Source organism: Amborella trichopoda, chromosome 9 (genome assembly GCF_054954075.1).
Source record: "Amborella trichopoda isolate Santa Cruz 75 chromosome 9, AtrichopodaSantaCruz75HAP2 v2.0, whole genome shotgun sequence".
Lineage (NCBI taxonomy): Eukaryota > Viridiplantae > Streptophyta > Magnoliopsida > Amborellales > Amborellaceae > Amborella > Amborella trichopoda.
In genome coordinates this window covers 52,496,050-52,625,918 of record NC_142344.1, presented here as the reverse complement: position 1 = coordinate 52,625,918, position 129,869 = coordinate 52,496,050, and the positions used below count along the sequence as shown (strand labels likewise).

At 34.4% G+C, this 129,869-nt stretch overlaps 5 protein-coding genes and 2 long non-coding RNA genes across 30 annotated transcripts in view; 2 read left to right on the top strand and 5 right to left on the bottom strand.

Annotated features, from left to right (window-relative positions):
• Positions 1 to 1,356: 1,356 nt before the first annotated feature.
• Positions 1,357 to 3,800, bottom strand: LOC148780652 (uncharacterized). The gene is made up of 2 exons (XR_016040046.1): positions 3,181 to 3,800; positions 1,357 to 1,737 (listed from the first exon to the last, which is right to left on the bottom strand). It is a non-coding gene; the product is annotated as an uncharacterized LOC148780652 (long non-coding RNA).
• A 15,090-nt stretch (positions 3,801 to 18,890) lies between these two features.
• Positions 18,891 to 20,124, top strand: LOC18441576 (uncharacterized). The gene is made up of 2 exons (XM_006851806.4): positions 18,891 to 19,195; positions 19,284 to 20,124. Exons 1-2 carry the CDS (start codon positions 19,139 to 19,141, stop codon positions 19,872 to 19,874), a joined length of 648 nt encoding a protein of 215 aa, XP_006851868.1. The 5' UTR covers positions 18,891 to 19,138; the 3' UTR covers positions 19,875 to 20,124.
• An 8,370-nt stretch (positions 20,125 to 28,494) lies between these two features.
• Positions 28,495 to 30,061, bottom strand: LOC18441577 (uncharacterized). Its single transcript, XM_006851807.4, has 2 exons — positions 29,861 to 30,061; positions 28,495 to 29,346 (listed from the first exon to the last, which is right to left on the bottom strand). Exons 1-2 carry the CDS (start codon positions 29,912 to 29,914, stop codon positions 28,774 to 28,776), a joined length of 627 nt encoding a protein of 208 aa, XP_006851869.3. The 5' UTR covers positions 29,915 to 30,061; the 3' UTR covers positions 28,495 to 28,773.
• Positions 30,062 to 52,473: 22,412 nt separating this feature from the next.
• LOC148780651 (uncharacterized) lies at positions 52,474 to 60,398 on the bottom strand. Its single transcript, XR_016040318.1, has 2 exons — positions 60,288 to 60,398; positions 52,474 to 53,720 (listed from the first exon to the last, which is right to left on the bottom strand). It is a non-coding gene; the product is annotated as an uncharacterized LOC148780651 (long non-coding RNA).
• Positions 60,399 to 61,858: 1,460 nt separating this feature from the next.
• LOC105421223 (LOW protein: PPR containing protein) lies at positions 61,859 to 100,563 on the bottom strand. Of its 24 annotated transcripts, XR_016040305.1 has the most exons (11): positions 99,869 to 100,553; positions 93,464 to 94,561; positions 93,144 to 93,279; positions 92,812 to 93,045; positions 92,123 to 92,262; positions 91,725 to 91,853; positions 76,950 to 77,436; positions 70,066 to 70,304; positions 68,032 to 68,115; positions 63,880 to 64,014; positions 62,539 to 63,511 (listed from the first exon to the last, which is right to left on the bottom strand). XR_016040305.1 is itself a non-coding variant. In XM_088846145.1 (3 exons), the coding sequence occupies exons 1-2, from the start codon at positions 100,196 to 100,198 to the stop codon at positions 93,464 to 93,466; spliced, it is 1,428 nt and encodes a 475-aa protein (XP_088702271.1). In that variant the 5' UTR covers positions 100,199 to 100,563; the 3' UTR covers positions 91,499 to 91,853. The 24 variants fall into 24 exon arrangements, 4 of the variants coding, with proteins under 4 accessions (XP_088702271.1, XP_020527513.1, XP_088702270.1 ...); XR_016040308.1 differs by lacking the exons at positions 62,539 to 63,511; positions 63,880 to 64,014 and adding an exon at positions 61,859 to 62,218; XR_016040300.1 differs by having other exon boundaries at positions 62,539 to 64,014.
• A 9,777-nt stretch (positions 100,564 to 110,340) lies between these two features.
• LOC18441581 (putative serine/threonine-protein kinase WNK6) lies at positions 110,341 to 114,988 on the top strand. Its single transcript, XM_088846139.1, has 7 exons — positions 110,341 to 110,941; positions 111,799 to 111,836; positions 112,046 to 112,273; positions 112,399 to 112,619; positions 112,707 to 112,864; positions 112,990 to 113,434; positions 113,807 to 114,988. Exons 1-7 carry the CDS (start codon positions 110,867 to 110,869, stop codon positions 114,748 to 114,750), a joined length of 2,109 nt encoding a protein of 702 aa, XP_088702265.1. The 5' UTR covers positions 110,341 to 110,866; the 3' UTR covers positions 114,751 to 114,988.
• A 14,821-nt stretch (positions 114,989 to 129,809) lies between these two features.
• The window catches only part of LOC18441582 (protein yippee-like At4g27745), a 2,828-nt gene continuing 2,768 nt past the window's right edge, over positions 129,810 to 129,869 (bottom strand). Inside the window, exon 4 of the mRNA XM_011627762.3 lies at positions 129,810 to 129,869. This exon is cut by the window's right edge and continues 494 nt beyond it. The gene's annotated coding sequence lies outside the window, so the exon portion shown is untranslated.

Sequence of the window (129,869 nt, the reverse complement as noted above, 5' to 3'; positions counted from 1 at the left end):
TAGAACTCATAATCTGTCAAGGAACATTGTTGAGTTCTCTGATTGCGGAAACTAACTTGGCCATTTTTACCAATTGGCCATTTTACCAGTGAAGTCTTGTAGAGATCTTCCCTAAAGTGCATGAGCTAGTTAGACTTTTATATTGGCCATGTAACATGTCCACCATGGGCCCACAAGCCTAAGTGTTTGTTGGCCAAAACTAGTATTGATTGCTGGAGCCTTTTGGTTAGATAGCCCATTCATAATTACCCACAGTGGGAGTGACAAGAGATCTGGGATCGAGAGTAGAAGCGCAGAGCAAGGTAGGCTCAAAGTCTATGGTTGGGAGAACGAGATTTGTACATGATCATGCAAAGGGATTGAGATCCCTAGCTTTCAGGGACTGTGTTCCACATTTGCACATGAGGTGTTTCTTATCTGCATAGGAGCTTGTTTCTTCATAAATGGGATCACATTTCACTATGCGTAGGATCGACATTCTTAAAGTTCACTGTCCCCTCTATTGTAATTTGGGTGTGAATTATAATGAACAATATGTCTAACTTTATCCAAGTTCACAAACCCAAATGCCAATATAAACAAGAATCATGTCATTGAAATTCTCTTTGGATTTTCTTGTCATCAGAGTTTGATTTCATACAACTAGTGATACTTAGAATCAGGCACAAAGGAGCTTTGTGTCCTTGACATTGGTGATCTCGCCCTCCCTCTCCCTCCCTCTCTCTCCCTCCCTTCCTCTTCCCTCTCTCGTTTTTGTACATGTTTCCGTTTTCTAAGGGATACCTTTTTTTATATAGAATGTTGTCTGAATCACCATGTTTTTATATATGTGGCTTTTTTCCATGGAGCCTCCAACAAATGTAATTTTGGACTAAATAGTAATACAATCGAAGGTTTACTGCATTGAACAGTTCCCTCTCTCACCCTCCCTTTCTCCTCCCTCTCTCTTTTTGTACATGTTGCCGTTTTTTAAGGGATACCTTTTTTTACCATGTTTTTATATATGTGGTCTTTTTCTATCAACAAATGTAATTTTGGACGAAATAATAATACAATCGAAGGTTTACTGCATCGAACAGTTGGGGTTTGTGATGATTGGAATGCACTCATGGATTTTAATAGTTGGGGTCTTGATGAGAAGCTTGCCATTTACTTTGAGTTGTTACTCAATACAGTCAGATGATTTGCGATCCATTAAATTTATGATAAGATCTCTCTCACACACACTCACTCTCTCTCTCCATGTTATGTGGAGCATCATCCTATTTTATGTTTGGAACAAACCTCTCTCTCTATATTCACATGTAGGGACCCCACAATTGCATAAATGAAATTTAAGTTGTAAAGAACTGAATAATCCAAATGAAAATATATTAATAAGAAAGTTTCTTTACAATGAAATGAAATATAATTTAAGCTGATTGCCGCTAATTTGGATGAAATACAATAAAAAAAAGGGCAAATTATTTAGTCATTTATCTCAAATACTGCAAATGTAGATTTTCAATACATGCTTCCTAGAATCCTCCAAGGGAAAAGCTTGCGTGCATGTGCCCTCTTTCCATTTCAACACATGCTTCCTAGAGACCCCTAACAAAGCCTTGCTCTAATATTGAGAAATTTCCTTAAGAAATTTGTTTGATGGATTGGTTTGGAAGAGAACCAACTAGCTCATGATTGTCACATGCAACCAAAAAATTGATATCATCGTGAGATAACACCTGATAGCTTTTCAATCTGCAATAGTCCACATCAACTGTGAGAAAAAAAACTGATGCAACCATTGTGATGACATTACCATATTCAAATGAATTGGCCAAGCCAGCTTAATTGTCCAATTATCATCCATGTATTCATATTAAAACAGGTGTAGGATGAAATTCAGTCCCAAAGCCATTTCAGACTCGTGCTCTGCAATAAGATCAATTATATCTAATTCAAGTTGCTTGATTCTTAGCTCAATGTCCTTACCCCCCACAAACACACACTACTAACAATTATTGTGCTTAGAACTTATGCAACAAATATCAAGAAGAGTTATGATGGTCTCAACTCTGCACATTAATGAAATTCATAAAAAATTCCTTAAGAGATTATAAATAATTCTAAGCTATCCTTGAAACAAAGTTACAAAATACGAATCAGTGACTGTTTTTCAATTTGCAATAGTCCACACATAGGCAAGATACACAATTACCTCATCCTTGTGATCAAATATAATTAAAACCATCAAATACAAATAGAAACATCCTTGTGGATCATGAGATAAACTAGCAATAGTGCAATGTGCATGACCTGATGTGCCATATTCAGCCCAATACTCACCATTCCTTGCAACATAAGTATTTCATTTGTGAATCATGGTTGGATTAGACAATGTGTTTTTGGAATTAAATATCTCAGACTAATCTGTCAATGAACAAATCGTATATTTTCATAGAACCATTCCATCAAGTTGAGATATATTGAGGAGGATGTAACCACCAATTGGCCACTCACTCTTGGTTGTGTTACATAGAGAGATTTTGACGAATAGTAAAAGAAGTTCTAGAATGGGAAACATGCAAATTATTTGCAGGAAAATAGGGGAATCTCTGACCATCACTATACTCAATACATGCCAACTCCTTAAACCCTTGTGTGTTTCGTCTTGTGCCTTCTAAAACAAAAAAAAAGGCAATTCACTTTACAAATGTTTTACCCTTTAAGAGTTAAAAGCTCAAAAGTGCAGGCAAGAAGCTTGAAGGTGCAGGATAGAAACTTAAATTTCAAAGTTTTCTTTAGTTTAGTAGAAATAACCATTAAAACCACATAAATAACTAAAATGTTCAAATGGAATCACTTCCAGCAATTACCTTCCAACATGCAAAAAGATCAAAAAGTAAATACTCATATACAAGGGCTTAATTTGCAAAGCATCTCCATTGATTGCTTCAAATTTTCATTATCAATTACCTCCTTAGTTTCAATAAAAACCATGTATAAAGTCTAAGACATTCACTCAAGATGTTTTCAAAGAAACCCAAATTTCAAACTAAGAAATTTTTCCAGGAAATGCTTCAGAAAAATCCATACAGTGCTCTATAAATCCCACAGTAATCGATAAAGAATTATCGACTGTAAAAAAGTAATTTACAGGAAAAAATAAGACAAATAAAGGGGAAAAGAAGGGAAAATGACCTGCTACCGTACAGCTTATTCTGAGCTTGAATCTAGTGTGAGAAAGGGTGGGTTTTCTTGGGAAGGTGTTGTAAGAGGAGAATGAACAGGGCCCCTCAATACAAGCCATCTCCTTTCACATACTTACAGTTTTCCCTCTGAAGATTCAATAGATTCAAGCCATAATTGGTTTCTAAGTGCAAAGCAGAGAGAGAGAGAGGTCAAACCCACATTGATCTCTAAGTCCAAAGAAGACAGAGAGGGACAAAGTTGAGGAGACAAGGATAGTAAAGAGGAACATGGATTGAAGATCTTACCCTCTCTCTTTCTCTCTCCAGTATGCAATCACCCAATATATTCTCATGTGAAGAGGTGATCTAATCCGTTTGTTGCTGGCAGAAATTAAGGAAAGAAGGAACACACATACTTAGAGATTTCTCAATATCTCCCTCTCCCAATCTGGCTGATAGCCAAAAGTGTGATGGAAAAATACTAGTAAATTAAGCACATTTTGAAGAAAGAGTTTCAAATCTTTCTCTAAAAAATCCGCAGAGAGAGAGAGTTCCATTCGTGGTCGACTCCACCATTTTATCGTTTCCGACCTTTTTCTAAGAAATCCGCAGAGAGAGAGAACCCTTTTTGGTCACCGTGGAGAGAGAGAACACCCACCTTTCATATTAAACTAGAATAACTTTTTGTTGGTTATATGTGGACCATCATATTAAACTAGATCCTATGGTCGATATAAAGCCACTTCACTGTCTCATTTTACTATAATGCAACCATTGCATTGGATTATTTTTTCTTTAAAATAGATGCTTTATACTTTTGGATTGCATATAGTAGAAATGCAGTCCAGCCTACATGAAATAATTTTCCTTTCGAGATTTACTCTAGTATTCATACATTGAGTCTAAGAAGTAGCGTTGCAAATCAAGTGCTAACTAATTAAACCTAGCTCTTTTCTCATAGAAAGCCAGAGAGAGAGATTTACACTTGTATTTATTTAATTATATATATATATATATATATATATATATATATATATATATATATATATATATATATATATATATATATATATATATATATATATATATGAAAAATATTGGGATTAGCCCACTAGCTCATATGAACATATGAGCTCAACGACCCAGATTGAATCTGGGCCGTTCTTATGGTAACGACTTCATTTCGTATTTGAATTTTAATTTTTTTTTCTACAAATCCAAATAATTAGGCCTATATTTAGAATAATAAAACTATCAAAAAAACATTCTAGAAGGTTGAAGTGCCGGATTTCAATTTATTTAAAAATCTAAAACAAAAAGTTCCTATGAAACTATCCCCTTTCCATCTGATGAGTTTCAACTCTTTTACCTTTTTCTTGAGTATTTTCTCATTGATTCTTTCTTGTATTTTATAGGGAAATTTATCTAAATAGACATAAAACGTATACCATTTAACATTTTACTCTCTTTTTAAAAAAAAATAATAATTTCAAATACACATTATGATACATGTGACCTTGAAATAATTAGGAAATGTAAACTGTTAAAATGTTAAAAAATTAAGAAATTTGGACGAATTATCCTACTATATATGAAAAGAAAATTATATAGATCCGAGGTTCTAAATAATTAAATTAGAGCCAACCTAAAAAATATCACTATAAGAGGTTGTTTTGAGGCTCAAATATCATCGAATTGATCATCTCAACATTTTTTAAGTTTTTATAGATCTGCTCGATCTAAACAATTTTTTAAGCTTTAAATTTTATGATCAAAAGATGAAAATATATTTTCAAGCTATCACAAGGATTTCTAGTATCGAAACCGCATTTCACGAAACTATTTGAAGGTGCATTTTACTTTGATTGTTTAGAGCCTCGGCTCTATACAAGTCGCAACTATTATGTTGCATCTAAGAATAGCATCCATATAGGGCCGAAGTCTCATAGAAATTTGCTAAATTTGAGCGTATTGAAAAGGGACAACAGTTGAATGATGCACTTTCACTTATTAGAAGCACGTATTTGCCTCCAAAATGGCAAATTATACTTTGAAAACAATCGGATTCTCAGAAAACTTATCATCCAGATACAACAAAAAATCAAGTGGAGACTTGCTCATTCCTATGTAGGACGAGCAACGGGCCTAGCCAGCCTTAGCCCTACCTGGGCCGTAATCCCCAATCCCACGGGGCAGGTGCAGGATAAGCCCATCGAGAATCCAAACGAGCCAAAGATGCCTTGGTCCATGGCCAAAGATGCCATGGCCCAAGGCCAGGCTTGGCCGAATGAAATAAAAAAAATAAAATAAAAAATAAAGGGAAAGCAGGCGTGTTAGGCTGAACTGCCTCGGCCCTAGTTCAGGCCAAACCTGGCCAAGCCTCAGACCGTGGTGCCCCGGCTCTCATGCCACCTTTCGTGGACTATGCCATAGTTTTTTGGGGGTGGGCTGGCAGGTCTAGCTCAGGCCACCCGGCCCATTGCCGCCCCTATTCTTATGTGAGCCAAGCTCTACTAAGCCTGGGTGATGGCCTTGGCGCTTATGAAGGAAAAAGCCCAAAAAGTGGGGAAGTCTGGTAAAAAATAATGAATTGCAAGTAGAAAGGAATAATATTCAACTCATAACATATGTAATCAAATTTTAGGTCTTCACTAAGAGTAAGACCCCTCACTTTAACAAATTAAAACTCATTTCACAAACTAAAATTGATAAAGGCTAAAATGCTAAAGTATGAATACCAAGTTCTAGGCAAGCTTTGGAAGATAAAATGAGAGAGGGATGGGTGTAAGGGATTTGGTCCATTGAACAGAGAGAGATAGATAAGTATAGGACTTTAATGTGATTTCAAAAAGGTTTTCTAAGAAGTTCATTTAGGTAAGGATTTGCATTTGGTATGATTGGGACCACTATTATTTGAACTATGTTCCCTATATTTGCACTGTCCATCTACAATGAATAGTGATTGCACCTGCAAATCAAGATTCAGGTGTAATATGCACTACATACTGTAAATGGATAAGGAAGGACACAGTTCAAACAGTGTCCCTTATTAACGCACCTTAGATAATGATATGATGTAGCTATATTTCATGTTTTTTCAAAAAATGAGCTTTTTTAATAATAGATTTAGAAAAATGATGACTTTACATGTTTTATAAAAAGGATTCTATAATATAAGGCTATTTATTTTTTGGTAAATGGAGGTTGATAATGAAATCCGACATATTCAAATGTATCATAATATTCGAAAAAATTTTATTTTGAATTATGTATGCCATCAATGACACATTTTCAACCACCTAATTTCATATCAAACTGTTTGCATTTATTAGAATCTCTACATACCAAAAACAAATGGTGTTATTCGACACATTTCTATCTTAAAGACTTGATGTCTTTTGTAAAAGATCATGTTTTAAATGTAGACTTGCTGACTATGGTAGCGGCAGAAAAGGTGACATGTATCATGTTTCTTGTGCCCTAAGTCATAAATATCTTTCGCATTTCTTTCACCAAACTCCAAGCCAAGTCTTATATGTGGATTAGCCACCTATGAATTTATCAAATCATGACATTCAAGAAATAGTCAAAATAAGAATGACTAGGTGGCCTTGATCTAAGAAGGATAATTCCCCTCATGGGGTATGCTTTTTGTGCCTTTAAACTAAAAGTAGTCAAAAAAAAAAAAAGGAAAAAAAAAAAAAAGAAGAAGAAGTCGAAGAAGAAATATTGAGAAGATAAGTGGATAAGGGCAAAAGTTAATAGAAAGTGTCAACCATATCTATATCAATACTACATTATTAAGTCAGAGTTGAGATATGGATTTGTGTCGAAAGAATAAGGGATCCGACATTTACAAAGATTGTGGGGTACATACTTTTCAAAAGATGCTACTGAAGAGAGATCCTAACATTTAGACAAGATGCTAAGTTAGAGAGATCTTACATGGACAGAGAGAGTTATGTGGTAAAATCCTGAGAAAAGAGGGACGCCATAGCAGAGAGAGACTAAACTATGACAGAAGGAGAGAAAGAAAGAGAGTTACGTGGATAGAACAATAAGAAAGATGAAATTTCTTTTCTAAAAACCTCCAAATTGAGATATATAGCACTAAGAAGAGATAGAAAGCATTCGCATTCTATCTTTAAAGAGATGGAGAGAGGGAAAGGTTCAGAGATGCCTAAATTATGAAGAGAGAGAAAGGGAAGGAGATTCTCTTTTAAATAAATTTATTTATAAAAATTGTTTGTGGGTTAAATTTTCTTAACTATGTTTTTTAAATATTTATAAAAATAGATATATTTTAACTCAAATGAGTATTAGTAATTCACAAACGTAGTAAATTTTTCTATTAGCAATTTAAAATTGTGCTGATTTGTTTGCCTTACCTTTCCTTTTTACTGTCTTTACGTTTGATGATTGACCGCATGTGCTTCTTACTAGTATTATAAAAGTGACAAGCAATTAAAAAACAAATAGATCCGCTAACATGATTGTTTGGACGTAGGAAAACTCTTTGGTTGATCATCTTGATTTTGAGATGTATAGATCAGAAAAAAAAAATAATAAAAATCAACTCTTAAAATAGTATATTTTTTATCTCATTATCTAGACAATCTATTTTCAAAATTTTAAAGTTATTTATCATATGTTCAATTTACACCATTTTTTTTTTTTTTTTGACAAATTCAATTTACACCATCCTTTGATCTTTCAATTTCATGAGTAGAGGCGGAAATAGATTTTCTGACCATTGCAGGGGTTTTTGACCTCGAAACAACTTTTTTAAACAGAATTTAGAGGCATGCTTAACTTTCGTTTTTGAAGGTTGATGCTCGATATATACCATACTTAGCAAATCGCCGTTTAATCGGCGATTTTTTCAAACATTCGGAGTTTTTATAAAAACAGTTTAAACAAACTTTTTGAAAAGGTCGGCAAAAAATCACGTAATTTTCATAAACTCGTTTTAAATGAGTTTTTTTCATTATACCATTTAAATTAGGGAAAAAATCTTATTCTTTTTTGCCTATATTTTTTTTTGAAAAATATTTTTTTTCGTGTTTTGTCTATTGTAGCCATTGCTACTTTCATGCTTTTGAAAAAAAAATTCCTCAAAAAAAAAAAACTGAAATAGAAACTTTCATCCCCACTGTGTTCTTAAAAGCCAAAGTTACAGATTGATGGCATGAATTTTTTTTTAAAACTTAATCAAATAAATGCAAATTTCGATTGTCCTTCTGGAAAATCATTGTGCAAATGAAATACTGTTATAGCAAATTATTTTGTAAAGTAAATCATTGTGTAAAGAAATCATATACATGCAGATTGCTGTGATTATTTGTAATAATTGTTTTTATGAAAATACTGTTAATGGCACAAATTAAAGCTCAAAGCATAATTTATTTATTGATGAATGAGAAGCAACGAGTGTGACTACAGGACCAAGTAATCAATATTTTGTTTTTGATTGGGTAAACTATAAACTTACAGGAGCAAATAATTGTATATATAGGATCATTTCCCCAAACTTAATCCTTCAGCTAAAATGAAAAGCCCTCTTCAAACTATCTCAAATAAGAGAGAAAAGCCATCTTCAAACTATCCCAAATCAGCATCGCATCTTCCTTTTCTCTTTCTAAAAATCAATTAGGGTCTCTTCCATTAGGGTTCTTCCTTCTCTCTCTAAAAATCAGTTAGGATCCCTTCCATTAGGGTTTGTGAAAACAATTTTTTTCTTCCTTTTCTCTTTATAAACCCAAATGGCTATGAGCCAAGCCCTATTTTCGTCTCTTCCTTCTTCTCTCTTCTCTCTTCTCTCTTCTTCCGCTCTTCCGTCATCATTCTTCCTTCTTCTCTCTCTACACAGTAAACTAAGATATAAAACCCAAATTTCTACGAACTTCTTTTCAATTAAAGAAATTTATAAAACATTAACTATAGTTATGGAGTGACCATAGTCACCGTACCATAGTTAAATAATTGTAATGAGAAAATAACAATCGTGTATTTATTTTTGGTACCTGCTAAGTGGGAGTTATGTTTAAGTATTTAATGGATAAATTTATAGTATATTTGTCACCGTACCATATTTAAAGTATTTTATGAAATAATTTATATAGTATATTTGTTTTTGTATGTAATAAGTAGGCGTGATGTTTCTTAAAGCATTTAATAGGTAGATTTATATGGCTTTTTTTTGTATATACTAATTAATTATATATTTAATATTGGATGAGAGTCACAAGAAATCTAACTTAATTGATTTGATTATATTAGTCTAGTAAAGTTTTTATAGATGAATTAGTAAATGATGGCTTTGACATAATTTTTATTTTTTAAAATTTCAAAATTTCTAATATTATAAATTTATCCAATTTTTTGAGCCTAATCCGATATATTAGCGATATCTTTATATGAAGTATTTTTGCCGATCTATTATATCCGATTTTTTAAAATAAAAACGATTTGTTTCCGATTTTATGATGAGCAGATTTATTGATCGTCCCCGACTTGCTAACTACCACCATGGATAAACGTAGAGCTAGCAATCGCCTAATGGCCCGGTTCAGCCTTGAAAAACCCAAGCCATCCCTAGACGACAGGAACAAGGCGCTCTCAAAGAAAAGCCATTTGCAATGAAAGAATCTTAGATTTTCTTATTGTAAATTGTTGAATGAAACAAAAAATCACTGTTGCGGTGCTACATACCGACGTAAAAGAGCCATTTCATCATCTAAAGCCCTGACAAGAATATAACATGAAAACTTTTCATACTTTTTTAGTTCGACAGAGAGGAGGGAATTTAGCGAGAGCTAAAATTCGATTCCCATTTAACCATATACCCATTTGTACATAGAAAACCAAAAAGATAAAAATAAAAAAATAAAGTACAAAGAAAAAGGAAAAGAAAAAGAGAGTTAAAGATTGAGCTCTTATAAAGATATCTAACATCTTATATCTCAATTCTCTTTCAAAAGCGAAAGTATAGAAAGAGATCATTTACTTTTGATGCAACAATGTCACAATCACTCTGCTCTGTCAGAGTTCAAAGTGGTGGTTGCAAGTGTATTATTGATAAAGTTAAAAGTTTAAAGAAAAATTTCTCGAGCTATGCAATAACATTCAAGCTGTCGAATTTAAGATTAGATGGTTTGATGTAATTGTGACCTTGTATCAAAAGTAAATGATCTCATGGTATACAATCCTGATTATATGGTTAAATGGAAATATAATTTTTTTATTTTATGGTTAAATGGGAATCTCATAATTAACCAAATCTCTACTCATTCATGAGAACACTCCATATCCTTCTTTATAAATGGATACTCACATTGGGTCCAGTCCAGATTTACATCCATCTATCTATGATTCTTCAACTCATATATAGCTTTCACCTTCCCATTCTTACCTCTGAATAGTTTTAAAAATAGTACACATATAATAAATTATTTGAACAGTCTAGTTTCAAGATTTTCAAGTATTTGCAGATCTACTTGATTTTTTAAATTTTTAAAATTAAGAGTAAAATTGATTTTTCAAGCTAGCATGAGAAGGTTTTTTATATCGAAATTGCATCTCTGCACAAAATTTAGGGGTGTGCCTTATTTCTACTGTATAAGGAATGTGCCTTAAACAGAACCACCCATAAAACCGAATGACTGCTGAACCAAACCTAGGAATATATATTTGTTATTTTTTCCCTTTGAGTAGGGTATTCCTTAGCTAGCTGGTGGATATCCATATATTCCTCCAATTTTTACTTATTGGCACCACAAGTCTTTGAGGAGATAAGGCCTCTTCTTCCCATCCATAGTGATTGGCACAAATCTTTGAGGAGATCAGGCACCTTCTTCACGAGTTTTTGAGGAGACCAGGCACTTCTTCTTATTCATGGCTATTGCCACAAGTGTTTGTTGGAACTTAGTTTCTTAGGAAATTAGGCATCTGGTGTCCTCCATTGTCTCCTAAGGGTGACTGGTATGCACCCAAAAGGCCAGTGATATAGTAATCAATTGGCAATAGTTAGTTTGTATTTGGGGATGGCGTCGAGGTCCGGGTGGTTAAGGGGGCAAGAGCCTCAGCGTATCGTCTCACCCTCCATTCCCACTGTTAACATATTAAAAAAATTTATTTAGTTTGTACGTGTGCATGCCAAGAGAGAGATATGTGTGGGTGTGTGTGTTTTTGTGGGCTTGGGTGGCTAGTATGGTGATCCATTATTTTATTTTTAATTCTTTATAGATCGGATGGAAATCAAATTTTAGGGCATATTTGTCTGCTCTAGGCACATAAAGAAAATATAAGAATAACGGTGAGGTTTGTATAAGGTGTCAACCTTAAACAATCACGCTAAGGTGCACCTCAAAATCTCGTTACAAGATGTATTTTCGGTGTCGAGACTCTCATCATGGCCTAAGAGTCTAATTTTTACCACTATTATGAAATTGAAAGCTCCAAAGATAGTGTAGATCTAGCAGATCTATGAACACTTAAAATCTTAAAAATAAAAAGTCTTGATAATGTGTTACAAGATGTACTATTTCTAAGACTTAAAATTCATTTATTCTTTCATTTCCATGCATATCGAGATCAAGATGATCAATTGGAGAATTTTCTAGTGACGAAATAACATTCTTCGATGGTTTTTGAGGCCCAACTTACTTCTACAGTTTTAAGGTTGATACCTTATATAAACTTTTTCCTAAGAATAGTGTGCAAAATGGGCCAAAGCCAAACACCCTGTCTGCATAAGTTGGCCATCTAGATTGGCCAAAATGGGTCAATCTGATGGCCAGCATGGTGATTTGTTATTTTATTTTTATGGACCTCAAATATTAGGGGTATATTTATTTGCTATAAAGTACACTAAAAAAAATAAAAAATAAAAAGCAGAAAATAGGCCAACACAAGACCCCCTTGTCTGCGTACGTTAGCCATCCACAGATCAATTAATGTGGTTACTTTAATGTGGGCCATTGGGCTTACATTATTTTACGGCTAATATAACCTTTATACAATTATTATTGGTTGTCTATTGATTGAGGGCTGATGGTTCGAATGGAGAAATCTTTTATAACATTGTCACTTTATTTTAAGCAACCATGTGATGACTGGAGTGAGATTAAGTGTCTGCTACTTTCATTGTTCATTCACATGAGCCACCTCTTTTTACGGATTTTTATTAATAAGTTTGGTTATATCCTAGTGCCAGGTTTATTATCAAAACAATATGATGAACAGATGAAGCATGTGCCGAAATTGTTATATTGTTCATGTGAGTGTACTGTGTAAGCATTATTGATTTCTTGTGTACTAAACTTGTAAATGCAGTACTTCAGAATGAAAAGATTAAAGATTAATCATGCCAAGCTCCGGTTGTCCAAGTAAGATTTGGAGTCCTTTCCTGTACTTTTTTTTCTCTGATATCGAGATTTGTTTTACATTTTATTAAAAAAAAAAAAAAAGTTTATACAAGGTTGCAACTTTGTATTATAGAAGTGAGATGCACCTCAAAGATGCAGTAGAAAAGTGCATTTCAAAGTTGGAAAACTTTCCAATTAATCATCTCGAGCTCTATATGTATAAACATAAAGGTAAAAAAACAAGAAAAATTTCGAGTCCTAAAAACAGTACATCATGTGATATGTAATCTAAACTATCTATTTTTTATATTTTTAAGTATTTAAAGACCTGTTCGATCTGCACTATTTTTGAATTTAAAATTTCATAGCTAGAACTGAATACATAATTTCAATCCATCATAAGATCTTCGACATTGGAACAACATCTTCCAGCAAAATTTAGAGGTATGCCTTAGTTGTATAATATAAGATAAGCACTTTATACAAACCTCACCTTTTTATAAAACACTTGGTATTTAAATCATGGCTCTCTCTCTTAGTTATTATTACTATTATTATTTTTTAAAAATTATTAATAATAAAAATGGACGTCATGTTGTTGCACCTGCCTCCAACCACCAATGGAACGGCTCGTTGTCCCACCCCCTAGGGTTGTAGCTTCAAAGCACTATCCTTCAAACAATTGGTGGTATTTGGGTCATTGCCAGCCTGATCTTTTGGCTTCTCCAAACGCTTTTGTTAATAATTGAGTGTCAGTTCCTTATGAATCCAAGGCTTGGGAAAAAAAAAAAAAAATTATAGGGTCAAATATGTCGATTAAAACCACTAAAGTTTGCAATGTCCTGTGGGTCTAATTTATTATTTATTTCAATTATTTTTGTAATATTTTTGTCCTCTTCATCTCAAAATATCTTTAGTCCATGATAATTCAGCTACAACCATGTTGAAAAAGACAAAAATGCATAGTGTCGGCATTTCATAGGAAAATGAGCACGTGTTTATTGGGATCCATATCGCGACACGCACTAAGATGTTCGTTGCCGTGCGTTTACCATATTTAGAGTTGGACACGGTTTTTATGCGGTTAGGGGATTAATGCGGATTTGACAATAAGTATATATTTTAAATATAATTTGATTTTAATTTTTAAAAGATTTATAATTTTTAATATGAAGATCATGAATATGAGATTTTTTAAAACTAAAAATAATAGTTCTATTAAAAATATATTTGAATCGTTAGGGGCCATTTGGATACTTGGAAATATACTGTCTGTGAAATATATTATCAGCATAATACATTTCATGCAAATGGATTGTCATTGTTTGGGTAGTATTTAGATGCAACTTGAAAAATACATTGTTATTGTTTGTTATTGTTTGGCTATGCGTGGAAGAAATATGAGAAATACATTACCATCAAAATATGAAAAATATGTTTGGCTAATATGATTAGACTTTAGTTTCAATATGATAAGTCATTGAGATAATATGATTGGAATAATATGATTTTATTGTGATAAGTCGTATTTTTATTTATTTTTATAGAAGTATTTCAAATGTCTCTCTATATATAATTTCAAATAAGCAATAAATTTATGATACCAAAATCAAAATATAGGATTATGTTGTATGAAATTTTTTTATTATGATTGTATTGTTTAATTTCTCATTGATTACCAATTATTATTTTTATTATTTTTGTTTTTATACTAGAGCTGGTGGCGGGCTACAACCTAAATTGGCGATAGAGGGATGTAGAAATATTTTTATTATGCTTGCAGTAGAAAATTGTCCCTCATCAAGTTCTATAACTGTTCTAATCAATTTAGATTTCCTCTTACTTTTACTTACCAATTATTAAAAAAATTTGTTTCAATTCGGATTTCTCCTTACTTTAACTTATCAATTATTAAAATTTTTGGTTTTATATGAGAGTAAGATGACAACCCAAATTGAGATATAGGGATGTAGAAATTTTTTATTATGATTGCAATAGAAAATTGTATTTGTATACCTGTTGAAATCAATTTAGATTCCTCTTTTCAAATCCCCACTTTCACTTTCTACCTACCTTAATAATTATATAATACAACCAATACTTGAGAAAGGGAAATGTTTTTTAAACGGGGATAGAGCAGAGAGAGACAAACGAGCGAAAAGATTTCTAAAGATTACCCATCAACATCGTAATAGATATTTTACCCCTCACCGCCTACTTTCACTTTCTACTTACCTTAATAATTATACAATACAACGTTTACTGACGAAAGTGAAATGTTTTTTAAACGGGGATAGGTGGATTATTCACGCCAACGATTTCCAAAGATTACTTATAGATTTTTCACCCCTGATATAGCTGAATGAATTTTGTGATTTTTGGGGAAATCTTGGTTAATGTGTTTCAATTTCCTCATTATTAAAGTGTACCCAAACTATTAAAGTGTACCCAAACAGTGTATATATATAAGTGGAGAGAGAGTCCTTATGGTAGGAATTGATGCAATGTTGCAAATCATCCAGCACTAACCAATTAAACCTAACTCTTTTATTAAAGAGAGATATATATATATATATTTACATTAGTATTTATGTCAAACAAGATTATATATATATATAGCGAGAGAGAGATTTACATTATTATTAAGGAAATTGTTTCATGCGGGCTGGATCACTTTCCTACAATATGCACTCTAGAGTTTTAAAGCATCCATTTTAAAGATGGATGGAAATAGGTGGTCCATCGAAAAACAAATGTAACTAACCGTTCAAATGTTGTTTTAATAAAATTATTATTTTTAGTTTTCAATTTTTTTTTTCCGTATTCATGTTCTCCATGTTAAAAATTATATATTCTCTAAAAATTAATATTGAATTATATTCAAAAAAATATATTTATTGCCAAGCCCGCATTCCTACAATATGCGGGCTGGCCGCATAGAAACCGTGTCCTATTATTAATGTCATGCAAAGCGAAAGAGAGATTTACGCTAGTATTAAAGTCATGTTTGAGGCATCTAACCTTATCACAATATTTTGATTTGGTGGCAATGACAATCATAACCACATATTTTCGTGTGGTGGTAGTATTATTATAGTGTACTACCTCGCATCCTATATCATCTTCCACAATAAGCAATGATGAAGCTAAGTGCACTTAGTGACCTCACTCATAACCATAATAAAGAGATTTCAATTGCGGCCAGTTAAGGCATTCCCCATGTTTATGGTGTGCTATATGAAGTCCTAACGCATGCAAGTGTTAAATATATAAAAAGACATGTTACGTTTTTTTTTTGAATTTTTAGTAGGATTGTATACTACGATATAATTTATTTTTTTCAGTTTTGTTTTTAATGTTTGCATCATTGTACCGTTTTTTATTTAAATTCTTATATTTTTTTAGTTTATAGGATTGTTTGATGGGTTAGAAATACATTAGGTATCGGTCTGATATTCAAAACATTGATTGTCCTAAACTTCACTATGGCATTGTTCAATATCACAAATATCGGACCACTCCATATTTCGATTTTTTTAAAGTTTTGATAGGTCTTATATATGTCACGGACCGCGAGAAGTATGATTTCTCTAACATCGGACTACTTGTCCTGTGAGTTGTCCGATGTCTGGAATATTGGACTGATGTGCTTGCTTAAAGCTTTCGTTGGCCACACTGTTCGATGTTCCAAACATCAGATAGCTCATTATAGGGTTGTTGGATATTCAAAACATCGGACTGACCATTAATATGCTTCCTACATACCAAAAAATTTAAAATTAAAATAAAAGAAGCAGATCAATGTTGCAAATATTGGACTGAGAGAAAAAATGAAAAAAAATAAAAATAAATACATGAGCCCAAAACCTTTGCATCGGAGATATTTTGTAAAAAGAAGATGCATGTCTTGTCCAAATCAAAAAAAAATATGAGTGAATCTTTTTAGAAAGTTGCCTGAAATTTCAAAAAGATAACAACCATATTCCTATTGCTATTCATTTTTTCAGGCCAAAGAATTTCCATGATCTTACTAGTGGACTTTGATTAAACATAAAGTAAATAAAAAATACATGAGAGAAAAAATGAAAAAAAAAAAAAAAAAAATACATGAGCCTAGGACCTTTGCATAAAATATGGGAAAAATTGGATGAGTACAGAAAAAATAATACTGTATGGGAGTAATTTTTCAGAAAATATACGGCCTTGTTAGGAGATATTTTGTGAAAAAAAGAAGATGCATGTCTTGTCCAAATCAAAACAAAATATGAGTGAATCTTTTTAGAAACTTGCCTGAAATTTCAAAAAGATAACAACCACATTCCTATTGCTATTCATTTTTTCAGGCCAAAGAATTTCCATGATCTTACTAGTGGACTTTGATTAAACATAAAGTTTGTGTGAACTTGTGTTGTAATGCTTCCTGAAAGAGACCCATTCCACTTTCTATGAAATGGGGAGACAAGACCACCTTTCCAATGCCATGTGAAATCTAGCCTTTGCCCAATAGGAAAAAACTGTATACTTTCCCTCTTGGGTTCTAGAGAGAGAGTAGTCTGGCTCAATAGGAAAAAACTGTATACTTTCTGTTTTATATAGTCTTCTGGAGAGAGAGAGCAATTTTTCTTCAATGTGAAATCTAGCCTTGCTCATGAGGAAAAACTTGTGCACTTTTCCTCTTGGTTTCTAGAGAGAGAGAAAGAGTCGTTTTTTTTTTCCATAGTCTGCTAGAGAGAGAGAAATTTTTGTTGTGCTTTATTTTTCTAGAGAGAGAAAGGGGTTTAGAAACCATGGGCAGTTAAAGAGTGGTAGGTAGCGTGATGAAGAGAGCTAGATCGGTGGGTTGGGAAGAGGCAGGCACATGTAGACAGGTCGGCAACCCTGAGCCTTCAACCTGCCCTTCCACTTGCATCATGTTACCCTGTTCAGCTGTCTCCTAGATACCCTCCAAAACTCTCTCTCTCTCTCTCTCCCTCCTCTCTCTCTCATGTGGTAAGTGCCCTTGATAATTAGGGTGGCAATGGATTTGATTAGACCTTGACGAGTATACCCAACTTCGGGTTTGATCGTGGGTCCAAATTGTGGACTTAAATATTATTTAGATTCGGGTTTGGGTCTAGTCGAATCTGACCCGTGCCTGTAATCATAAGATTTATGAGGGCAATCATGCACCTTTATCACACTAGGTCACAATATTAACAATATTTACCGAAAAAACAATACTCCTAGTTATAAGGTAAAAAGAAAGAAAAAATTTATATAAAGATGCTACCTTATAATGTAGAACTACGGATGCCCCACAAAGTCCATCGCAAAAGGTAGTTTTAATGTTGAAAAACCCTTTAATTGATCATCTCGATATCAAGATGTATGACTATGAAAAATAAAAAGATTTTAATTCTAAAAAATAGTACATTTTACAATATATTATCTACACTGTCTATTTTTAATATTTTCATATGTTCATAGATCTACTTGATTTTAACCATTTTTGAATTTTAAAATTTTATAATTAGATATAAAAATAGATTTTAAGATAATCTAAAAAAAATTTTACATAAAATTATATACCATGATAAAATTTGAAATGCACTTTACCTCTATACCTACGGATGCATCCGCATGCTAAATGCACCTCAGGAAAAAAAAAAAAAGGGAACAAAAAAAAGAAAGGAAGAACAATGCTCATGGTTATGAGGTATTTGATGGAAAAAAAAAAAAGGGAGGGGTCAAATAAGGAGAAGCTCATAGTTATTAGGTGAAAATGGATCCGACCTATCCCTGGACTCGACAGGTAGACTCGGGACTAGATGGGTCCATATACATGTCAAAAAAGGAGAAGCTCATAGTTATTAGGTGAAAATGGATCCGACTTATCCCTTGACTCGACAGGTAGACTCGGGACTAGATGGGTCCATATACAGGTCTAAATTTTGGACCTGAATTTTATTTCCGACCCGACCCATTTTTACCCCTAGTAGCCTGGCCCACCCTAAAAAAAAAAGGGCCTGGGCATAAAATGTCGCTTGAGGACCAAGCCACCACGACCATACGGCCAGGTTGGGCGGAGCTAGGACCAGCCTTGTTTGGGCTAGCCAGACTCTTTTTTTTCTTGTTTTGTGTTTTATATTTCTATTTATTTTTGACCCGTCTCTCACGGAGCGAGGACCGGGCTGAGCTATGGCCTGGCCTGGTGGGGCCAGGCCTAGGCTGGGCCTATGGGGACAAGGGCGAGACTACAGCATCCGAGCCCACCACATTACTGGGTCTATTCAAAGTCCACTTCTCTCTCTAAGTGCCCTTCTAACCCACTTCTCAAAGTGCCTTTCAAATTCAAATTCTACCACTCTCTCTCTCTGCCCCACGTCATAACACTATATTTTGTAATCTCAAAGCCTCTGGGAAGCTGAACAGAACCTCCCCTATCTTCTCTCTCTCTAAACCCAAACCCCAAGGAGGGACTTACATATAAATAGAGCAACCTCATTCCACTTAATCACACCTCCAAACCATCTCTCTCTCTCTAGATCCGACTTTCTCTCTCTAGATCTGACTTTCTCTCTCTAGATCCCTAAGGCACAAAAAACTGCAGGGGATCTATCAGACATGGCTCGCTGGTCAGCTGAAAATGCCACAAATGCCTACCTCCATACTGTAAAAATGGTAAGAAGTCTCTCCCCCCCCCCCCCCCCTCTCTTTCAATTGTACAGCAAGAAAGCATAATCTTACGCTCATATCTTTTTTTTAACAGTGCAAGGAGAGAGAGAAACAACCAGACGAAGCCGAGTTCATCTCGGCCCTCGCAGCCGGGACCAACGCACAACTCATGGTGGAGATATGCGCACCGGGCAAGGGCCCTGGTGCCACCACCTTCGCCTTACTAGCCGCTGCTCACCAAACCGGGGGCCGCGTGGTCTGCGTCCTAACCGATGCCATGGCCACACACTCATCACCCGAGATGGCGATGCTGCAAGCTCAAGCGCCGCACCGTCTCGAGCTCGTGGTAGGCGACGGGTGCGCACTCTTGGTGGGTGCTTTGAGGGGCGCCGACTTCGTGGTTGGCGATTGCAGATGGGCGCCACACGAGAGCGTGGTGCGCACCGCCGAGGCTGGTGCGCGCGAGGGTGGGGTGGTTGTTTTTGGGCGCCACGCCTTCGATGGGGAAGCGGGGCTGAGGCACCGTGGAGCCATGAGGAGCGTGGCGTTACCAATTGGTGGCGGAGTTGTGGTGACGAGGATAAAGGAGGGGGTTAGAGAGAGAAAGAGGAGTAAGTGGGTTGTGAGGGTGGATAAGTTCACAGGGGAAGAGCACGTTTACAGGGTACCTGTTGGTGGGGCTTAAACAATGGGAATATATATATATATATATATATATAGAGAGAGAGAGAGAGAGAGAGAGAGAGAGAGAGAGAGAGAGAGAGAGAGAGAGAGAGGTGAATGTTGCTCCATTAATCCATGTAGCACCTGGGTTCTAGAGAGAAAGAGAGAGATCCACCGCTCACGAGTTTTATAGCTGGGCTCTGGTGTTTGGTATTACAGGAGAAAATGTACATAAATTTTGAACATAGAAAGAGATTGGCTCTTGTGTTCAATGTAGCCTGATAATATCTTGTTTCTTAAGCAGGAGGATAATTTGTTTTTAAGGTTTGGAAAAAGTTTAACGAGTTGCTCCGAATATTTTTAGATCCAATTACGTAAAAAAAAGAAAAAAAAAAGTTGAAACACAAAAGGACTCCAAATGACTGAAAAATTACGAAGAAGTTTGATTACGGTAGAGTTTTCTAAATTTTTTCAAAATGCCCCTCCATCATGGGATGATCCGAGGATATCATCCCTAACCGGCTTTAATTTTCTTTTTTTTTTTTTAGTTTTCTTTGTTGTGTCCTATTGGTGATCGGTTCGAGGTCTCCATCTTTGGATTGCCTATAATGTGGTCTAACACCATAATATGGGTGGTCTGGGAATGAGGATCTTGGACTGCCTATAATGTAGTATACTACCAGACTTCAAACTGGTAACCAACTATCCTAAAATCTAGAAAAAAAAATTAAAATTAAAAATAAAAAAATTAAAACCTTTTGGAAAAAATTTTAAAGTCTACCATAACCATCATTCCCTATAATTTTTAAGCTGATTTAAATCTTTTTGTGTTAATTATTTATTTTATTACATTTTAATTTAGGGAAAATCATGCATACCCCCTGAACCATACTTTCTCAATTAACCTAATTCTCTATTTATTTATTTTTTTCAGCCAACCTCAAGAGAGAAAATAGCTTTGTTTTGAATAAAAATACCCCAAATGTATAAATCCATGAGCCTTTCTCATCCATTCGTTTTTCCTCAAGCATTCACATTTTGAGATAGTTTCTTTCTCTAAAAACTTCTCTACCTTTTCGTCACCCATTTGGTTCTCTTAATGCTAGATCGGTTCTCTCTTTTTCTTTTTTTTTTTTTCTCTCCCTTGAAACTGCTCATGTGGGTTAATATGGGGGGTATTTTAATTCAAAACAAAGTTATTTTATTCATTAAGGGGTGACAACAAAAACAAATAAAAATTAGGTTAATTCTATAATTTAAAAAGTGTTAGGGACCATAGAAAGTATGGTCCAAGAGGTATCTATAATTTTCTCATTAATTTAATCAATAATTATTACAATTTTATTGGTTATAGTGTAATTTTACTAATGCTAATGACAATACTGCTAATAACTTGGGGCTAGTTTGGATGGCCTAACAAGCACATTAAAGGATTGGAGTGGTTCACCGAATTTTTGTGATGTGTTTCCTCATTGAAAAGCTAGTTCCAAAGGTCATTCGCTCATGACTAGAGAGCACTTTTTCAGTCCTAAATAAAAAAATTTCGTTAGCAAATAGTCCCATTTATCTCCATAATCCGTTAAAAAACAAAAACACTAATTCGTGGTCCTCTCCATTATTCTTGCGCACATAAGCTTTGAGTGTTGATGGGTCTCATGGGTCATTCAATTACAAATAAATTTTGGGGCAGAAAAATAACTCTTTATTTTATTAATTTTAGAACTCAATAGGCTGGTTACAAGCTCCTTTCTTATGGCCTCCAAATACTAATGGGATTTCAACTAATTGGATGACTCAATTTTCTTCCAAACCTTATCACAAGGATCACTTGTATTCAATTATCTTCTCTTGATTTAGTACTTTGATGAAGATACTTGTTTATTAATTAGAATGTATATCAACTCAACCTCAATGCTTAATACTTCATGAACAAAGTGATAGTGCACCAGTATGTATTTTGTGCATACATGGAAGATGGGATTTAATGCTAGCGTTAATGAACTGATGTTGTCGTTCTGAGTTGGAACACTGTAGTCCATAACGTCTCTGGAGTATTTGCGTAGACAACGCACTTTGCATGTGGCTATCATGGCTGCTCTATATTCTACTTATGTGGATGATAATGCTACTAAAGATTGCTGCTTGCTTGGCCACGACACACACACACGTCTAGAGCCAAATTGAAACTGTATCCAAATATTGAGCACCGAGTACTTGAGCACTGCCCAATCAGCATCATAATAACGTACAAACTTGATAGGTATTCCGTGTTTATAAAATACATTATCATTAATGATTGTTTTCATATACTTCAATATTCGCTTCTCACAATTTCTTTGGCTCTTGCATAAATTGGCTCACAATCCCAACCAGATATGCTAAGTTTGACGAGGTTATAGTTGGGTGAATCAGGCTATTTACTATCTCTGTATTTTGACATCTTCAATTAGATCCCATCATTCTTTGACAGCTTGTGGTTCACATCAAGTGGTACAATTGGCTTTGAACCCATCATCTCGTGCTTTTCTAATGGGTTAACTTCTTTTCCATGATCAATACACCTCTTTCATCTCTTATAACTTTGATTGCAAAAAAAGATGAAATTCTTCCGACTCTTTTATTTTGAATATTTGAGAGAGTGAATACTTTATTCTTCCATTCAACTTGAGCTATTGCCCGTAATGATTAAATCATCAACATAAACCACACAAATAATTGTTCATCTTGAAGAATGATCGATGAATATTCACGCATCAGCTTAAAGAGATCAAATCTTTGTGAATTTAAAAGAACTCTTTTAACTTGTCAAACCATGCTCAAGGTGCTTGTTTCAAGTCCTACAAAGCCTGTTTTATTTGCACATATATCGCCGCCTCATATCCTTCGGCCTAATGCATATACATCTCTTTGTCGCTCTCTCCACTTGAGAATGCATTTTTTCACATCTATCAGATGAAGCTTCCAACCTTTCACTGCAGCTACGGCAATGATCACACAAATACTTATAATACTTGTAATTGGACTAAATAACTTTTTGTAGTCTTCCCTACAAGTTTGAGTAAACCTTTTAGCCACCAATATCCGTCTTATGATGCTCATTTCACCTTTGAATATAGCATACATGCTCAAATAATAGAGAATGATTATTTCGAAGTTGCCTTGCAAGATGGAACTTAAAAATACGCAAGATGGACTTAAAAATACATATGTGTCCACCCTTTTAGGTGAAGCTATTTGCGCAGAGTTAAAGTTAGGATCTAGATTGGGAATGACCGATCTAGATTTAATTTGGCAGGTGAGGGATCTGACTCTCTTTTTCCATGGAATTTTTCCAATTTTTCACCCAGTCTGCCGATCCGAATCACCAACTTTGTTGATATGGATAGGTACGGTGGCCGGGTGATCCAATACCCGATTCTATGATTTAAAACACTAATAAAAATATCAAGTAATAAGTAAACAACAGAAAAATTGGTTCTTAATGTGAGTATATGATAACTCGTCATTAAGACTTTGTCATTTTTAATAAATAAAAGTCGTTCCTCAAATAAAAATTGATCAAGGTTAATATAATGTACCAAACCCAACTCATTATTAAGGGTGAGGCCCTAGACATGCACCTAAAAAATTCAATAGAAGAGGTTGTTTCAATTCCTAAAAGTCCTCAAATCGATTATCTCAACTTAAAAATGTATGGACATGAGAAAAAATAGATTTCAAATATTGGAAATTGTAATGCATTTTTTTTTTTTGAGACCATCAATTTTCAAGATTTTCAAGTGTTCATAGATATAATCAAACTACACTATCTTTTAAGCTTTAAATTTTAACATTGGAGATAAAAACAAAAGTTTTCTAATATTGAAATAACATCTTTTGATACTATTCGAAGGTGCACCATACATCAATTGTTCAGGCCTCAACCGTATACAAACCACATCAAAGAATAATAGCACTCTATTATCCAGTGCAAGCTTCTTTTTTTTTTGGAAAACATATCTTTTTTTGAGTGTGCTATTTTTTATTTTATTTTATCAGACTTCTTCAAACATATCATGGCTCTCTGTCTACTTCCAATAAATGAGACTACATAAGCGCAGAAGTAGAGAATATATATGATGTAAAAAGAATGAAGTATAGGGGCAGCCACACACACACCCCTACCCCAAAACCCAAAAAAAAAAAAAAAAAAAAAAGCTAAAAAAAGGACATCAAAAAGAAGCAGAAGAAGAAAAGCAAAACATGTCCAATGACCAAAGTACAATGACATCTATGGAAGTATCTACTTTCCTAAAGGCCCCTATTCATATTATGAAAATATCCCCTTTCCATCTTATGAAAATATCCCCTTTCCATTTGATGACTTTCAACTCTTTTGTCTTTTCTCGAGTATTTTTTCTTTGATGCTTTCTTATATTTTATTTGGAAATTTATCTAATTAGACATAAAACGTGAACCATTTAACATTTTACTCTCGTTTGTTTTTATTTAATTTTTAAATAACCATTATGATAAATTTCACCTTGAAATAATTGAAAAAAAATGCAAACTGTTAAAATGTTAAAAAATTAAGTAAATTTGGACGAATTATCTTACTATATATGAAAAAAGTTTATATAGATCCGAGGTTCAAAATAATTAAATTAGAGCCAACCTAAAAATATATCACTAGAAGAGGTTGTTTTGATGCCCAAATATCCTCGAATTGATCATCTCGACATCAAGATCCATGGACATGATTAAAAAAAATGGATTTCAAGTTTGGAAATGGTGCATCTTGTAATGCATTTTGGACCATCAATTTTCAAGATTTTCAAGTTTTCATAGATCTGCTCGATCTAAATAATTTTTGAAGCTTTAAATTTTATGGTCCAAAGTTGAAAACATATTTTCAGGCAATCACAAAGATTTATAGTATTGAAACCACATTTCGCAACACTATTTGAAGGTGCGTTGTACTTTGATTGTTTAGAGTCTCGGCTCTATACAAGTCGCACCTATTATGTTGCATCTAAGAATAGCATCCATGAAAATGAGATGTAAGGCCAAAGTCTCATAGAAATTTGCTAAATTTGAGAGTATTGAAAAGGGACAACAATTGAATGATGTACTTTCACTTATTAGAAGCACGTGTTTGCCTCCAAAATGGTAAATTATACTTTGAAAGCAATCGGATTCTCAGAAAACTTATCATCCAGATACAACAAAACATCAAGTGAAGACTTGCTCATTTCTATGTAGGACGAGCAACGGGCCTAGCCAGCCTCGGCTGTACCCCGGCCGTGATCCCCCAATCCATGGGGCTGCCCCAGGATAAGCCCATCCAGAATCCAGACTGAGCCAAAGATGCCTTGGTCAACGGCCAGGCTTGGCCGAATGAAATTAAAAAAATAAAAGAGAAATTATAGAGAAAGCGGGCCGTGTTAGGCTGAACTGCGTCGGTCCTAGTCTAGGCCAAACTTAGGTAAGCCTCATGCCTGGTGCCCTGGCTCTCACGCCACCTTTCGTGGACTATGCCATAGTTTTTTGGGCCCGGGCTAGCAGGTTTTATTGGTACGTGTTCGTGGTCACAAGGCCTTTAAACGTGTCATATTTCTCTCTCTTTGTCTTCATCATATAGTTTAATATTTATCAATCAACAAGGGCCTTTTAGATAGAGAAGATGTCATTATCCAACAAGTAAAAATAATTACCCACCTCCTAGGATTAGAGGATCACGTTTCTCAGATATTTCAGGAGGAAGCCGAACGTTGGAGAATGGTTTCCTCTCATCCCTCTTTAAAAAGGGTTTCATTGCTATGGAGAAACACAAATAAAATCACAGAATTCTCATTGTTCTGGTAACGCTTGATCTCTGCGATTCATAGTCTCACGACACTATCAAATCCTAGGAGCTTGGTGTTTTCATCTCTTCCCAAATTCAACAAGTCACCCCGCCCATTGCTGCCCCTATTCTTATGTGAGCCAAGCTCTATTAAGCCCGGGTGATGGCCTTGGCGCTTATGAAGGAAAAAGCCCAAAAAGTGGGGAAGTCTGGTAAAAAAAAAATGAATTGCAAGTAGAAATGAATAAATATTCAACTCATAACATATGTAATCAAATTTTAGGTCTTCACTAAGAGTAAGACCCTTCACTTTAACAAATTAAAACTCATTTCACAAACTAAAATTGATAAAGGCTAAAATGCTAAAGTATGAATACAAAGTTCTAGGCAAGCTTTGGAAGATAAAATGAGAGAGAGATGGGTGTAAGGAATTTGGTCCATTGAACAAAGAGAGATAGATAAGTATAGGACTTTAATGTGATTTCAAAAAGATATTTTAAGAAGTTCATTTAGGTAAGTATTGGCATTTAATATGAATGGGGGCACTATTATTTGAACTATGTCCCTTGACATTTGCACTGTCCATCTACAATGAATAGTGATTGCACCTGCAAATCAAGATTCAGGTGTAATATGCACTACATGTTGTAAATGGATAAGGAAGGGATACAGTTCAAACAGTGTCCCTTAATGCACTTTAGATAATGATATGATGTAGCTATATTTCATTTTTTTTCAAAAAATGAGCTTTTTTAATAATAGATTTAGAAAAATGATGACTTTACATGTTTTATTAAAGGGATTCTATAATATAAGGCTATTTATTTTTTGGTAAAAGGAGGTTGATAATGAAATCCGGCATATTCAAATGTATCATAAAATTCAAAAAATTTTATTTTGAATTATGTATGCTGTCAATGACACATTTTCAACCACCTAATTTCATATCAAATTGTTTCCATTTATTATAATCTCCACATACCAAAAACAAATGGTGTTATTGGACACGTTTCTATCTTAAAGACTTGATGTAAGATCATGTTTTAAATGTAGACTTGCAGACTATGGTAGCGGCAGAAAAGGTGACATGTATCATGTTCTTCTGCCCTAAGTCATAAATATCTTTCACATTTCTTTCACCAAACTCCAAGCCAAGTCTTTTATGTGGATTAGCCACCTATGAATTTATCAATCATGACATTCAAGAAATAGTCAAAATAAGAATGACTAGGTGGCCTTGATCTAAGAAGGATAATTCCCCTCATGGGGTATGCTTTTTGTGCCTTTAAACTAAAAATAGTCAAAAAAAAAAATAAAAAAAGAAGAGAAGAAGCAAGAGATTGACAAAATCTTGAGAAGATAAGTGGATAAGGGCAAAAGTTAATAGAAAGTGTCAATCTTATCTATATCAATATTACGGGATATCTATCGAAAGAATAAGAAGGGATCCTATATATAGAAAGATTATGGGAACATACTTTTCAAAATATGTTATTGAAGACAGAGACTAAACTATAAGATAGGGAGAGAAAGAAAGAGAGTCATATGGATAGAACAATAAGAAAGATGAATTTTCTTTTTTAAAAACCTCCTAATTGAGCATTCGCATTCCATCTTTAAAAAGATGGAGAGGACGGAAAGTTCGATCGATATAAAGAGAGAGATGCCTAAGCCATGAAGAGAAAGAGGGTTACCTGGGGGGGCGAGAGGGAAGGAGATTCTTTTTAAATAAATTTATTTATAAAAATTGTTTGAGCGTTAAATTTTTTTAACCATGTTTTTAAATATTTACAAAAAAAAAAAAAGATATATTTTAACTCAAATGAGTATTAATAATTCACAAACATAGCAAATTTTGCTATTAGCAATTTAAAATTGTGCTGATTTGTTTGCTTTTACCTTTCCTTTTTACTTCGTTTTTATGTTTGATGATTGACACTTTTTGTCACGTGTGACGCATGTGCTTCTTATTAGTATTATAAAAGTGACAAGCACCTAAGAAACAAACAGATCCGCTATCATGATTGCTTGAACGCAGGAAAACGCTCTGGTTAATCATCTTGATTTCGAGATGTATAAATCAGAAAAAATAAATAATAAAAATCAACTCCTAAAATAGTACATCCTCTACCACATTATCTAAACAATCTATTTTCAAATAGAATTCAGATGTGTGCTTTACTTTCGTTTTTGAAGGTTGATGCTCGGTATATATGCTGCCACCGTGGATAAAAGTAGAGCTAGCAATGGGCCTAATGGCCCGGCTCAGCCCTGAAAAACCCAAGCCATCCCTAGACAAAAGGAACAAGGCGCTCTCAAAGAAAAGCCATTTGCAATGAAAGAATCTTAAATTTCCTTATTGTATGTTGTTCAATGAAACAAAAACAGCACTGTTGCGGTGCTACATACCCACGTAAAAGAGCAAACCCATTTCATGATCCAAGTCCTGACAATAATATAACATGGAAAACTTTTCATACTTTTTAAGTTCGAAAAAAAGGAAGGAATTTAGCAAGAGCTAAAATTCGATTCCCATTTAACCATCTAGACATTTGAACTTAGAAAACCAAAAAGATAAATAAAAAACGAAGGAAGAGAAAAAAAAGTAAAAGATTGAGCCATTATAAAGATATCTAACTTCTTATATTTCAGATCTTTTTCAAATGAGAGTACAGAAAGAGATCATTTACTTTTGATACAAAGACAGTCATAATCACTCTGGTTTGTCGGAGTTCAAAGCGAAGTTCACAACGGTATTTGCAAGTGTATTATTGATTAAGTTCAAAATTCAAAAAAAAATTTCTCGAGCCATCCCATAACACTCAAGCTGCCGAATTTAAGATTAGATGGTTGGATGTTATTGTGACCTTGTATCAAAAGTAAATGATCTCATGATATACAATCCTGCTTAAAATTCTAAATTAGAAATCGGCAGTAAATCCCAAGACCATCCATTTTTCCTTCCCCTTGCTATTCCAACAGTTCCGATCGATCCTTTGTAATTGAACGGTCAATATTCATGAATAACATCCGACGGTCCAGATGTCTACACGAGCTTGAGAACATCACCGTCCGATCCAGGGAAAAAAGAATGTCGTCACCGTCTAAAAACATGCTCCTCTCCTGTATGGCGGTCCACTTGGACGATCCAACGGCTCTTCTTCGCCCCACTTGATCCAACGGCTACCTCACCGAGCTGCGTGATCTCGAGGCCCTTCCCAATAGGCAAGAGCGCCGATCTCACGACAGGTTTCTGCCACGTGGCGGCCATCGGAGCCCTCAGACCCGCGTTCTTGCAAACGACCACCGCGCCGCGCTGACTGAGCTTCAGCAGCCTCAGCACCCGCGAGTGGTCGCGCCCCCTACAGTCCACCACCGCGAAATCCACGTCCGCAATTTCGCTCGAAATTTGAGCGAAATCCCCCACCAAAATCTCGGCCTCGTTTTCGGCACCAGCTAAAGCCACGGCCTCCAGGTATTCAGCACGCGCGGTGTCGTCGGGGACGACAATGATGTGGCGTCCGCATGTGTGGCGAGCGGCGGTGGAGAGGCCGAGGCTTGAGGCCACGCCTGAGCCAGGGTGCCGGACTTGGATGATCAATTGGGCTTTGATACCGCCTGCTAGGGCAGAGAGGAGCTCGGCCACGCCCAGCTCGTCCCTCGGTCGGGACTGTTACACAGAGAGAGAGAGTGTGTGTTAGAGAAATAGAGAGAGGTGTAGCTGTGCTTGCAGGTGTGCAGTGACCCCGATCCGGGTCCAACCCAGCTCGGTTTCACGTGCACCTAGACTCGACCTGGCCATGGACCTGGGCAGGTGGAAGTCCCTAAAAGTTTCAAAAAATTATAATTTATTTTACTATATTATATATTTTACACAAGGTCGGTCGGGTTGAGTCGACCGTTACGTGGATCCAACTCAACCTGATAGGATCAAAGCCAGAGCCGGACCTGACTCGCTGGGTGCAATATAGGACAGGACCCGGACACAGTTGGGTCAACTGGGTCGACCCCATTGCCTCTCCTAGAGAGAGGGAAGATAGTCGAACAGCATAAAATGTTTCAGGGGAGAGAGATTGTGAGATACACCACGTTAGAGAAGATTGAGAGAGAGAGAGAGAGAGGAAGAGAGATTTGAGGAATAGAGTATGAGAAGAGGTCGAGAGAGAAAAGGAGAGTCTTCTTACCAGTTTAACTGTATCAAGATACGCTCTTGTTGCAGTTTCAGGACACCACCCCATTTCTACCTCTTTCTCTCTCTTTATCTCTTTAAAACACTCTACAAAACCATCCGCCCCTTCCTCTCTCTCTCTCTCTAAGTTCCTTTCCAGCAACACCTCATTAATGCCTCTTGCTCTTTCTCTCTCTAAAACTCTTTCCAGAACTCTGTATCTGATGCTGTACTCTCACGCCGCTTATATGCTCTCCCCCCTCCCAAACCGTTGACATTCCATGTTTTTTAACTTTTCAAACGCAACGCGCATTACCTTTCTTATCCCTCTCCTTTTTTTATTATTTTCCTTCTCTTTTAATTTAAAAGATTTTTCTTTTCCTTCTCATTTAAATTGAGCAAAAACCAAAAGCGGCGCCTCCCATTGTTGGAGCACCAGAAAATACAGCAGTGGCACAATAAATTACAGCCCCAGTGTATTTAACAAAAGAAAACCAGGTCGTTTTTCACTGAAACCACTAGCCCTAATCGCTGGAGGCTTCAAAGACTAGGGTTCTAGGTGATGTGTCTCTGCGGCCACTATCTAAAAAAAGCGGCTGCATCATTGTTTTCGTTATACTAATTACCATTGGCTGTGGTCTTCAAGAGACGTATTATTAATGAGGCCATAACACTCAATATTTTTTTTCATTGTTTTTCAACCATGTTTTTTTTTTTTTTTTTTTCCAACTGCAATATTTTAGGACTTTTTCGAATCTCATTTAATGTCTTTAGGTTGAATAAAATTTTTTTGGGGATCCTATCTAAGCTTTTCAGATTTTAATTTTAATTTTTAGTCTTAAAAAAAAGATTTAATTTTTTTATTAAAAATATCCATTAGGCTATTTTAAAGTGGATTGTAGAGTTTAAGGTTGAGAAAATACTAAATTAAAAAATAGCCTTGTATAAGGGTGAAGCCCTAAAGATAAAATTAAGGCACATATCAAAAATTCATTAGAGGACGTTGTTTTGATGTCCAATAATCTTTAAATTGAATATCTCGACCTCAAGATGTATGGACATAAGAAATAATGGATTTCAAGTCTTGAAAATAGTGCACCTTGTAAGTCATTTTTTGGACAGTCAATTTTCATAATTTTCAAGTGTTTATAGATCTTCCTGATCTACACTATATTTGAAGAATTAAAGTTTATAATTAGAGATGAAAATTGAATGAATTTTTAGGCTATCACAAAGATTTTCAATACTGAAACATCTTTCAACACTATTTGAAGGTGTGCATTATTTTTATTGTTTAGGGCGAAAGTGCACCCAATTTAAAATGGAATATGTTTATATACATTTGAGGCCCTAAACAATCAAATTAAGATGCACCTTAAAATTTTAGTAGAATAGGTTATTTCGATGTTAAAAAGCCCTCAAATCGATCATCTCAACCTCAAGATGTATAGGTGTAAATAAACAAAAATGAAAGGGATTTTAAGTTTCAGAAATAGTGCATCTTGTAATGCATTATCTTGACTGTAAATTTTCAAGCGTTTGTAGATCTACTCGATCCAAAAATTATTTTTAAAGCTTTAAATTTTATAATTACATATGAAAATATATTTTTAGGCCATCACATAGATTTTTTTTACTTAAAATTCATTTTGATACTATTAGATGTGCGCTTTATTTTGATTGTTTAGAGCCTCATCCTTATACAAACCATATTTAGTTTCTTAGTTAGGATAAGTGTGAGACCAACTTTACTCGGATAGAGCATGCACGAGAGGGAGCATATATTCTTCTTACTTATTTTTTTGGTTAATGCCACATCAAAAACTATAGAAAATGAAAGTAGGTAAAGGCACACGTATTGGTTGGCTCAATCTTAAAAAAAAAGTAGGGTTTGGGCCATAAATTGCAGCTCAAAGGCCAAGCCAGTGCCGGCAAGGTTGATTGTTTTTTTTTTTTTTTTTTTTTTTTTTTCTGGCCTTGCCTTTTGGGTTACAACTGGTGCTGGCTCCAATGTTGTCAGATTCGCTTCAGACACTTTTTTGGTTTGGTGAGAAAAATGAAGTAATTCGATACTTCAGCAGATTCGGGGGAAGACTTCGAATTTTTTTTATTTAATATAAATAATTTATATACAAAATATATAAAAATAACGAGAAGAATTAAAAATTAATAAAAAATACTTTTATATAGGTTTTTTTTTTTTTTTCTGACAGAAGCAGCTTGAAGCTTCGCCCAAAACATAACAAAGCATTCCGAATCTGACCAAAGCGGTAATACACATTTCTCTTCACTTTGGTTTATGCTTAAAATTTGAAGGCTTCAGCCTCTTCGACATAAACGAAAATAATTTGATAACATTGACTCGCCCAACTGACCTTTTATTATTATTATTATTATTATTATTAATTTCTAGCCCTAAACAGCCCTCTAATAGGACCTGGGCTGGCCTTAAGGAGACAAGGGCCGGACGTAAGGCAATGACCGGCACATTGTCATCATACCACTATATCATGAAGATTATTTTTCTCAGATACATTACACTATAAATGTACCAATAGGAGTGGGTCTTTATTATATTTAATAGCCCCTCGAACGATGACCTAATCCAGTGAGGAGCCACGTCATAGAAGAAATCTAGCATTGGTGGCACTAGCGTGGCGTGGCGTGGCCTTATCAAGTGCCCTTTTGATGTCAACTCTTGAGCTCTTAGACTAGAGATGTACGCTAAGTCTTATTGCTCCAATATATCATTTTACTAATTTTGGTTTGGATGCGGTTAGCATGCGGGCCACGCTCGGACATGTAGAAATTCAACCCTAATTTTCAGAGTATTTAACATAGAGATGATTAATCTCTATAAGTAAATCAATTTTAAAAATTAAAAATAATAATTTTATAAAAAAAATATTTGAACGGTTAGTTTCTATTATTTTTGAACGCTTTTGGACCGTATATATAGAAATGCCGTTTAGTCCGCATGAAACAATTTCGTTTTTAATTTTTTATTTAATTTTTTTTATTTTAATTTCTTTTTAATAGTTCTTCGTCCATTGGATTTGCCAGGGAGGTTCAAGCTTTAAGTGGATTAAAGTGGTGTACAGTAACTATTACATTAAAAAATGTGTTACAAAAGGTTGGAGAAGAACACGGGAAATTTAAAAAAGGATGTGGTTTGTATAAGGTTTCTGCTTTAAATGATCCAAGTAAGGCGCATCTTTATATTTAATCATAAATGTACTTTTGGTAGCCAAAATTTATGTGATGACTTAAGAATTTACTTTCATCTCTAATTATCAAAGTTTAAACTCTGAATTGTTTTAAATCAAGTTGATCTATAAACACATGAAAATCTTGAAAATGGACTGTTCACATAATATGCTGCAAGATATACTATTTCGCAGACTCATAATCTTGTTTTTTTTTCACACTCATACATCTAGATGCCGAGATGATCAATTAGAGGGTTGGATCGAGATAATCGATTAAAGGATTTCCAACATCCAAACACCTTTTATGATGGATTTTTGAGGTACATTTTTTATTCTACATTTTGAGGTTGCAACCTTATTCCATTTAAGAAAGGTCTTATATAATATTTGTATGAGGTTGGCTCTTTATTCTGTAGAAGTAAGACGTATCTTTAAAAAAAATTTAGTGATATTATTCTGGTGTCTGAAGCCTTATGATAGCTTGAAAATCCGCTTTTATCCCTATTTAAAATTTAAAAAATGAGACAAATCAAGCCAATCAATAAACATTTGGAAATCCTGAAAATAAACGGTTCAAATAACGTGTTACAAGGTGCACTATTTTTAGGTTTTAAGTTATTTTTTTCTTCATATCCATAATTCTCAAGGTCGGGATAATCAATAGGATGATTCTTCAACACTTGACCCTTTCTTTAGGATTGTTGAGTTGCACCTTACTGCAATAATATAAGGTTGCAACCTTATATAAACTTTTTCCTTTTAAAAAAAGCAGTTTCCTTACGATAGAAAAAGTAGAGCCGTATTACAAAAGCACTTTAGCCATGGAAAATCTCTATGATGGCTCTAAATCAATTTCAACAACTAATTATAAAAATTTGTGGATCAAATATGGTATGAATCTTGCGGATCCGTGAACATTTGAAAATAGATGGTCTAGATAACATATGACTATATGCACATTACTTTTAGGGCTTGAAATCTTTTTTTTTTTCCTCAACTATAATGGTTAAGATTTAGATGGTAGATCTAAAGGTTTTCCCATGCCAGATGTGTAATTTTGGTGAGTTTTGAGGCAAAACTTTACTCTTTATTTTCTACAAGCTGAGGCTATAAACAATCAAATTAGAACGCATCTCAAAAATTTCACTAGAAGAGGTTGTTTTGATGCCCAAATATGCTCAAATTGACATCTCGACATCAAGATGTATGGACATGAGAAAAAATAGATTTCAAAATTTGAAAATAGTGTATCTTATAATGTATTTTTTTACCATCAATTTTCAAGATTTTCAAGTTTTCATAGATCTGCTCAATCTACACTATTTTTGAAGCTTTAAATTTTATAATTAGAAATAAAAATATATTTTAAAGCTATCACAAAGATTTCCAATATTAAAACCATATTTTCTGACACTGTTTAAAGGTGCGATGTACTTTGATTGTTCAGAGCCTTTGGCTCCATACAAACCGCACCTTTTAAAAAATAAAGGAAATAGGAAGCTTAAAACATCCATGTTAGGGTTAACAGCCGTTACATCCTTAGAAGTCCAGGCCCCTTTGTTATATTTCTGATAGTACAATAATATTTGTAAATGAAAACGATGGAAATCACAATTTATTTATTGTATGGGCTCGCAATTTTTAAATGTATTGGTGCAAGCCCCTCCATGATATACCCATGTCTTGAACCATCAATATATATATATATATATATATATATATATATATATATATATATATATATATATATATATATATATATATATATATATATATATATATATATATATATATAGGTGTGGTTTCTATAAGGTTGCGACCTTAAACAATCCAATTAAGGCGCACTTTAAAATTTTATCATAACATGTAATTTTGTTGTAAAAAATTCTTAGTATTATCTTAAAATCTATTTTCATACCTAATTAGAAAATTTTAAATTTCAAAAATAGTTAAAATTAAGTAGATCTATAAATATATGAAAATCTTGAAAATGGATGGTCTAGATAATGTGTTGCAAGATGCACTATTTTTGGGACTCAAAAACTTTTTTTTCATATTCATACATCTGGATGTTGTGATGATCGATTAGAGTGTTTTTTCAAAATTAAAACAATATTTCGAATGGATTTTTTAGGTGCATTTGCGATTCTACATTACTTTTCCATATATATATATATATATATATATATATATATATATATATATATATATATATATATATATATATATATATATATATATGGAAAAGTTTATATAAGGTTGCAACCTTAAAATGTAGAATCACAAATGCACCTCAAAAATCCATAAAAAAATGCTGTTTTAATGTTGAAAAACCTCCTAATTGATCATCTTGATATCGAGATATAAGAATATGAAAAAAATTAAGATTTTGAATGCAAGAAGTAGTGCATCTTATATAGACCGTCCATTTTCAAGATTTTTATATGTTTATAGATCTACTTGATTTTAACTATTTTTGGAGTTTAAAATTTTATAATTAGATATGTAAATATATTTAGAGATAATCCTAAGAATTTTTTACACCAAAATTACATATTATGATAAAATTTGGAGGTGTGCCTTAATTGGATTGTTTAAGGTTGCAACCTTATAGAAAACCCAGGGCATGTGCAACACAATATGTGTGTGTGCGCGCATGCGCTGATAAAATTTAGGCCGGTAGTGGGCCAAGTGGCCCAGCCATGATAACCCAAGGCCTGTGCCACACAACGTGTCCCAAGGGCTGGGTTGGGCCGGCCAAGCCTACCCCATCCCCTGTTTTTTTGGATATATCCAACCTAGCCCGGACAGGGCCAAGGCTATGGCCTCGTCGGCCTAAGCTAGCCCTATTCGGACCAAAGATGGGCTAGGGGTAGGGTCAGCCCAGTCCGGCCTGTTGCCAGCGCTTGACAAATTCAGGTGAAAGCTCACCTTATGTGAGATATTATAGTATAAAGAAACTAGGAAATTCGGTACAATTTACCTAAAATTGGCATTCAAATGTTCTCATGGGTTTGCACTCTATGCTGGCATTGGGTTTCATACACTATGCTAGTACCTCCAACCGGGCTTTTACGAACAACTGACGGTTGAGGATGGATAACAAACTGTATGGAACCCAAATGCTAACATATTGTATTTTTTCTCAAGTTATTAATGTTAAGAGTAATATTGGCACTATAATCGATTCTTAAAAGTTGAAAAAAAGGTCCTGATGATAATGGTAAATAATATTGGCCCCACACGTTAAGATAGACGGAAACCAGATTTCGTATGGACTAGACTATAAATTCGTGAAATTTTTTAATGTGTGACTCCTTTCAAATATCTGACTTTAGATTTTTTTTTTTTTTAGCATATTCTATTAATATAATCTGCACCGTCCATTATCCAAATATAAGCATATTCTATTATTTTTTTCGGCAAGTAAATAAATAGCTATATAAATGTATTTTCAAAATTTTATTTTATTTATATAATATATATATATATATATATATATATATATATATATATATAAAATTTATTTATACTAAATTTTAAAAAATTTGAAGTCTTCCTCTGAATCAGCCGAAGCACCGAATTACTTCATTTTTTTTACCAAACTGAAGAAGGCTCCAAAGCTAATTTGACAACATTGATTCCAAGTCATGATAATGTATTTTTTAAAAGGTATTTTAAAAATTAAATCAAAAGATATGGGTAAAATGTTAAATAGTACAATCTCTCACGAGTATTTGGATAAATGTTCATTTTATTTACTAACAAAATTTTCAATTTTTTGCAAATTTAGAAAGACCAATTACAATTTTTGTGGACCGATTCCCTCACTAGAGAGTCAGTCCAATCCGGTAGGGATCGGCAATTCATTCCAGTCAGTTTTCGAATCACTAGTGTACGGCTTTCATAAGAGAATATTATACAAGAGATTACATGTAGATACTTTTATGCTTATATCACTTTCCTGTTTCTATTTTTAAACTTATTTCATTTTCATATTCTTTGTATTTTATTCCTCAAGTGATGAAGACATATGAGATAGGGTTGAACAGCATACCCCACTTAAATTAGGGTTTTGTCCAAGTCCTGATACCCCACTTAAATTAGGGTTTTGTCCAAAGTCCTGATACATGTGCAAGTGGGTGACAACAATATGCAAAGTGGGCATCTTCGATCTTTTCTTCTTTTTCTTTTTTATATATATTTTTTATTTTTTTTTTGTTTATTCTTGGACAAGTTACATCTTAGCATCATTGAATTTTTCTTTTCGATTAATAAAGCAATGGAAAAAAAGGGGGGGGCGCAAGGCACAAGGTTCCATTTCCGTGGTACGATACCTCTTTGAATTTTTATTTTGAGGACTGCAATTCTCACCATTTTCGTCGTGTGTCAATTGTAGGGTGTAGCACGGCCATGGTGTTGTGATGTTGCACCATAATAGAGAGAGAGAGAGATTGGATACTCTTTTGGTAATCCGGGTATTTCAAGCTTATGTTTATGAGGTAAGCTTTTTTTGGTAATCTGGGCGAAGCTGGTATAGGAGAATGATTTCAATATTTTTAAATTTAGGGGCTTGGGAGTATTTTGTTCGATAGAATGAGATTCAATAAATATGATTAAGTGGTGTAACAAAAAAACTCAAATATATTTCGAGTGAGGTTCTTGATAGTATGATTATTTTGTTCATGTTTATAGGGGAGCAGACTCAATGGATGATTCCCTTCCTAGAGGGGGTGTAATTTCGAATGAAAAGCAAACTCAATATAAGATTCCCTTTCAAAAGGGGGGTAATTTCGAATGATGTAAGCATGTTGTAATCGCTTTTACAATAACAAAGTTCTTAACATTTGTCGAGAGAGGTGGATTTGTCACATGCAGTGTTTTAGAACCCCACGGTTTTCAATATGGATTGTTAATTGGATAAGAATCGGTCGGGATAGAATCGATTTTACCATCGTATAGGCATGGCCCGACCCGGGACCCGAGAGGTAGACGCGATCTAAGTCCGAGTATAGGTATAGAAATTGGACCTGGCGGGTCATGTCCTAGTCCGAGTTTGGGTCCAATAATATTTTTCGGGTCTCAATATATAAGATATAATTAAATATAGTTAAATATATAGATATTTTAATTTTTGGATCAGGTTTAGGTCAGACCCGACCCGTTACCACCCCTAAGTATGGGTCCCGGTCAGGTTCCCATCTAAAATTCTCCCAATATATGTATATATATATATATATTTTTTTTCCTTTTTTAAGCTTATTTAATTTTTTTTTTTTATACCCTCTAAATTTCCACCCTATAAACGCCTATTTTAATTTTAATTTTATTTATTTTTAATCACGTTTCGGATTGATCTAGTTTGTTAATTCAGCAATCCAATATAGATCTTTGTGTGAATGATTCGCACCACCAATCTGGGTTTTAAAACATCGGTCCATCCATGGTGAAGTTAGTTGCTTTGATGGGGTTTATAGAAGGTGATATGTAGCTGTGTACTTTAGTTCGATAATATATGTTGATTTGCCTTTTATGATTATTAAAATAAGATATATTTTTTAAGATGAACGTTATGTCAAATTTACACTATCTAATTAAAATAGATGGTGCAAATTATTATAGCCTTGAATTTATATATAAGATTTCAACTTCATATCTAAACGAGTTAGGAAAACCTCTGTTTATACCTGTATATTATAAAGAAGTTCGACGGGAAAAAAAAAAAGAAGAGAATGATTGATCCGATGATTCTAACCTGAGATGGCCTAGGCCTGCTCGTAAAACTTGGAGCACTACTCTACTAAAGAAAAAATAAAAAAAAAAAAATTTAAATTTGGTCTGAATATATCATCTTCGGACGAGGAGCATTTTTGAAAAAAAAAAAAACACGTGTTGACCGACGTTCTTTATAATATTCAGGTATAAACGGAGCATCTTGTATTTTTTGAACTTTTCTAGGGGCCGCAAGTAAATCACTCTATAATATTTTTCTAACTTTTTTATACTATACAGGTACAATCTTTTTTTTTCGAGTGTGTTTCTATAAGGTTGCAACCTTAAACAATCCAATTACGATGCACCTCCAAATTTTATAATGACATATAATTTTAGTGTATAAAATTACTAGGATTATCTCAAAATCTATTTTCATATCTTGCAATAAAATTTTAAGATAAAAAAATGGTTAAAATCAAGTAGATCTATAAACATATGAAAATTTTGAAAATGGATGGTCTAGATAATGTGTTGCAAGATGCACTATTTCTGAGATGCAAAATCTTTTTTTTTTTCAAATTCACATATCTCGATATAGAGATGATTTATTAGAGTGTTTTCAACATTAAAATAACCTTTTCCAATGGATTTTTGAAGTAGATTTGTAATTCTACATTTGAAGGTTGCAACCTTATATAAACTTATTCCTTTTTTTTTGGCATTAATTTGTTGTGACTTTAATTTATCATGAACGGTGATGGATGGTGCAAATTGTATCAATGGTGATGGATGGTTCAAAAGAAATGAATTTTGGAGCTAAAACTTTAGAGGCTGATAATTTTGACCATCATGATCGTGAAATTTATCTTAAATTCTATTTTTGAACCATCCATCACCATTCATTTTAATTCTATTCGAATCACAAGTTTTGTACTTTTTTTTTTTGAGCAACAAAATCATATATTTAAAGCCAAAATACATGTAGAATGTCTTAGAATGTAATTATGATAAACCCATATCTAAAATGTGTTCTTTGAAAAAGGCGCTTTTGGATAAGCCTTCCTTTAACTCGATAATTTCATGAAATTTTGCACAACTTATAGTCAACCATAAGGAACCAAAATTTCTTTAATCCCACTTGCATTTTTATAATTTGATTCATTCCAACCCAAAATACTTGGTTCATATTAAACTAACTTTCTCTCTCTCGACCCCACAATACTTGCTTTGTACTTCATTTATTTAAAAAAGGAAAAAGTTCATATATGGGGCCAACCTTAAAATGTAGAATTACATCTGCACCTTAAAAATCTATCGAAAAAGTTGTTTTAATGTTGAAAAACTCTCTATTTGATCATCTCGACATCGAGATATATGAATATAAAAAAGAAAAGTTTTTGAGTCTTAGAAATAGTACATCTTGCAACACATTATCTAGGCCGTCCATTTTCAAGATTTTCACATGTTTATAGATCTCCTTGATTTTTACTATTTTTAGAGTTTAAAATTTTCTAATTAGATATAAAAATAGATTTTAAGATAATCCTAATAATTTTTTATAACAAAATTACATGTTATGATAAAATTTGGAGGTGCGCCTTAATTGGATTGTTTAAAGTTGCAACCTTATAGAAACCACACCTTTTAAAATCATCCGGTTCATATTCTATATATATATATATATAGAAAAATAGATGAGTCTAAATACTTAGCCAAAAAAAATTAGACGAGTCTAGAAAGGCATCGGTAGTTTCATATAGTAAAACGACAATTCTCTATAGTAAAACGGTAATTAGAGCTGTGGATTCACTTATCCAGTCAGGTTTTTGACTCGTTCACTGGTTTTTCGTTGGTTCACAATATTTTTTCATAGAATAAAATGGTCATTTGGATTGCCAATTCACTTATTGAGATAGTTTTTGGGGTGCCCAATCTAGATCACCAATCCGCCTTTTAAATCACTAGTTAATATTACACTCTCGGTCTCTACCCCACAATACTTGGTTCATATTAATCTCTCTCTACCCCACAATACTTGGTTCATATTAATCTCTCTCTACCCCACAATACTTGGTTCATATTAAACTCTCTATCTTAGTAAAGGGGTTAGGTTTGTAGTAGTAGAATCCTCACACCTTAGTTACCGCGTTATGATTTACATTTCTACTTATACCACCCCACTAACGCCACCCCACTAACACCTTAAAAAAACTAACTCCTAAACTATTTAAAAAAGGACCCGGTTTCTATACGGTCAAGCCTGCATACGTATAAATGTGGGCCTCATAAGAAATCTATTTTTGAGATGGATTTTAAGTCTTAAGTTTTAAAGACGTGTAATCTCTAACATAGAGATCATGAATATGAAAAAATAAATAAATTTTAAAAACTAAAAATAATAATTCCAGGTAGTAAACATTTGGACTGTTAGTCTCCATTATTTTTAGATGGAACTCCTACTTGCATCCATCTCGTACTTGCATCCATCTTTAAGATGGATGCTTTATATTTTTTGGACTGCATGTGTAAAAATGCGGTCCAGCCCGCATGTAACAATTTTCCTTAAGTTTTAAGGACATGTAATCTCTAACATAGATATCATAAATATGAAAAAACAAATAAATTTTAAAAACTAAAAATAATAATTCTAGTAAAAAAACATTTGGATCTTTAGTTTCCATTGTTTTAAAATGGAACACCTACTTGCATCCATCTTTAAGATGGATGCTTTATACTTTTTAGATCGTGTATGTAGAAATACTGCCCAGCCCGTATGAAACAATTTTTTTTTGAAAAAACAAGTAAGAGTCCATCTCCTCCAATGAATTACCTCAAAAAAAAAAAAAAAAAAACACTCTCCACCCACAATACTTGTTTCATATTAAACTCTCTCTCTCTCCCCTTAATATCAACTTGCAATTAATTAAATTTTTTTTTTTTTAAAAAAAAAAAACTACTTGGCTCATATTAGACTCACTTTATCCCTTTCACTCTCATTAATATGAACTTGCAAGTTGCAAGTTTAAAAAGGTCAATGCATGAAGACGTAATGGATTTAAGTTTGATAAGGTCGTACCAAGTACACACAAATGCGACAAAGCCACTACACCTCACCTTCTCCGATGTTAGGCCTTGTTAGTTTATATATATGCGACAAAGCCACTACACCTCACCTTCTCCAATGTGAGGCCTTGTTAGTTTATATATATATTTATTTATTTATTGTATAAGCCATAGGGCTTATAACTAAGTTATAGGAGGGATTTTGTTGAGCAGTTTCATCTATTCCAAAAGATATTCTACTCTCGCAGGAGTAGTCTCCATTACTGCCTCGGGTAAAACCCCACCAAGAATTAATTTTAGGACTGCAAATTTTTTAGATGGAATATCTTCAACCTATAGATTAAGTGCAATAAAAAAAGGTGTGGTTTGTATAGAAGTGAGGCTCAAAACAATCAAAGTAAAACGCATGTTCAAATCAGAAATTTGGTTTGAATACTGGAAATCTTTGTGATAGCCTTAAAATATATTTTTATTTTTAATTATAAAATTTTAAGTTTAAAAAATAATATAAATCGAGCGGATCTATAAAAATTTAAAAATCTTGAAAATTGACAGTCTAAAAATGTGTTACAAGCTGCACTATTTTCAAAACTTGAAATCCTTTTTTTTCTTATGCTCATGCATCTTGATGTCAAGATGATCAATTTACCTATATTTGGGCATAAAAAAACCCACTTCTAATGAAATTGTTTGAGATGGGCTCTAATTTGATTGTTTAAAGCCTCGACTCTCTATGAACTTTCTCCATAAAGAAACTTCGTCCTAATTGTACTCTCCATACGCTTTAAAAAAACAATGTCATGAGATTGAATAGAGACCGTCCAGTTTTTAAATGGTGAAATCTAAGTGTTAGAAAAATCAAAATCCTTTTTTCCTTCTTTTCTAAAAATGATCAACTACTAATTATAGGTGGATTCCAAAATTGCAGATAAAAAACAAAAAAAAAATGATAATACCCACTACTATGATGTTGAATCTAAAAGAATAAAAATAAATCCTAAAATAAATAAATAAATTCAAACTTAAATTTTGACTTTGGAGCGTTCTTTCAAAATATTATATTTTTAATGTTGAATTATTTTTGTAGATTCCTGATCGTACTGATTGATATTATCAACTCCTGAAATTTTAGCTTCAAAATCCATATCTAAGATGGACTCTAGAAGGAAAATGCATTTTAATAAAAACTCGAGAAAAAACTTTTTCATCCTTGCTAATATATAATTGTTTTCAATGTTAACATGAGACTAGGTGAAAATGAAACCCTCAAGCATCATATTGTTGCAACTGTCATCGTGACTACCACTCTCTAGAGCTTATTTTCCTTGTTAATATATAAATTATGAAAATAGATTTTATTAGCCAAGGCCCGAATTCTATTGTGTGAGATTTGCTTAGATAGGGAATTTGTAAGAGTTCTTTGATTTGAAAACATAATTTTGAAAACTTAACTACGACTTCTTGAACACTAGTTTGTTCCCACTAAAAACACAGCAGAGACTCATTTTTTAACTTTTTATATCAATTCAATACTTTTTTTTTTTTTTTTTTTCAATAACCTCGTGAGATCTACGTATCTACAAAAAATTTGGCCTAAAGGATAGCTTATTTCTGTAGTATAATCTCGTTGATCTATACAGTCATTATAAGGGTATATTTTTAGTGGAATGCTGTCACAATCACCTATAACCATCTTACTCTAAATTTTGTTGACAGCTTTTGATATATCACATAGTTTGAAAACTCCTTTTTAATCTTTGAAATTTCTTAATGAGATACCAATAGCCACTTAAGTTGATATTCATTGGCCATATAAAAAGGTAAATGATTTTACTGTATTCTTATATTCTTTTAAGACGTATTTGGTACGCTAAAAAACTCCCTTATGTGATTAGGTGGGAGGGTTATTTAATGCTAATTGGTCCCAGTGCATTTTGCGTACCAAATGGCAAGCAGTCGGTGTCAAAATACTCCCATGCCAAATTACATGACGAAGTTTTTAACGACACATACATCTCTCTATCTCTCTCTTGTTTATAATTTATTCCTTTGATGATGTGTCTACCTCTATAGCCAACCGGACATGAGATTTCCATATCTATTCACCGTATTGTGGTTTCCATCCTACCACTAACACTACCCCACTAACACCATAAAAAAATCTTACTCTTCCTCCACATCATTATCATCATAGCCTTTTTCCAAAAACTCTAACTCTTAATCTACTTTAAAAAATAGGTAGGAGCCTGTCTTCTCCACTAAATAACCCAAAAAAAAAAAAACAAAAGACATTATTAAATTTTATTTAAAAGCTAACTCACCTAACTCCTTATTTCTTGAAATAAATTTAGATTGTCTTTTTAGTGATTGAAGACTATGAAAGGAGCAATACAAGTTTATGCCAACTTTTACAACTGATCATTTTCAACATTTTTCAAACAAATTTAAATATAACCTATGCTTGATGATCCCCATAGCCACTACTTTTATTTTTATTATATATTTTTGTCATCACATGAGACAAAAGATTGAAATACACTTTAAAAGGTTTGACAATAAGCATCAAAAGGGGTTGCATGACATTTTATGCGTGTTTGCATATTCGAATATGCCTTACTTGATAACTTATTATCGTCTTGGCCCCTGACAAATGGTGAAAAAACACCCCATCCAAATTCATTATTCTAATAATTTTGAGACCCTTAATTCCCCTTCAAGCATCGTTTAGAGAGAGAAAGAGAGCGATTGTCCTAAATCCCTAATAATTTTGAGACCTTAAGACTAACCTCAACCCTTGCTGGAGAAAGAGTACGTGAAATGGACGAATATCATTGTTTCAACAGAGAGAAATGACAAGCAGGGTTTCAACTTTCAAGAGAGAGAGAGAGAGAGAGAGAGAGAGAGAGTCAGGATGGATGAATAAGATAGAGAGAGTCGGATGACTATCAATCGCCTTAAAAAAACAGCATAGCATTTTCTACTGTTTAGTTATTATAAAATGTTTTGATAGGGCAGTAGCGCTATCAAAATAAGTAAAGCATTACCTCAAAACTCATCCAAAATTGTAGCTTTGGCATCGAAAACCTTTGAAATCAATTATATCGGACTCGATCATTATAAAAAAAAAAAAGGATTTCACACTTTAATTTTAGTGTATATTGTAACTCGTTATCAAGACCATCCATTTCACTCTAAAACTAAGTCTTAAGGATCGACAAGATCTGCATCATTTTTTAGCACCAAATTTCTTAAGTCGTATTGGGAATTCATTTTAGAGCCATCATGGAGATTTCTGATACCCAAAATGCTCTCCCGATCAGGATTCAAAGTGAGGTTCTATTTTACATTCACACAGCTTAGGGGTTGAATGCATGTGTAAATAGGTTTAGGGAAAATGACATTTACCCCCTAAATTTCCATCCCCATTAGCTTATTGGGCTCAACAAAATCCCTTATACTCTCTCAAATATAAAAATTTGGGACCATTAACCCCCAAAATACGTTTTCTTTGTTCTGTTTACAAATTTCATCTTTTTGTTTTACAAAATTGCCAAACCCATCTAATAGTCAACACCTTTCCCTTTCTCTTATGTTGTCCAAAACTAATTGTACCTCCATGGACCCCACTCTACAAATTTAGACTTGAGAAAGAAAATAAATTTTTTAAAATATTATGACCCATTTTACAATTGCATCAAAATCTTTTAAACTTTACTATTATTTTTTATTTATTTATTTAAAAAATTGATCAAAATACTTATAAAAGATGAATAATTAATATATTGTTATCATCATCATCAATAAAATTTGTATATCAAGCCATACAAAATATATAAATGACTAACGTATGGGTTTGGCATTTTGTAAAATAAAAAAATCAAATTTGTAAGAAGAATTAAAAAAAACTTGAACAAAAGGGTTTTTGTGAACCATAAAAATTTCGGAGAGGGAGCAGAGGTTATTTTTCCATATGTTTTAACGGTGTATCTACTGCGTATGGTAACTCACATAGGATCGTGGGTGATGAGGCATCGTTGTAGATCATAATAAGCTCTTGGTTTTTGTCGTTTCACAAGGTAAGTATCCCATTTATTGCCTGAGAAAGCCCGGAAACTAGCCCGCTGGCCCGGTAAGCCACGACTTTTTGACCCAGCCGATAAAATTTTGTCTAAAGAAAAGCCCGGTCCAGCCCATTTAGAAGCTTTTTTTAAAAAAAATATTCAGTTTTCAAACTTGTTTGTAGTAAGCAAAAAATAAACAAGTTTATGTCCCATGCTCTCCGTCTCTAAAAACCTAATTTCTCTTTTTTTAAAAAAAAACTCATTTTTTCTCTCTAGAAACTCATTCTCTCTATAAAAACCAATCACTCTTTTTAAAAATTCAATTCTCTCTCTCTAAAAACTCAATCTCTCTCTTTTCTAAAAGAAAAAATTACGCATAATCCATTATATTTACCGTTATTACAAATCTACCAAAAACCACGGTTAATTACAATCATATTTGTGTGTATTACATACAAATCCATTTTCAAGTTGGCCAAAACTCTTTTTCAAAATTGCCGAAGAGACAAATAGAACAGAAACTTGTTGCGTTTTCAGTAGTCTTCTCGATCTTTCAAACACCAGAATAACTATATTATCAGATTTTGAATATCCTAAAATCAAAAATTCCTTATTTTGAAAGTCCTAAAATGTTCAAAGGCTACTGAAATTTGTTGCGTCTCCAATAGCTTTCTCAGTCTTTCAAACATTGAAATAACTATTTTTCTCGGATTTTGAATGTCCTAATTTTTTATAAAAATGTATTTTTGAAGTCCGAAAATATTGAGAGGCTACTGAAATTTATTGTGTTTCCAGTAGCCTTTAAAATCCGATAAAAACCAAAAACTCAGCCAGGAAATAAATTCGAATATTAAAAATCCAAAAATTTAGGTTTTTAGGATATTGAAAATCCGGAAAATAAATTCGGATCCTAAAAGTCCAAAAACTTTAGGACTTTAGGCTATTGAAAATCTGAAATTTTTGTATCTAAGGCGCCCCAGCTAAAAATTATTTCGGATCTTGAAATTCCAATAAAAAAAAGGTAATTCAGTCATTTAAAAAAACTACTGAAAATTGTTGAAATAACAGATAAAAAATAGGTATCATATTAATAACATAGATATTATAATAACGATAAATATAACAGATAATTTTCCCAACTTTCAATCATGCTGCCAAGGCATAGAGCACGATCCTTGACCTAAATATCTGTTTTTGAAATGTAAGTAATCAATTGAAAACAGTCAAACGTATCTCAACACAGAAAACCCACCTTACGATCCAATAGTGTCCTGGTTATATGAGAGTTCAACGATTATGCAAAAACACTTCTAAAGTTACAAAGTAACTAGCATATGAAAAATGCAAAACATTATTTATTTATTCGAATTGTATGTCAGTCCAATATATCTTTAAACTGCATAAATTTCAAGAATATAAGAATATCTATTTTAGAATTCACTTGGAGAAACATTGCCAATGACAAGCTTCAAAGATTAGCCATTTTTCCAATTTGACAAAAAAATACAACATTTTGTTATTGGTTACTGGTGTGGCTGTAGTAACTATTAAGAGGCAGGATTTTATGTCAATTTCGCAATTGACAAATCAACAATTTTAAAGTACGGCTGATAAAAAATCTCTTTATAATCCACATGAATAATCTCTATGAATAATCTCTATAACTGCATGCTACAATATTTAGTGATAAATGAAGAATTACTTCTAGTCCATGCCTAGAGAGTCGAGAACAAATGCACCTGAGAAATTCCTTCCTACATTCATGAGAAATTCCTTTCTACATTCATGTGACAATTTAAAGTCACACAGAAGAGGACACCAATCTAGAGAACTTCTATTCCAAATACCAATGTCCGACAACGATCATTAATAGTAAATAAAAAACGATCGAACAGATAAGTGTTTACCCGAGAGCATGACACAAACTTAGGCCATGACATTGCGCTCCAAACCCCCCCAAGGGAAAACAAGATGAAAAAATAAGAAGTCCTCAAAATTTTCAAGGTGCATCAAGAAAAATAAGTCCTCAAAACTTACAAGGTGCATCTAGTAGATTCCCTTAAACATACATCTCTTGTTCTCGAATAACTGCCTCAGTATCTCATCGTCGATATCTATCCCATTAATACTCTGCTCTTGTTTGTGCTCTTCCGCAGACCGAAAAACTGATTTTGATAAGCAGCTCATCCATGCAGGCCTATTATATGGTAAATGTTGACAATCTTCTTCTATCCAGGCCTAAATACCCGACAGATGGCTTGCTTTAAAGCAGAAAGGTCCCAAACATGATCAAGTAAGACCACTCTCAATGCCTCAAAACAAATTTAACCGATCTGAACAGGCTCTGATCGATACAAGAACAACTCTGGCTTCGCTATTGGGGTCATTGAACTTATGGATCATGTATTAACAGAGTTCCACATCCCTAGCATCTCCGTCTAGCTGCAGAATTTCACACCCCTCCATCCAGCCAAAATAAGACACAAGGTGATGCATGAGAAGCCGCAATGGAGGGATATATTGGCAGAATATCAAAACCCTCTCATTGGCTACATTGCTTAGTCGAATTAGATCGACCACGAATCCTATCTTCACACCCTCTTCCCACTTGAGTCGTATGTCATCCAACTTGAATTTGAGCATATCATCTTCAGAGCGGGATTTTAGTAGGGAAGGAAGAATGGCCACGGATGAAATTGTGCACTTTTTATCAAAAAGATCAGTTTGAGATACTTTGTTCTTGTAGAATGTGTCGTGCATGGGAAACAAAATCATAACAACCTTATAGTCCCTAAGCCCAGAAAGCTTATCAAGGACTGAGCCATCATGCAAATGTATGAAGGGCCCCACAATTTTCCTCGGAACACTCAAGCAAGCATCAACAATCATCTTTCCTGTCCTCAATTTTATTCCCAATCTTGGCCATAAAGGCATTTTATATTCTAGCCGTCCTCTTTTCTTCTGACAAATTACGCAGCCAAAATGGATGATATTGGGAACTTGTAGAAAATATGGCATCAGCAAAAAAGGGTCTTACCAAGTACACTGTATTTCAGAGCTGTTCAAAATTATTCTAAAATGGAGTTCCTGAGAGCATGATGCGCCTTGAAGTTTACACGTGTAAGAACCGTCCAGATCTTGCTGGTCTGGTTTCTAGCTGTATGGCCCACATCCAGGACTAATAATCATGATTCTTTAAATAGGATCTCTTGTATCTCCTTGTATCTTTTTTTATCTTTTGTTTTTTGCTCATCCATTGTCAACGTTGAAAAGAGTTCATAATTTATTTCAAGAATGCTTTTTCTTTTGTTTCAAGAATATATCTTCATCAAGCACATCAAAGCTTTGGTAGACGTATAATAAGCCATTATCTTGTGCATTGCAGCATCATTCTCCCCAAACAATGCACCTATATTGAGGATATGTAAAGAAAGGTCAACCTTCTATTTTTTCAACTCTTCTCTTCATGAGCACGTCATGCTAAGATGTACAACTAGCATTGGCTTGCAATCCAAATACATTTGCATAAATGATTGGAGAAATGCAATGGTTAGAAAGGTCATTCCAGTAGAGCATGTGAAATGACACCAATCCCTTCAAAGCCTTATGGTTTCAGTTTCTCAAGATTGATGTCTCTTGTCAAATTGAAAAAATGTTGCAACCAACACTGAGGCATCACCCTCTTCATATAAATTTTTCTTTTTGGATTTACGGGCTACATTTGTCATATGCAAAGAACAAATCCATGATGAGCAACACATAATATCATAGTGAGAAAAGTGTAATTGAGCTCTTTAGATCGTTGAAAAGTTACTTCATTCCTTACACAAGACTACATCACTGATTCAAATATGCCTTTACTTATAACTGGACGTAAATCACATCTAATCTCTAATTGAACATGATGACAAAATCTGCATATAATGCTAATTTGATCATCAGTTACATATTGGTGACCCCCTGCACTACATGAACTGGAGGACATGCTCTCAACCTTTGATAGATTACTGGCAATATTTGAGTTCATCTGCAGATTAACAAAGAAATGTGAAGTAACTTTACATTGTAAAAAAAAGAAAATGCATTCTCATGTTTCCTAAACACTTCCTGATATATAATCTCTTAGGCCCCATAGAACTAGGGAGTTCCCTCTTTACTAGCTAACAATGAATGAAAATACTAACTAAGACCAAACACCACCCTATTAACCGTTTAAATGTAACTACAAACTAAGAATTTTGTGGGACCCAACATATTTTGTAAGTTAGTTCAGAAGGAACACCATCTCTGTTCGTCTGCATGTAGCTCATTTCTTCTGTCATGAATCACCTTTAGGAGTATCTTTCATGCCTTACTAGAAATAACAAAAACAACTAATGCCAAAATATGATGTGAACTAATGCTACAAATTTAGTCATTATGGGTTCAATTCAATGTTTTCTTTTGTATTAGTAAAACGGTTTAGCTTCACAAAAATGTAACTTGGATATCATTAATTTACACTACCAACACCACAACATTGATGATACTACACAAGTACTTAAGTTTAACCCAACTAACATGGCAATATAGGATAATGTATCTGAAAATTGAAATCATTATCCAAGTAACTGAAAACCCTAGAGCTGATAGCATAAGTATAAAGAAAAATCCAGTCAAAGGGGCCACCAAATTAAATTAACAGTAGCTGCAAGATAGTTTATCTACTCTTATGTGTGTTTGCACATAGAAAGAGATGTAACTTCTATAAAATGTAAAATCAGAAAACCAAGTAAAAACTCTACAACAAACAGTATGAAGATTAAGAAAACAAAAGTTTCAAAACAGAAAAATAGATCAGCTTCAAACTTTGATCGAAAATTATACACCACTTACAGTGGAAGGATTGATATTTCCAGGGGATTAGCATTCCAACACAAAATCAAACTCCCACCATAGCTTATCCAACTCGTGTTCCTCGACTGTTTTCTCCTTCTCTTTATTGCTCTCATTATCCTCTCCAAAGTAGAACTTCAAGGGAAAGTTTGTATTGGAGATTAGATATCGGGAAGTCAAGGAAACATGAGAATGTGTTTTTTTTTTTTCAATCTAAAATTACTTGACAATTCTTTGTGAATCCGCTGATGAACTCAAATATTGCCAATAATCTGCCAGAAGCTGAGAACAAGTCTTTCAATTCGTGCAGTGAAGGAGGTCACCAATATATAATTGATGATCAAATTGGTATTATATGCAAATTTTGTCATCATGTTCAATTGGAGATTAGATGTATTTTACCTCCACTTGTAAGTACATGCAACTTTGAGTCAGTGATGAAGCATTTGTGTAGGGAATGAAGTAATCTTCCAACTATCTATTGAGCTCAATTACACATTTCTCAAAATGATATTTTGTGTTACCCATCATGCGTTTGGTCTTTGCAGATGACAAATGTTGCCCGTAAATCCAAAAAGACAAATTCAGATGAAGAGGGTAATGCCTCACTGTTGGGTGCAGCATTTTCTCAAGAAGTAAATGTGTTTCCATGCAATTATTCAAGACCGTCAAAGGGAACTGTCTGGGACATGATCCCTGGTGTAAAGAACGAGATGCACAACTATCAAATTGAAGGTTTTGAATTTCTTTGGTATAATTTAGCAAGAGGGGTCACTCTTGATAAACTGAAACCAGAAGGCTCTGAAGGTATTGGTGGTTATGTAATTTCATATGCTCCAGGCACTGGAAAGACCCTTTTAACCATTGCATTTCTCTAATCATTTATGCAATTGTATTCAGATTGCAAGCCAATGCTAGTTGTACCTCTTAGAATGAGGTGCTGATGGAGAGAAGAGTTGAAAAAATGGAAGGTTGACCTTTCTTTATATATCCTCAAAATAGATGCCTTTTTTGGCGAGGAAGATGTTGCAATGCACGACATAGTGGTAGTATACGCCTGACAAGACTTTGTTGTGTTTGATGAAGATAAATTATTGGAACAAATGAAGAAGCACTCTTGAAATAAGCTATGAATTGTTTTCAAAGTTGACAATGGAGGAGCATAAAGCAAAAGATGAAAGAAGATACAAGGAGGTACAAAGCTCATATTTAAAGAATCAGGATTATTATTCCTAGATGAGGGTCATGCAACTAGAAACCCGGCTAGCAATATCTAGAAGGTTCTTACATAGGTGTAAACTTCAATGCGCATCATGCTCTCAGGAACTCCATTTCATAATAATTTTGAAGAGCTCTGCAATACATTGCACTTGGTACGACCATTTTTTACTGATGCCATATTTGAAACTAGTTCCCTAAATCATCCATTTTGGCTTGCATAATTTGTCAGAAGAAAAGAGGGCAACCTGAATAGAATACGCTTTTACGACCAAGATTGGGAATATAATTGAGGGCAGGAAAGAGGATTCTGATGCTTGCTTGAGTATTCTGCGGAAAATGGTGGAGCCTTTTATACATTTGCATGATGGCTCAATCCGTGATAAGATTCCTAGGCTTAGGGAGTATAAGGTTGTTTTGCTTCTATTTCCCATTCACGACACAATCCTTAAGAACAAAGTGTCTCAAAATGATCTTTTTGATAAAGATTGCACAATTCAAGGGAAAGTTTGTATTGTCTTGCATCAAGGAAAATTGAGGAATTTTCTTCACATCTTCTTTGGGGGTCCTTTTTGGAGGTAAATTTTCTTGCTTTTGACAAATGGTATTCAATATAACATTTAATAATGCATCAGCATTTTTAACTCTTTGTACCATCATTAGTACCATCCTCTCGTGATATCTTTTTTTTTCCACCAATTCAACTGGTTTAAAAAAACAGCCCCTCTTTCCTTGGCTGTGCAACCTCCAACTTTTCATCATTCACAACATCGTGGTCTGCATTTTAAGAACAATTTGGGACATCTTCTCCCCTCCTTTCAGAAACCTCCATTGTTTTAGAATGCAAGCCTTCTTCATTGTGGTCATCACTACAAGGACAATTGGGGACATCTTCTTCCCTCCTTTCAAAGACCACCTTTGCCTCGTTCCTCCTCCTCCATTTCGTCTTCCTCCTCTTCTTCTTGTGGCGATGATAGATGATATGGATTATAAGATGTCAAATGATGATTATGAGGATGATCGTGGTGGTGATGATGACAACGACGACAATGACGACGACAATGACGACGACAACGACAACGACGACGATGAGCAGAATGATGAGAACGATGATGCCATGGCTGAGGCAAAGGTGATGGTGGAAAAACCAGAAATGGAAGAGGGCTCACATTCGAACTCAAAGAAAAATTGGGGAAGGAGGAAAACAATTCTAGGAGGGTGTTCGATTCTACTTCTTAGAGAAAAGAAGTGGAGGAAGCGTCACCGATAAATGAAAGCTTGAATCCTGAAACAGAGTTGGTTTTTGAGAGGAACGAAGATGTTCCAAAATTTTCTGATGATGATCATCATGATGAAGATGGCTTTAAGATGAATGAGGAATAAGAGGAGGAAAACAAGAAGAAGAAATGAGCACCTCCTCATTGATGCAGATTGGGCAACTAACCGTACCATCAGCATCATTATTTGACATCTTATAATCCATATCATTACTGTCTCACTCTCTCCACAAGTCCACATCAACCATCATAAGTGAATCAAAACTGTGAAGAACCAGTCTCTACCTCGGCTGCATATCCTATGAATTATGATTTCGATTGAGATTGGGCGCTTTTAGCTACATGGCATTTCTTCACAACTCGAACCCTTTCCCTCCCTCCATAGCAAAAGGAGAAACCAGAAGCGCGAGTACATGAACCGGTTCTACAAGCAATGCTTTTAGGAGCCACCATGGTGCCTGAAACACAATGCACACATTTCAAAACCCACAAAAACTAAAAAGTATGGAACTTACCAATGTTGCACACATTTTAAAGCACATGCATAGAAAAACCAACATGTAGAAATAAAAAAGTTGCAGTAGTAGAAATCGGATTCCTTAAGACAAATCATACATATAAAAAACAGTAAAACAAACACGCATAAAAATTTACTAACAATGTATACATCTTAAAGCAAATGCACTACAAAACCAACATGTAAAGAGATCAGAAGGTTGCATGAGTAGCAGAAATACAGAAATATGTTTTCTTAAGACAAATCACACATCTCAAAAGCCAATAAGATAAACGAGTATACAAAGAGTTACTGACATCACATACATATAATACCAAATGCTCAGTAAAACGAACATGCGTAGAAAGTAGAAAGTTGCGGATGAAGCAGAGATACAGAAATCTGATTCCCTAAGACAATCATAAAAAAGTTACTAACATCACATACATTTTAAATGCAAATGCCCAGTAAAACCAATGTGCGCAGAAATAAAAAATTTGCAGAAATACAGAAATTTGATTCCTTAAGGCGAATCATTTTTTTTTTGGGTAAATTCCTTAAGACACATACATCTCAAAAGCCAATACAACAAACACACCTACACAAATGACTAACAATGCATCCATTTTAAAGGAAATGCCGAGCAAAACCAATGTGCATAGAAATCAAAAACTTGCAGAAGCAGAAATACAAAAATTTGATTCATGTATTAAAAGATGGATTATTGAAAATGTGGATTTATGCCTTGAATATTTCAGAAAATTTTAAGAAAAGGAAAAAAATATGAATGTTTCTAAATGATCTTAACAACTAACAAAATCTTATAAATGAGTATTTCTAACCATTATGATGGTGTTTTCTTATTCTTTTTAGAAAAAAACAATCGCATTTTTTACAATTTTATTTAACATTTATTTGTTTCTGACAACTAGTACACCTAAATTGCCAGAAACTGGAGTTGAGTTAGTCATATGAGTTCGAGTGGATTCGGGCAAGCCCCAGCACATTGCTTGCAGAAGAAGCGGAAATGCATAGCTCTCATTCATTAACAAAATACATGTATTTCAAAGCCGAGTAAAACAAAGAGGCACGCAAAAAATGATAATAATGCACATATTTTAAATCAAATAAAGAGTAAAACCAATGTGTATAGAAAGTAGAAAGTTGCAAAGGAAGCAGAAATACAGTGCTCTCATTCATTAACATAACCCATGCATTTCAAAGCCCTGTAAAACCAACGAGTACAGAAAACTGATGACAATGCATACATTCCAAGGCAAATGACTGGTAAAACTAATGTCTAAAGAATGCATAGAGCAAAAAGAATTGCACAAGAAGAAGAGATTACCAATGCATACACAAGAGAGTCCCAATTTCCAATAGACGGACTAAGAGAGAAAGAGAGAGAGAGTAAAGAGGAACTAAGCTCAGAGAGAGAGAGAGAGAGAGAGGTTGGTGAATCATTTTTGCAGGGGAGAGAAGGAAGGGAGGGAATATTTTTGTTTCCTCTCTCTATCCTTCTCTTTCTCTCTCTAAGACTCCCTCTCTCTCCCCTCTTTATCTACCTAAGTCTCTTTCTCTCTTTTTGAAATCTGTGTGCATGATGATTTCAATAGAAGAGCATCAAGCAACGAAGAAGTGCAGTTGCTGTTTGGAACAAAACCTTTTTCCTTATACATGTCTTTTTCTTGCGACGCGAATATCGACTCTAGCATCCCAACGATCCAAAAACAAAATTGTCATTCTCTCCATATAACTCTCTCTCTCTCTCTCTCTCTGCTCCAAAACACAAGTACACAACTCTCTCTAAAATACAAAAATGTCACTCTATATAAAACAACCCCCCTCTCTCTCTCTCTATGAGAAACGTCTATTGAGGTCCATATGGCCATAAAATGGGATTGTATCATGCTCCCTTTGGAAAACGTTTCTCTGATGTAAAATTTCCACTTAAGAGGGAGTTTTTCTATCCGAAAGAAATGTTAAGATTCACCAGCATCATCTTATCGTTATTCTTGAAAAAGAATTTTTGGATTTTGAGTTCTTCACCACTTAGCTCTCACCCTCCAAAATTTTGGGAGTCTGTTCAATTTTGGGACGCTGTATTTCTTAAAAACATAATTAATTCGACTTAGAAGTTTGAGATTTTAAGGTTACTCAGCTACATCGAAGATGTTACATCTCTAAAATCCGTAGAACTAAAAATATTCTTAAATTGGGTTTTACTCATAGAAGTAAATGGTCAGAATACTCCCTTGGGAGCATAAATTTTTTGATATCTTGTCGTAGTCCAATCAAATGGCTTTCGGGAGATGAGAGCAAAGGAGGCACAACAAGACTGACTGGTGGGTACCACCGAAACCCTAGACTCAACATGATATGTGGGCATGATTCTTGTGTTTTAGCCTTATAGGATATTCCTATGATGCACATGAAAAGAGCATAGACCTTAGGGAATTTGACAGATGGAAATTTAAAAATAGTTGGAAATTTTTTAAATTTTATGGGTAAGTACCTTTTTTTTTCAGTTTTTTTTTTTTTATTTCTTGAAATGCAGCCAATTCGACTCTTCGAGGGTCGAAAATATTTGAATTTGACACCAAGGATCAAAATAAATATGTAGGAAGGAGTTCGAGAAGGGGTATTTTTGGAAATAAAAATACCAATAATAAAAGATTTGTACATTAAATTCCCTAAGTGGGACATATCTCCTAGATCAGATCATGTCTTGTTTCTGCTGCTCTCCCTCACTCTTGTTTCTGTTACTCCCCTTTGCTGTTGGAAAGGGAAGTTGGGATCTTCCACTTGATCATCATGATGGAAGACAATAGCGTTCAAAATTTGGAATTAGTGACCAACCCAATCACCAAGAGATTCAAGTCTGATCTAGGTCATCAATTTCCGGATGCCAGAATTTGGAATTAGTGACCAACTCAATCAACAAAAGATTCAAGTCTGATCTAGGTCATCAATTTCCGGATGATCAGGCATCGAATGAAAAATAACACATGCTAGTGGGGTATCTTATGCTCTCATACAGAGGTTGTGTTGTTCAATCATCAAAACTGAAGCATTTTAACAATCTAATTCAAAAGCCTCGGTGTTGTATACTGAATTCACTTCCTTGGATACAACCTCATCAAAACTGAAGCATTTGAACTATCTAATACAAAAACCCTCGGTGTTGTATACTGAATTCACTTCCTTGGATACAACCTCAACCTCATTCGAAAGCATCCTTAGTACCCGAGCAAAATATCCTCAACCTAGCAACCAATTTCATTAAAAAAAGAAAAATAAGTTTTCTCCATACCATTTACAGAAGTGACCTCAACTTAGTAACCAACTTTAGAAAAAGTTGTACTTACTTTATACATAGGCTTTAAAAGGATATAAATCTAAGAAACGGTAAATATGTAGTGTGGGAGCACAAAACACACTCTAGACTAAAAGTCTTTAAAATTATCAGGTTTGTTGCTCAAAATGACCTGGGAAAGCCCAAAAACTTGCCATCGGGTTGACTGGCCCGGTAAGCACAGACTTTTTTTTACCCGACCCGTCCCATTTAGAAGCCCCCGCCCCCCATATTTAAAAAATAAAAAATAAAATAAAATTCTCTTTAAAAACCCATTCTCTCCATTCTCTCTCTAAAAACCCAATCTCTCTTTCTCTTTCTAAAAAAAGGAAATGACGCATAAATTCATTATATGTATCATTATTACAAATCTACCAAAAACAACAGTTAATTACATTCATATTTTTGTGGCCAAAACTTTTTTCCAAAATTGCCCAAGAAAGAAAGAGAATGGACATTTGTTGCGTTTTCAGTAGCCTTCTCAGTCTTTGAACACCGGAATAATTATATTTTTTAATTTTAACTATCCTAAAATTAAAAAAAATCGAATTTTGAAAGTCCTAAAATGTCGAGAGGCTACTGGAAATTTGTTGTGTTTCCAGTAGCCCTCTCGGTCTTTCAAACACCGAAACAACTATATTTTTGGATTTTGAATATCCTAAAATTAAAAACTTTTCGATTTTGAAGGTCCGAAAATGTCGAGAGGCTACTAGAAATTTGTTGTGTTTCAAGTATCCTTTTCGGTTTTTCAAAGACTGAAATCATTGTAATATAGGATTATGAATGTCCTAGAATTAAAAAAAATTGGAAGTTTGAAAGTCCGAAAATGTTTAGAAGCTACTGGAAATTTGTTGTATTACTAAAAATTTGTAGTGTTACCAGTAGCCTTTAAAATACGATAAGAACATGACAAAAACTTGGGCTGCGAGAAACAAATTCAGACCGTAAAAATCCGAAAATTTAGGATTTTCGGATATTGAAAATACAAAATTTTCATATCTAGGCACCCACGCTAAAAAATATTTCAGATCTTGAAATTCCAAAAAGGATAATTTGGTCATTTTCAAAAAATGTCGAAACTTGTAATAACGGATAAAAAACGGGTGTAGTAGTAATAACATAAATATTTAGATAGATTTATGATAACAGTATGGGTAATTTTCCCACATAAGCATGTATATGCTTTTTTGTTTTTTTTTTTTTTAACGTTCAAAAGTATGTATATCCTACTGCAAGAAAAAGGCACAGCTAAACTAGTTAAGTAAAACATAGACGCTATTATTAGAAAAAATTTCCATAGGTCAAGAATACATATATGAGGACAAATACAATGTAAATGCATTTAGTTATACTACACAAAGTTTAGCCATAACTTAATTGTAAATCAATGGCATACCTAATTTTTGCCATTACAGGCTGTCTTTGTCATATAGTGTGAAAACCCAAGCAGGCTTAACTACTGAAAATAGAGACAGGCATGCCAAGAGTAAATATTGCTTTCCATTGGGTCTTATCCGACAGTGGTTAGTGAACCACAATGTTAGCTAACTATGGTTAGTCAAACTGGTTAGGTAAAGTAACTCAGCCTCCACCATTATAAATAGTGGACTGGCACCTCTCTCTCACATACATGCATACATACATACAACCACTTGCAATCCTCTCCCCCACAACCAAAGGCTTCACCTGTATCCAAGGGATTTCCCCCATCCCACCTTTCTTCATCTAGGATAAGTATTTTCTTATACTTTTTTTCCTCTCTTGTTAAATTTTTTTTTTTCTGTTAATTCAGTAAGGAAGACAGGCCACTACCCATTTCTTTATATAGATTAGGGAGTTCACTTTTGTTTAAGGTATCGGCTTGATTGGCATCATTTTTCTTCATACCCCACCTTTGTCGCTGTCCTTTATTTTTCTTCTCAGCTCCAGGGAGACCATGTTTAAATCTGTAGCCATAGAATATGTCTACACAAAGCCATCTATAGAAATAGAATATGTCTACCAGGATCCCAAGTTTTCCAGAGGCTTTCACCATTCCTATATTAGAAAAAAAAAAAAAAAGGCGATTTGTCATATCAATCAGAGGTATGGTTCTAGGGAGGAAATTATTGAATTATATCCTCGCACGCTTGTGTGTCAGCAAAAATATAGAGATCGAGAGCCTCAAGAAGGCCATGTAGCAAATAGTACGTTTTAGGATCAAATGTATCCAATTAGTGGGCCATGCGGTTAGGAAGGCTTGAACCTTACAGCTTCTTCAAACTGCAGAAAAGAATGAGATTGAAGATTTGAACTTTAATCTTTTGAGCCTAGAGAGCAGGGGTTGATTGGTTTTCACTATATAGGAATAGAGAAAATCACACCCATGTGAAGATGTGAGAATTGTTCAAGCTTGACAATATGTAGATATGATTTTTATATAGTATAGAGATACCAAAAACGGCACTTAGATTAAAAGAAGATATAGAAGGAGCAGCTTATTGACACCTGTCTAGAGCATATACAGTTGTTATTTCTGTCTACAGCATAGAAATAAGGAAGATCACACCTAAATGAAGATGAATATGCAGGGGCAAAATAGGGAAGATGACACTTAAGTCAAGATGAATATGCTCGAGGACAAGCTTGTTGATGTTTATTTGGGTCACAATAAATTTGTAGGAAGATCACACCTAAATGAAGATGAATATGCTGGGGCAAAATAGGGAAGATTACACTTACGTCAAGATGAATATGCTGGAGGACAAGCTTGTTGATGTTATTTGGGTCACAATAAATTTGTAGGAAGATCACAACTAAATGAAGATGAATATGCAGGGGCAAAATAGGGAAGATTACACTTACGTCAAGATGAATATGCTGGAGGACAAGCTTGTTGATGTTATTTGGGTCACAAAAAATTTGTATGGATGTTTGCATGCATCTAAGGCCATAATTTTATATTCATGTGAGGATTTTATTATTCAAGTAAAGAGTGCTCTACGTTATTTCGATGACATGTCTTTATGCATGTGTGTAACATAAGAATATAATGCAAGTCATTTTAAAAAAAAAAATGAGGAAGAAAAAAGGAACAGATAAATCAAAAGGAACATGATATTATATTCTTTTGCTAGTTTGACAAAAAAGAAAAGAAAACTTCGATAATTTCTGTTGCTGGTTAAGAAAGAATACCCATTTATTTGTTGAAAAATGATAACAGATCAAATGATGCGTAATTTGCATATTTGTTGCTTGTTGTCTTCCGCTTTTGCAACTGGCTCCATGCATCCAATATCATTTAGTCTGTTAAAAGAGAGGAAAATCAACAGTCCCTCTTCACCACACTTTCTAAAATTTTTAAAAGAGCCAAGAAACAGAAAAATGTAATTTTGAATAATGGAGGAATCAGGTGCAGGTTTGATTGGTTAACTACATCCAAGTTTGAATCGTCTATTATTTGGGGTTGGCTATGTGAATCATGTTTCTCTATTTTTCTTTATCTTATCATACCTTCAATAAGCCCAAAAATCATGGCATCTTTTCTCATTACTTCTATCCATGTCCTTTTGGACTTCTTTTTGTTTTTTTAGAGCCTTCCACTTGAACCAAATAACATCTCCTAACCGGTGTTCTATTGATTAAGGTCTTAAGAACTGGCAAACTACATCCAAGTTTGAATTCCACTGCTGAACTACCCTAAAAAATAAATGGATATGAACTAGCAAAAACAAGATTACCCAGGTATTTCCAATTTTAATCAATATATATGTATCTTGTGAAATTGTGATAACAAAGATTTTCCTGTACGAGATCTGTTAGCATTAAATCTATTGCCCAAAATATACCTGATTATATATTCTAGATGTTATTTACGTCCCAAAAGCAAAATATGCTTAAAGAGAGAAGGCAAGAAATCTTCCTCGGTCTTTAGTGATGAAGAGAATGGAAGAAAATCTAGACAAGCAATACCCAACTTGATTAATTCTAAATCCCGTCGGAGACACAAAACAAAAAAGATGAATTCAATTAGGAGATATAGCCACTAAACCTACAATCATGAGTGGAGATTATAGGTTCTGTCAAGCACACACACTTTTGGCTGGATATGTGGGTAAGGAACCTATAATGGAAACTACGGTAGAAGAACCATCAAGACTAGACCAGGAAGTAGTTTCATATTCAATATTTTGACTTCGATAATCACACTTGAAGAGTAACACTGTCAACCCAATAATGAAGTCATCCTGATCTGGAATAAGCTCGTCACACACTCATAATCTATGCACCAAGCTTGCCAAGGCAAGGAACAACTTGGAGATAACCATTCAGTAGTCTATGTTACCATAATGACAAGGAGGCAGGGATCATCTTCTCCTTGATTTCCCATATAACGCGATCTAGCTAGAGACAGGTAACAGCTCTGAGAAAGGTATCCCTAACCAGACTAACGCCTGAGATATTGTTGGAGACAGGTTGACAAAGAAATTAGAATTGGTGATCATTAACACTACATGGAAAACCAGCTTTCCGCTACTAGATGGCACACTTGGTGAGCTAGAGATAACATATCACATAATTATAGGCTCATCGCGCTCCAACAACCATTTTTGGGAAATCCATGCTAGGAATGCAAATCATGTTTATCTAGCCTTGCAACCAAGAAAGTAACAACAAATATAGAAGGAAGCCTACAAGAAATTTAGAATGAAACCTGCAAAATTTGATGGGAAGGGTGGGGGGGGAAGAGAGAGAGAGAGAGAGTATTTAATAAGAACCATACCATAATTAGAAAATTCTGTAATCAATTGCATCTCACAGGATGAGGGAAAATAAATTATTAGAATTTGCTTTGCATTGCCGATGCAATCGGGTAGTAGCAGATAAACAAGATTCCCAGTTTCAGATAATGTCACATTGTATCCCTAACAAAATTATCATTTATGACATTTGTCACCATAGAGATTAGTAACTCTTCTTATTCAGCAGTGCATGTTGGGAAACATTTTCATCAATCAAGACAGAAAGCTCCATGCCACTCAATGTCCATAACAATAGGTCGTCCCTGACCAAACAGGAACCCTGCTGATCCGAAGTATCTCCAACCATTTCATTAATCAACCCTCCTGGTAGTTCAATACGATACGCTCACTATCCGATAACATGTAACGAGAAAAAAACATAGAATAATACCAGGAAAGAAAAGCACACAATATAAACTGATTTTCAAAAGAAAAAATTGGAACCAAGGTTGCCATTTCCGTTTGAGAATTGCCAGTTGTGCAATCAATTAGCTACTAAAGATTGGAAATGATCCATAAGATAGAAAATCATAATAATCATAATAATAATGGTGGTGATGATGATTCTTAATCTTAAAAGCCACTCAGAGAACATTTGCTCTGTCCATTGATACGAGTAACACCTAGAACAAGACATGCATAAATCTCAAAAGCTAATTCTTCCTTGAAAGCAATTTTGTTTCACTTCTACCCTTGCACAGTCCACAGCCCCCTACTTAACATCTTATTGACAATACTATTATTATATGTGCATCAGTCTCTGAGTATATTCCAATTTGGCACATGACACAATCAACTGTTGACAACATCTCATGAACAATGATTTAGAGACAACACAAAATGACAGAAGTAAAACCTGTTACATGAGAATGCATATGCGTCACCGCATGCGACATTTGGAACCTTGTCTGCAGATAACAACAGACGGATAGAGTGTACATGAGAGAGACAGAGAGAGGCCCCATACCACTGCCAAACTTGAAAGAAAAAGCCAAATGAATGTTTTTAGCAATCTTCCATATTTTTTCTTTTCCTTGTTCCCTTTTTTTTTCGGTGTGGAGCGATGCGGGGTGGGGAAGAGAGAGAAAGAGTAATTGAACAGAATTTCCAATGAACAGCAACAATATAAAGGTGTGAAATACCAAAGAACAAAAAGAAGACAAATACTCTTCGAGAACTATGCTGCTCCAGATGCCGCATTTTATTTTCCGCCTCAGAAGCCGCCTCAACCATACCTTGATTGGTGTTGGCTTGGGCCATAGCTGAAAATGTTACATAATCAAGTTTGCTCTGCTTTTCCTTCGTCAATACAAACATCTCCTCCATCGTTTCTAAATCTCCAGCTCTACATGTGCGATGATGATGCAATAGAAAAGTTGGGCATCCAAAAAAACTCCAGAGCTATCCAATTGTCTCAAAAGTGGCGAATCTTTTTGATGCAGGGAGAAATGATAAACCAGAAAAATAAAAATATAAAATAAAAAAGATTGAGAGAATATACCCTCTCTCAAGTTCTGCAAAAAAATCCACCTTAAAAAAATCTTTTCACAAGATCAAATTTACTCAATGCTCATTATCTCTACCCTACAATGAGGGACTTCTTTCTTTTAAATAGACCTGAAAAGAAAATCAATAAATAAATAAAATGAAAAAAAAAACTCTTATCTCTCTAACTCACGTCACTCTCCATTATCCATTATCTCTCTCTAAGTCACGCCACTTTTTATTATCCCTTATCTCTAATAAAAACTAAAAAAATAATAGCACTAAAAATTTTGAATTTTTCCTAATATTTATCTGCATCACTTTTCCGGAAGCCCCACTTTACAAATATCCATTGACGAGAGAACAATAAGCGATAAAATTAGATTTCACACCCTGCATTTTCATCATATGGAAGATACACTCTATTTCTTCAATGTTTCCCTCACTTCCAAACATTTCTATAATTATATTAAAACTCAGCTGTTATTGAGAAATACCACCTCCTCATAAAATCCAGTACTGATGTCATTTTCTGATGCATACCAACTACCACTTCTTCATTTCTTCAATCTGTCTATAGTGACCATAAGCCACATAAAAGCATTACATAGTGTATATATCCAGTAGGCATCTACCTGTTTCAAGCATTTATGTCAGTAACTCTTCCATACGGTTGAGCATTCCAGCGATGCCACATCCATCAATTATACAATTGCGACAGCGGTTAAGTTCAACCTCATAATCAAAGACAATTAATTCTATCAAAACGGGACTCTCAAATGCAACAGTTCATGAGAAGTATCAATGTCTATATAACTATATATCAGGTTACAATCAGAAATGGACTTCATTTCATCAATTAAATGCAATGTTTCGTCAAAACAACCACTGAGGCCATAAGCACCCAGAAATGATGCATAGACATCAAATGTTGGTCTGAGTCCTTTAACAAGTATGGTTTGGAAGAGTGGGCATGCCTGCTCATGTCATTTACATTTGCCAAGCATTTAAAAGGGTTTTACGAATATTTGAGATTTTGGATGATACCAATTTTGCACGCAGAGTAATTGAAAAATCTGCAAAATGGGTGATCAAATAATATCAAGATCACTGTATTGAACTTCTCTTGATGAAAAATGCTTGGTTTCCATTACATCAAAGTTTCTTCAAGTGTCAAAAGGCATAAAATAACCCTGATTGTGTATTCTAAATGCCTAAAATGTAACAAGACCATCTATTCATGCGGACAACTATTAGAGCAAGGCATGTTCAAGAGTACAAAGTATATGATATACTTCATCCCTATTCGTCGGGGGTAACGTGTGGGAGCACACAACACACGCTAGACTAAAAAGTCTTTACATTGTCAGGTTTGTTGCTCAAAATGGCCTGGGAAAGCCCGAAAATTTGCAACCAGGCTGGCTGGCTGGCCCAGTAGACCTGAACTTTGTTTTGCCCAACCCAATAAAGTTTGGCCCAAATAACAGTCCGACCCGGTCCATTTAGAACCCTCCCCCCCCCCCCCCCCCCCCTTTTTTTTAAAAAATCTTCACTCTTCAAACTTTTCTTACTTGTAGTAAGCCAAAATAAAATAAAATTCTCTCTAAAAACCCATTCTCTCTAAAAAACACAATCTTTCTCTCTCTTTCTCACAACCCATTCTCTCTCTCTCTCTAGGAACCCAATCTCTCTTTCTCTCTCTAAAAAAAGAAAATTACGAATAAATTCGTTATATTTATTGTTATTACAAATCTACCAAAAAGAACCGTTAATTACATTCATATTTTCGTATATTACATACATATCTGTTTTCAGGTTGGCCAAAACTTTTTTCCAAAATTGCCCAAGAGAAAAAGAGAATGGAAATTTGGTGCGTATCCAGTAGCCTTCTCGATCTTTCAAACACCGGAATAATTATATTTTTGAGTTTTGAATATCCTAAAATTTAAAAAATTTGGATTTTGAAAGTTCTAAAATGTTGAAAGGCTACTGAAATTTTGTTGCGTTTCCAGTAGCCTTCTCGGTCTTTCAAACACCGAAACAACTATATTTTCGGATTTTGAATATCCTAAAATTAAAAACTTTTGGATTTTGAAAGTCCGAAAATGTTGAGAGGCAAATGGAAATTTGTAGTGTTTCCAGTAGCCTTTCGGTTTTTCAAAGAATGAAATCATCGTATTTTCAAATTTTGAATGTCCTAGAATTAAAAAAATTTGAAAATTTGAAAGTCCAAAAATGTTGAGAGGCTACTGGAAATTTCTTGTGTTACTAGAAATTTGTAGTGTTTCCAGTAGCCTTTAAAATCCAATAAGAACATGACAAAAACTTGTGAGGGAAATAAATGCGAATCGTAAAAATCCAAAAATTCAGGACTTTAGGATATTGAAAATCCCAAAATTTCATATCTAGGCAACCACGCTAAAAATTATTTCGGATCTTGAAATTCTGAAAAAGGTAATTTGGTCATTTTCAAAAATGTTGAAACTTGCAATAACGAATAAAACATGGGTATAGTAGTAATAACATAAATATTTTGGTTGATTTATAATAACATTAAATATAACGGATTTATGCATAATTTTCCCACAAAAGTATGCATATCCTTTTTCTTTTTTTTTAATGTTCAAAAGTATGTATATCCTACTGCAAGAAAAGGCACCGTTAAACTAGTTAAGTAAAAAGTAGATGCTATTCTTATAAAAACATTCCATAGGTCAAGAATACATATACGAGGACAAATACATTGTAACAAATAAACCCTATTTTTAGTTAGAGAAATCACATATTTCCATAATGCATTAAGTTCTACTACACAAAGTTTAGCCATAACTTAATTTTAAATCAATGGCATGTCTAATTTTTGCCATTACAGGCTGCCTTTGTCATATAGTGTGAAAACCCAAGCTGGTTTAAATACTGAAAATAGAGAGGCGTGCCAAGAGTAAATATTGCTTTCCACTTGGGTCTTATCCAACGGTGGTTAGTGAATCACAATGTTAACTAACTATGGTAAGTGAAATTGGTTGGGTAAAGTAACTCAGCCTTCACCATTATAAATAGTGGACTGGCACTCTCTCTGTCTCATACACATATAACCACTTCCAGTCCTCTCCCGCACATCAAAAGGCCTCACCTCTATCGAAGGGATATCCCCCATCCCACTTTTCTTCATCTAGGATAAGTTTTTTTCATACTTTTTGTTCCTTCCTTGTTAACTTAGAACAGATTTACCCACTCTCATCATCTTTGGCTTGTTTGGCATCATTTTTCTTGATACCCCACCTTTGTCATTGTCCTTTATTTTTCTTCTAAGCTCCTGGGAGACCATGTTTAAATCTGTAGCCATAGAATATGTATACACAAAGCCAAATATAGCAATAGAATATGTCTACCAGGAGCCCAAGTTTTCCAGAGGCTTTCACCATTCCTATATTAGAAAAAAAAAAAAGGCGGTCTGTGATATCAATCAGAGGTATGGTTCTTGGGAGGAAATTATTGAATTATATCCTCGCACGCTTGTGTGTCAGCAAAAATATAGAGATCGAGAGGCTTAAGAAGGCCATGTAGCAAATAGTATGTTTGTGGATCAAATGTATCCAATTAGTGGGCTAAGCGGTGAGGAAGGCTTGAACCTTACCACTTCTTTGAACTGAGAAAAAGAATGAGATTGAAGATTTGAACTTTAATCCTTTGAGCCAAGAGAGCAGGGGTTGATTGGTTTTCACTATATAGGAATAGAGAAAATCACACCCACGTGAAGATGTGAGAATTATTAAAGCCTGACAATATGCAGATATGATTTATATATATAGTACAGAGAATCAGAGATACCAAAAATCACACTTACATAAAGATGAAGATGTAGGAGGACCAGCCTATTGAAGGTGAAGATGCCAGAGGTCCAACTAATGATGAGAGAATCGGTCAAGTCTAATAATATGTAGTTGTGATTTCTATTCACAGCACATATATAAGGAAGATCACACCTAAATGAAGATGAATATGAAGAGGAAAAATAGGGAAGATGACACTTATGTCAAGATGAATATGCTGGAGGAGAAGCTTGTTGATGTTGTTCTCTTTTTTTTTTGACAATTCGCTTGTTGATGTTGTTATTTGGGTGACAATAAATTTGTATAGATGTTGCATGCATCTAAGGCCATAATTTTACGGGATTGACTATAAAGAGATTATTTATCTTTTGTACATAGAAGTCACAATCATTCTTGTCTCTTAAATTTCAAAATGGGCGGTTGTAAGACTGTCATTGAATAGACACAAAGTTCCAAAAAACAATTCTCGGACTTCGTGACTCACCCCAAGCCATCCAATTTGACATCTAATAAGTGGGAATGATTGTGACCCCCCCATGTACAAATGATAAATGGTTTATTTGTAGACAATCCCTAATTTCATATGCATGTGAGGATTTTATAATTCAAGTAAAGAGTGATCTATATGTTATTTTGTTTACATTTCTTTATGTGTAAAATAAGAATGCAATGTAAGTCATTTAAAAAAAGAAAAAAAAAAGAGGAAGAAAAAAAGAACAGATAAATCAAAAGGAACATGATATTATATTATTTTGCTAAAGTTTGACAAAAAAGAAACGAAAACTTTGATAATCTCTGTTGCTGGTTAAGAAAGAATACCCATTTATCTGTCGAAAATGATAACATATCAAACCATGGGTAATTTGCATATATGTTGCTTGTTGTCTTCAGCATTGCCACTGGCTCCATGCATCCAATATCATTTAGGCCGTCAAAAGAGAAGGAAAACCATCAGTACATCTTCACCACACTTTCTAAAATTTTGAAAAAAGCCAAGAAACAGAAAATTATAATTTTGAATAACGGAGGAATCAGGTGAGGGTGTGATTGGTTAAGGTGTTAAGAGCTGCCAAACTACATTCAACTTTGAATTGCACTGCTGAACTACCATAAAAAAGAAATCGATAATTCATCATCATCCAAGCCTTATTCCAAATATTTGGGGTAGGCCATGTGAATCTTGTTCCTCTATTCTTTTTTATCAAGGGTCATACTCTTAATAAGATTAAAAATCACCATTTTATTTTCACTACTTCTATCCATGTCGTTTTGGGCCTCTTCCTTACCCTTTTAGAGCTTTCCACTTGAACCAAATTGCACCCCCTAACCAGATTAGTATTGGTTAAGGTGTTTTCTTTTTTGGGGGGTAATTCAATGGGGCAAACAAGCCCCTACCCATTTTTCGAAATAGTTTAGGAGTTAGTTTTTTGAAGGTGTTATTGGGGTGGTGTAAATGGGAATGGAAACCACAACATGGTGAACAGGATGTGGGGGGACCACCACCACGACTCCAGCCCCTTTGCCAATTGGTTAAGGTGTTAAGAACTGGCAAAATACAACCAAGTTTGAATCCCACTGCTGAACTACCCTAAATGAGAAATGGATAATTAATGGAGGAAATATGGCAATGGACTTGCAAACACAAGATTACACAGGTATTTCCAATTTTAATCAATATATATGCATCTTGTGAAGTTGTGATAACAACGATTTTCCTGTATACAGATCTGTTGGCATTAAATCTCTTGCCAAAAATATACCTGGTTCTATATTCTAGATGTAAATATACATCCCAAAAGCAACATCTGCTTAAAGGGAGAAAACAAGAAATCTTCCTCTGTCTTCAGTGATGAAGAGAATGGAAGAAAATCTAGACAAGCAATAACCAGATTGATTAATTCTAACATAGGAGAAACACATAGGAGATTATAGACTCTGTCAAGCACACACATTAATTCTAACATAGGAGAAACACATAGGAGATTATAGACTCTGTCAAGCACACACATTAATTCTAACATAGGAGATTATAGACTCTGTCAAGCACACACATTATTGGCTGGATATGTGGCTAAGGGCCCTATAATGGAAACTAAGGTAGAAGAACCATCAGCCAATTGGTTGCGAGACTAGACCAGGAAGTCACTTCATATTCAATATTCTGACTTCGATAATCACACTTGAAGAGTAACACTGTCAACCAAATAATGAAGTTATCCTGATCTGGAATAAGGTCGCCGCACACTCATAATCTATGCACCAAGCTTGCCAAGGCAAAGAACAGCTTGGAGATAACCACTCAGCAGTCTACGTTGCCATAATGACAAGGAGGGCAGGTATGATCTTCTCCTTGACTACCCATCAAATGCAATCTAGATAGAGACAGGCAACAGCTCTGAGAAAGGTATCCCTAACCAGACTAATGCCTGAGATATTGTTGGAGACTGGTTGACAAAGAAATTAGAAGTGGTGATCATTAACACCACATGGAAAACCAGCTTTTCGCTGCTAGATGGCACACTTGGTGTGCTAGAGATAGCATACCACATAATACATAATTAGGCTGAACGCGCTCCAGCAACCACTTTTTGGGAAATCCATGCTAGTATGAACAGGAATGCAAATCATGTTCATCTAGCCTTGCAACCAAGAAAACAACAACAGCAACAACAAACATAGATGAAACCTACAACAAATTTAGAATGAAACCTGCAAATTTTGATGGGAAGGGTGGGGGGAGGGAGAGAAGGGAAGGGGCCAAGAGAGAGAGAGAGAGTATTTATTCAGAACCATACCATAATTAGAAAATTATGTAATCAATTGCATCTCAAAGGATTAGGGACAAGAAATTACTAGAATTGCTTTGCATTGCCAATGAGATCGGGCAGCAGCAGATAAACAATATTCTCAGCTTCTGGTAATGTCACATTGTATCACTCACAAAATTACCATTTATGCCCTTTGTCACCATAGAGATTAGTAACTCTTCTTTTTCAGCAGTGCAAGTTGGGAAATATTTTCGTCAATCAAGAGAGAAAGCTCCATGCCACTCAATGTCCATAACAATAGGTCGTCCCTGACCAATCAGGCACCTGTTGATTCAAAGTATCTCCAACCATTTCATTAATCAACAATATGATACCATCACTATCCGATAACATGTAAGGAGGAAAAAACATAGAATAATACCAGGAAAGAAATCTACATAATATAAATATATTTGGAAAAGAAAAAATTTGAACCAAGATTACTATTTCCTTTTTAGAGTTGCCAGTTGTGAAATCAATTAGCTACTAAAGATTGGAAATGATCCATAAGATAGAAAATCATAATAATAATGGTGGTGATGATGATTCCAAATCGTAAAAGCCACCCAGAGAACATCTGCTCTGTCCATGGATATGAGTAACACCTAGAGCAAGACATGCATACATCTCAAAAACTAATTCTTCCATGAAAGCAATTTTATTTAACTCCTACTCTTGCACGGTCACGACTCCCTACTTAACATCTTATTGATACTACTATCATTATGTGTGCATAAGTCCCAGAGCATATTCCAATTTGCAAAAAAAAAAACGGCTCATGAACAATGATTTAGAGATGACACAAAATGGCAGAAATAAAACAGTTACATGAGAATGCATATGCATCACTGCATGCGAATATCAACACATTTGGAACCTTATCTGCAGCTAACGACAGACAGATAGAGTGTACATAAGAGAGATGGAGAGAGAGAGGCCCCATACTGCTGCCAAACTCGAAAGAAAAAGCCAAATGAAGTTTTTAGGTATCACAGTCTTCCATTTTTTTTCTTTTTTCTTGTTCCTTTTTCTTGGGTGGGGTGGAATGCGGGGTTTGGAAGAGAGAGAAAGAGCAATTGAACTGAATTTCCAATGAACAGCAACAAATATAAAGGTGTGAAATACCAAAGAACAAAAAGAAGACAAATACACTTCCAGAACTATGCTGCTCCACATGCCACATTTTAGTTTCCACCTCAGAGGTAGCCTCAACCATACCTTGATTGGTGTGAGTATAGACCATAGTTGATAATGCTACATAATCAAGTTTGCACTGCTTTTCCTTCGTCATTGCAAACATCTCCTCCAATTGTTTCCAAATTTCCAGCACCACATGTGTAATGATGATGCAGTAGAAAAGTCAGGCATCCGGAAACACTCCAGAACTATCCAATTGTCTCAAAATTGGCAGATCTTTTCCAGAAGTCCCACTTTATAAATATCCATTGATAAGAGAGCAGTAAGTGGTACAATTTGGTTTCACCCCCTGCACTTTCATCATACGGAAGATACACTCCATTTCTTCAATGTTTCCCTCACTTCCAAAAGTTTCTGTAATTGTATTAAAACTCACAGTTGTTGTTGAGAAATACCACCTCCTCATAAAATCCAGTATTAATGTCATTTTCTGATGCATACCACCTCTACCATTCGACTTAATCAAGATATTAAGAGTCTGAATGTCTGGCTCCATACCCATGTGCTGAGTTTATCATACCACTTCTCCATTTCTTCAATCTGTCCATGGTTAACATAAAGCCAAATAAAAGCATTCATGGTGTATATATGCAGTACGCATCTACCTGTTACAAGTATTTATGGTAGTGACTCTTCCATATGGTTGAGCATTCGACCCATGCCACATCCATCAATCATACAATTGTGACAGTGGTTAAGTTCAACCCCATAATCAAAGACGCAATTAATTCTATCAAAACGGGACTCTCGAATGCAACAGTTCATGAGAAGTGTCAATGTGCAGATATTAGGTTTACAATCAGAAATGGACTTCATTTCATCATTTTAAATGAAATATTTTGTCAAGACAACCACTGAGGCCATAAGCACCCAGAAGTGGTGCATACTTGCACAGATATCAATTGTTGGTCTGAGTCCTTTTACGAGCATGGTTTGGAAGAGTGAGCTTGCCTGCTCATGTCGTTTACAGTTGCCAAGCATTTAAAAGAGCTTTACACATGTTTTGAGATTTTGGATGACACCAATGTTGCTCACAGAGTAATTAAAAAATGTGAAAATATGGGCGATCAAATAATATCAAGATCACTGTATTAAACTTCTCCTGAAGAAGAATGCTTGTTTTCCATTACATCAAAGTTTCTTCAAGTGTCAAAAATCATAAAATGACCCTGATTGTGTATTCAAAATATCTAAAAATGTAACAAGACCATCAATCCATGCAGACAGTTATTAGTGCAAAGCATGTTTACAAGTACAAATGTAAATGTTATACTTCATCCATATTCGTCAGGGGTAAAGGTGTCTAGTTTGGCAATTAATTTGATCATGAATAATATATTTCTTTTGCCATGAATATCGCATTTATGGGATCATGAGACCCATGCGGCTCACTCTGACCCAATACGAATACTTGCCGCATTTGTCATGTAGCTTTAAAAAGCATTTCTTCTAAACGATAAACGCTCCTCTAAAAGTTACAACTCAATGTAGTAAAAGTCAGCCATGTAGGCTGACTAAGCAAAGGGGCCCAAGGCGACTCACCTAGACAGGCCTCCTAATCCAGAGACTAGTTGGATTACGTGCCACCTGAGTGAATGAATACCAAGTGTCAAGCTCCCACACCCAAGCCCAGATTCAAGAGTGGTAACATGCATCGGGCAGGGACAAAAAAAAAGGTATTTTTACCCATTAAAAGGGGGAGAGAAAGAAAAGAGGAGGGAAAAGGGGGAAGAGGGGGGAGGGGGAGGAAGGAATGGAATGGTCAAGGGACTTCTCCTCCTAAGCCAGAGACTAGTTGGCCTAGGTCCCACCTGAGTGGGTACCGGGTCAAGCTCCCACACCCAAGCCCATATTCAAGAGTGGGAACATGCATCAAGCAGGGACAAAAAAAGGGAGGAGAGAAAGAAAAGGGGAGGAAAAACGGGGGACGAGAGGGGAGGGGGGACGGGGCAGGGGTGAAGGAATGGGATGGTCGAGGGACTTCTTTAAAATGAGAATCTTCCAAAATTCTCTAGTTTATGTTTCTTTTAAATTTTTTAAAAACAAAGAAGAATGAAAGTTTCCAAAGCTTGTGTGACCAACAAAGAAGCAACAAGCAAGAGAAGAGTTTTGGCATCCAACAATTCGGCCCATCCGCAATTAGGGTGTCAAAAGGTTGTCCTTCTTTCTTCTCGTTTATTTCAAAAGAAGTTTTTTTCTGAAATGTCACCTTCAGGACCGGGAAATTATTCAATCCCAGAATGAAATCTACAAAACTACACCCATCTTTGTCCTCTCCAAGGTTTGGTCAACCATCACCCCTCCTAAAGTGCAGACCTTCAACTGGATTGCATGTTCCCAAAGGGCTCTCAGACTTGACCAGTTCCAAAAGAAAGGGATTCCTATCCCTAACAGATGTGTGCTATGTCTAAGCGACGAGGAATCGAACCCACACCTTTTCATCCACTGTAACATAGCACACGACCTGTGGGGCCTCTTAATCCAGCTGTTTGAACTCCAATGGGTCACCTCACCTTCGATCACAGTTCTAATCTCCTCGTACCTCCCCTCTCATTGGCCGAAGGCTAGAAGACCTTTATGGAAGGCTATGGTTGCAGCAACTTTATGGTTCGTTTGGTTAGAAAGGAACGCCAAGATCTTTCAAGGCCATAAAAATGAAGTTCCAGACAACTGGTTGGCCCCTCCAGAAGGCACCATCAAACTTAACTTCGATGGTTGCTCTCTAGGGAACCCTGGCCCAACGGGAGCCGGTGGAGTCTTCAGCGACCATCAACACAACATCATGCTCACTTATTCCGAGCACTTAGGCCATGAAGACTCTCAGTGAAGCCATGGCTAAGCTTTTGGGGATTAAACGCTTTAATCGTACTTGGGGATCACACCTTTGTGTAGAAGGAGACGCTCAAAATATTATTTCCTGGGCAGCGGGGACCACACCACCTCCGTAGTACTTATCCCCTATATTTGATGAGATTGCTTACACTTGCAGGGATATGGCCGTCTCCTGGAAGCATATTTGGAGGACGTCCAACAAGGTCGTCGATCTTCTGACGAAAGACAGAGCTAGGACACTAGCAGAAGACCTTGCCTAGACAAGTATTTTTTTTGGGTTGCAGTTGTTCAATAGAAGCCGCCGGTCCATTTCTTGCTCTGGACCACTGTGGGCATACCTTTGGTTATTCACACTTGTTGTAGTTTTATTATAGCCGCTAGTCCATCTCCTTTTTTGCACTGGACCACAGTAGGTGCACATTTCTTTATTCACGATCCAGTACATCCCTTGTAATCGGACAATTCTATAAGCCCCAACTTTTTTGTATAGGGTATTTTGACCTCTTTTTTTTTACTGAGAGGCCCGACTTGTGGGTACTCTCGAATAGCCTTTCTGTATCATGTTACTCTCACAGCAATACAAAAGTTAACTTTATCAAAAAAAAAAAAAACGAAATCTGCAAAACTACACAATGCATATACTAAGTTTCATTTTAAGAAAATGGAGCTTTTAGGGTGTCGCTTAGGCAGAACTAATACACTACACAGACTCCAATTTGTTACAGATCACAAAGATACCAAAACTCCACATTGTTAAGTACTACATGAAACCATTGGAGTCTCGTGACTAAGAAGAGAGAGAGAGAGAGAGAGATACTGAGAGAGAGAGAGAGAGAGAAAGCGAGAGAGATACTGAGAGTGTGATGCTCGTCATTTATTCCTTAAATTTTATGTCAAAATATTCCAAGGAGTCTCACTGCTAAGGAGCTTTCTTTTTAGTCAAATTTTTGACAATCAACTATTGGGATTTGGTGTTTTGGGCTCAAGCAAGGACTCTGGAATTTTAAAGTAATAGTTAATATTACTGACGAAAATAGCCATGCGCTGGATTTTGATGGTGATCTTGGATCAAAATTTCCAATAATGCAGATTTTCTATTTAAACCTCTACTTCACCTTTGCAATCAGAACCCTTTTTCTTTTTTGTTTGATTGGGAATAGTCACGAATAAAGAAAGCACCACCATACAGCTACAACCTTCATTATCATAAACTATGGAAATGTAGAAATGCGATCCCCGCCTCTTGAAACAAATTTCTATATATAGGACAATGCTGAGATTAGCCCACTAGCTCATAGGAGCATATGCGTTCATATGAGTCCAAAAGCCAAGATTGAATCTGGGCCATGGTCACGACCTCATTTCGTATTTTAATTTTAATTTTTTTTTCCACAAATCAAAATAATTTGAAATTTTAGCCACGTGTTTTTCAAAAATAGGATAATCTAATAAAAATATCAAAACAAAATTTGCAAGATAATAAAAATTACCAAAATACCCTTAAAAATTTGGGGGGTATTTTTGTCAATTTAGTTTTTGAAAAATATTTTTAAGATATTTTTGTTAAGTACGACTTGATGAGAAGAATAAACACTTAAAATTTCAAATTATTTGGATTAATATTAAAAAAATTAAAATTCAAATACGAAATGAGGTCGTGACCATCAGATTAGCCGGGGTCATATGTTCATATGAGCTAATGGGTTAATCCCAGCATTTTTCATATATATATATATATATATATATATATATATATATATATATATATATATATATATATATATATATATATATATATATATATATATATACTTGTTATGTGTTTGCTTCCATTCATTTACAGCCACTTTGCATCGGACTAGTCCATGATTTGGAAGACGGGTGAGGTTTGTATAAGGCACCTGTAGAAGTAAGGTGCCTCCAAAATTTGCTTGGAGATGGTAGTTCACGTGTCGGAAACCTTATGATGGCTTGAAAATCCATTTCTATACCTAGTTGTAAAATTTTAAATTTAAAAAATGGTGTGGATCAAGAGATCTATAAACAATAAAAAATCTCGAATATAGACGGTCCAGATAACACTTGAAAATCTTGAAGTTCTTTTTTTTTCTTTATATCCACAAATCTTGATATCGAGATTCTGCAACATCCAAATACTCTATTCTAGAGGATTTTTGAGGTGCACATTACCTCAATAGTTTAAGGTTGAAACCTTATATAAACTTTTTTCCTTAGAAGACGTCTTTTCAACTTCAAAGGAATCGTAGCTAAAATGCTCATGGCATGAAAATCTACGACTTCTCCTAAAAAGTTCAGTTAAAGGCCCACATTTACTGACCATGAGCTTACCTTAGGTTTGGTAAGGATTATAACTATGGCTTTCACCCCAACTACAAATCATCCGCTTGATAAGCAAATGAAACCCATTGTCGAATTCACATACAAATTGAAATATTGTACACAACCTTCTGAATAATTTGCTGATGGTATCCTTCGAATCAATAGACAAACTCTACAATATCCTGGATTACTCAAACTATATTCCGCAGGAAAATCACATCCTCTAAACAATTGTCTAAAGTTGGCAAGAAAAACAATAAATTAAAAAAACAAAAAAGATCTTCATACTCTACACTGATGATCCATTTGTAGTTATCTAAGGGTCCAAGTGACGCATATAAATATATATATATATATATATATATAGAGAGAGAGAGAGAGAGAGAGAGAGAGAAAGAGAGTCCTTGGAGGGAAACTCCAAATGATTTTTTATGAAACATAAAATCCAAATGACGCAATTACAGTTCAGAGAATTAGACAGTGAGAGAGAGAGAGAGAGAGAGATAGAGAGTATGTTAACTTGGATTTCTCTTAGATAGATAGAGAGAAACAGAGGTTTACCTCGAGAAAGCTTCTTTTTGGAGTCATTTTGAAGACCCTTTGAAGCTTCTGAATTCTTGTTCGCTGAATTTTCAGTGAAGAATTGAGTTCTCCTCCAAGAATTAGGGCAAAGGTAACAAACTGAAAAGCCAGATTTCTCAACTGAAGAAAAGGTGCTCAGTTGAATCGGATACGATGCCGAGGCTTCTGCATCACGATAAGGTTTCAGAAACCCAAAGCGCGCCACCCTAATTCACACCGACTAAATGAGCGAAGACTGAAAAGTCCTTGTACGAATAATCGTATCCCATCTCGTCATTAATATGCTGGATTTGGTTTTCAAACAGTGTGATAAAGCAAGGGCCAACCGTTAGCTGCGAGAAACGGACAGCAGCGATGTGTCCATCCTTGGCTAACACCCGACTTTGAAACGAGATGTCTCCAACCAAACATTGTGAGATATCGGGAACTGCTTCTTAAATAGTGCGAGACCCAAAGTGCTCTTGTGCTGTCATGGGGGGCAAATAGAAATTTACGTAGGGACCATTTGGGGGTGCGGTTTGTATGAGCCCTGGCTCTAAACAATCAAATTAAAGCCTATCTTCAAATAGTATCATCGAGAATTGTGGTTTCAATACTATAAATCTTCATGAAAGCATTAAAATATGTTTTTATTTTTATTTATAAAGTTTGAAATTTCAAAAATAGTATAGATTGACAGATTTATAAAAACTTGAAAATCTTGAAAATTGACGGTCAACAAATACGTTACAAAATGGACTATTTTCAAAACTTGAAATCTATTTTTTTCGCATGTTCATGCATCTTGATGTCGAGATGATCAATTTGATGATATTTGGGCCTCAAAACAACATCTTCTACTTAAAATTTTGATATAGGCTCTAATTTGATTGTTTAGAGCCTCGGCTCTATATAAACTTGTCCTATTACAAAATGGGATCGTCCTCGGGCAGTACCCACCCTCTCCCATGTTTTTTCTCAATTTACTCTTTGTAATACGAATACCGAACAGGTGAAGTTTATATCATACAAAGCAAAACAAATATTTAATGTTTGAAATACCAACATCTATCTGATATCTCCAAAATCAACAAACCCCCTCTCTCTCTCCAAATATTGATTTTTTTCAAAAATAATAGATCTCGACCTTTTTTTCTCTCAACCCATCTCTCTCCCTTAACCTTAGCAAATAGATATGCCAAAGCAAACCTTAGCAAATAGATATGCCAAAGCAAATAGATAGGCCAAAGGAGAACGGGGTGAAGGTTAATAGAGTGGAATATGGTGGCCACTAACTGGTTCTTTAGGATCGGACAACCGCCATTTTCCTTGCTGAAAAGCTTCTTCTCATGAGAAGGGAATGTGAGGACCATAGCTGAAACTCTGCACTTTTCTCCTCTCCCATGGTGTTTGATGGTGATTTGTTCAGCAATTCTTTTCCACAAATGGCATGATTTCAGAGAAAGATGGCATCTTTTGATGTTTTCATGAAATTTGTATTCTCTTTAATTCGTGGATTTTTTTTTATGAAGTTTTTTATCATTGCAAAATGGCCTACGTAGTGTACGAGAATTAGATTTATATTGTTCTTTTCAATTAATCCAGATTTATAAGTTACAGTGAGTTATCTCTTGTTACTTTTGATGTTGGGTCTTTTGATCTAATGCCAATATGGTACTGTTCCGGTCTAAATTTATATAGGGTAGAGAAATGGGCTAAAGGAGAAAGAGAGATGGTTTGGAAGGAGAGAGCGTGAGAGAGATAAGGGTTGAGAGAGATTATTTAAAAAAAATGCAGTAGTTTTGTATGGTATATAAACCCCACATGTCCGGTGTTTGTACAGGGGGTAACTTGTGAAAGTGTCGTCCGTAATTTGGGAAAAACGCGATCCCTTAGTGGAGAGTATTCCGGGACCCTCCAATGGATCATCTTGACCTTTGGATGAATTGGCATGAAGAAAAAAATAATTTTAAGTCAAAAAAACAGTGCATTTTTTAACAAGTTATTTGGACCGTCTATTTTCAAGTGATTATTGATTTACTCGATCTGTACCACTTTTTAAATTTTAAATTTTAAATTTATTAACTAAGAAAAAAACCTTATGATAAATAAATCTTATTGGTGGTGCGCCTTATTTCTACAGTATAAAGAGACGACCTTATACAAACTTCAACCAAATATCAATTTGAAACTCCTAATAAAGTTACTAAAAGGGTCAATTACATTTAAATTTGTATTTCAATCGCATGTATTTTGGAAAAGAGGTCCTAGATTGTCCTTGTTTAGTGTCGAGAAATCTGAACAAGTAGGGTCACTTTGATAATTTCACCTTCAAAGAAGTCTTAATGGAATGAGCGAAGTACCCTTACCTCTTTAGAGTTAAAAATTATAAACATGCCAGAGACGATGCCACAAATGCTCGTGCAAATGAGTGTTATGCCATTTTCATAATTTGGCAAATATTATGGAAGATAACCATTGTGGCATATTTGGAAAGAATGAAATTTCAAAATTTGAAAATAAATCCAAGACTGAGGATTTAATAAAGCAGGCCATCATGCAAGCAATTATTCAATGGGTGCAGGCACATATGGATTTTAAGAATATCATGTAGGACCACTCTCAAACCAAATTTACCGACTTGTTTATACGAAGTGTTCTACTGCCCTATCAGGCGAATGAAGCTGATCTGCTGAGTCTTAAATTTTGTGCGTTGAATCTTGACCACCAATTTCAGCATCTGGTTATTGAAGGGGACTCTTCCCATGTGATCAAATGGTATACCGACTCCCTTTCAACCCCACTGAGATGGAATGAGATGAGGGCAAAGATTTAATTTCATCTTAGAGGGAGTAAGTGAAAGATGGACTATGTGATAATGCACGATGTATATATTTAAAAATGTTATTTTTCTTTTATCGGCAAGATCACTTATAATGTCCAATTACAATTAAATTTCATTGAAACAAATAAATAAAGAAATATAAGATTTCACTTGCTACCATTTAAAACAAAGCTTTTATACAATAAAGAAAAAACCTAGACCCTTTGCTTCATGAGATAAGAAGAACATAGCACAAATAAAACTTTAAAGAAGTAAAAACGCCGGAGATTACTTCAACCAGGCTTATTATACCCTACACCAAGTCTCTTCCTTTCGATGATGCTCGGGATATTTGATCGGTCTATAGATTTCTCCTTCTTATGGCAAAATTCAAACAATCCATATAGATCCCAATCTAGAACTACCCATCTAAAGTCTCAATACTTTAGTCAAATTCAAGCCCCTTGGCTTGATCTTTATGAGAGATATAAATCAAGGAGATGAGAGAGAAAATTGCTAGCTAAAGGAAGATCCCTTTGCTACCCAAAATCACAAACAAACTATCTTGATCCAGAGCTCATGAGAGAGAGAGAGTCAAGTTAACCTAGGGTGGGGCATGCACCTTAGAGAGATTAGAGAGAGAGAGCTTAATCTCAAGGAGAGAAGAGGTGTAGAGATCTTGAGAGGGAGAATGATATTTTTTATAGATTTTTCATGCATTAGCGTTTGTCATAAAATTGTAGGAGCAAATCTTGACGATCGATTTACTGAGACTTGTGGTGTGAGATACGTGAGTCATCCATTCTCTAGATCCACCATCAAGATGCTAAAGAAGCTGCTAGATCTTATCCTCCCTTTCTTAAACAAGTCAAATAAGTTAAATAAGGAAAATATTTATTTACTTTCTCTAGTAGTAAATATCCATTCATTATTCTTTTATCAAAACCTTATTGTTCTATAAGACATTTTAAAACCATTTAATTTAATTCCTTTAATGCAAGTAGGCTTTATCCCACAAAAAGAAAGCCAACTAGCATGAGATATGTCTCACCATAATTAGTAAGAAGAAGCATGCCCTATAGGTGGGGTGTGCCACCCTTTGGTTGCCACTCATGAGCCCCGCCCAATTGTCCCATGTGAGTAAATAAGCTTCCAATAATTATTTAGAAAATTATTTTTCATTTTTAAGATTATATGTCTCTTAGTTTATTTAAAGCTTTAAAAGTTGAATTTCTCTTGATTTATAAATCCATGTGACAAAATTAAAATATCTGAATATTCATAAAAAATCAAAGAGTAACGATCATATAAGACCCTCCCACACTCATGTGTGTAGGACCCCAACGGATCACCATTAAATTTGACACAGATCTCTAGAAAAGTTACACATGAGTGTGAGACTTGACTTTTCTGGAGATATGTGCCAAATTTAATAGTGATCACTTGGGGTCCTACACACATGGGTGTGGGAGGGTCTCACAGGATCATTACTCAAATTCAAATAAACATTCTAAAAATAAAATAACATAAAATTAATTAAATTAAATTATTTTCTATGGGAATTGGATCTAAATAGGTATAATATTTAATCAACGTACAAGAACGTTTTACATTCAACTATGGACTACGATCCACACTAGCTTTCTCAAACTAACCCAGCAGTTCCCGTGACCCACAGCCAAGTGCAAGAATTTATGATTAGACCACCAAAGTCAATCAATGGGCTAGAGAACATAATCTCAATCTGTGGATTTTAGGTTCTTCCCTTGAGACAAACTAATATCCGTCAGACCATGATGCAACCATGACTCTATGGTGCATAGGGATAATCTATCGCACATGTACACGTTTTACCCTTAATGGTGGATTACTATCTTAGTACGACTATCTATGTACATGCCATGTGATGAAACAACGATGATGTTTTAGTTTTATATTTATAAACTATTCATCACACACAAGAATCACATAGTCCCTCGGCTCTCATCTGGGCATACTCTGACCTGATCAAGGCCTAACTCACTAAACCCTCATCGGTTCCATCTCTATGCCCAGGTACTTTGGGTTTTCCAACTCGGCTGGCCTAGCACGTCAAGCCAAGTCCGAGTATCAACAAATTGCATTTGTCTAATATATCCACAAAATGAATACACTTCAATTGAGTTTATGATTCATTTATTTAAAAGTTTATACAATCTCTCTTTAAGCCTTTAAATGTCACTTAAACTCAACAGTCAGGTCATCTATTTGTATGTTAACATAGCGGAATTCTATGGCGGACGCGCTTGCTAAGGTTGGGACGGTTTCGTACTCCTTTTTGCTTCGTTCTTTAATTTATTCTTATTTCTCTGGCCTTTTGGCTCTTGCTTTGTATCAATTTCATCATCTCAATGAAATATTGTTAATGGATTCAAAGGAAAAAAACGCAGCATGTACTCTTATTCTCACTTTTTGTTCAAGTAATACACATTCTATGAGTAAGAGAGGAGGGAGTGGTTTTTTTTGCCTTTTTTTTGACATATCAACGATGGTAGGGGCGGCAATGGGTTGGGTTTGGCTAGACCCGAACCTGAATAGTATTCGGATCCCAAGTCTGGTCGGATCTATTGCCACCCTATAGCTATGAGCTTTTTTTTTTTTTTTTATCATCATATACCCTATAACTATGAGCTTCTTTTTTTTGACCAATAATATTGCAAATATTACCAATATTATGACAATATGAACACCTAGTGCGTATGACACATGATTGCTATCATATATCCTATGACTATGGGTAAGGGTCGAATCCGGCTGGACCTAGACCCATACCCAAATAGTATTTGGATCCAAAATTACCTATACCCAGACCCAAGATTGGGTGTACCCATCGGATCCCGAGTCTAGTCAGGTCCATTGCCAACCCTAAATGATGGAAATGGAGGGTAAGGCATTATGTTGATGCATCAGCCCGAAACCACCAATGACTCAACCCCATTCTCAAGAAGTAGAGGAGTTAGTTTCGTAAACTTCTATTTTACTCAGAAAATCCTTCTATTTTGCCATTTCTTTTTATGTTTTTTTTTAAATAAGTGGAGAAGATTTTTTGATTTATTTGATTTTTTAAAAAAAAGACGAGTTTGAAGCATACGAATATGTTTTGGATCTCAAATTTTGAGGATTATGTCTTTAGAACCCGGCAACCAACCTCAAAGAAAAAATAAAAAAAAACTTGGGTGGAGCTCATCTCAACCACTCATCCCTTTCAGAGTGATGAAACTGTGGGTGCGCGATTTTACCATCATATTATCTACATAGTCTTCCATCTCTACATGCATCATTTCATGCAAGATGGCTGTCATAGCCACCGTAGGTTGCCACGGCAATTTCAATCCAAACAGCTTGGTAACACACTTTCTATGTTCCCAAAAAAATACGGCATCTCAAGATTGCACTAGAACCATTTAATTTAATAACACCGTTGCCGCACTTACATTTGGGCAAGGTTTTAAAAATCCGGTTTGGATTAAGAATCATCGGGGCCCGTTCAGTTCTGCCTAAATATCAAGAACCTGCTGATTCCGGTTCCTCCTGGGACTGACCCATTACTTGACATAATCGTTCAAAGAACCATCAGAAAACCAATCCCACTTAGTATTACTTTCTCATTTACCGGTTCACTCGGTTGGGTCGCTGGATCCAGACCAACCAACGATCTTGGGCTCATTGAGTGAGTTGCTCCGACTGCATCTCAAGGATCTCAATATGTCACATTTGTCGGCTATACCACCAGCCATGGACGCATCCTACCAAACTAGCATATGTGATGCATGATGCACCAAAGGGCTTCTCGATCCTTAACCATCAAAGGGTGCAGTGCCATCAGCATTGCACCCTGCCTTCAAGGGGTACGGTGCCATCAAGGCACCGCACCCTGTCTGCGTTAGCACACCTGCTCCATGGACTAGCCGCCGACATCACAGGCACCACGGTATGCGTGTCACCATACCGTGTTTCTAAACCTTGCATTTGGGTAATGCATTGTAGCCATCTTATCCAACGGCTTGTCCTCTTCAATAACCACCGACCAAATTAATGGACTATAAAGACAGGTCAGTACTATATATCCAACTAAAACCGTCTCCGTACCAATACCCAACTACAAAATTAAAGGGACATAAAGATAGGTCACTTGCCCTTTATTTTACTTATAGAAAGGAGGAATAGATATTTAAATGAAGAAGCCCACAACTTAATGAATGTAAATAAAGATATCCCATCAACAACACTTTTGTCCGATTACGTAAAAGGCTGCCCCAAACAATCGAAGTTAGTTGCAGCTTTTAAATAATGTCGAAAATTTATTTTCATCTCTCGTTATAAAATTTAAACCTTGAAAAGTAGTGTAGATAGAACATATTTATGAAAACTTTGAAAATTGATAGTCTAGATAATGCATTATAAAATACATTATTTTCAAAATTTGAATTCCTTTTTTTTTTTTACTTCTATATATCTCAAAATCGAGATGATCAAAGTTGCGGGTATTTCGGCATCAAAACAACTCCTTATAGTGAATTTTTGAGGCGTCCCTTGGTTTGATTGTTTAGGGCCTCAACGTTATATAAACTTTTTCGTTATGTAAATCAAGGAACGTGCAAAAGACACTAAAAAGGAAAAACGCTAATATAGGGTACAATATATCAAATAACAACTGATTTTTTTGTTCTTAATAGAGGGAGAAATGTTTGAAGTCGATTTCCAAAAATAAGAGAGACAAATGGAAAAATGAAAGCAAAGAGGTCTAATTTATTCATAGAAAATTATATGATAAGTTCGTTTATGTGGTCATGATCACCATTGATCGTTAGATAAAAAGTGGGTGTGCCAAGGATGGATCGTTGACTAACTCAAGCCCCATAAAAAACTAATTAGAGTTTTGTGACAACTTCAAATTATTGAACTTCTAATACAGCCTGGGGTGCCTGGGGTGATTGTGACTTCTCAATGGACTAAGGGCAATCATTTTCTTCATAAAATAGGGGTCTTGAATCATTATTAAATCCGATTATTTAGGGAGCAAATATTGAGGTTGCTTTTTGTCCACTTATGCGCAAAGAGAGGATGAGCCCAAGTACTTTTTCACTTCTAATTTTTTTTATAAAAGGGAATTAACAAAATTATAATGTGACCCCTAATTGAAATTCAAATCTCCAAATTTGGTGCAACTAAGCACATCTACATGAATTTGAAAATCTTAAAAATAGACAATTCAAATAAAGGTGCGGTTTGTACAGAGCCGAGGCTCTAAACAATCGAAGTAAAATGTACCCCCAAAGAGTGTCCAGAAATGCGGTTTCAATATTGAAAATATTTGTAATAGCCTTAAAATATATTTTCATCCTTAATTATAAAATTTAAAGCTTCAAAAATAGTGTAGATCGAGCAAATCTATAAAAACTTATAAATATTAAAAATTGACGGTCCAAAAATACGTTACAAGATACACTATTTTCAAAACTTGAAATCCATTTTTTCTCATGTTCATGCATCTTAAGATAATGTATTATACCATGCACTATGTATTATACCGTACACTATTTTATATAATGTATTATACCATGCACTATTTTATAGATCTTAAAGTCCATTTTTTCTTTCATATCTATACATCTCGAGATCGAGATCAAATAGGGTATTTTTAACAATGAAACAACTTTTCAAGGTGCATCCTACATCTATGCAATAAAGTTTTTTTGGGGGATAATTTCTATGCAATAAAGTTGATACCTATTAACTTCTTCCTATGACAAATAGGAAAATGTCGCATTCTCATCCAATGGGGGAGAAAATAGAGGAGAAAGAAAGAAGAAAACTGCACTAACAAAGACAAATGGAAAAGGAGGATAAAGAATGATGACAAAAAAGAGAGAAATTTAGCTAAAGAGATATTAAAGGCAGATAATAAATTATTAACTGATACATTTCAAAAGGTTTTGCGAAGAGATAATTTGTGAAAAACGAACAAATGCCTACCCTTTTTAGAAAGGAAGAAAAGGCAGCTTACGTCCCACAAGAACCCCACTCGCATGAGATAATAAGACACTTCTGGTTTGTTTAGTACTTCATTTCCATTGAATTTCCAATCTATGTTTATAACAATAAAAATTCGACAATTCAGATCAGGATGCACGATCAAGATCGTGAATTGGTCGGGACCGAACAAGTGCTTAGTCTGAGCTAGCAATCAATCCGATTTTGATAGACACACCCAGTTTGGTCAGAGGACTCAACAACTAGGCAAGTCAATTAGGGAATTGGGCGATCCAGTTCCTACTCAACAACTTATTGAGGTATTTCAGATATGTGTAGTACTTCATTTCCATTGAATTTCCACTCTATGTATGTTTATAACAATAAAAATTCGACAATTCATATCAGGATGCACGATCAAGATCGTGAATTGGTAGGGACCGAACACGTGCCTAGTCTGAACTGGCAATCAATCCGATTTTGATAGACTCGCCCAGTTTGGTCAGAGGACTCAACAACTAAGCAAGTCTGTTAGGGAATTGGACGATCCGGTTCCTACTTATTTCATTTATTATTATTTTTAAATTTCAAATTATTATTTAAGTTCTTTTTGTATCAATTACCACACCTGAGAATTGGTCTGAACTGGTCTAAATCAATGATCAAGATCAGTCCATTTGATGACCGATTGGACCGAATGATCCATTTTTTAAAGCATTGATTTACAAAGAGAAGATTCATCAATATAAATTCTATCATACACGCAGTCTTATCCCGAAAAATATCAGGAATCGGCCCGTTTCCTCCATGAATAGACCGATTTCGAACCGTCCGTACCGGTTCACTTATAGAACCAGCCCCACTTAATTTATTTAATTTTTTAAAAAAATTCCAGGTTGCCGATGTAAATCACTGATTGGTCAAACCAAATAAAAAATCCAAATGGGCAATTCTGGTCATCGATCGGTTTCTTAAAACTTTGGTCATACATGAATACAATAAAGTTGCAACTCAATCTCTAGCCAAAAAAATACAATTTTCGAATTGATCAATGACAATTATAGATATTAAAAAAAAAAATTCAAAATCTTAAAATTATGCATCTTATAGCAAATTATCTTAAACCGTACATTTTTCAAGTATTTATAAATCAAACATATTTGCACTTCAAATTTCATAATCAAGGTTGGAAAAAGATTCTCATGTCATCGGGCACAGGAACTACATTCTCTAATAGGGTTTTAAGGTCTAGTTTTACTTTTGCTGACGCAAAACTTGGGCTTCATGCCAACTGGACTGGTGTGAAGTGTGGATATCTTTGAAGGGTGGTGTGGTTTGTATACACAGGCTCTAAACAATCAAATTAAAACCTATATTTTAAATAGTGTTAATAAATGTAGTTTCAATACTGGAAATCTTTGTGATAGCCTTAAAATATATATTTACCTTTACTTATAAAGTTTAAAGCTTAAAAAATAATGTCGATCGAAAGATCTATGAAAACTTGAAAATCTCAAAAATTGACGGTTCAAAATGTGTTGCAAAATACAATATTTCCAAAACTTGAAATGCATTTTTTTTCATGCCTATGTCTCTTGATGTCGAGATGATCAATTTGAGGATATTTGGGCATAAATAGACTCTAATTTGATTGTTTAAAACCTTAGCTCTATATAAACTTTTCCCATATTTTGTTAGACGCGGGGAAGTCTCCAATGCACATGATGTGGATGGCCCAATAACAGAAGCCCTCATCCAATGGTCACAAATGAATTTTATTTAAAAATTCTCTTTACGCATAATTTGGTGTGTAGAGCATTTTTTATATGACACACCAATAAAATTAATAAAAAATATTTTGAATAAATAATCACCCAGAATGCCCCTAAATATTTTTTAGGCATTATGGTCAACTATTTTGTTTAAGATATTTTTTATTAGTTTTTTTTACTTGGTGAACAAATTTGAGAAAAATAGTATTTTTAAATATAAATAAAGAATAAAAAATTTATGCATAAATATTCAGTTAGATTCAATCTGAACCAATGAAGGTGAGCACCCTTCCTCATCGTTTAGTCGCTAGATTCAATACGAACAATAGAACGATATTTACAAAGCACAAGGGATTCCCTTCCATCTCTTCAAGGCAAATTTCTCTCTCTACCGGAGATGGAAATTTCTCAGCAGTGATATTCAAACCAAATTGAATAAAGGAAAATGGATTGATATCTCCGCTTGAGAAACCTTTAACTTGCCATTCAAGCTTCAAAAACTTTTAAATCAATCATCTTAGCTTGAAGATCTCGATTATAAAAAAAAATAAAAAAATTAAGATTTCAAGCCGTAAAAATAATGTATATTACAAAAAATTATTTAGACTGTCCATTTTGCTCAAAAAATAAATGTTATATATCTACAATATCCGTATCATTTTTTGAGTTTCAAATTTTATTTTTGGAGTTGGAAATTGATTTTAGAGCCATTATAGAGATTTCTGATGCTGAAAGTGCTTTTTAGATAAAGATTTGAGGTAAGGCTTTATTTTATTTTTATAAAAACACAGGCCTCATAAAAACTTCATCCTTTAATAAAAATCAACTTCAGATACTTTATGCCGAAAGCGTTTTCTAGACGAGCGTTTGAGGTGGGAATTTATTTTGTTTTCGTAACCATACAGAAACTTCATCCTTTAATAAAAAAAATCAACGCTACTTTTAGTGATAAATAAGTTGCTGCTTTTAGTAAAAAAAGCACATATCTCCATAATGCCTTAAGGACAGACAAAGTTTGGACATGCTTTCGCAATTTGCAAGTAAACGGCAGGGCTAATCTATCTTAAGAAAATAATCAATGTTATTGTTAGAAAAAAATTACATATGTCAAGAATGTATTAATGAATATTAATACTAAGTGAAAAATAAATGTCATTTTTAAGTAAAAAATTTACAGGATGGTACAACGCCCCACATGCGGACGCTTGAAGAGGTGCTAAACGGTTCAGTCCGAACCTAGAATCATCTAAGAGCCACAGAACAATTTTTTTATTTTTATTTCAAATTATATTTATTTAAATGTTCGGGTGCAAATTGTTTTTTTATGAGAGAAATAAAATAAAAATAATAAAAATATTTTCAACAAAAAATATTGAATAACGTACATTAAGGGTATTTTGGAAATTTTTATTCAAAATATTTTAGTGTTATTTTATTTTGTTCCCTTTAGAGAAAAATTAGTTTACACCCTAAATCTTATAAATGTAATACTTAAATTAAGAAATACAAACAAAACTAGATTTTGACCGTTCGATGCAGCCCTATTTAACCTGAATCGTTGGGAGGGTGCTCAATCGTCTACAAGACTGTACGAAGATTTTTCCCAAAAGGGTTGGTATTTTAAAAGGTGCACAAGAACGTCATTCAGATTCACGCCATTGAAATAGCGGCAATCAGCGAAGGGCTAAAACTGAATTTTATTTTCTATTTTTTATTTTTTGAAAAATAATTTTAATCTGAAATTTTGGTTTGATCTTCGTTTTTTATTTTTTACAAGTAGAATTAAAATAAAAATAATAAAATATTTTAAATAAAAATATTGGTCAAAATAAATCAATATAGGGCTATTTTGGTCATTTACAAAAAAACCTGCATCACAAAATCCAAATAAATATTTTACTTCAATAAAAAATAGAGGATAAAATATGAACCGAATTTGTGGCCATTAGGATGTTCCCACGTGAAATCTCAAAGCCTTCCACCGTCCTTATGATGTGCATGGGCATTGGGTACTTTTACTTACCGAAAGATCACACATGCCGGTATGCATTTAAAAAGACTCAATAAGTTTGGCTATGTCAATGACATGTGCCATTAGGAACCGGTTTCTATGCGGCCAGTTGGCATACGGTAGAAATGCGGGCTTGCAATAAATATAATTTTTAAACATAATTTGATCTTAATTTTTAGTGAATATATAATCGTTAACATGGGAGAATTTGATCTTAATTTTTAGTGAATATATAATCATTAATATGGAGATTATGAATATGAATAAAAATAAAAAATTTAAAAATTAGAAATAATAATTAAATTAAAAAAACATTTGGACTCTTAATTATCTTTGTTTTTAGATAGACCATCTATTTACATCCATCTTAAAGATACATGCTTTATACCTCTAGATCGCATATTGAAGAAACGCGGTCCAACCCACATGAAACAATGTTCCTTACACTTATTTAATTAAAGTCAATGACATGCCTACTTTGTGCCATTAGATTTAGAAGCTGTTTTTTTTTGTGATAGTGATAATATCCATGAAGGACTTAAATATTAGGAAAAAGTTTATACAAGGTTATAACCTTATATGTTAAAAATCTTTCATCGAAGAGTGTTCCAGCATATGAGAACCCTCTAATTGATTATCTCGACTTTGAGATGAATAGACATGAAAAATAATAATAATTTTAAATCTAAATAATAGTGCATCTTCTAATAAATTATCTAGACAGTTTATTTTCAAAATTTTAAAATATTTTTTGATATACTCAATTTGTATTATTTTTTAAATTTTATATTTTATAACTGCCAATAAAGAGAGGTTTTGAAACCTTCAACATCAAAACGACATCTCAAAATAAATTTTATAAGTACGCTTTACTTCTACGGAAACCTTTATACAACCCTTATCCTAAGTACTGGATCGAGACAAGCGTGGGGAAGAGCAAAAGAAAGAGACTTTTTTTTTTATATATAACGTACGTAAGGAAGATACTTCTTTTTTTAATGTAAATAAGAAAGAGTCAGATGCGTTCCACTTGCGTCCCATCCAACGGTGGTTAGTGAATACCAATCTTAGCTAACTATAGTTAGACAAATTGGTGGGTTAAATAACTCAAGCATCTGCTATAAATAATCGAATGGCACCTCTTCACGCAACCCTTCGAAGTCTCTTCCCTAACCCCCAAAGGACATTTTTCCCATCCAAATTTCCCTTTTCAGTTATTTCTCCTTCCTCACCTCCAAAGATATTTTCCCCATACCAATTTCCTTTTTTACGTTATTTCTCATATGTTTCCTTCTTTGTTAAATTTATTCCCAATCCCAATTTCTTTTTTGATGGATAAATTGTTTCTCATAATGTCTTGTTATATGTTCCTTGTTGAATTAGAACAGATTTATCCCCTACCATCATTTTTGGTTTGATTAGCATAGCCTTAACTCATATCCCACTTTTTTCAGTGTCCTTGGAAAGGTATTTTTTCTTTTATCAGGTCCGGCAACAGCATGCGTGAATGTATAGCTGTGGAACATGTCTACCAAAGACCAAGTTGTTCAGAGCTTTCCATGAGTCCCATATCAGAAAGAAGAAAGTGGGTCAAGATATCGATAAGTGGTATAGTTGTGGAGATGAAATTATTGAATTAGCCTTTCACGCTTGTGTGTCAGCAAAAATGGTGAGAAATTGAGTCTTCAGAAGTTATGGAGATAGTGAAGATCACACCAACATATAGAATTGTTCAAGTCCAACAATATATAGAAGAATGTGGATTGAAGAAGCTAAAGGAAAGGAAAATGTGATATGAAAGAAATAATATCCTCCAAGAAAAGAAAATTGGTTATTATCTTGGGTTATAATATATTTTTATATTTTCATTTAAGGGTGGTTGATGTTGTAAAGAAGCATGTTAGTTGTTTAAGCAAACAAAGCTTATAAATTATTCACGCAAAAAATGATCTATTTTATTTTGATAACATCTTGTGCGTAAAACAATTAAACAAGAAAAGTGATTTATGTTATTCCAACTACATCTCTATATATGTATGTAATACAAGAGAGCAATCTAAAGTTCTTTTTGAAAAAGGTCAGAAGGTATATAATGTTGTTTTCTTTTGCTAAAGCCTGACAAAAGAGAAAAAGGAAAGAAATTTTTGATGATTTACCTCGCTGTTAAGACGAAATATCCATGTATTTGTTGAAAATGAGAACAGCTCAGATGCACAAGTCCCCATATCCGTTGCTTGGGTCTTAAGCTTTTGACAGTGTCTCGTTGCATACAATTTCTTTTTTTGCTGTTAAACAAGAAAAAGGAAAAGGGCCCATATTCACCACAGTTAAAAGCTGTGAAAAATCAAGAAATTCAAAAATATGTTTCTAGAAAAGGAGGAATCAAACTAGGGCTTGAGTGGCTAAGGTGTTCACGATTGGAATGATGTCCCAGCTACTAAACAAGCCCCTGAGAAAAGGATAATTAATAAAAGAGGAAATATTTCACATTCAAAAAAATTGAGGAAATATAAAAATGATCTAGCCGAACTTTTAAGAGCAAACATAAGCTTACACATATCTCCGAAATAATTCACTACTTTATGGCTCTCGTAAGAACAATGATTCTCCTGGATACAGATCTGTTAGCATTAAATCTATTGCCAAATATCTGGTTGTACGTTCTAGAAGTTATTTAGGCTTCAAGAGCAACATCTGCATAGAAGTAAGATTTAGTGTTTAGGAGAATGAAAGAAAACTTAGATAAGCTGTTATTGCTTGAATAATTCTAAAACCAGTAGAACAAACACGCATATACACTCAAAGTAAATAAAAAATATAAAAAAAATCAGAGATAGCAATTAAAGAGTTAACGCTACAATCTTGAAGGCATATTACTTTCAGCTATATTAATGCTGCCTGAGGGACCTGTAGTGGACACAAAGGTAGAAGAACAATTAGCCACCATCAGCGGATTGGTAGAGAGACTACAACAGGAAGCAGCTTCATATTGTGTATTTTGACTTAGATAATTACACTTGATTCAAATAATGAGGTCATCCTGATCTGGAATAAGGTCGTAGCATCCTCACCATCTATGCACCAAGCTTGCCAAGACAAGCAACAGTTTGGACTTTGGAATTAGCCATTTAGCAACCTATTTTGCCATGATGAAAATGAGGGCATGGATCTTCTCTTTCCTCACCCATCACATGTGAGAGAGAGAGAGAGAGAGGTAGCAATTTTGAGAAAGGTATCTCTTACCAGAGCAGGATCCGAGACTCTTGCTGTTTGGTTGGCAAAGAAAGTCAAGTGGTGATTATCGACATTGTATGGAAAACCAGTTTCCTGTTACTAGATGGCACACTTGTTGCTTGAAAGGCTGAACATGGTCCAACAAACACCGTTCTCGGAAATTCATGCTAGCATGGACTGGAATGCAAAGCATGTGTACCAGAAGTAACGTATTCTCGAATGCCTCGCCAATATGAAACCTCACTGAAACATGGATAGAATAAGTGCCGAATTTTACAAGGGAGTTTCTATGGGAGGGAACATGGGCACACTAGTATAGGTTTGAGTGGTGAGAGTTATACTCTGGTATTGGCAGTTTGGGCCTGATTGTGGCAAACCTTCGGTAGAAGGCTACTAGTTTGCGACATATTTCCTTTCCCTATTCGTGCATTCTTTGGTGTAGACACAACATAAAGCAAATAGGCCACGTCAGCACAACTGAAACACAGATATGGATCTTATCATGTTACCAAGAGAAAAGAAACAACAAATATAGAATGAAACCTGTGGCATTTGTGTGTGTGTGTGTGAGAGAGAGAGAATTAATGAACCAAGTCTCCAGCAATTTTTTCTAAGGTCTGAGATACCAAAAAATAAACATAAAAAGAAGACAATTAAGTACCTAACTATACTGCTCCATATGACGCATTTTATCTTCCACCTCAGAAGCAGCCTCGACCATACCTCGACTGGTGTAAGATTTGATCATTGTTGAAAATGTTACATTATCAGGCTTGCACTGCTTTTTCTTCATCTTTACAAACATCTCCTCCATCATTTCCAAATCTCCAGCACTGCCATATGCATTTATGATGCAGTTAAAAAGTGGGGTATCGGGAATCACTCCAGAATTATCCATTTGTCTCAAAATTGATGGGATCTTTTTCAGAAGCCCTGCATTACTATATCCATTTACAAGAGAGCAGTAAGTGATACAATTAGGTTTCACTCCTTGCATTTTCATCATACGGAAAATACGCTCCATTTCTTCAATATTTCCCCCTCTTCCAAATGTTTCTATAATAATATTAAAAGTCACAGTTGTTGGTGAGAAATACCGCCTCGTCATAAAATCCATTACTGATGTCACTTTTTGATGCATACCAGCTCCACCATACGACTTGATCAAGATATTAAGACTCTGAATATCTGGCTCGATACCCATGTGCTGAAATTCATCATACCACTTCTCCATTTCTTCAATTTGTCCATAGTTACCATAAGCCCACATAAAAGAATTCATGGTGTAAATATCCGGTAGGCATGTACCTGTTTCAAGCATTTCTGTTAGCGCTTTTTCCATATCATTGAGCATCCCAGCCTTGCCATATCCATTAATAATACAATTGTAAGTGACTGTGTTAAGTTCAAGCCCGTAATAGGACATTTCCTCATAGACCCAATTGATTAGATCAAAGCGGGACAGTCTAAAGCAACAGTTGATGAGAACTGTGTAGGTGCGTATATCAGGTTTACAATCAGATATGGCCTTCATTTCATCTATCACATGAAATGCTTTGTCTAGCTGACCACTGAGGCCATAAACACCCAAAAGGGATGTGTAGACATCAATTGTCGGTTTGAGTCCTTCAGCGAGCATGGTTTTGAAGAGCCAGCTTGCCTGCTCATGTTGTTTACATTTGCCAAGCATTTGAAAGAGTTTTACATATGTTTGAGATTTTGGATGATACCAATGTTGCTTTCGGAGTAATTGAAAAATCTGCAAATATGGGCAATAAATAATATCAGGATCACTTTATTAAACTTCTCATGGAGAGATTGCTTAGTTTCTAATATATAAAGTTTCTTCAAGCATCAAAAATCATAAAACTGCCCTGATTATGTATTCCCAATATCTCAATGTAGTAACAAGACCATTTATTCATGCAGACAATTATTAATTATTAGTGCAAGACACACCTAAGAGAACAGAAGTCTATGATATAGTCCGAGTGTCATCCATATCTGTGAGCTGCAATAGTTGTCTATTTTGAGCAATTAACGTAATCATGAATACCGCATGATTATCTCATTCATGGGATCATTAGAAACATGTGGCTCACTCTGACACCATGCGAATATTTGCCCATTGGTCTTGCTGGTTTATAAAGCATTTCTTCTAAAAACGAAAATTCCTTCGAAAAGATATAGTCCAATTCAGTGAACAATCAGCCACTTAGGCTGACTAGGCAGGGAGGCCCTAGGTGACTAACCCTAGGCAGGACCCCCTAGTCTGCCTAGGCGGCGCCTAAGCAAGTACCTAGAACCAAGAGCTCTTCCCTGGGACTCTAATCAAGGGGCAAAACATGCATCAGGCAGAAGGAAGAAAGTCTTTTTCCACATTCCAAAAGGTTTGTTTTAACTACCCAAAAAAGAGGTGGGGACGGGTGCTTTTTTTATGGGTTCTATTTGGGTTTTGTGCAGGTGTGGGGGGGGGGGGGGGTGGTACTGGGGAACTCGCTGCTTATCTAGTCAGGTCAATTCCCCTTGGACCTTCAGGTCCATCAAACGGGGACTGAACCCGGTTCAGTCGATGATAGCAGCATAAAATTACAAAAAAGAAAAAATAAAAGCCCAGTTCTTTTTCATCTTCTCTAAAATTTGAACTTTGCTTTTGTCCTTCTGTGCTTGTCAACAGCTGTTTTAGTCATTTCCAACAATTGGGTGGGTTTTTAGGGATTAAAAAGTGTTTTTTAGAAATTGGTTGTTTAGCTTTAGCTACTCTCTCTCTCTCTCTCTCTCTCTCTCTCTCTCTCTCTCTCTCTCTCTCTCTCTCTCACACACACACACACATTTCCAACAATTGGGAGGGTTTTTAGGGATTAGACTGTATTTTTTAAAAATTGGTGTTTAGCTACTCTCCCTCTCTCAATTGAAATTATAAATCATCAATAAATATTTTTCAAGAAAAGGGATTTTTTGGACTTATTTTGTTGTTAATGAGTATTGAATAATAGTGATGGATTATTTTTGTTTCTACCTTTTTAAATTTTTTAATTTTTCTGATATTTCTGTAGATTTCACTATTTTTAGATATTATGTTTTTTGGACAGGTCCACTTCCTTCCCCCCCCCTCCCTTTTTTTTGATCCATCCAATTTGGCCATCTGACCGAATCGGGGCCCTCCCCAGTTCAGCCACCAATGTTGTCTAAACGAATTGGAGAAAATGGTTGGGGACCTATTATAGTGAGAAACTTCCATAAAATCTCCAGCTTTGCATTTTAATTTATTGTAATATATTGAATTTTCATTTTTTTAATTAGAAAATATTTTGGGTTTGAAGGAAATCTTACAGGATCAAAGTTTGAAAGTTTCCAAAGATTATGGAAACAAATGAGAAGCAAGAGAAGAGTTTTGGCATCTAAAACTCCTCGATAAAAGCTCATTTGCAATTATGATTGTCAAGTGCTTGATTTTCTAATTTGGTTTAATGCATTCTTCTTTTAAGAAATGTCATGTAGCGTTCCAATCCAGGAAGGAAAACAGCAAAAACTACAAAATGCATGTACTAAATTTCAATAAAAAAATATGAGGTTTTGGGCATTAAACGCCAAACCCTTAAACAGCCCCTCCCCCCTTTATTATCTACGGGCCGCCTCAATCACGAGAGGTCTCCTGGGCACTGCCTACAGACTTTTAATACATTGACTCCAATTTGTTACAGATTACATGGATACCTAAGGAAGTGTGTGATAGGCATAAGAGGGGTCTACCATAGACCTCTCTTCCACAAAATGTGGAAGATATGGATTCCATGCCTCGGCATGGAAGCTGTGTCTTCCAAAAATGGCCCTTTTTAAGAGGAGAGTGGAAAGCCACGCTCCAATATTGCTGCTTCTACGCTCCTCCATCAAACATGGGAGTCTCGATTGGTGGCACTTGGGTCCCCCATCTCCCCCCTCCCCCCAGGACAACATGGAACTGTCTCATGACCAAAAAGTGAGAGTACAATTCTCTTCTTTTCCTTTGAAGTTAAAATATTCAAAGGAGTCTCATTACCAAGGAGCCCTTTTTAGGAAAACTGCTCCAAAAACGAACTTGGGAATTTGAAATTTTGGACTCAGGCAGGACTGTGAAATTTTAACATAAAAGTTAAATATTACTGAAAATAGGCGTACTCAAGATGTTTGATGGTGGTGTTAAATCAAAATTTCCGTATAATGATTTGGAGTATAAACCTAATCTCCACTTTTGTTGACATAACCTTTTTTTTTTCTTTTTTAATTGGGGTAAAATAGCCATGGATGTAGAAAGTACTAGTATAAAGCCTTTGTTATCATCACTATGGACAATATACTATTTTTACTTTCACTAGTTGAATATTATAACTTTCGTTTTGCCTAGCATGAACTTGTAGTGAACCGTTTTTCACTATTGAAACTTTCTTTTGCCCAACATGAACTTAATGAGTTTATGAACTTTCTAAATCTAGCATTAAACCAACATGTCAACCAATATTCTTATTTTTTCTCAAATCAATGTATCTCAAATTTTTTCTTTCTGAATTTTTTTGGAAACTTTAATTTTTCAAATTTTTTGTTTAATTATTATTCAATACATTTTTAGTCAGTTTAACCAAATCAAACAACATATCAGATTAGTATCAGCCAGAAAGACCCTTTTCCAGTTCGATACCAATCCAATCATCAATACCATTGATCTAACAATATTCCAGGTGTTGCATGGGGGAATATATTTGCTATAATCAGATAAATGCAATTATAATCTATCACGGTGCTAGTAAACAAGCATCTCAGAATATGTCTCTATAGTTAGTCCAACAACCAAGCCACATGGCTTTCTCAATAAATGTTTTTGGAGGAATGGGCTCAAGACTTGATGGTCCAAGTGGCTGGGAGCCACAATGTGATGTCTTGGTTTTCATTCCTACCAACGATAGGGGACCCCTTCCCCACTGAACTACCCAAAAAAAAAAAAACCAGACATGTTTTTGTGTCACAATTGCATTACATAGAGAAAATTCAAAATTGTTAAACAATTGGACCAAAAAGAGTAACAAAAATTGCATAAGAAAGATGCAGATAGCTCAAATAAGTCAGTCATCACAAAGAAAAGTTAGTGATGTATTGGACTATGTGATCGCCGTCATAGATGGACAAAAACATCAGGAAGCAAAGCTCTTCTGTCACAAAGTTAAACCCACTATTAGCATTGGCTTGTCTACTGATCTACTCAACTGATAGCTATAAAAACAAAAAATGGAATAGGTATACTTAAGGTCACCGCATTATCTAATTTAGGTAAAATTTGATGTTGCAACTCGAACACTAACATATAGAGGCGCCAGGCTCACCTAAGTTCCAAAAGAATGACGATATACACTACTTTACCAAGACAAGCTGCCAGTGTTTTGCTTGCCTTTTGATATTGCTAGTGCTTTGCTTTTCTATGTTGACTGGTTCACCAAGCTATGCCTCCAATGCTCCTCTTGTGGTGATGCTCACCTTCGCACATTGTTGCAAGTTGTTATTCATTTTTCAGCATCTAGCTGCTCAAAGCTTTCTGGGTATAAATATCTTCAAGCTTGGAGAGAAGGCTTATTCCAACTGTTACTTGGATGAAGGTGAGAATTCAATTCTTTATTCTCAATTCTATAGATTATTAAAAAAATCAGAAACTTTTGTTATCATCTTTGTTCACTTCATCAAAGAGGATGAAGAAGGCGGCTTTGGCATTCAGGAAGGACCAAAAGGTACATGAAAACTATGAATTTTGTGGTAGTTCCATAAAGTAATACATGTAATAACCTATGGTTGCATCAGGACCCTTTAATTCAGTGTAATTGGACTATGCCTCTTTAAAAGCTTCTGGTCAAATACCAAATCTTTCTAAATTCTACCTGTAATCAGAGCTTGTGCAGCTTACATTGAGGTATAAGCTTGTCTTTCTTCAAGTAAATAACCAGAAAGTGTAGAACCTCTCATAAGAGACCCAAAACCACCCTTCTCACACTATAGGAGGACATTGCAAATGACACCCAAAAAATAGTCAGGGTAGTGTGATCTCGCTCAACTATATGTCAATCAGGTGTTCTTTATGAGTCTATTTTGAATGAAATTACTTATTTTCATTCCTAGCTAGTTTTAAAGCTGCTACCAGGGTTTCACAGCATTTTTCATATTTAAAGGTAGGCTAGGCCTCAGAGCATCGAGCATAGTTGGCAGAATACCCTAACCATGAAGCCAATAGGCTGAACCTCTAAAATAAAAAAATTCTTGAGTCAATGTCTTTCTGAAGAACTTCTGTAACAAATTCGAAAATGCCCTAACACAATTTTTTTCTCCTAGATTGAAGGTTGAGGCTTGAGTTCCATCATTGTCATAGATACTTCCAATTTGTTTGCTTCCATTTGTTTACTGCCACGGTGCATATGACCAACCAGACTAGTCCATTTAGAAAACATCTTTTCAACTTCAAAGGAATCATAGCTAAAATGCTCATGGAATGAAAGGCTGTGACTTTACCTAAGATGCTCAATTAGAAGTCCACATTTACTCATCATGAGCTTATCTTACCTTAGGTTTAATAAGAATTAGACTATGGCTTTCAGTTCAACTACAAATCATCTGGTTACAAAGCAAATTAAACCCACAGTCAAATTCACATCGAAATTGAAAATATACACAGCCTTGTAAGTACTTTACAAATGGAATCCTTCGATTTAATAGATGAACCTCACAATATCCTAGATTACTCAAACAACATTCCTCAGGAAAATCACATACTCTTTACAAATGTTTAGTGTTGGAAAGAATAATAATAATCAAAACAAAAATTATCATGCTTTACATTGATGATGCATTTTAGTTATCTATCAGTCACATGGATAGATAGATAGATAGAGAGAGAGAGAGAGGGAGTCCCTTGAGGGAGACTCCAAATGATTATAAATTTAATATCAAATTCAGACGACACAGGTAGCATTCCGAGAATTAGACAATGAGAGAGAGTATATTAACTGCATATTTCTCTGTTTCTTCTAGAGAGAGAGAGAGAGAGATTCACCTCAAGGGCGGATTCCCACTGGTTCTTCTCAATTTTATCACTCAAAGCATCCAAAACAGCCCTTGGCCATAGACTGGTGGAATTTGTGAGCCCTGCCTTCCTCTCTATTCCTTTAACAGCAGCCTCAGTCCAAAGGATACGAGAAAGCTTATTTTTCGATTCATTTTGGAGCCCCTTTGAAGCTTCTGAATTATTTTTCGCTGAATTCACAGTGAAGAATCCAACCCTCTTCCAAGAATTAGGGCAAAAGTAACAAACTGGACAGCCAAATGTCTCCACTGAACAAGAGCTTCGCAGTTCAATTGAATTCGATGGCCAATGCTTCTCCATCCGTTTTTAAGGTTTCAGAAACCCAAAGCGCACCACCCTAATGTCACGCCAGAATGCTGATAATGGTCATGAAAACTGAGAAAATCCAATTTCACAGAGCACTATGCATTTTTATGGAATTCCATGACCAAAGCTTCGCCAACAATGTAAAATTTCAGAAACCCCAAATAAGAAACCCTGATTTGATAGCAGATTGACAATGGCGATAACGTCTCTGAAACACTAATTTCACCATACACGAATGGTTGAGTGGAGAGCAGTATTCGCAAAATCGAACGGGAACGGTTACGGGAGATGGGGCTAGTAGCAGTTTCAATCGGAACCTGGCTAATCGGGCCAGCCGGATTAATCTATCAACTAGACTTAAAATTAAAAACTTTAAAAAAAAAAATATTAAAAAAATTTAAGTGAAGTGTATAATATTTTATTACATACTTTTATCTTGCAAAAAAAATTGAAATAAATTTTTATAAAATAATATTTAAATATTATGGTCCTTTTAATGATCCCAAATAGATCTTCCTAGATTAAGATATTATTTGACGATATTTTTGTCATGTAACATCTTCTTCTAAGAATTAACATATTCATCCCAAACCTTGCATGAAAAACTTTCTAGTTTTTTTTTTTACAATAATCGCTTACATTAGGAATCAACGTTTATGCGTTTTTTTGTAAATGACAAAAGTAAATTGATGCTATTAAACCAAATAAAAATGCCAACTAATAAAAAAATAGTAAGAAGGAACTGAGTATTATTGATCCTAAGTAATTCCAAAATCCAAGACAACTATTTAAAACCATTATTGAAAGTTTGAAATTTTGATAACAAAAAAGTTTGAAATTGTGAATGCCTCTACCAACATAATTATAATCCCATTTCCATTACACAATTACAATCCCAGTTCCATTATTACAACAATTACAATTACAATTCCATTTCCATTTCCATTATTACAAATATAATTATATCACGCACTTAAAAAATATATATATGAAGCAAAAGTAAGACCAACGTTATCATGCACTTATTTTTTTGTTTGTTAAAAAAAGAAATATAACATTTAAAAAAGAAGAATCGATTTTTTATCATATTCTTCAAAGAATATATTTTTATCATAAAAATATAATTTTATCAAAAATATAATTTTAGTATGCAAAATAGAAAAACACTTTCCATATTCATCATAAAAAATAATTTTATTGACTTAATAATATAAGGTAAAATTAATTTTGTTAAAACAATCGGTTTCTCAAAAACCCCTAAAAGCTAGCAACATTTCGAGCAAACCCTCAATGTTCATAAAATCGAACAAATCAATACAACAACTTTGTAAAGGCTTCCATCATCTTTTAAAGGCACCAAATCCAATAAAATAACAGTCGCTATTTCAATTTGCCCGTTTTTTTGTTTTTTTCCAAAAAAAACGTTGTTTAACATAAAACCGGTCTGGTTAGAACAAAACCGACCGGTTAGACATAAATGCCACCGGTTCGACCCTAAATTGGCCGGTTTTGTACCTTATTTTTTCATGAGAGGTAGGTTTAGGTAATGGTACCCCAAAACCGGTCCTAACCGGAGTCGGAACCCTAATGGTTAGCTGGTTCCGGTTCTAACCGACTGGTTTTGCGAACACTAGTGAGGAGATGTATGGTTTGCACCAGTGTTCGTAAAATCGAATAGAACGGTTAATCGGACATGGGCCCAGAAGCGGTTTAACCGATTAGTAAATCGGCCACTTGGTTCTAACTAGATAAGTACCGAGCAGTAAAAAAGTGTTGAAAATAATAAAAAAGATATAAAGAAAAAAACTACTAAAATATGAAAAGCATAACAAGAATGTTTAAAACAAAACACATTCAAATGAAGTTGAAAATTAATAATAAAAAAAATAGATTTTAACGAATCGATTTATGCTTGGGTGTATTTTTAACATTTTTTGAAAAAGATACCAAAATATAAATGTGAGTATTAAATGACCAAAACAATTTTTAATCTCTACTATAATATAAAGAATATTAAAAAAAAAATTACAAATCAAATTCCTTATTTTTGAAAATTTATATGCTTTAAAAAAATATAGTAAATACCGGTTGATCACCAAAACCGCCCAAAATTGGTGGCCGGTTCCGATCTAACCGAGCGATCAGATCGCTGCGTTTTGCCAACGCTAGTTTGTACTTTGCAATTTAGCGACTAGTGTTGAGGACAATGCTAAATTTCCTGTGGCAATTTCAAATGGGTGAAGTTTCTATAAGTCTGAGGTTTTATGAAAACAAAATAAAGCCTCACCTCAATTTGTAGACATTTCGAAATGAACTTCCTATAAGTCCTAGGTTTTATGGCAACAAAATAAAGCCTCACCTCAAATCCTTGTCCAAAAAGCATAATTGACGGCGGAAATTTTCATCATGGCTCTAAAATCAATTTTCAACAATGACAATGAAATTTGAAATTCAAAAAATTGTACAAATCTTACGAATCCATGAGCACTTATTTTAAGGGCAAAATGGATGGTCTATATAATTTGTTACAAAAACTATATTTTTAGAACTTAAAATCTCATTTTGTTTTCACAACCATAATGTTCAAGCCAAGAGGATCGACGCAAAGTTTTTCTAATGCTTTAATTTCCATTTTTTTTTATGAAAGTGATGCTTTACTTATTTTGATAGGGTTGCCGCCCCATCAAACCATTTTCCAGTCAGATTGAGCCAAGTCACAACCAAGCCAGTCATATCTTAGCCCTGGACCAGGCCCATCCTGGCCTGGCCCTTGGCAATGGTGGCCTAGCCCAAGGCCAATCCTCAGGCTGCCATTGTGGCATATGCCCTAGTTTGTAGGGTCATACTGACTGGGCCGGATTGGGCTGCCCTCCCCATTTCCAGCTCTAGAGATGAACAATTTGAGCGTCTTCTAGTGCCAAATCGGCTCTTACCAAATGGAATTTGTACCAATGGGATGTGAGATACGACTTTACTTACCATACATTTTCCTTATTTTTAAATTATTTGGCATATTAAAAAGGGGCACACAAAACTATTACAGCATACATTGTGGGCTTTATTAAGAACGTAAGGACCTGTTAGGTTCTTTGGATTCAGATTTTTAGGAGTCACTTTTTCGGGAAAAGCTGCGTCAATTGTATTTGGTGCGCTTAGATTAAACATTTATGTTGGAATTGAAAATTTCATGAAATTCGTGAATGCTCATTTTAAGCTTAAATTTTGGAAGGGATTGTATATTACCTTTGAAATAGGGGAGGTCACAATTACTTACAATTATCCGATGTAAAATCAGGGAGCTTGGATGTGTCATAAAGTTCAAGAAAATTTATCTTCAACTTTGAGCTTGGCCCATAAAATAAATGCTGCCACCTAATTTCACATCTAATGGTCAAGATTAATTGTGACCACCTTGTAAAAAAAGTAAATGCTTTCACTATATACTTTTCAATTTTGAAAATACCAATTCCAACAAAATAGGTGGAATTAACATTTCATGGAAATGATCCATTTTGCTGCCGAAGAACAAAAAGTAAAAATTAAAATTTTAGATAGGTAAACTATAGGGAAAATATCTCCATATCGCTTATTCTTAGGTTTCATTTTTTGATAAACCTAATGTTTCAAACAATATCTTCTAACGCTATAGTCACTTTAAACCTATTTTTTAACCAAAACAAATGTGAGAAATACAAGCTCTATTTAAATCCAATCATTTCTCTCTTCACTTATATACCCCAAACTTCTCTCTTTCTCTCTCTTCGTGTGTCTCTCACTCTCTCTCTCCTCCCTTGTTTTTCCAAACACCCCTATCTCTCTTCTCGGTAACCTCTCACCTCCATGAAGTCTCTCTCTAGAAGTTTGGGATGATGGCTTATAGAAAAAGCATGTTTTTTTAAATTTGTTTGACCTAAAAAGACATGCTTAAATTAGCTCAGAAGGTTATAAAAAATAAAATCTACAATTTGTATGCTCTAGATTTATTTTAAAACCTTGGATCTATTGTGAAATGAAACATAAAAATAAAGGGTATAGAGATGTTTTCCCAAAATTATATCAAATCTTAGAGAGAGAACATAATAAAATTTTAGAGAGTGAAACTATATCCAATTTTAGAGAGAGAAAGTATACAAATTTTTTTAGAGAGAAAAAATGTTATAATTATTTTAGAGAGAGAAACTATATCAAATTTTTAGAAAGAGGAACTATCTCAAATTTAAAGTTTTAAGGTTATCATATTAAAATTTTAGAGAGAGAACTATCTCAAAGCTTAAGTTTTAGAGAGAGGGAGTATATTAAAATTTTAGATAGAGAAACTACATTAAATTTTAGAGAGGTGAACTACTTAAATTTTTTTAAAGAGAAATATCTCAAAACATTCAGAGAGAAAAATTATCTCAAATTTTAAGTTTGAGAGAGAGAGCTTATTAAAATTTTAGATATTAGAAACTATATCAAAATTTAGATAGAAAAACTACCTGAAAATTTTTAGAGAGAAAAACTATATTAAATTTTAAATTTTGGAGAGAGAAAATATCGTAAAACTTTAGAGAGAGAAACTATATCAAATTTTTGATAAAAGAAGTACCTGAAATTTTTAGAGAGAGAAAATATTTAAAAAAATAGATAGAAAATATATCAAATTTTAAGTTTTTAAGAGAGAAAGTATATTAAAATTCTAGAAAGATGAACTACTTGAAAATGTTAGAGAGATAAATTATCTCAAATTTTAAGTTTTAGAGAGAGAAAATATCTCAAAACTTCATAGAGAAAAACTATATCAAATTTTAGATAGAGAAAGTATGTAATTTTTTTAGAGAGAGAAATTATTTTTAAAAAATAGATAGAGAAACTATCTCAAATTTTAAGTTTTGGAGAGAGGAATTTTATTAAAATTTTAGAGAGTGAAACTACATGAAAATTTTAGGTAGAGAAACTATCTCAAAATTTAAGTTTTAGTGAGAGAAAACATATTAAAATTTTAGATATTAGAAACCATATCAAAGTTTAGAGTGAGAAAGTACCTAAAATTTCTTAGAGAGAAACTATCTTAAAATTTTTAGAGTGGAACTATCTCAAACATTAAGTTTTAGATAGAGAAAGTACTTCAAATTTTAGAGGGGGAAACTATATCATATTTTAGAGAGAGAAACTACTTGAAATTGTCTAGAGAGAAAAACTATCTCAAAAATTTTATAGAGAGAAACTATCTCAAATTTTAAGCTTTAGAGAGAGAAAGTAGTGCAAAATCTCAGAGAGAGAAACAATACAATTTTTTAGAGAGAGAGTATATATTTTTTTAGAAAGATAAACTATCTCAAATTTGTTAGAGAGGGAGAGAGACTATTTCAAATTTTAAGTTTTTGAAAGAGATCGTATTAAAATTTTAGAGAGAGAAACTATCTCAAAATATTTAGAGAGAGAAAAAGGATTTGTATTTCCAAAAACAAAAAGATATTCCAAGCAATCCAAATGGTGAATTTGCATTTTCTTGATTTATACAATATATGATCCAAACGGATATTTCAAGAAACGTCAATTCCAATAAATCTCAATTACAGGATTAACTTGTCTCAAAAAATCCAACCATACTTTGATAAAAAGAAACATCTCCATATGATGTAAAAGATAATCCTTTCCTTCCTCCCAATTATTCCGCCCCTTCCCCCAAAAAACAAAAAAATTTAACTATTGAAACGTGGACGGACAACTTTCTCTAGGATATTTGTGAAGGCTCAGGAAAACTCTCTCTCTCTCTCTCCTTTTTTTTATTTAATCACAATTCAAAGTTAATATTTTTTTCCATATTTCTAACTTCATAGTTTAAATGTGAAGGCGGCCATTCACATGCAATGACTTTAAAATATTAAGAAAACATTACGAGACTAACAAAATTCATCTCTTCTCTAGAATCTTTCTCAATCTCATAGTTTGCCATTAAGAAACTATGAGTAATATATAATCAACGCTAATGTATATTGATAACATTTAATATAATCAACATTGAAATACAAGTATGTTAAGAACTATAACTATATTAATAATCATTTAATTGTATATTAATAATATGTAATTATAATGTTAATTATAAGAGGAATAATATTATAGTATCTATGGCACTAATTATTATTATTTTATATAATTATTTGTATAACTATCTCTGAAATACTTTTAAATATTTATATATATTTTAAATACATTAAATAAATTGAACAATTCCAATAGTGATTTACATCTATAAACTCTAATATAATATTCACTTATAATATATTTATTCTAAATATTTTCATCATAATTAATAACTTAAATATTAATGTGAAATGAACAATAATATTTATAATCTATATTATGGAATAACAATTTTATTGTGTTATTATTATTATAATCAAATATAATAGATATTGTTTTGTTACTATGGGTATATATGATTATACAGTTATAATCAGATAATTATTATATGCCAATAGTATTTAATTGTGATTTAAGTATATTATCTTATCTTCTTGGAATTAATATTAGTAGTAGTACTAATTATTTTGGATCAATATAATTGTAGACTCTTACATGACTTTACATGTAGGAGGGATAATAGTATATTATTCTTAAAATTTAAGATTTTCAATCTTTCTCAATGATCCCTCTCTTTGATTTCCTCTCCATCTCCCTCTCTCATGTACTCGTCGCTCTTTTTTGTTTTTATCACTGAAGTTCTGAAAATCTATTTATTTCCTTGATTTTTTCTCCATATCTCTCTTCTTTTAATATTTATTTTCTACAATATCTAACTCAATCATAAATATCTTATATTTCCATGATATTCTTTCCTCATGATAGAGATATAATTATAAATTTTAGTAAACATTTTCTTAGATGTACTTATGTCTATGTGAGAATACTCATGATAGTTTACAAAATTTTAGGAAGGAGATTTTTAGAGAGAGAAATATACTTAAATAATCAAAATTATAGGAATGAGATTTTTGGAGATAAACATCTCACTTAAATCATAAGAAGGAAATGGTAGAGAGAGATTCAAATGTATTTCTTGAAAATATTGAAGTCCCTAGTTCTTAGGCATCAGGTACCCTACATAAACTCTTCCACTTAAAGGTTATGTACCTTACAACATCTCTATAAATAGGGTCTTTCTTTAATCTTGCGATACATGTCTACCCCTTAACTCTGGTTCAATAATGTAACATAGATATAAATACATATATAGGTAAGGTTTATAAATAAAGTTTGTGCTCTTCCTGAGGTCTTTCTCAAACTCATAGTTTACTATTAAGAAACTATACATAAGTTGAGTTTGAGTTCTCCTTCTCTCTCCCCCCCTCTCTTTCTCTCTCTAGATAATGATTGTCTCCCCAATTTAATAGTTTTGTCATCTCTTTTTTACATATTGAACTCCTTTTCTCCTCTCCATGATAATTAGTGTACAAGGATTTTAAACACCCACAACTTAATTATTTATTATTATTATTCTTCCATGCTTGGAATTTAGAAAGAACTGTGTCTACACATCTAAGAGCCATGAGATGATTTGTAATTCCATATGAAGGAGAAATGAGGATGTTTGAGAATGAGCAAAACAATCACCATAATACACGGGGCAGAGTTTAAACGTGGGTTACGGTTTGTATAGAGCCGAGGCTCTAAACAATCAAAGTAGAGCGCACCTTCAAATGTTATTGAGATAGTCTTAAAATATATTTTTGTATTCAATTATAAAATTTAAGCTTCAAACATAGCGTAGATCGACCAGATTTATGAAACCTTGAAAATATTGAAAATTGACAGTAAAAAAATGCGTTACAAAATATACTATTTCCAAAACTTGAAATCTATTTTTTTCTCATCCCCATGCATCTTGATGTCAAGATGATCAATTTAAGGATATTTGGACATCAAAACAACATGTTCTAGTAAAAAGTTTTAAGTGAGCTCTAATTTGATTGTTTAGATCCCCGGCTCTATAAAAACTTTTCCAAGGAGTTCCTATTCAAATGCAAAAAGTCATCTTAGATTAACATAGGAAACATATCTGAAGTCATTTTAGATTCATTTCTGTTTTGGACTCATGTTTATGTAGCTTAAAAATACTGCGGATGAATTAACATGAATAGTGATGAATGGTTCAAAAAATAATAATTTAAAATAGAAAAATGGTTTGATAGGACTACAACCCTATCAAAATAAGTAAAGCTTCACCTCCTGACTCATTGAAAATTGTAATTCGAGCATTGAAAAGCCTTTACATTAATCATCTCAACTTAAACGTTATGGTTGTGAAAAAAATTAGAATTTTAAAATCTAATAAATAATATATATTTTAATAAATTATCTAGACGGTCCATTCCGATCTTTTTGAGAAAACCTTTACATTAATCATCTCAACTTAAACGTTATGGTTGTGAAAAAAATTAGAATTTCAAAATCTAATAAATAGTGTATATTTTAATAAATTAACTGGACGGTCCATTCCGATCTAAAAAGAGGCTTTTAGAGATCCACAATATGTGTACAATTTTATTAGTTTCAAAATTTATTATCGGTGTTAGAAATTGATTTTAGAGTAAGAGATTTCTGTGGCCGAAAGTGCTTTCCAGACAAAGATTTGAGGTGACGCTTTATTTGGTTTTCATAGAGCCTTTGCCTTATAGGAACTTCATCTTTTAAAATAATATATCTTAACTTTTTAAATTTATACCTCTTTTTTTTATATATATATTTATGATTGGCGGTTGAGATTGTGAAATTTTAGTATGAATTTTTAAATAAGGCTGTATTTAAATCGACGTACCACTACCTTATCCCAAACCCAAAATTTCAAGCATACAAATACCCAAAAAAAATTTGACAAAAAAAAATCGTTACAAATACCCAAATTTTCAAGAATATAAATATTCAGAAACGCAGAAACGAGTATATTTCATTCTCTCAAAATTATCTTTCATTCCATTTGTAAGTAGGACTCCTCGCAATCTGAATTATAACATTTCTTATAACAAGAACAAAATAGAAGAGATATGCATATTAGATATGATTTTTTTAGTTAAAGTAAATATTAGATACGATTTCACATATTAAAATGCTTATTTACATTGAAACATAAATAAATAGCTCGCTCAACAGTCTAATGAGAAAAAAAGTAAAGGAAATATATTGTATTATACAAGTAAGGCATCCCCCAAATTTTATTTTTGTTAAAAAAAAGAATAATGTTTTGATGTTGGAAAACCTTCCAATTGATCATCTCGAAGATGTATAGATATGAAAAGAGAATGATATGAAGTTCAAAAAAGAAAGAGTTACCAAGTCATTCCAAAAAGAAAGAAAGAGAACATGAACATCATCATCATTAAAAGTTTTTTTTCCAACTATTTGTAGTCGGCTTCATAAATTTTGATCCGTCAATTTGATCGTGGCTTTAGGATTCATGAAAAGGTTTGACATAGTTTGACGTTAGCTGCCTACCTAGCACAACCCACAACTTTTTACCTATGCTTATTGAGATAGTAAAGTGAAAGTTTAAGGTCTTCACCCTTCTTAGACCAAAAAATACAACGAGTATATGATATCAAATATAAGAGATGATTTTAGACCAAAGGATACAATGAGTATATGATATGAAATATAAGAGATGATTTTTTAAAAGAGAGAAAACAAAAACCTTGCTTGATAATCATCAGGCTTTTATGTCAAACTTAATAAGACAATTTATTTTTAGTACAAAAGAGTCCTAATTATTCTTAATTGTTAGATTTTATGTTAAATATTAAGAAAATAATTTATTCTTTGTACAAAAGACTCACAAATCATTCTTAGATGTTAGATTTAAAATTGGGTGGCTAAAAATATGCCATTGACCAAGTTTATGACGTACCCAAGCTCTCATATTTCGATATTAATGGCTAGAGATTATTTCGACATCCTTATTTCAAAAATAAATAACCTATATATATCATCAAAATCAAAATATATATCATAATATATATCATCATAATATACATCATCAAAATCATAATATGGTATCATACTATACAAAGTACAATAACATTTCAAGTTACAATATCATATTATAGAAAGCACAATAACATTTCATATTAATTGCATGTTACAACGAGCATATCCTATTTTCACAGGGCAACTGTTCGGTTCTCCTTTATTTTCTCAAAACTTCTGTCTCCAAATCCTAAATTCCTCAAATTTGCCGAGCAATTAGGGTTTTATAGCAATTAGGGTTTTCTCATCCAATTGATCAGATCTCTTTGGTGCATTGCCTTAGCTGCTGTTTTTTCCTTTGCTTTTCCTGGGATTTTTTTTCTGAAATTTAAGGTAAAATTGGAGGATTTTTAGGTTATTTTGGGGCTTTGAGGCCTGTTTTCTTTTTCTTGGGAAGGTATGGAAATTAGGGTTTGGGTGTCTTGGAATTTGCGGTGAAAGGGGTTTTTTGGCATGGCAGGGATAATGAAAGTAGGATTTTATTTGAGGCGCTGCGGGATCAGGTCCCGGTTTTGTTATCAGTCGGCATCTGATTCTTTCTCTGTGGCTTCTGAGGCGTTTTCTGAAAAACAAAATAGCTGTTTTCCGGCAATTATGGCCGGAAAGAGTCTCTGATCTCTTGATTTTCGGCCAGTTTCTAGCTGGGTAGGGGGCACCATGGATGGTTTCCGGCAAGCTGAGTCCCTTGATTCTGAAGCAGTGGAGACCGATCCAACGAATCGTTACATTAGGGTACATTGATTCTCTACCTCCCCCCTCAATTATGATTCACACTATTGTTTTTTCTTGAAAATTCAGCGTTTGCAGGATGTGCGAGTCCTATATATATATATATATATATATATATATATATATATATATATATATATATATATATACCCCCTGAATTTTGAAATTTGATATTCTTGTTGAAATTTGATATTCTTGCATTGTGCTTTGAGATTTGAAAATTTTCAGGGAATGGTGCCCCTTATATGTTTATAGATTGTGGTCAAAATTCTGATACTCAAAGTCCTCTTTCAGTTACAGTCTTTCTTTTTCTTTTTTGATGAGGTTGTATAGCACTAAATTCATGGACAACATTTAATCCCAATTGATTTTTTTTTATGATATTTTCTTTTTGCTGAGTACGATAGGGTTTTTGAGTAGGTATCCTGCCATTGTATTAATGTGTGAAAAATGTAGAAGAGATGATAATTACGATGAAGACATGGAAGAGGCTCTTGCGAGCCCTCAATTTACCTAAACTCCTTACTACTTACACTCAATTCATCTCCTAAAGATGTTACTTTGCTTTCATGCATTGGAGGTCTTCCTAGTGGTTTCCTTTTGCAGAATTTGAATGGATTGATTGCTGTCCTCCTTTTCCCTCAAATAATATTTTAATGCCATCTATTTGACAATTAATAATGTCTTTGATGTTATTTATTGCATGTTTTCTCCGAAAGATTGGAATTTTGGGTACTCCCCAAATTACGAAGAAGTAAATCTTGGATAGTCAAAGGCCAAATTCTAATTTTTTTTTTCCGTAATCATTCTGATGATCTGCTACTTATCTGAACTTTTGATGGTTTCTTGTGTTTGAGCAGTACAAAGAAGTATTGGGTAAAGGGGCCTTCAAGACTGTGTATCCTTGTTAAAATTTACAGTCGAACAAAATTTCTATTGTTTCTTTTTCTTTTCTTATTATTCCTAAGGAATTGGATACAGATTTTCATTTTGCGCTTCCCTTGGGTTATTATATACAACGATCTAGGAAATTCATTTTGTAATGGTTTGTCATGCTTAGAACATTGGAGAATACATGTTATTGGTCCCTTAACCCTTTATGTATAGCTACAAGGCATTTGATGGAATTGATGGGATTGAAGTGGCTTGGAATCAAGTGAGAATCGATGACGTGCTGCAGTCACCTGATGATCTGGAGAGGTTATATTCTGAGGTGCATATTTTGAAATCACTGAAGCACGAAAATATAATGAAGTTCTATAACTCTTGGGTTGATGATGAAAAGAGGACTGTGAATATGATTACGGAGCTTTTCACTTCGGGGAGTCTAAGGCTGTAAGATCTTGTCGCCCATTGATTTTTCAATTGTTAATTATTCTCATTTACAATACAGAAAAATTCAGCAAGGTTGGCATAACCTACAAAAGACTTATGACCTTGAAAATTTCTCATGACATCAGGTATCGCAAGAAGCACAAAAATGTGGACTTGAAGGCAGTTAAGAACTGGACAAGACAGATTCTTAGAGGGCTTCATTATTTACACAGTCATGACCCACCCATTATTCATAGAGATCTAAAATGTGATAATATATTCATCAATGGGAACCATGGTGAAGTTAAGATTGGTGATCTTGGGTTGGCAGCAGTTATGCAGCAGCCCCATGCTCGCAGCGTTATTGGTGATTATTTGGAATTTAAACATAATTGCATAATCTTGGTGGTCGTATAATATGAATCTTTGTGTTCATGAAGTTGATCTTTTGTAGGGACACCCGAATTCATGGCACCGGAGCTTTATGAGGAGAATTACAATGAACTTGCTGACATTTATTCTTTTGGCATGTGTATGCTAGAGATGGTCACCTTTGAATGCCCTTACAGCGAATGTAAAAACACAGCACAGATTTACAAAAAAGTCACCTCTGTAAGTTTGTCAAACTATGGGTGCTTCATGTTTGGAAAGCATTCTTATGTTCTTTTCAATACATTTGCCTGAAAATTATTCTCACTAAATTCCTATTAATCTTTAAATTGCGGTTGATTCTACAGGGGGTAAAGCCTGCTTCCCTTGCTAAAGTAAATGACCCTCAAGTGAAGGCGTTTATTGAGAAATGTCTGGTTCCTGCTTCCGAGAGGTTACCTGCTAAGGAGCTCTTGAAGGACCCTTTTCTACAATGCAACAATATAAAGGAGCCTTTGCACGATCCTTTACAGATGCCTGATCATGGGCCTAAAATAGTTAATTCAGGGGATCATTCTATTGCTTTAGAAGGAGATGCTGCCTTACTGGCAAAATCAGGACCCCTTTCCATGGACATTGATTCTGAGTTCAAACAGCTTCCCATCCAGCCTATGACACAAAACAGCAACGGTACCCAACACTTACCTGGCTTGGAGTTTCAGAGGTCTAACAAAAACAATGAATTCAAGCTTAAGGGAGAGAAAACTGGCGACAATTCTGTCTCACTAGTATTGCGCATTGCTGATCCTCATGGTAAGTCAGATTCAATGTCAGGGTCGTTTCCAAAACATCGTTTTTGGGGTAAATAATGTTTCAAGGGCTAAGTCAGATTCAATGTCAGAGTTGTTTCCAAAACATCGTTTTTGGGGATAATGTTTCAAGGGCAATGTTTCGGAAACAGGTGTATGCATTGGGAATTGATCGTGGGTCGTCATCTAAGCATTTTATTAGAACTTGGAGACAGCTTGGGATCAATTCCCATTACATACACTTGTTTTCAACATTAGTCTTCAAAACAATCTGAAATTTATCTGTTAAATTTAAAAATATATGTATTTAAAGATAGGTAGTGTTTGCATGTACATATCAAAAGGGAAAGTTTGAATTTGTGTTTGTTAAATGCAGGTCGTGTAAAAAATATCCATTTTATTTTTTACCTCGACAGTGATACTGCACTCTCGGTGGCTGGCGAGATGGTTGAACAGCTGGACCTCTCAGATCATGATGTGATGTTCATTGCGGAATTTATCGATTTCCTCATATTGAAGCTTATACCTGACTGGAAACCATCTGTGAACAGCTCTTCCTTCATCTCTAGTGAAACCACAGCCCCAGCTGGAGAACCCCATATGGTTCAAAATGAGAGGTTTGCAGTTGGGTATTCGTGGGGTACACAAGTAGTCGAGGAGGAAGTTCTCTCTCATTTAAACATTGGGAATTCATCCCTTAAATTGATCTCAGCCGAAGGGTGTAACCGACCAGCACATGGAGGTAATTTATATGGTACTCTGGATGATATGATGCCTCATGTTGACATTGATTCCCCTTCTAGTGTGGCCACAGGGGAAGACAAGGTTTCTCAAGTGTCCTTTGGATCTGATGTTTTGACTGAGTACGTCCCTGTGGTGGATTTACTTGGCGACCATGACAAAATAGTAGAACGTGTTAGCGATAACGAAATGCGAAAAGGGCTCGCTAATATCACATTTGAGTATGAATCAGGATTTCATTTGGGAAGCGCTTATGACAAGGAAGAGAGCTTTGTTGATAATTATGGATTGATAGAAGGTGTTGATAATGACGAAAACTCAAACCCTAATGCAGTCGGTTATTCTTCGAATATGTCCATGTGGAACTCGACTGATGCATCAAATGCTCCGAGATTTCCAAGCGATGCTTCATCTGTGTCTTCGGTACAAGAGGATGAGGATGAGGAGTTAAGGTCAGAGCTGGAGTTGATTGACTCGCAATATAGGAATTGGTTCGAAGAGCTCTCGAGAAAGCATGATAAAGCTATAGTGGGCGCAAAAAAGAGGTGGATAATGCGAAAGAAGCTGACTGTTGCTTAGTCATTCTACCTGATATAATTTTTTTTGCGTGCTTGTGTCTTCTCTTTTATTTTCTTCTGGTTCTTTCCTTCTCATGGAGATATTTTTGATGTGTTAAAACTTGAGAATTACAAAGTTTTACACATACTATACATGACGTTTGGATCCTTGCTTTAGCATGTATTTAAAATGCCTATGAAAGCAAGGGGCACATCCCTAAGGAATAAAAGAACTGATTTCAGAGCTCTCAAAAGCAAAAGATGCGAATTCCTTTTTATAGTTTTTCTACAAAGCCTGACAGCTTTAGCAAGCGTGATTTTTCTGTGGGATTGGATATTAGAAGACCTTTTAGTGACAAATCGCCCGCCCTTAACCGTTAGATTGTGTATTTTTTTTCCATAAAAATTCTAATTTTTTGTTCTTTTTTTTCTTTTTCTTTTTGCATTCAATGGAATAGCTCGAGTCACTTGATCTTTCATCTGGCTCTTAGCCAGATAGAGGTGATTGTGACTTTGTACCAAAACAATATAAGGTTTTATGGTATGCTTAGCCATTTATCTTTTTTTGCCATATTTTTTCCTCTCGTCATGTTGTTTTCTTCCAATATACCATGTCCTCTCTTCATGTTGTTTTCTTCCAATATAGATGCTTGTGATGTGCTCTCTCTCTCAAAAAAAAACACGATACCTTGCCTACCAAAACAAATGACAAAATCATAAAAAATAAAACAAAAGACAACGCAGAGAAATGAAAGTGAACAATGTGAGGTACCTACCACCTTCTATAATATGAGGGACCAACAAATATGTGTGGATGAAAAATCAAGGCAACATTATAAGCCAAAGTCATGATGTAATCTCATTTCTTGAAGTTCAGTTTGGTATTTGAGTCGGGAATATGTATATCTAATGAGAGCCCGAATCCGAACGAGCACGCATGAAGCATGGGAGCTTATATCAATAGCCGGCCGAAAGCGATAGCTCAGGGGCTAGTGAACCGAAAAGCTCAGCTCTACTGCTTTGTATGGCCTTCCGGAGCAAAACACTAACTTCATTAAAGCTCTTCGTGCTTGCAAGGGCCACCTGAGTAGCGACAGGCCTGTGAACAGGAGACTCTGATAGGAGACCAAAGGCGTGTTCGCCTTTGGTACTATATTAATTTTCTTTTTATATGAACTAATTAGTCGGATTTTCCGACTGAAAGTTTTTCAAGTAATTTTTCATTTGGCATGTGATCTATTTCAGATAACCAAATAAAATGTTGAATCTTGTGGAGAGCTCTAGATTTTTGTTTTCCTTATACGAGAGATGCTGGGAGTTCGAGTCACACAAATCCTCCCAAGTGTTTTGCCCGGTGGCTACATTATTGACTCTTCGACAATTGATTCTTTCACTTCAAAATATTATTAAGGGAAACTTAGGAGAATATAACAATGTAGCCTAAGGAATCTCATGAGCTACCTTTTTTTTGTTTTTGCTAAAAATTTGGACTATTTTTCGATTTGAGCGTCGTATTCTCTTGGTTTTCTACCATGTTAATATAGTTTATTTTATTGGCTCACCCAATCACAGTGAACCCAGCTAGTGCATACTTAGTTTTTTTCGCAGCTAGTGCGTGAAGTAGAGAAAAACGAGAGCAAATATAAATGATATCCGTTAGAAAGAGGAGCGGTGATCATAAAAAGTGACGGGCTTTGTTCATTTATGGGATTGATTATCTAGAGAGAGAAATTAAGAGAACTTTTTTTTGGCTAAACAAGAGAGTGAATTGTTCATTACGATCCTCTGCAAAGGAGAGAGAGTAAAAGAAACATGTTCAGTGATTGGTAAGTAGCGGTGGAAAGAGACCCAGACTCAAACTGGACCCGAGGGGTGGATCCGATTCAGGGCCAGCTATGTGTTCAAAAATTAGACCCGGCAGGTTGGGTCAGGTTCGGATCCGGTAATATTTTTTGGATTTCAATATATAAAATATATTTAAATACATATATATATTTTAATTTTGAATCGGGTCCAGTTCCGGGTCTGGTTTCCGCATTATATTTTCGAGTCCAAGTCTAGGTCAAGTGAATTCGGGTTTATTCAGGTCCGAATCTGGGCCCAGACCGGATCCGTTTGCACCCCTATATAAGAAGGCTTTCAATTTCTCATAAATGGGAGAGCGTCGCATTGAAAGAAACGTAACATGGACATAATTTTTTTTTTGTTTTTCCTGCAAGGCCTCATCCCTTAACCTCTCGATGTCTCTTCTTGGGTAGAGAGAAGCCCTAAACCTCTCGTATATCTACTTGGGTAGAGAGAGAAGGAGAGAGAGAGGCTCTTAAATTATCTCTCCTACATTAGATCACATTTAATCTCATTTCTACGTTTATCTCCTTTTTATTTTTATGTGAATTTATTTTTTCTCTCAACCTTCTAAAATCTAATCTCATTTCTTCCATTTGATCTCCTTTTTATTTTTTTGTGTTTTTTGATGACCAATATCATAGTAAATTTATTTTTTCTATTAATCTTCTAAGATCTTAAATATCTGACTTACCACGCTCCTGCATGCTCTTTCTCCATGTCATCACTAACAGCTATTCCTTGTTCAATAAAGTCATAAATTGATCTTTTTTTTACATGATATTCTTTCACTCGTATGGCAATTTCTAGTACGTACTCATTCAAAAATAACCTTTAATTGGTACTTAGGACCATCATCTTCATCGTTAAAACCTTTTTCCAACTAATTGAGATCGATTATATGAATCCTAATCTGCCGTTCTGCTCTATTAAAGGATTATAAATCTTCATATCTTTTTTCACTATCTTCAACCATGTCCTTTTGAACCTACCCCTTGTCATTTTTGAAACTTTCACTTGAACTAACTCGTAACTCCTAACAAAAGCTATATTGGGTCTACATCACATATGGCCAACCTACTTAAGTCAACCATTTCATCCTATCATCTATTGATGCCGCGTCTGAATTTTCCAGACTGTATTCATTTTGAATTTTGTCATTACAATTATATCTTTTTTGTCAGCATAAATCTTAAATGGTTGTGAACTCCAGATGATGTTTAGAATGGATACTCACCCCTTAAATCACTAACAGAAATGAACAAAACCAACTTTAGGAATGCCCTTCAAGTTTTTCTGCAAGTATCAACAATAATATAATTCATATCCTTTGCTATGATTTAAAGAGAACAATGCCCAAAATCACTGCAATTTTCCATAAGGAACTCAAAATTTTCATGGGGTAACACAAATAGGAGGATTCCAACCACAAAGAAACAGCGAATAAGCAAAATCAGATGGGACATGCATGGAGGTAGATTACTTCTTTAGACTTAATGTTGATACAAAATTGTGGGACTTCAGTCAAGAATTTTGAAATAGAGTTACTCGAGCTTTTCATGGAGAAATTTCAGATGCCGGATCTCATTTCTATTTCTACTCTCTACGTTGATTATAATTACAATAATTATAAAAGTGGTTTTCTTTGTTAGGGATTCTCTTCCTAGTAGAGAACAAGATATAAACTGAAGGGTAGTATACGATGACATCAGTTGCTTTTCGGATGAAGAAGAAACACCACCACCAGCCTTCGTGAAAACTGATGGCTGGGTATCTAATTCTTCCAATTAAAATCCATCAAAATTTGTTTTCGATGAACTTTGAGTAGACAAACAACAAACCCCAGCTGTCTCATTTCACATGTGATGGCTGGGGGTGTTGTTAGCTTTCCATACAAAAACCGCATCGATTGAACACATTTCCATCTTCTGATGCCCGAAAAATACACTAGAGAAATCTTCCAACAACCCTAACCATGACAAAAATAAAAAGAAACCTTAGAATACCTGAACAGATATACGTACTTATGCAGGCTAACAAACAGTTTTTCAAGAACAGAAGAAAGACAATGTGTTAGGTGAAACAAATCCTGAGTATCTGTGAGCAGCAATATTGGATGCGAGGAGAAGTATGATATACATCAGTAGCATATGGGATATGGGATAGATGTCCAACATCCGGTCCCATTAATGGATGGTGCATATCGACAAGAGCCAGGCGAGTTTCTATCAAGGGCCAGTAATGTCACCTTCCAATCATTGGGAATGGACTTTGGGGCCCCACTGTGTACCATCTGCCATGCGCCATAGGTTTATGGGATATTCACACTCCGCATACTTGGAATTTTTAGAAGGAACCCATAAACTAAAAGGTGCAGTTAGCATACGGATGTATCCGTAGCTTTAGAGGTAAGGTGAACCCTCAAATGTTATCATGGTATATAATTTTGATGTCAAATGTTCTTAGGATCATCTCAAAATCTATTTCTATATCTAATTATAAAATTTTAAATTTAAAAAATGGTTAAAATCAAGTAGATCTATAAACATATGAAAATCTTGAAAATGGATGCTGTAGATAATATGTTGTAAAATGCACTATTTCTGAGACTTCAAATCTTTTTATTTTTCATGGACATACATCTCGATGTCGAGATGATCAATCAAAGGCTTTTTCAACATTAAAACTATCTTTTCCGATGGACTTTTGAGGAGCATCTGTAGCTGTAGAGGTAAGGTTGCATCCTTCTATAAACTTTTTCCTAAACTATAATATTAAATGACATTGAAGTAAACAGAAATGGAATGGTATCAGAGTGAAAAAACGATAGAAGAGGCGCATAAAAGGGTAGACCAAAGGACATCACATGGCTCCACTCAAGGGATTTGGGACTGTACAATGTACATATATAGGGGCTGAATTAATTTTGTGACGATTCTTCCGAAAACAAAACATATATAAACATATACATCTTTTGGCAAATATATCCAAACACCCCCAGAAAAGCATGTGAACGTATGTAAGATTAGAGCCATATTATCACAAACAAAATTGAATCCCCTTCAAAGCCTAAATCTTTTATGTACACATGAGCTAGCACATGCACATAACAAGCATAACATGAACACAGTTGCAATTGAGCTCTACGGCCTGATGGCTGACATGCTTTTTTGGTTATTCTTTACGCATTCTATGACAAACATAAGGATAAACACTGTATGATTGTCATGCTCATGCCCAAAAGACATGTAGTGGAGCGCCTTAGGATGTTTAGGCCAACTGGAATAGTAGAAAGTTAATGCTACAGTGGCTCTGAAGATTTTGACTCTTAAGATGGGAGATGGTTTGAGTTATCTAATGTCCACAATTTTCTTTTTATCCTCATCAAATTTACACCTCTTAAGGGTGGCTTCAGGAAATCAGTGTATTTTAGATGGGGCATCGGTGGCTCATGACCTGCTGAAGCAGAGTCACCACCTTAGGCAATCAAACTTGATTTATAAAGCAAATACAAAAAGTTTAATCTTGAGAATATGAAAAGATTTGGACGTTTGTGACTCAAAGTAGGGGTCCCTTTTCTAATTTGTTGTTTGTAGAAGCACTCCTCTCATTTGGGAGGTTCTCGTGTCATTGGTGAACAATCTCCAGAGTGCCACCAGTTGGTTTCACAAAAGAATTTTGAGCAAGAGCACAGTTATAGTTTCACATCAATTTGCCATAAAGTTTGGTTTGCTGCAACACAGTTTGGGACCTTGACGTGGATATTAGTCAAAAGGATCTGGAATATTAAGACTCTGAGAAAGTTCTGTAGGCCCATTGAAAAAAAATAAAATAAAATGATCTTTCTATAGGTGCCTTTTAGAAGGTATGGCAGCTAGCTATCTATCCTAAGGGGCATGTTTGGATGTACTTATTATTACTGTTAATTCACGGTTTCAATAAATTTAATCCTGATAATGAACTAATTGTTTCGCAATGCACAATATAAATTTATCTGAGATCAAATTACATGCAGTTTTAGATACAAATTCATCATTTTGAAAGGCTGGTTTTACTTTATTCTAAGTAATTTGCTAAGAACCACATGCTTTTAGCCACAAATAGCTAAAAACAGCTCAAAATCACCAAAAAAATTAAACAATTATACATATATATATATATATATATATATATATATATATATATATATATATATATATATATATATATATAAGTTTTTCCGTTTACCTTACTATGCAAGTTAAATTAGTAGTTTGTTTAAAAGTCAGAAATGTTTCATATGTGAATTGGCTTGTAATTGATATCTCACCGCTTTTATGCATTCTCTGCTTAATAATATTTATCCCTATAAATTTTATGTACCGTTGACTCATTTCTATCGATTTGTTAGAATTTATTAGAATTTAAAATTTTATATGATTTATATGATCCTGGTTTGACTTGGTATCAGAGCCATAGGCTTACATTGGTGAACTGTAATTAGAAGAAACTACTGTTCTAACGGTTAAAACTTAATAAAATTTTCCATTTAGATAATAAGGAATTGAAACTAAAAGTCGTCGCGACCCGAACTACCGATAGGCCAGGAAGAGCCGCAAAAGGTACAGGGACTGTTTCCAATTGACTCAGTAGTCAACCATTGTCTAAGATGGCAAATTTTATTAGGACTCTATCCAATAGCACAGCTTCTTCCTCTAATAGTACACCACGAGTAAAAAATAAAGAAGAAATAACTATAGACAACATAGAAAAACAAATACAAAATTGGAATATTCCTAAGGAATATGTCTGATGTTTATAAAAAAGGAACTTTTGAATTTAAATCAAGTTTCGCTATTAAAACTGTAGAACAAAGCATATCCATTACTAATGAACAAGACATTTTCCAAATGCTTTTTAAGAGGATGATACAAGACCATAAGAGTAAGGAATATAAATATTTACATATAAGACTTATCCAAATTGCAATAAAACCTCTAACTAGATTAGGATTAAATAACTATGTCCTATTATGCTTAAGAGATGAGCGTCATAATAAATTTTCTGATTCTCTTTTAGGAATAGTAGAATCTAGCCTGTGCAATGGACCTATATATTTTAACTGTTTCCAAAATTTTTCGATCTCTTTGACTGATCCAAACCTCTTAAAGGTCCTTATACTAAATATAAAAACTCAGGGATTTGATATGAATCTAGGATCCCAAAATATTGCTTTAGTTTATAGAATATGCTACAAAGTGATGAACACCCTATGTCCAAATGCACTCCAGATGGACACCAAGGGACAAACAGTATTTTTCCAAACCAATATGGAAAATTCAAATACTGTTATACCTAAGTCTATAAATTGGTCTCAAATAACTCTTCCGGATAAATGGTCTTTACACTGTGAAAACCAACAGTCCAGAATCCCGGTAAATAAAGACCCAGATCAAATAATTGAATATCCTGATGGGGGATATAGAAATACAGTTTAACTCAAATAGACGAACTCAAATAAACCTTTCTAAAGGTCCTTTACAAACGCCATCAAGACACTCTATTTCGTCTATACCACAAACTGAACAAAGAAAAACTTCTACAAGACCTATAATAGATGGGCTAACTAGAACAAACAGCCATATACAGCAACCAATGTATAAAATATATGAACCTAGCTCTCCAGATAAAGAACCCACAACATCTGATTTAGACTTTAATGTCCTTACTCTTCAGAAAGAAGAAAAATTCAAAATAGATAAAGAAGAAATAAAAAATGACTTCTTGTCTGAAGAAAATAAAGAAATACGAGATTGGTATCTGGCTGAATTTCCCCAAGAATTATTGGATGCATTCCAAAAAAAATTCAATAAATCCATAAAGAAAGCTAAACAGAATTTAAAGTTCTTTGACTGGTTAAGATATACCCTAAAAGAAAAGGAAATACCAATTCCAAATTTTGGCCTTAATACTCTAGAAAACCAATATCAAACCTTCCATACAACAAAAGGAGAAGAAGTACATAGTATTCATCCTTTTAAAAAAAGCCTCGAACTTAAAGGGGCACTAGAAGATAAACCAGAAACTAAAGCTTCTCCCGATAAAGTTCTTCCAAAAGAGACAGAACATCGTACTCATAAAATAGATGTCATACCTCGTATTATTGAACAAAATAATTATACCAATCTTTACCTTCAGACTATTAGAAAGCAAACAACGAGAATAGAAAATATCATTACTAAACCTCAAAATAAAACAAACTGAACAAAGAAAAACTTCTACAAGACCTATAATAGATGGGCTAACTAGAACAAACAGCCATATACAGCAACCAATGTATAAAATATATGAACCTAGCTCTCCAGATAAAGAACCCACAACATCTGATTTAGACTTTAATGTCCTTACTCTTCAGAAAGAAGAAAAATTCAAAATAGATAAAGAAGAAATAAAAAACGACTTCTTGTCTGAAGAAAATAAAGAAATACGAGATTGGTATCTGGCTGAATTTCCCCAAGAATTATTGGATGCATTCCAAAAAAAATTCAATAAATCCATAAAGAAAGCTAAACAGAATTTAAAGTTCTTTGACTGGTTAAGATATACCCTAAAAGAAAAGGAAATACCAATTCCAAATTTTGGCCTTAATACTCTAGAAAACCAATATCAAACCTTCCATACAACAAAAGGAGAAGAAGTACATAGTATTCATCCTTTTAAAAAAAGCCTCGAACTTAAAGGGGCACTAGAAGATAAACCAGAAACTAAAGCTTCTCCCGATAAAGTTCTTCCAAAAGAGACAGAACATCGTACTCATAAAATAGATGTCATACCTCGTATTATTGAACAAAATAATTATACCAATCTTTACCTTCAGACTATTAGAAAGCAAACAACGAGAATAGAAAATATCATTACTAAACCTCAAAATAAAACAATCGACACCAAAAAAGAAGCCCTTTTGTTCAAACCTCCTCCAATACTCATTAAAGAACAGTTTAGCCTTCAAGGAATAAAGAAGAAAGACGATAATAAAGAAATGATTGATGAATTAGTAAAAAAACTGGCAAAACTGAGCTTAAAAGGGAAAGGAGTAGCTACTGATCAAGGAGCTATCGTGCTTCAAGAAGAATCTTTATCTAATAATGAAATTCAGCAAATAGAACAAGCTTTTAAAGAAGAAAACCCTGAAGTAAATAGAATAGACTCTAGAAGAAAAGTAAGACCAACTTCTCTAATCAGAATGTATTATCCTAGGCCTACGCCTGTAGATATCCAGTTTGAAGAAGATTTGATTACCAGCTCGGTATCCTACTCAGGGAGATCCATTGTAAATTGGAATATTGATGGAATGTCAGAAAACCAAATACTTGATCTAATGAAGCAAATGACTATATACGCAACTACGTGTAAAATAAGTGGAAATCATGACCAAGAAATAGCCAAAGCCATTATCTATGGATTTACCGGGTGGTTGTAAAGGATGATAGAAAGCACCACCAACAAGGGAAAGGGAAAAATGGAAGTGGTCCCTGTACCAAGCAGAGCCCTAATAGCCTCAACCTCACCAATAACACCCAATCAAATAATTAAAAAACAAGCGCAAGAAATAACATTCTTGCTTAAACCAGTACTAATAACATCATCAATAGAAGAAAGAAGTAGGTTTATGGAAACCTCTTTTATGCCCATTATGGTAATAGAAAATATCCATAAAGATAATGACCCATATGAAATAGCAAATATTTATATGAATAAACATATACATCCAAATGATGGGGATAAGACTAGAGAATATTATGAAGCTATCCCCCTAGAAACTGGATCAATTACATTGGTCCACTTCTATAAGAAAAATACAAATATGATAGCCTACTTTAAATTCCAGATACGAAGAATACTCTCACATAAAGACTGGGGTATAGAACCTTCAAAACCAAGAAAAATGCCATCAGAAGGATTTACTAATAAATATTTTCAATATTTTGAATATATTACAGCTTGGAATAAAGTATTTGCATTTCAAAATAATAATAACTCCCATACTTGGTTCATACAAATAAAGATACCAATAGTGGGGGAATTCCCAAATTGGTTTACAAATTGGTTCCGATTATGGCGCTCAGGGACAGAAATATTACCACTGAACATCCAAGCTTCTCAACGGAAATTCATGGAATATAATAATAATGATACCAGAATACACCTTCATATGTATTTCATGGCTCTATTTCAAAATACCATGGATTATGAAATGGTCCTATCAAATAACAGAAGATTATACTAATAATTGGGAATACATCCCAAAACTCGGAAGACAAATATACGTAAAATGGTGGGATGTATATGAAAATAAGACCATTAATCCCGAAAATATAAAACTGAAAAAAGTACCACTTGCACTCCAAAAGAAGAAGTTAATATGACCACCTATATCAATAAAATGAGGCAACAAAATCCTACTGCTACGAAAGAAGAACTCAAAAGAAAATTGTTGCAAATGTTCGATGAAGAAGAAGAACCAATGTCTACATCCACGCAGAATGAAGAAGACTACGCACAAGAAAATGAAGACATAGAGTTTGGACTATCCCAAAGGGGATGAACAATCAAAATGCTATTCAGGACGGGACGACTGCACTTCACAAGCACACGAGTCCTGCCAAAAGATTCCTTCCTGCCGACAAAATAGTACCTGCCAACAAATAGTCACCTACCGACAAAAGCTTTTCCTTTTTGTCTTATCATCTTTTCACTATTCACCTTTTTGTCTTGACACCTTTTTACTATTCACCTTTTGGTCTTGTCACCTTTTACTATTCACACCTTTCGGTCTTTTCACCGACATCTATGGGACCCATCCAGCACCACCATCATCCTCAAACCCTGTAGCAGACTTGAAATTTTTCTTTCACATCCGCTGGCTATAAAAGGGAAGGTGAGGCTCATTTCATAGCACCGCGAGTTTTCCCCCTCAGTCTCCATTTCTCTGCAACCTCTTCTGCTCTGTAGCCCCTACATTCCTCTGCGATCTATGCTCTCTACTGTAGCTCTATTCTCTCTCTACTATTACTCTATCCTCTTTCTACCGTCACTATACTCTTTCCTTACTGTTACTTTCTACTGTATATCTGGTGGTGTATCTAGCCAACCAGATCACACTGTGAGCGTGATATATGTGTGACTGTAACTGGGACAATCTGCCTAATTATTGCCCAAAAGAGTGGAGATTATTTTCTAACTATCGCAAGTGTCATATGTAAGCTTTTCCGTTTACCTTACTATGCAAGTTAAATTAGTAGTTTGTTTAAAAGTCAGAATGTTTCATATGTGAATTGGCTTGTAATTGATATCTCACCGCGTTTATGCATTCTCTGCTTAATAATATTTATCCTTATAAAGTTTATGTACCGTTGACTCATTTCTACCTAATAAACAAATACAAAATTGGAATATTCCTAAAGTTCCTATATATGTATATATATATATATATATATATATATATATATATATATATATATGTGGGAAAAGATGGGATTGGCCCACTAGCTCATATGAACATATGAGCCCAACAGCCGAGATTGAATCTGGGCCGATCTAAAGGTCACGGATGTCCGGTAGTGCTTGAATTTTATTTTATTTTATACATATCCAAATCACTTGAAATTTTAAGTGTGTCTTCTTCTCATCAAGGTGCACCTAATAAAAATATAAAAAAAAATTCAAGCGGAAAACAAAATGATCAAAATACCCCCCGAAACTTTTTGGGGGTATTTTGGTCAATTTATTTCATGTAAAATATTTTTTTGATATTTTTCAAAGATTCACCTATTTTTGATGAACACAAACCTAAAATTTCAAGTGATTTAGATTTGTAGAAAAAAAACTAAAATTCAAACATTTCCGGACATCCGTGATCGTCAGATCGACCCAGAATCAATTTGGGCCGTTGAGCTCGTATGTTCATATGAGCTAGTGGGCTAATCCCATCTTTTCCCTATATAGATATATATATATATATATATATATATATATATATATATATATATATATATATATATATATATAACAATCTGTACCAAACATCTAACAGAATAACATTATTCAGAGTATTAACTTCAGATAAGATAGACTACTCTAAATAAGATTGTCATCCAAACCAACCCTAAAGTTGCAGGTAAAGAGGTGTCGTCAAGAATGGAACATTAATCTCTTCCAAGGAGTCATTCATGATTTAGAACCTTTCAATTCCATTAGCCCTGCATTGTGTAGAGAGTGGGAAATAATGCCATTTGTTCTTCTTTCTACCATTAACAATGCAGGGTTAATAATTGTTGATAAAATTGTCATATTGGACACAACCTAACATTTGGTTGCCTAAGCATTTGTTTTCCATATTATGACTTCGGAGCATCTAATAACTGATTCTTGGGTTTGAGTCATCGTTGTAAGTGGGAGTGGAATGTGGTGGGAAACCAATTACACAAGAAATGAAGGTGGGAACTAGTATGAGCTCATCTCCAATTATGTTTGGACTGTGTTTCAATTATGTTCCACCAACATTTCCTGTGCTTCACATTTCACACTCTATACTTCTATGAAGTCCCCCCAGATCCATTACATTCCTCTGACTTTGCCAGGTGTTTCTATCAGGGTTGGTATCTGCTTCCAGTGATCTCCAAATACTTTCACAAGCGAAACACTCCCCATGCAATTCCTATAGTATTTCATTGCATTTTCCACTATCTTACATATATGTTCTCATTTTCCAAATCATGTATGATTCCAGCAACTTCTTTCTTGCAAACCTCGGCCAAATCATTTCAAACCAATGCACATATCATTTGTGTTCTTCTGGTTACACGGTGTTCATCTTGTCGACTTTGAACTATATTCAACAAAAGGGGTCAATCTTTGTGGCCATTTTGCTTCTGGCTGTCTTATGCATGGGCTAGAGAAGGCTATCAAAAGGGAGAAAAATACTCAATGTTTTGGGGCTAGAGAAGGCCACCAAAGGGAGAGAGAGGCTTCTTTTTTTTTTTTTGAGAGAAAATACTCGAGGCTTTTCGTTTGTATCTCCAGGCTGAACAGGTCCTGTGGAGGCCAATCTATAATAAATCTCTCACCTACAGTATGAATTATGAAATTGTCTGCTTGGATCACTTCTATTATATGTGAAGTACTGAATCATTTGTTCCATGTGGTCAAACTGTTGTCTCAAGAATATGATCTTTGGGGAAAATAGATACAAAGTAGACACCTTTGAAGTCAATGCATGAAGCTGATATGATGAGGGGCCCATGTTTATCGGTAAGAGGATCATAACATCAAGTCACTCTTGGGAGTTTAGCAAATATTGTTTTCTTTTAAGGCAAAGGAAGAAGAATATAACAGACAAAACCAAGTACTATCAAATCAAGTTGTTTCTCAGTTGAATGTTGAATAGAAGAAATCCTATGCAAAATTGCAGTGCTCATGTTAATAAGATGAGTTGCACAGCAAAAGATAGCTTAATCTTCGAGAATGGAAGGAACCTTAGAGAAAAGAAATAAACAGAAGTTCCCAGATGAGTCCCATTTTTTGTCGGTGAATGTCATTTGATGTGAGTACAAGGCTCAATGAAGTGCATCCTTAAGTATTCATCAAACTTTGTAGACAAGAGCTCTCCACCAGAATCAAATTGAAGCATCTTGATGGACCTCATAAGTTTCTACCATTTCGTGAAGGTAACATCATCATCATCATCAGAGCCTTTTCCCAACTATTTGGGATCGGCTACATCAATACTGATCCACCATTCTGCTCTATCAATGGCCATACCCTCGAAGAGGCCATAAATCCCCATATCTTTTCTCACTACTTCCAACCATATCCTATTGGGCCTACCCCTTGCCCTTTTTTAGCCTTCCACTTGAATCAACTCACACCTCCTGATAAGTGTTGTATTGGGTCTGTGCTGCACATGACCATCCCACCTAAGTCTACTTTATCTCATCTTATCACCTATTGGAGCCACACCTAAGTTCCCCCGAATATATTCATTTCGAATTCTATCCCTTCTTGTCTTACCACTCATCCATTTCAACATCCTCATCTCAGCCACTCTCATGCTATGGATATGTTGTTTCTTCACCACCCAACATTCCACCCCTTAAAGTAAAGTTGGCTCATAGCTGTCTTATAGAACTTTTTTTTTTGTGGAAAAGTTAACTAGCTGTCCTATAGAACTACCCCTTCAACTTCATTGATATGCGGCGATTACATAGAACTCTGGTTGCACATCTCCACTTTGCCCACACAGGTCTAATTCTATGTACGACATCTTCTTTAATCTCCCCACATTTCTGAATTAAAGGTAACAAATACATAAAATACTCTGATAAATAATTGACTAAATATAATTGTGTATCATCAAAAAGGAGCTCCATAAACTTAACTCACTGAAGAAAAGACAAGATATGCCCACATAAAAAAGAACAATATCAAAAGAGAATGTTTTTTACTTACAAGGAAACAAAGAGAAGAGCTGACTGTTTCACAATCTAGAGCTGACACGATCCAAACACATTATTATAGGTCTTGGAGGAGAGGACACAATAAACTACCTAAAAGATATTACACAGGAAGATGAAGACATTGTGATGTCCTAAAAATGCTAGGACTGAATAAATTGCTAAATGGAATCAACAGAACACATAAGGCAGTGGATACCAATTTTAATGGATTGTTCCACGCAATAACCCAACTCAATGGCCTCTCCCACCAATCTTCATTTGTTATTAGATCCTGAATACATCAAACAAATAATGGAGAAACTAATAGTTTTTAAAAAGGAATTCCTAATCTTAAACAAGTCCCATAGTGAAGTTCAAATGTGATAAAGATCGCTAGGAAAATTACAAAAAGAAAAAGAAAGGAAGGAGTTTATAGATGTGATAGAAAACCTATTTTATTGCAGTTAAAGAGAAGTCAATAGCCACATAGAGTAGAGTGACCTGTAAAGGACAAGAATACGATAGGACACTAGCAGAACTATATGATTTTAAGTACCAAAGTCTATATAATCCACAACGCTTTAGAACACAATGGATATACATGTCAAGGAAGTACCAAGGGCTATATAACTTTCTAAATATAATTCCACGGGCTCAAAACAAACAAACAAACAAAAGATAAAAAACGAAGCATTTCTTGAAAGAACAAAACAAATGATAATTAAACAACCAAGAGAGTTTGCATTTATTTGCAACAGAATCATTTCACAAGAGTCGTGCATTTCCATTGATGAACAACAAGAACACTTTATTCCAGGACATC

What these genes read in the sequence shown, in the direction of transcription:
- LOC18441576 (XM_006851806.4), top strand. Translation starts at nt 19,139, where the DNA reads ATGGCTCGCTGGTCAGCTGAAAATGCCACAAATGCCTACCTCCATACT. An exon ending in ACCTCCATACTGTAAAAATG is followed by an intron (nt 19,196 to 19,283) that starts GTAAGAAGTCTC and finishes TTTTTTTAACAG; the next exon opens with TGCAAGGAGAGAGAGAAACA.
- LOC18441577 (XM_006851807.4), bottom strand. Translation starts at nt 29,914, where the DNA reads ATGGGGTGGTGTCCTGAAACTGCAACAAGAGCGTATCTTGATACAGTT. An exon ending in ATCTTGATACAGTTAAACTG is followed by an intron (nt 29,347 to 29,860) that starts GTAAGAAGACTC and finishes TCTGTGTAACAG; the next exon opens with TCCCGACCGAGGGACGAGCT.
- LOC105421223 (XM_088846145.1), bottom strand. Translation starts at nt 100,198, where the DNA reads ATGGAGAAGCATTGGCCATCGAATTCAATTGAACTGCGAAGCTCTTGT. An exon ending in AGTGGGAATCCGCCCTTGAG is followed by an intron (nt 94,562 to 99,868) that starts GTGAATCTCTCT and finishes CCATATTTGCAG; the next exon opens with ATTTTTCAATTACTCCGAAA.
- LOC18441581 (XM_088846139.1), top strand. Translation starts at nt 110,867, where the DNA reads ATGGATGGTTTCCGGCAAGCTGAGTCCCTTGATTCTGAAGCAGTGGAG. An exon ending in ACTTCGGGGAGTCTAAGGCT is followed by an intron (nt 112,274 to 112,398) that starts GTAAGATCTTGT and finishes TCATGACATCAG; the next exon opens with GTATCGCAAGAAGCACAAAA. An exon ending in TTTACAAAAAAGTCACCTCT is followed by an intron (nt 112,865 to 112,989) that starts GTAAGTTTGTCA and finishes TTGATTCTACAG; the next exon opens with GGGGTAAAGCCTGCTTCCCT.